This window comes from Poecile atricapillus, chromosome 3 (genome assembly GCF_030490865.1).
Source record: "Poecile atricapillus isolate bPoeAtr1 chromosome 3, bPoeAtr1.hap1, whole genome shotgun sequence".
Taxonomy (NCBI): Eukaryota; Metazoa; Chordata; class Aves; order Passeriformes; family Paridae; genus Poecile; species Poecile atricapillus.
The window spans coordinates 59296868-59441046 of record NC_081251.1 but is presented as its reverse complement, the minus strand read 5'-3'; the positions used below and the strand labels follow the sequence as shown (position 1 = coordinate 59441046).

The following is a 144179-nucleotide window of genomic DNA, read 5'->3' as shown; positions in this document are numbered from 1 at the left end:
TCCTGTCCCTTTGATGTAGCATTTGCTTTTTAAATCCCTGCTGCTTTCACTCATTTTTCTCAGTCTGCTTTTTGGCTTGATTTCTGAAGGTACTGAGGCTCTAAAGCTTTAATAGCGGGCGCATGTTTCTCCCACCTCGCTGTTTTGTTAATTCATAGTGTTAAAGCTTGAGCTATTTACTAGTTCAAACAACCTCTACAAGGACTGCAGAGAACTGCAAGGACTACATCAAATACAGGATCCACTACATAATGCTGAGGAGAAGTCAGCTCTAATAACCAAGAAACTGAACCCCGTTTATTTCCCAGTTTCTCCTCTTACTTCCTCAAATTACTGCAGGGTTTTAAAGAGTTTCAGGCTCTGGAGGAGGCACTTGGTGCTTGCAGGAGGAAACTATTAGAAATCAATTGCTTGCAGTAAAAAGGGTAAGAATATCACTATTAGAAAAACTGAATGGACTCTTGTATACACATTAATGATCCAAGAAGAGTAAAATGCAGATGGCAAATCTGACATTAACACCAAATCTAAATAGGTTATAAAAGGTTTTGATTTAGACTGTCTAAGGTGTTTTAGTTACAGAGCTTGTTTTTACAATTTTTTATCATAAAACTGGAAGAGATCTTATAGCTCAACACAAGGATGTTAGAGAACAACAGATATTTTTTTCTCCCAGAAGGAAAATGAAGATATAAAACCCAAACTGAAAGCAGAAGGCATTGAATCTAGTATTTTCTCCCTAAAGTTAGTGTGGCTAAATTCTAGCAAAACATGTACTCCAAGTACACCTGGTATACCTGGAGTGATTTTTTTTTTCCTTTACATAACTCTTTTAAACTAACTTATTTCCTTTTTTTTACAAACACAAGTGAGGATTGCTCAGGATTTCACAAACAAATCTACTGCGAATTAACAGTGGGATTAAAATCAAGTATAAATGTTGCTTAATGGACTCAGCACTCTTATTGTTCTTTATGTGAGCAGTGTTATCTCCACATTCTTGGTTAAGAAACTTACCTTAATGTTTTTAAAATGGAAACAACATTCATTTCCTTTCAACACATCCTACTTTCATAGGTTCAGGGTCACAGTACTACTCCAATGAAGTCTAGGAGGAGGAGGAGGATCCAAGTTAATTTTAGGAACTGTCAGACAAATTTTGCCCTCAGTTAGACACTATGGACTTCTGTGGGAGTAAGAGAGTGGCACAAGAAGAATTACTCTGTTGTCCTTTCCTATTCATACTGTGCCAATCATCACATCTGAACACTTTCCCAAATTAAGACTAAACAAAAAAGACTAATGTCTGTGATGGGAAATTTCCTCTCTGTTCCTCCCTCACAGAGGAAAGTTATGTGAATGCTGTGTAGGAGGGATGTTGTAATGATCACATAAACAAAAAAGGTAAATGTATATTATAAAAATAAAGGGAAAGAACAGCAAACATGATAATTTACTTCCTGTTGGGAAAGAAAAGCTTACATAAATGAGCTCTATAATTAAACCAGGAAAGTCTTTCAATTTGTTGACATACTGTTCTCTGAAACAGATTTTCAAATTCTAGACCTGGTTTTCACTCACTGTAAACTTTCAGTAATGAACACTGGGGTCAAGATGGGAAGTCTACCAATGTGGACCTAACCGTAAGTATCATTTTTATACACTGAAGAGAAAAACATAAATGTAAAGGAGAACTTCTAATAATTTGAGTTATTCACTAAAATGTACACTGATAATGTTTATATTTATTTAGTAAATTACAAAAGATAATCAGTCATCCATAAGACAGGGAAACTCAGCAGCAGCAGTTCATTTTGGGGACCACCAATATGAATGCAGATGAAAATCTTGTCAGCTATATTTCAAGCCATCCATCCCAATATGTGGACTTACACAACCTTAGGTCCAAATCTTCTGCTGATGTTAATTAACCCTGTGCTAATTAATCCCATGATTTCAATGTCCCTGTGAATCCATTGATTGATATCATGGTTGCAGAGAGTGTTTGGTTTGCAGGCTTGCAGAAATTTTGTGGGTTCAAGGGACAACATTCCACAATAAGGAGAAGGCAATGCAGAGACCAGGACATACCCCAGGTCAATACACATTTCCAGTCAGGTCATCTTACTGCTGCACTAAACACGGAAAATGCTAGAACATTTAAATAGAATCTAGACTAATCATACTGAAATAGCATTGTCTTATCTAGGCAGAAATTAGGGATGCTACAAAGATCCTAGAGAGAATTAAAACAGTCCTTTCCCTATATATGAACTCTGTACTCTGCCTGGCTTCTGTGACCACACTGGCAAGTGCTGGATGTCCTGATTTCAGCAATAACAGCTCTATCTCCACAAGACAAGTACTGATGTGCACAGCTGTCAGTCCTGATGGTCTGTGCTGGTTGCTCCTTGTGATGGTTTAAGATGGGGTAGAGTTAATTTTCCTCATAGCACGATTGGACTTTTGCTGAACACAGACCATTAATAATATGGAGATGTTTTAGTTATGGCTGAGCAGGGCTTACACAGAGCCAAGGCCTTTTCTGCTTTTCACACTGCCACACTGGTGAGGAAGCTGGCAGTGCCAGGGAGGTTGGAAGGTGACACAGTGGGGACAGGTGACCCTAACTGACCAAAGGGGCATTCCAGACGGTATTACATCATCCTCAGAATATAAAGTTGGGGTAAGAAGGAGGAAGGGTGGGACATTTGGAGTGATGGAGTTTGTCTTCCCAACTCACTGTTATGTGTGATGGGGCCCTGCTCTCCTGGAGATGGCTGAACACCTGCCAGCCCATGGGAAGTAGGGAATTAATGCCTTGTTTTGCTCTGCCTCTGTGAGTGGCTTTGGCTTTCCCTATTAAACTCTCTTTTATTTCAACCTATGAGTTCTGTAGCTTTTACCCCCCTGATTGTCTCCCTGATACTGCTGCTGGGGGACTGAGTGAGGGGCTGCCTGGGGCTTGGCTCCTGGCTGAGGTTCAACCATGACAGTGCTTTATATAGAAATGTTTCACTCTGCCATCAGCAAAGCTTGGTCCTCACCTTTTTTCCTCTCCCTTTTTCCCGTCTCATCAGCAAAATTATCCCACTCCCACAACCGCATTTCTTGTATGTTGATCAGGTTGTTATGCTCTTAAATTGGTTGTTCTCAACCCTTGCCTTTTTATTTACTTTGAAATGCAAACTTCATTTCCAATTCCAACACAATAGTTCTACAGAAAAAACCCAGGGGAGCTCTGAGTGGGTAAGGTATAAAATACCAGATTCACTTTAGACATATATATTTTACAGAGAAATCACATACAATCACAGCCTTTGGTTTCACAGCCAGGATTTTTTTAATATTCTCCTATATTTAGACTTGCTCCATCCCTGGAGAGGATCAAGGCCAGGTTCCATGGGGCTCTAAACAACCCAATCTAGTGAAAAGTGTCGAGCACCATGGCAAGGGAGCTGTAACTAGATGACCTGTAAGGTCCCTTCCAGCTCACAATTTTATGATTTGACTCACAGAAAATTACAGATGGGGCCAGGGCTTAAGAGTTTGGTAATTAAATTACTTCCCTGTCATTTTCTGTGTGCACAAAGAGATTACGTGATCAAGCAGAGATTCTTACAAATTATAGTCCAGTTGTCAGCAACACTAGAAAAGTCGGACACCTGTCCTTGTATTGTTTCACAATAGGATAAGATCTAAAAACCTTTAAAAGATGCTGTTGAAGAAATTGCTCCCAATCCTGCTCAGAGCTGGGGAGGCAGGATTTATTGCAAATTAGAAGAAGTCTGGGAGGCACACGTGAGCAAATCCCAGGCACAGAGGCAGACTTATAAAAGCAGTTTGCTCAGTCCTATGTCACTGAAATACATCTTCATCTCTTCGGCTGTGAAGCAGAATTTAATTTGGCAATCGACTCCCAGACTGAGCTGGCTTAACTGAAAGGACAACTTTACCCAAGGTCTGAATTTATAAAGGGCTATTAAAACAATGACCTGGATAGTTGTTTGAGTAATTTTTTTCATCAAAATGTTTTCACAGAAAGCCCACAGCACCAAAGGCATTGTGCCTGTGCATGCATGTGCAATACCATTTGTATTATATTCTCCTACAGTCACTGATTATGTATGTCTCTCAGAGGTTGCTACTTCATGTAACACTGTGACAAACAGAGCAAAAATGATTTTTAAAATACACAGGCACTGCTCATACTCCTTTCTTACTCTTACTGACACTTATTGGCAATATCAATCCTCTACTAAAAAAAAAAAAATAAGGATTTTATAGTTCATTGTTGGTTTTGTTATTCTGTTTTGGTTTGGTTTTTAAGGTTGTATACCAAAGGCCCCTTTCTTGGGTTATGTTCTTATCCATTAGGGATTTATATGAAAAAGAAATGTTTTCATATTACCAGCTATGGAACCTAAATGTCCGGTGAACTTCATCTCGATCTAAATTAAAATACCAACATCGTTCAATGAATTCTATTAAGTTTGGTGGTGTTGTTTTTTTAATTTGTAGCCTTTTAATTGAGATCAAACTATGACTGTGTTTTTTATAACACAATAACTGATTTAGAGGAGCAAATTTAAGATGTTTCTAGAATGTCAGAGAGAGCAAACCATGCTTCTTCCCTGTCCTCTCTCTAAAAATGAGAGTCTCTGGTGTGTCTCAGGTTGTTGAGACAAAATAATTATTAATTTCCAAAATATGACTAGTTTTAACTGTTGGCAACTTTATCTACCTGCTTTCGACAGCACATCAGTCCTGAGAACTACCTGGATCTCATAAATAACAGTTGTTCAGTATAAAAAAAGGGCCTAGAGTTTATGGTGCTTTGATGTTATTTCATTTTATGTCCTTTGATTTGATTCATAAAGTGGTGGTTAGGAATTCTTTGTAGTATTGCTTAGTTCAACTACATTTCCAGATGCTTTCCCTCCACTATAGCTCTGATTATATCTTGGGAACATTCCTTTTTGATTAAAGGGTGGCAGTTTTAAATGTCCATTTTTCAGGTATAGTTTGCTTTTCAGGTCTGGTCTGTTGCCTTCTGAGCTGTGACAAAAATTGCTCTCCAAAAAAAAAAAAAAATTCTCAAATAGACTCTTTTTTCTCTTGTTTCTTGTGCCTAAAATATTTTATTGGGCAATATCAGCCACATGTAATTTTTTGAATTATTAGACTTCAGAGAGATTTGCAAAACAAAAGATTAATCATAAAAAGCTTGATTTTTATACTTGCAAACAGTGATGCTATCCACAGCACGTTTATAATTCTATCTTCTTAGTTTTGAGACAAACTAGAGTTGAAAGAAATTACTTTTCATCATGGGCAAGATGAAAAAACTTGGTGAGCAGATTTTGACTGCATACAAATTTCCTAGAGTTTATAAATTATCTTTTATTGTATAATGAAACCTAATTTACCACACTATCATTCTGGATTGTGTTAAACAGCTTCTAAAGATTTACAGTAATACACCCTAGAATAGATTCTACAGTTTCAAAAGGGAGAGAAGGTTTCGGTTGATTTAATTTTAGGAGCTTGCAGTGATTTTTCTTGAAAAAAAAAAAAGAATATGAGTTCACATTTCTCTGTATAATGTTATTGGGTCATGTTTATAGATTAGGTTCATAAACTGCACAATATTAAACAACTGATACAATAGCAAGCTCTTTCTCTTTTTTAAAGTGCCGTAGGCACATGTATTATAAAATAAAGATGGAATCTTGATTAAGAGAAGTGACATGTAAATTCAAAACAAGGGTGACAGAATAAGAAAATAAATACAAGAAATTTTTGAGGAAGGGAGGCTAAAAATGAAATAATGAGGTGATATCGGTGTCTGGTTTTAACTTCAGAATTGCTTTATCATTTTTAAATAAATAAAGACCCATCTAAAAATCTTTAAATAAATAAAGATTAATGCAGGGGTCTACTTAGGGAAGTGAGTTTTGACAGATAGATAATAACCATATATGAGAAATAAGCATGGACGAGAGTAACCTCATGAAGCCTGTTGGCTCAGCTCATTGAAACACAATAAGAAATTTGGGTGACAAATTTATGAGTCTTCTTATAATTTGGATTGGTGTCATAATTATGATATACTCAAATATAAATGCTTTCGGTTCTGCAAGTAAAGAAAGCACCATTCTCCTTTACCCTCTAAATGAACCATAAGTTTAGGATATAAAATATTATTTTAAAAATTAAGAATGAAGTCTTCAGGACTTTGTATCATTAAAAATGATACATAGCTGAAATAAGGACCACTTCCTTTTCTTGTTAGTGAGAGTGCAGTTTCCACTCTTCCAGTCATAAAGCCAGAGTTCCATAAGATTGGAAGAGTAATAACAAAACCAAAAAGCTAAGCAAGTCCAAATGGAGCCATAAAAATGCCATTTTGCACAAACCAGCATATTTTCAAATTAATTCTTTACAAATCACTGGATTTATACCCATTCCCTATTTTTCAACAAATTTCCAAAAGCATTAGGGAGATGCTATCGGTCCAAACCTGATGCAGTTTACAACAGTGATGCTGGGCAAGGAAAGCTTGGTATAAGTCACTATTTATCAGCTTGGGATTGCCATACAAAGTGACTCTGGGAAAAGAAGATATGGAACACATCCTATATACCCTACGACCTGCAATTGAGAGAAGAAACTAAATTGGGAAAGCAAGCTGTATAAAATAATTCAGAATTTATGCTAATTTTGGGCTTAGTGCAGCAAAACTGCATAGGCACTGGGATGTTTCAAAAAATTTTAAATGGTCTTTAATAGGAAAGTTTGAGAAGTACCATTTCTCTGATCAGCTGCGTATGTCACTTGCAGGTCAACACTATTCTATTGTTCTGTGAGAAGGATATTGAGTGTTGAGGTAAAAATTGTCCTGATCTCTCAGCCTTTGGATAAAGCCATTTCTTTGCAGACTAAACTGTAAATGTATCATGCAAGAAAATCCATCAGGGACACTGTCTCTTGATTTTCAGCAGAGCATTTCAGAAGTCGGGAAATTGCCACTAAGTTTCCAGTATCCTGCAGAAGACTTAAACTGGAAGAAAAATAATCATTATTTTAGTGGACATTTGACAAAAGCTGCTTTGTATTGGCTTTACTACTAGTTATTCTCAGTCAAAGGAAAAAGAAGAAAAAAGTGAGGAGGAACAAAACCCAAAAAAATACAGGTCCAAATTTTTTGGCTGATAACTGTAATGAAAGCCACAGTGCTTGCACATGGCATTTCCCATCTGTGAGGGGGATTGAACTTACTGAAACTACTCTAGCTCAAGTAGGTGGAAAATCATATTTCTGTTCTACCTGTGACCTCCCACCAGGTCAAATCCATGCCCATCTACAAAGTCTGCAATTGGCTAGCTAACCTGTGTGTTGTATCTTTATTTATATTTATTTTTAAGGACTGATGGAGGTTGCTTTCATAATTTTTATTAGAAGGTTATTTTCAAATAGTAATAATTAGGTTTTTGTTATGCAAATTCACAGTTGTCTGGCTAGGGCAGTAGCCAGTTCATTGTTCTTGCATCATATACAAATTTTGACACTCCACTGTTTTTCAAATATTCAGTGATCAGAGATAGCCAGAAGCAACTAGTTAAGAAAATGACACAAGGAGAGCTTCAAATTTTCTTGTGGTGGTCAGACTAAATAAGCCCTTGCAGTACTTTTTGAGGCCATTTGTTCTGGTTTTATAAAAATGTTCCAATGACTTTTGTCAGTCTTTATAGACAAGTTCTTAAAACTCCCTACATTATCTGAAAGTATTTGTGTGTTTACAAGACAGAGGATTAAGTTCATATTTCCATTTATTATTGGATTGAAGAGGGGATACCCCAAAAGGATATGCTACAGAATGCATACAGAATACAGGATGCAGAAGGCATCCTCCACAAGGATAATTTAATCATATTTGCCTATTCTCTTGGCTACATCTGCTAAGATTACTCACCTAAGTCACCCTGTGTGGACTCTCTGTGGCTGCATACCATGTTACTTCAAAACCATTTCACCTTATACAGCACGAAGAGGAAAGAGCAAGCACTAACTGGCATCCTCTAAAGAGAAGTGCTAGAAATAATCTACTGTGTTGAATCATATAATTAAATTATTTGCCCCCACATGAAGGGCTCTAAGTGCACAGGTAGAGCACAGTGACCAAGGCCATGGAGAGGGAGAACTCTGCCTCCATCTCTTGGTGATCGAGAGGAAGGGCAGCCAGAGGAGACTTTCTCATCTGAATTCTTCATTGACCCCAAAGCCAGATGAACAGATGCTTGAAGGGAGAGGACAGCTGTGCTGTGACACACAGGGAAGCACAGACAGAGATCCATTCATGTAAGCTTGTCTCCTAGGGTATTCCCACCACTGCTGTGGGACCCACTGTAACTGCAGTCAGAGGTTGTGGTGCTACTCCAAGAAGAGGGGAAGAAGGTATCGAGACTGCAGTAAGGAATCTTTTCAAATTACTATCAGATTCTGATTCCCAGCCACTAAAACCCATATGAATTTGGCAGGATTCTTCAATATGCAGTGACAAAGAGGGAATCAAGAACAGAGAAATGCCTCTCCAACGGGATATGGCATTTACTGCAGAAGCCAATAAGGTTGGCAGCAGAAGGACCAAAGCTGAATGCTGGTTGCGGCACTAAGGGGTGCAGCTGCATATGATAAGCACAGGAGACTTCCCAGATGCCTGGAACCAAGGCTATGCCATGTGTCTGGAGATGGTGGGAACGCACAAAACCCTGGCACCAGCCTGTGACTGGCACCTGAGCCAGGTGTCTCAGATGCTGGTTGGCTCTGGGCTGAGTTTAAAAACTCCTGTCAAACCTAGTGGGGATGACTGGCAAGGTGATACACCATCCATAACACAGGAAGCTGCTCACCCTGCTCCTTCAAGTCTATAATAAAACTTCTGAGGCTGAGAACTGTAAAACCTGTCTTACAGGGTGCTGAGAAAAGTCCCAGCCACAGATCAGACCCTCACTGCCTTGCTACCAGCTGCATAACATAGGCAGAAATATACAGGACTAAAACCACATGAATTTCAAAAGTTTCATGTTAAACAACTTTTAAAGATATACCATGGCTCTTTATTTCCATAACATAAATCATTGCTATGATATATCATGGTTTTTCTCCTTGAAAAAAAGTTCTTAATTCTCTCAGAGACCCCAGGTGGTCACCTATATATGTGCTCCCAATCCTAAGTCTTGCTGCTGCTACCGACTTTAGAAGAGGAATTAAATTAATTTCAAAATTAAAAATTAAAATAAATGGGCTCACTTAATTACTAGACAAAGCATTCATTTATTCACATTATACTGAACACATTGCCTGTACTCATAATAGAGAACAGATACCATCCAAACTCATAAATAAGAAAACTAATTTTATTGCAACACATCTACCTTGTTCTATATTTAGTTACAATTCTTCACCTGAAACATTTGCCTCTTTTAAGAGGTAGGTTTGTATTCACCCATATTCTGTGGTTTCAGATGCTCAGAGGTTTTAAGTCAAACCGTACCATATTGAATTTCAGCAGTATAAGCTCCTATAGGCACTCTTGTGCTATGGGGTGGATGGGATTTAGAACTTTTTAACTACTGTTATTTATATTCTGACCCTTAGCTTCAGCTTGACTAAGATTTCTATGGAAATATGAAGTAGACCAATTAAGTGAAAACAATATATAAAGAACAAGTGTTTGCAATTTCATCTTCATAAAAAATATATGGCATTATAAACTAAGTAAAACATAATAAAAATTATAAACTTTTACTTGAGAAAGCAATCAATGTGTTATTTTTACAAAAATTCTTAAGTATGGAATTACCACTAAATCTCTATATGTTTCATTTACTGAGAACAAGCATGTGCTTAAAGGCTTTCTTGACTTAGGATCAATTTTAAAAAGTAATTATTTACTGATAAAAAACAAAGTTCTGGGGACATAACATTATGATAATCCCATGACTATTAAGGGTAGGGATGATACCGTGGATCTCAACATTAAAAAGAAACATTAAAGGGATTGTGGGTCAGCAAGCTAAGTAAAAACTAGCATGTCATTTTTTAACCTTTATCTTGATAATTTATTGTGAATTTGTCGAGATTCATAACCTTGGGATTATCAATCACTATAAACAGACATGTTCCAAATACTTCATGTGAAATGTCATTTCTTGAGAGATAAAAGTGGAGTTTATGATTCCTAGTCTTAAAATCTTACTATTGGTCCTTTTTGTTCAGTGCTGCTTAAAGACCAGAAACATTTTGCTGCAGAGCGCAGAGATCACCTGGTTACTGAAGCAAATCTCCATCTCCTGCTTCTGTACAATGAAACACTTTAAAATCTATTCACTCTAGCTGCTAAAGGAGAGAACTGAAATACATTTAGCTCTAGGAATGGTGCTAGGAATCCCTGCCTCGCTTGCAATGGAAGAATATATTTGGTGAAACGGTAAAATGATACCACTTTACCACTGAGCTGTGATCAAGAGACCACCAGCTCAAGCCCATATGAAGCCATCTCAAGCATTAAAGCTACAGTTCAGTTTGGTTTAGTAGCAGTGACATTTTTCTTCTGACTTAACAGGCTTTTGGGTTTTGGTAGCTTTTGGCACACAATACCAGCCTTTGAAACACTGATTGTACAGCCAAAGTTAACAGAAACAGCTGCAATACAAGATGCCATTATATCTGGGTCTTGCTCTGAGTAAGCTACAAGGGCACTGCCATCTGTAAAGAGCAGCTCTTTAATAAGGGGACTTCTGAAGCCTTTGTTTCTACATACAAACAAGCCAAATTATAAATGTCTCTTGGGGAAATACGAAAGTGGATTCTCAGAGGCAGACTCTGTGTTTGCTCAATTTGCTGGTACTGGAAAAAAAAAAATCTCCCTACCACTGAGATGCTGTAGCTCTAATCAGATTTACAAGCGAGCTTTCCATCCAAAGAGCCAACTGAAGATGATTATTTCTTCAACTCATTTGCTCTGGGACAAAGAAGAGTTAGTTGTGGGGATTGGTGGTTGTTTTGTTTTTTTTTTCATTCTTATGGTTTTATGTATAGCAGCACAGAAAGGTCTATTTAATTCTTTAAATGCATCTTAATAGTGTCAAGCAGCTTTAGACAGCCTGATAGTTATAGAAAAAAAAACATGTCTGAAAAAGAACCATAGTATTTCATAGAAATGGCTAAGAAGGATTCAAGATTCTTTTTTTTTTTTCTACTGAAGTAGACCATAAATACACATAAATACTTCTCTGTAACTACAGGACATTTTTCTGACCCATTTCCCATCTGATACTACAAATCTAAGTGTCTTTAAGCTGTTAAAGTCCTGCTGCTTACAGAGAAAAAATATGTATATGATCTGTGTTTCAAACACATTTTAAATATTTCATTTTGTATCACATTTAAGTCATGCTGGGGCCACAAAAGATCATGACTTTATGATTAATATTAGGTCTTCAGCTACTGAGTTGTTTTAATGTTAGCCTTTGATTTGTTTTATGTTGAAGATATGGGGGAATACTATATTGTATTTTCAAGACTCTGTATTACAAGACTGTAATCTTGAAGCGTTCATGACCACGACAAGTTTTAAATGCCTGGATTTCTACAGGTATAATATGAAGCTGACTGAAATTATATAGTCACCTAACAGTAGTGTAGACTTAGTACTGGAAAATAAAGAATCTAGCTTCAGGCCCATTAAATTCAATAGGAATTCTACAGTCATTTAACCTTACAATGTTGAAGTAAAATGATTTTATTAGATTTATTTGGACTCCTTGTTCCAGAAGACTTTCTCAAGTACATGTTATAGATTTTCACACGTTATTTTATAATACATTTCTCCATCCATTTCCCTCTTTTTTAAAAAGACAGGGACAATTCTTTGGAAAAACAATGCAAACAGGTTGCAAAAAAAAGAAAAATGGTAATAAGGAAACCATTTGGATTAAGAAATGCAAAGAGCCATGGAACAAAACCCATAAACCAGGGAGAGAGGATAGAAAGGCCTGGAAGAAAAAGTCATTGAGAGCAATTGCAGGGCTCTAAAATAGGCACAAGGATTAGGCAGTGGCCAGAACAGAGCAGCTGAACAGCTATTGAAAGGAAGTGGGTTTATAGACAGGAGTTCAAGCAACAACAAGGAATGGCTTCAGTGCAGGAAACTATGGTAAATAGGAATGGCTGGGCTTGTTCAGAGCTGTGGGAAACATTAAGAGAGTAATAAAATGCAGAAGTCTTCTATTCATTTCAAATTTTAAGCCCAGCATTTTCAAACTTGTAGGATTTGGTATTTTTCTGATATTTGGATAAAATAATTTTCCTTCAATCCTACCCATTACTCTGTCTCCCATTACTGTCTCCCTTTCAAGTTAAACATCTCTATGTAGCTACTAAATCTGTAAGAGAAGATGCTTGCTTTAATTGGTTTCATAGTTTTTGTCAGAGTGGAGCTGTCTTGCTAATATTAAGCAGGTATGAAGGCTCACAGTCTTTACTGTGAAGTCATTAAGCTTCAACATATGAGTTTAAAATTTAAAAAGTCTTTAGATTATTTCCTAAATATGGAGTTTTTTCCTAATTGAGGCCTTAGAACAGCACTGGTTCTCTTTAAAGCTGTGGAAAGATACTCAAGAAATATTTTAAGCATTGCACTTAATTGCACTATTAATGCTTCGGAGATATGTTTTATCCTTTAAAATATTCTTTTGAGCACTGTTCCTAGTGTTAGGGAATACAACTTAGAGTTCCATAAAGACTACCAAATTGACATGCTAATAACCTTTGGTAATCAGGCAGAGTTACAGCTCCCAATTCAAGGACTTTTTCTCCACAAGGATCAAGATCAGAAGAAAGAGAAGTCATGGTTTTATGGGAAGAGACTTTCAGGGAGATTTACACTGACTTTAGTCCCTGTGAGATTCAGAATTTGAAGCTTCTATTCCAGAAGACAAAAAGTAAGCAAGAAAACCATGGCTGCTACTGTCACATTTTAAATTAGTTGTGTTTTGAATACAGATTCCGAGAGCTGAGCTGGTTTTGACGTGCCTATGCTCTTACAGCTCTCAGGCAAGCTAGCCCTTCTGGACTGCTTTTCCATCCTTCTAATTTCATCCCTACTAACACACATGTGATTTTGGCTTCAGTTTTTGTAGCACTACACTTTGGGCTCTAGATGGGATACAAAGGAGTGCTGATCACTTTTGCAAAGAGAATTGATATATATGAATGCCAAGCCACAGAAGCGCCTTAGTGCAGCCTTGTGCCTTTTTGTACCATCTTGCCAGACTGTTTTAGTGGAGTGGTAAATGCAGTGCGTCCTCTCCTGAGATATTAACATTTCTGGATTCACAGCATGATTTGACAGGATCCAGATGCCAAATATGTATTTTTTCCAATAGTATTACCTGGAGGCTTATCAGACTCCAGATTTCTAAGGTGCAGAAGGAAAGTTAAACAACATTCTTTATTGAGCCAAAAATTTGGAAACTGGAGTTTGGAAAGATGGGTCAAACTAACCGGCAAGACCTGGCAAGATTCAGGATTCACAGTCAGATTTTCGGAGCATCCCGGTATTGACTCTCATGGTTGACACCAACAGATCCGTGCAGATCCACTCTGGTTCTTTATTCAGAAATTGTGCTTCAGGTGCCCAACATCAAAGTTACTTGGCCACTAAATCCCCGCTTCTCTGTTGGCTTCAGAGGAGAACGAGGACAGTGGTTTATGCGCCTTTTTATTTTTTAAAATCTATTCGGACATACCGATGTGGGGACCAAAGCAAAAGCGAACCCTCAGCTCAGCACCCGCATCGCTTCACTCCTCAGCACGGCGGCGTGTCGCTGCCGCCGCCACACGCTGCCAGCCCCGGAGCGGGGATACCGGAGCCCCCCGCCCCTGCCAGCCGGGGGAGCGTCCCTGCCACCTGCACTGCCGCCCGGCCGAGCATTCCGGGCCGGCCGAGCGCCGCTGCCGGGCCGGGCCGGGCCTCACCCGCCGGGGCCGGGGCCGGGGCCGGCCCGGGGGAACTCCCGCTGCCGCCGCTGGCAGAGCGCATGTGCGGGGGCTCCCTGCTCCGCGCCGCTCCTCGCACCCTCCCGCCCTCCCTTCCTTCCTCTCCGCCGCCCTCCCTCCCTCCCTCCCTCCCTCTCTCTCTCTCTCTCTCTCTCTCTCTCCCCCTCTCTCTCTCTGCCCCCCTCCCTCCCTGCCTCCCTCCCTGCCTGCCCGCCCGCCTGCCGCCACCTCCCTCCCTCCCTCTCCCCGCCGGCTGGGTGCTGAAGTTGGGCGGATGGCAGCGAAGCAGCTGCGCTAGGGGACGAGCCGCAGCAGCCCTTGCCGGGATCGCTCAGCGCCAACTGCACGCAGCCGGGCGGGGGTGGGTAAGGAGCTCCGCGCTTATTTCAGCCTGCACCGTGATAAACGGCACCAAAATGTCTGCTTGATAGTGATGCGAAGGGTGTATGTGTGTGTGTGTGTATGTGTGTGGGGAAAACCACACCGACCAAAGGGAGGGATGCGGAGGGGGAAGAGGAAAAGGAAGGATGGAGACCAGAGGATGGAAGGATGGACGGATGGACGGATGGACGGATGGACGGACGGATGGACGGATGGATGGCAGGCAGTAGAGTGCAACAGAAAATGTATTCACCGGGGGTACAGGCTGTGTGTAAGGGTGCCTGTGTGCGTGTGTAACAACGGGCGGCTTCGGCGCCGAGGTTGCAAGGTGGAGAGTGTGTGTGTGTGTGCGTGTGTGTGTGCGTGTGTGTGTGTGCGTGTGTGTGTGTGTGTGTGCGCCCACGATGCACAAAGGGGTGGGGAGAGGTGTAGCCGGGCTCTACCCGCGCCCCCCACCTCGGCCGCCCCCCGGTTGTGTTGGGGGTGCCGCGGGGCATCCGCCGCGCCGGGCGATGCTGCCCAGCCCGGGCAGGGGAGGGATTGAGCCGCCCCCGGGGAAGCCGGGGGCACGGGCTGGCGGTGTGACAGCCGCCAGATCAGAGGGGAGCAGCGCTCCTCCTGTCTTTCCTCTTGACCTTCCCCTGCCTGTAACGTGGGTCTGCTTCGCGCGAGGGGAGGCGGTGTAATTTTTGTTAATATTATTGTTATTGTTGTTGTTATTTCAATCTGAGGAGCCGGCGGAAGGTGAGAGTGAACAAGCGAGTCGTTGCTCTAAGATGAGGAGTTGCTTTCCCATCCTTCCCTCCCTCTGCCCCCTTTCTCGGCTGCCCCACCGGGCCGGGCCGGACCGGGGCCGGGGAGCCCCGGGCGGCACCCAGCCTCCCCCGCCCGCCGTACCCTGCGGCACCGCCATCCCCGTGCCCCGGCCTCCTTCCCGCCCCTCCCCTGGCAATGCCGGCGGGAGGCGGGCGGGGGCCGCGGGAGGAGCAGGTGGCCGGGCGGGGCAGGGATGCTCCCGGTGCGCCGTGCCCGGCTCCGAGCAGCGCGGGACAGCGGCGCGGCCCCGAGCGGAGCGGGGCTTCCCTGCGCCGCCGGGGAAACAGCCGCGCTCGCTGCGGCGGGGATGCGTGCCGCTGCCCAGAGAGCCGCCGTGTGCTGCTCCTGCGGGGCTGCGCCTCTGCTCGGCATGAAACCGCCCGCAATTGAGAATGGCGAGGTTGCCTCGCTTGCTCGGCTGCCAGCCTAACGTTCATCTCTATCCCTTCTTGTTGATTTAGAATGAAACCTTACTGGTGCTGTCAGGCTCAGAAACAGCAGGGGTGAAATTTATGGTTTTCGGTATTCGGTTTCTTAATTTCTGTATCTGGATTTTCACCAACGTGTGTCATAGGTTTGCGGCCAGATGCTTTTGCAAAATGGATGAAATCTGAAATACCCTTCTAGGTTAGTAAAAGTAAGTTACATATTGGCTGGTAATACTATTATGGATAACAGGAAAAAAATATAATAGCTTCTTACAAATGTAATATTCATGCATTGCAAATGTGGGGAGTTCTAAAAAGGAAGTTGATTCTTTTCCACATCAGTGGATGCTAGTGTCATCATCTTTACATAAATAACTGGGAAATTTACCTGTAGCACATTCCATTTAGACAAACTATTTAACCTTTATAGAGAAACAGTGTTGCACACTGTTATCACTGTTGTCAAATACATATTTTTATTCTAGCTCATACCCAGAAAAAGAAAAGTCCTAATAAAAGATGCGTGAGCCCCACCCCAGTAAGTTTATGGCCTAAGACGCAAATGCTATGATGCACACAAGCACTTGCCTCCCTAAAATAACGTGAGCATTAAGGCATTTAAATGCCTTTCTCCATCAAGGCCTTAGATCCTTTTAAGTAGCCAAAATAAGAACATAATTTAATTAAAAGAATATGATCAAATAAATTGCTATAGTGAGTTGCACATCTCGTCCAATATCCTGGCTCTGACTCCAGTCATTAGCAGACGCTGAAGGGAGAAAAACGTAAGAAACAGGACTGGCATAGAGGGATCTTTTCCTGGCATATGCTTTCAAGTTTCAGCAACACATAGAACATGGATTTCTTGAACTGGAGTTTGCTCTCAGACCATCATTTTTAATAAACTTTGAGTTTCCCTACTCCCTTTTTAAAAATCTGTTTATGCTTTCATCTCAACCCCGTTCTGTGGCAATGAGCACCACAATTTAATTACGATTTGTGTGAAAAAGTACTTCCTTTTGTTTTCTACGAACCTGCTGCCTGGTAATTTCACTCAGTGCTCCTTAGGTTTTGTATGTGACACGAATCACACACTGTGTCTGTGTAAGGTGCCAGGACTGTCCTCTCAAACCAGAGCAGATACAGCACTGGCAGGTCAGGTCCCTTCATTTAATTTTACCTACAGCTGAGAGAGGCCTGCCTAGGAGTGTAAAGCTGTATTCAGCCCTCGGTCTTTATCCTGAAATCTACAGATAAGAATAGTTATTCTACTTCTTGTTATGCAACATGGACACTTATGCACAAAGAATTGCTCTGAACCTATGAACTCCCTTCAAGAAGGCTACTGAGAAGCTGTCTGTTGAAAAATACTCCCTGCACTATTGATTTGAATTGAAATCTGACTGACATTTTGGGGAAAAATTCCCTATCCCAATGCATTTTTCTACCTACCCTGAAAAGAAGATGAACTATTTTAAAGAAGATGAACTATTTTATTCTTAACTGCAATTCTTATTTTTTAACAACTAAATTAAATACAAAATGCAAGCTATATGTCAGGAGACATATACATACATATATATATGTGTATATATATATATATATACTCTTTCCATTTGAAGTAGCATCATTTTCTAATTGTTCTGTGTAATGTTCGTTATAAGGATGTGCATATTGAACATGCACAGTTTCAAAGGGAAAGTTTAAATGTCCCATAAAATGTAGCTGTTTTTAAGGAGCTATAACACAAATTCTTCTTCAGAAGGATACTCCTGAGTTTAGTCCTGCTTGAGGAGGTATTGATCAGACCAACATTGCAGAATACTTCCCTGTTCCCAGTGGTAGAACGTCTTTGATTTTGTCATAAGAATATTAAAGGAGTAAGAGATCAGAGAGCTACAAAAGCACAGCCTGGACCCAAAGACACAGGAGTTCTCACAATTTTAATTTGGCAGCAGACACAACTTGGAGCAACACAATCCACAGCAGAATGTGATGAAGTAGAGAAGGGTAGAAACCCCTGAGTTGTGAAATTCTTCACAAAAAATAAAATGCTGGAAACCTGGGATGAAACCTCCCAAAAGACTAAAAGAAGGAGAGGCTGAATGGTATTGTTATGGAGACTGGATAGGTGGAATTTCAGCCAGTCGCAGACTTAACCAGTCAGATTTTCCACTTACAAGTAGCATATATGTATCTGTGTGTGTACATGTAGCAAAACGTATAAATATGTAGTTATATATATCAGGTATATACATTTCTGTTCACTAAAAACACATTATCTTAAATAAATTTTACAATCCTAGTACTTTTATATAGCACTTTCTTACTTGTATGCTTCACAAGCATGCCTTTAAGTATGAACATATGGAGATCCTTATGAATACACCAGAAGTGTACTAAGTGAAACAGCATTAGCTCTTACAGAGATGTTCATTACAGTTCCATTAGTGCCCTCCTGATCATATCTTCATCATGTCAGGGATTTATTTTGCACTTGTACCGAGATTTCAGCATTTTTAGTGAAAAATAAATCCCTATCATACCAGTAGTGCTTATTCTGTGAATACAGGATCAGTTTTCTAAGAACATAAAATTCATGTGTTAATTGACTTGAGCTAAAATTCATTACAAACTAAATCCTTCACAAAATTTAGCATTCCTGTTGACATACCCTTTGTTCTACGCAGTTTTTATAATGAAATAATGCAATCAAACTTTCCATACCATTAATTAATTAAAAGCTTGTGCATAGGGCATAAAAACAAATGAATAGATTAAGTTGTAATTAAGTTTATCTATTGGTGGTCATAGCTAATGGCTATGGCTATACAAGCTGTGAGTAGAGTTGTGTGAATAGCTTTGCTCTGACTCCTGGGGGTCCACTGAACCGTCCCAAAACAGCTCAGCCCTTCAGCTTGGCACCTCTGCAGGTATTGGCTACAGAGGGTCTGAGGAAGTGAGCTGCCTGCGTGCCTCACTCTGATTCTCTGGAAAGTTAACCATTTCAGAGAGGTTTTCTATGGAGATTTTGTGTCTCTTCTTGAAGTCAGGTATTTGCTCTCAAAAGGTTTTCCTTGGCATTGCTGCTGTCCCTAGCGCTCACAGAGGAAGCAGCCAAGTGGTGTGACTGTGGCAGGGACCTTGGGGAATGCTTAAAGCACACAAACAGATGAACTCGGGGTCTGCTCTGCTCCTCCTGCCCAGCCACCATGTAACCTGTGCCTCGACCAAGCTGACATAAGGCCTTGATTCCCTAGTGTGCTTTCTCTGATTTGCACTGCTCCAGTGATGCAAGATAGATTTAAACTCAATTTAAATGTGTTGTTCTGGTATATTAATGAATCTGGACTTAAATAAAAGTATTCTATTCAATTTAAGGTTGATTCTATCATATCATCATAAAAATTTTGAATCATAACTTTGTCTTTAAGTTTTTTGCTTATAAAATATAAATGAAATGCATCTGAACTTCCATACAATAGAAATGTTCATACATTATTTACTTTGTAAGCAAATGGCAGCAAGTTCTTAGAAATCAGTAAATACCTAAATAGAATCTATGTGGGAAATTACAGGTAGGGAGATAGAACAGAAAGAAAATTTAATAAAATCTTAAATCCAACAGCCAAGCGTTAAAAACATGCACACACCTTAAACACTGCATCTGTGCTGCATAATCTTTCTCCATACAAAACCAGTATATATCTAGCCTAGGTTCTTCAGGAAGGAAGGGGTAAATTAGACAGTGATGCATTAACACAGCTATGCAGCCTCTGCTACCAAAGCAGCTTCATTTAAAGCAGTTTGGCTGCTCTCTCCAGTGATGCCAGCTCTGTGCTTGCTGAAATATGAGAGATCATAAGCTGAACCACTGTATATAGCCCATCTCTGTACATACAGACTAACAGAGAGAATGTCACTGTAGTGCTGCCTTTAAAGGACACAGCCACTCTGTCTCAGATCCCTGATATAATTTATTATGCCACCTCGCTAAGTTCAAGTCCAAGCAAGACTTAAGGTTTTATTTTATTTTTTTTTAGGAAGGCTGAATATGGTTTGGGCAGTTTTGGTGTACTATGTTTTGCTGTGCTGTGGTATGCTGTAACAATGTCTTTATTTATCAGCAACTCATGTCAGTTAAAGTAAAATAATCCTGTGAGAGAAAGCAATTAAACCCCAGGAAGCATGGATGAAGGCTGTCATGCTGTCCTTAGCACAGCACTTTTATACCTGCTTCCAAGACCAGGTTGAACACGGCTTTGAGCAACCTGGCAGGGGGGATGGAACTAGATGATATTTAAGGTCTGTTCCAGCCCAAACCACTCCGTGTTTCTGTGTTTCTCCGATACTGTAGCTCAGACAGCTTTCAAGAGAGAGACCTCAGAACAATGAGCACCCTTAGAGGCAGCGTGTCCTAGGCACGTCGCAGCTGTGACAAGGAGCTGCAGGAAGTCCTGGCATTTCTCACAGTACCACTGCCTGATTGGTATCACCATATCTGGTCTCCTAGAAGCTTAAATTAGAGGGAAGTTGTAGAGTGTCTGGGCTGGAAGAACCCTTACATATGTTTTAGTTGCAATTCCTCTTGCCGTGGTCTGGGACAACTTCCACTAGACTGAGTTGCTCAAAGGCCCATCCAACCTGACCTTGAACACTTCCAAGGATGGGGCATCCCAATCTTCTCGGGGCAACCTGTTCCAGTGCCTCACTAGCCACATAGTGAAAAAATGTATGGTAAATTTTTAATACCATTGTTACTGTTTATGGCTTGCTTAATAGGAACAACCTTCTGAAGTAAGGAATTTCTTTTCCAATCTGCCTTATTTTGACAGTACTGCAGACAGCACATGCTCTCTGATATTCACACTGCACCAGACCTTTGGGTAGTGTAGATTCTGCTCTCTCAATGATTTGCATCATATGAAAATTGAGAACAGTGAATAATAACTTCCTGTACAAGAGCTTCACAAGTAGCCTTGATTTAATGAATGTAGGTGGGAAGTGTCATCCTAATTACTCAGTGTCCAAAAGGTACTTTTATTTCCAAGTCTTATTATCTTCAGAAATTACAAAGTCCTAAAATATTAATCAGATAGCTTTCAAGATGGGTTTGGGAAGAGTGAGATGTAAAGTTGTTTTTTAATTCATGTAGAATGGTTTAAAAATATATCTACTGTGTTGTAATGCAGTTGTCTTATAATGGTCTGATTATCTAACTGATACAGTTTGATATATCTGATAACCTGGTAACTGGAATCTAATGTGTAGAATTTTTTCCCCTATTACATGTATTTTATTTTCCAAGTATTTTTATAAACATTTGCTGAACCTCACAATGTAAAAACCCCAGATGATGTTAATAAACAGAATCTCAGCTGTATGGTAAGCGTTGTGCTGACCAGAATAGACAAGGCTGTTTTCAAATTTTTGATTATTTGATATGTAAAATTAAGTCACAGAGCAGCCACAAAAGAAATAAGTACTCGTGTGGTGAGAATCTTGAAAGGATAGAGTGAATGCAGCTGCTTCATAAACTATAAAGTTATGAAGGCAGCAGCTTTGAGTCGATAGCTCATGTAGGACTGGAAGCTAGTCAGTGATTCAGAATACAGAAATCTGACTGTTTATTGGATTTGTCTTCAGCTCTCTCTGCAGAAGGACCATCCCATATCCAGCATCTGTCTCAAAGCCTATGCCTACACTGCTAATTGCAGTCTAGGATAGAAGTAGCTGACAAAGTTCAGACATTTGAAAAATCTAGGTAAAGCAGCACTAGCAAGAAAGTTACCTTTTTTTACCTCTACTGTGTGCGTGTTGTCTTGTATCCTGAGAAATACACTCCTGAAATTTTTCTGGTTTTAACCTAAATGGCTCCTGAAGACATTTACTACCAAATATGTTCCATACTTCTTCAACCATTGTCTTAGCTCTTCTTAACCTGCTTCAGTTGATCAGTAACCATTTAAAGAAATCACAGCTGTTGTTTCAGTAGCAGTCAGTGCTGAAATACAGAAGTAACCTGGCATTCATGTGGCTGTCCAAGATTTTGGCTTTATGTAGCCAAGGAAGTACAACTCCTGTGGGTGCAGGATTGCTCTGAGCGCTTCTTTTAGTTGCCAAGACTCTCAGTTTTTGTTAAGAGTACTGGGTTTTTTCTCTGCAAACTGCCATAAACCTGAGCTTTTGCACCAGAACTTGATTGTCTATGTAATGAGTTCTTAGAATGGTCCCAGACCTGACTGGGAGGTTACCACATTCCAAGGATCATTCCCAATAAATGCTAATATGAGATTATCCTGGTTTGCAGAGCAGGTCACTAATCGTATGAATGAAACTAAATTGGCCATTAAGCCTTAGAGCTAAGAGAACAAGCCCGGGAACTGTTTCTTTCCAGTACAGACACATCACATCTCTTCAGGAAGGCCTCTGCTTTTGGCCTGCATTCTTCTCAGGAATATTATGGTTAATGATATTAACCAAAGGAAACTGTGTTTGCTGAGATTTACTTAATGGTGGATCCAGATCATCTCAAGTCAGTGACTTGTTTTTTGTTAGCTTGTGTTGTTCCCTTGATATTCGCCTACCACAAACAAGAGCACTGCAGATTTTTATTGTTCTTTCTATTTTGTTAACAATAGAGGGATAGGTTGTCAGGTTGTATAAATGAACATTTGCTTGAAGGATCCAGTTAGTAACACACCTGATTAATAGTTATTCCCCATGTTTAATTTCCGACCAAGATTTATCAGCTTTTAATACATTTAATGTTTATCATGTTGACTTTTACCATGTTTATTCTAGAATCACAATGTTGTGTTCACTAACAGAAGTCAACATATTTATATTGACAATACCAGCAATTTGGCAATCTGATATAAAATATTAATAGAATGGCTTTAACTATACTGAGTTCACTCGAGTCCTTCATGTGTTTATTGCTATTAATAGTCTGTCAAGCGTGTGGGACACAGAGGCTATGGTTTATATTCAGTATTAATTTTTTTCCATACATAGCAGGAGAGAGAATTATTTGAAAATATTTTTAAAGAAAGTGTAAAGTTTAGAAAAGGTGAGTGGCTCATATCTGTACTTGAATGAGGTAATAGGAAAATTATATGTCTTTTATGACCATACTTCTGCTGAGCATTCTTCTTGGTCAGGCATATAAAGCTGTGACAAATACAGTGTCCTGGTTTCATACAATGTGACATTTCAAGAACTTTTAAGGAAAGAGAGAATCCAGAAAGATGAAAATAGTGAAAGAGGAGGTGACTACTCATCATATTATTATCATTCTGAGAATCAAGCAATTTAGCAAGCACTAAGAATAAATAAAGAACACACTATGAAAAAAACTATTCTGGTCCTTCCAGATTTTTGGGGTTTAGACCTAATAAGTGCTTCTTAATCATTCCATCATGCGGTCTTTTCTACAAGCTCACTTTTCAAGCAACCTTAGCATGCTAAGACAGCAGCACTGCTTTTCACAGAACAGAAATGCAGATTAAGCAATTAGAGGATCACACAGTAGAATAGTGGCAGATGCAGAAATTAAACATACAGGGCAAAATTCTTGCTGATTTCAAGGGTTAAAGTCTAACATGAAGAATCTTGTCTTCCACTCCAGCTTCCCTATTACCAAAGTAATGTACATATATAAGCATCAGAGAGAGAGACCTTAAGATCCAGAAAATTTCTAAATCCACACAATTCCCAGGACAAAATTGGGAATTTGCAGCTGAATGAGAAACTAGTCTTTCTGATCAAGTATTCCTACTCATTTGAAGATGACCGGGGTAAAACCTCTCCGATATGCTCCTTTGAATGTGTAATCTGAATATCAATATGAAAAATATTAATTAGGGGCATGTTAAAAAAAAAAAAAGCTCAGTAAGCAAAACACTGCTAAAACATGAAGACTTTGGTTGGTTGAGCAATGTAGACCTGCATTTAAAGAATGAAAAAGAGAGAATGGAAGAATATTACAAATAGCATGGGGTACCTTCTGCATATATGTATCCCATAACTTTCAGCTCATCAGTTCTTTAGAAGGATATGGGATTTTGGGGATCCATTAAACTGCTACTACTCTACTCTACTCTACTCTAGATCTGTCCTCCTCATAAAATGCCTTCAGTGTAGTCAACTCAGTCCTGTTCATAACACCTGCCCTAGCTTTACCAAATCACACATTAAAAAAAAAAATCTATGCACATTAATTTTAGCTTGATTGTTTTCGTGACATAAGTCTCTGTAATGTCACAGTTATAATACAATAAAATATTTTTACAGGTAACAAAAGGGAGTGGACTAACTAGTCAATGCATACCTAATTCTAATAATGAAGGTAGCATACAATTTCTAACTCCAAATTATTCTGAATTTTAACAACACTTCAGTCTTGGATGCAATCAGAACTAGGGGAGATGCTTCACTCAGTCCATGTCAGCATATATTTTATATATGTTTATATATCTATTTCTTTTTAAGTTAGCCTCAGATACTTTGAATTATTTGTCTCCTGGTTATCACTGTGAGGGGACACACCCATGGGATGTGGCATGAGTTACCACCAATCAGCTTCTCCAGTAAAATTCAGAAGTATGCTGATGGCCCAAGTAAATGCAATTTAGTTTGTTTTGTGAAGAAAATAAGTAAGTTACTGTATGTCCCTTGAAAGATGGGGGAGAGGTCTCCTTAAATTTAAGAAAATATGGTCTTTATATAAGAAGTTTAGTATAAGAAGACTAAATTTATTGGAAGGCATAATTTATTGCAGATCCAGCTACAGATGGGAGACAGTTCATAGGGGTTTTAAAACTCCAAATAATTGAATTGCTATTAATGTTCAAGCCATTTTTTCATTAAATTGAATGGAGTTCTATGGCAGAAACTATTCTTACACGCAATGCTGGTCATCATTCACATTTCAAACATAGGACTGTAAGGCTCTGTTTAGGCTCTGTTAAATAGAAATTGCTCTGATGGACAGTGAGATCATACACAACAAGGGGACTGAATGCCAGAGACACCTTGATTTTGACTGCCTAATATTTGGTGAGGTACTGTCTGGAATTACCCAAAGAGAGTGTTTTATGTTTTAAAACTGTGCACTATTCACACAGCAGACTGACGTTTTTAGTTGGTTTGTTTCTACATGAAACCCTGAGCTATTTAGGTGAGATACTGTTTTAAATTGTGCTACAGTCCTGTCCTCTGAAGTTGAGAGTGTATCCAGCAGGGTGCCAAGGAAATCAGCTGCTTTTGAACCAGGCAGGCAGTGTATGTCCAGCAGCCCTCTGGGTTAGGCTGATTCCAGCAGGTACCATAGTAGCAACTTTAGGAACATTGGAAAATAGGAGCATATGATGAGGGAAAAACCCTGGCTAATTTAATCCTAAACTCTGTCTGCTTCCATCAACCAGTCCTTACTTTTTCCTTCCTTCTCTTGATCAAGTTGATATTAAGAGCAGGAAGTCTTTTTCGTTTTGTTTTGTTGTTGGTTTGGGTTTGTGGGGTTTTAGTGGGGGAAGAGAGGGGAGGATGTTGTTTGGGTTTTCTTACTTTATTTGGTTTGGTGGGTTTGTTTTTGTTTTTGTTTTTGTTTTGTTTGTTTTTACATCTATTCTTACCCAGAGGCTGTTCCAGATCTCCTGTTGAAAATCTTTTTCTCATTTCCAGCCACATTCACTCAAAGACTGCTTATTCTCCATTTGCTCTTGTGCAATGATCCATATTAAAATTGTTCTTCCTCCCTTCCATTTGTTCACCTGACACATTCATGTCCCTCCCCTTTAAACATTTGTCCCAGAAACTTTCTTTAGATCATTAGGACATGAAAAAATTAAGAGAACACTCAGAATACAGAATCCATATCTTGTGAAACAAGGGGGCTCAAATATCCCAGCAACAGCTCTCCTCCCAATCACAAAACCTCTCCTCCAGTCTTTTCCCTTTATAACTCATCTGTGAAGCTCCCTGGAGTAAGAAGACAATAATCCTGTGTGACTGCTCCATGAGCATTCTCTCCTGTTTATGTAGAGGGGATCCCTTGATGATGAGTTTTGAAAGTGCAGCTAACACCTGAAGAAATCTTAGAAGTGTGCTGCTTGAATTTCAACATTGTGTGACCCAGTACGATCCTCACTGTGAATAGTGGCAGCAAAGCACATAAGGTTATGTGTATAAGAAAAGATTCACCTACATACCTACATAAACTTTGGGGCAACCTAAAGGGTCTTTTTTGGTTTTTTTTTTGGTCCATCATCAAAATACATTTCCATGTTGATTTGAATACAAAATAGCTCCAGTATTAGTATAATTTCTCTTTTCAGACAAAACAGCTCTTTCAGGAAACTCTTCTGTATGTTACTTAAAAGTGTTTCTCAGTGCTAGTATCCTGTGGAACTGGATAAAGATGTAAAATTTTAGTGTAGACATGTACTAGTCTAGAAGAGGAGGGTTCCAGCAATAGCAACTGTGTTGCAAATGCATTGGTTCACCTACATGAGATTGCACAGGACAAACAAAAATGTCATCATTTTGATTTGTTGTACATGACTCACCTTCTAAAGAAAAGTCAGATCACAAGAGAAAATTAAACATTTGTCAAGGAAATGAAGAATCCAGGCCACTAAGATGAATTGGTGATTGTTAATGATTGTTCTCAGACTTCAGTTCTGTCATGTTGACCCACTTACAGACTTGAATGGAAACTGATCATTCTTTATGAGGGTTTCAGAGTCACATCTAAAAATTTGATTTTAGAGCCAAGGAGAGGTTTGAACTGACAATAACCACACTGTATCCTTTATTCCACTTGTTAACGTTCAACCTGTTACTATGCACTGTGAAAAACAGCACTCTCTCAGGACAGGCACTTCACTAGAAAAACAAATTTGGCTGCACCCAAGCCTTTGGTGGCTGAATAAGGATCAAACATTTAATGTGATCAGCAGGCAGCTTTGCCTCCCACGCTCTCCCGCAATTACAACATTCAGTTTACTTTTTCTATTTAAAAATAACTGTATTGTTCAAACAAAAATAAAACCATTCAGAAAATGTCTAAATTTGGCTTTCAGACTCAGATTTTGAATGCCTGGTCACTGCTTCTGAGTGATGTATAATGGAAATAGAAAGGTCAGTGCTATTAGCACATTGAAAACATTTCCATCCACATCTCCTTCCTAAGATGTTGCATGGATGAAATACCAGCAGGCAACGTGTACCACTAGGTGTGTCAGAAAGCTGTTCCCTGATCAGTAGGAGCAGCCACTCCGAGGCTATAGGAATGCACAAACTTTTATTAAAGGCAGTATGGAGCTCAGAGACTCCCAACAAGCATGTAGGGACAGCACTGAGATGGCCTGACTGTCCAAGATTAGCACTTATCTTTTGAGTGTGCAGTGGATCCATCTGGAACTGCACATCCCACGAGTGCCTGAGCCTCCCTGGCCCTGCTGCTGTTGTGATGCCACACACACAGGCACAACTAATCTTCACACAGGCACAAGCAATCTTGTCATCTTGTTCCCCAGAGAGTGAAGGGTTCCTCAGCACATGCTTATTCTTGCTAGGACTCTAATCTGCATCTCCCCCAAAAGAAAATTTCAGGTGTGTATTTAAACAGAATACTGCTGGCAAGGATATCTAACCTCGTGTCAGTCTTTCTCCAGAAGTCATGGGTCATAGCACAATTGTAACGATAAAGCTGTAAGTTAAAGTGAAGCCAAAGAAACTTCCAGGGGTTTTGAGACATTCAGATTGTCATTGAGAAGCATTTAAAAATATTCTCCATGAAAGTATCACAATACTTGCCTAAAGCTCTGCCCCAGTGAGGACACGTTAGTCCAAACCAGTAATTGCAAGGCAATACTCCTTCCTGCATTTCCCCTCAATGAAACAATAAACATGAACACAGGCATTCACCCTAGCAGAAAAATCTGCAAAATCTTACTTTGTGACCAGACATGCAGGTGGTTCAATTTAATTCTCACTAGTTCTTTCCACAAAGCTAGAAAAATTCCCTGAAGGAAGAAGTGCTTGAGTCAGCTCCACAGAGAACAGAAGTTTATCCTATTCACTAACTGGGATGAATCTTCTATTGAGATGCTAAGTGGTGTTTCATTGCTTTCCATACAGCTTTTCCATAAGATCTAAAGAACTTTTTATGCCACATTTACATTCATTGTGAGATTTTTGCCCCTGGCTCTCCAGCTGTTTCCTTGCTTACATCCTGAGGCAAGAACTGCTGAACTTGGTGAGCAGGAAGTCTGAATTGTTGACAGGGACAGACAATTTTAGAGTGTGTACACCTCAGAACTGGCTATCCAGATGTTCTAGGTGAAGGGACAAATCACAAGAGCAGAAGTAATAACCAGCACAGACTGAGAGAACACAGAGAAGTTGAAAAGGACCTTTAAAGTCTGAAGGGGCAGAAAACATATAATAGACAGTGAGACTGAAATCTCAGTAGATAGCAGCGAAGGGTACTGAGTATAACATGGATCTGGATGCTAGGAAATTAGTAAAGAACAGGTGAATTAAAGGCTACAGTGATAAAGTCTGGAAGTATGGAATAGCAGAGATGGATGCTGAAAAATAAATGTATTAGAGTCACTTTTTAAAATATATGCTGATTTCTAATAGCTTTTGATTATTAGATGTTTGTAACATTTGAGGAATTCAGTCTTATAAGGAGAAGTTTGTTCAGCCTGATTATTAAGAAAGATATTCCAGAAGTCCTGCCTTAAAAAAATGTTAAAAATTAAAATAATTCCTTTATGTGCAATAAATAATGGCATATGGGCAACAACAACAAAAAACCCACACTAAACCCAGATTGTTTTCTTTTCCTGTCTGCAAGTAGAATTTTCTCCTGAAACACTCAAAACTATCTGTTTAACTAAATTTCCTTGATCTAGAGACAGCAGAAAATAAGAGCCAACAATTAGATGATGCTTCTATTCCTGCTTCTCCTTTCTGATCCTACACCATGATCAAAATAAGTATAACACCTCTGGCTAAGCAAGAGCACATTTTCTTGAAAAGAAAGGAGATCAGCTTTCCCAATGCTGTGCATTCATTGGATCTGGAGATGGTGAAGAAGAAAGAAGACAGACAACTTTTGATGGCAGTGAAAGGTCACAAAAGGTGACATTCTTGGCTGCATGTGGCAAATTTACTGGAGGCCTTTCTTACCTGCAGTGCACTTTCTGATGCATGATTATGGCCCTAATGACAAGGTACTGTTGAGTCAACTGCAAGTATCCAGAAGGTTTTATTGCTGTTACAGATAATTTGAGATTGAATTGTATCCTGATAGCATTTAAAACTGAATTTTGTTCTTTTTTTTTTTTTACTTTTTTTAAAAAGAGGCAATTTTCTACGATCCAAAATTTCCCTAAAATTATTTTGAGCAATTATGTTTATGGAAGATGTATAAATATTAGAGTAGCACACTTACTGGCACCACTGGTGTCCTCTGGTAGACAGAAAGTGGCCATTTCAGTATGCCATAAATACACATTCAGGGATCAAATCTAAGCACTCCAGAGCATGCAGGCACTTCTAATAACCATCTTCTTGAGGAAAGCACTGAGCTTACATGAAAATTAAAAAATGCAATTAAAATATTTCTCTTAATTTAAACATTTTCTGTAGCTGCTTCTTCCATGCAGCCTTCCAGGGTGAGGTATTTGTGCACAGGTGGAACTGGCCTAGCATAGAGATGGACAAGGAGGAATTTATCTTCTTTACTGGGGTGACAGTAGCTGCTATAACTTCTACATATTCCAGGCATCCAAACTAGGACTTAGTTGGCTTTCAGTCCCCTAAGAGGACTCTGGGTTTTTAAGAACACACAACATGCCATTCCCCTCTCACCCTTAGAAACCCAGATTTCCCCAGTCAAGTGCACTGAGTGCCTATTACTTGTGCTTGAAATGACATCCTGCTAACTAGGTCACAACCAGCTCTCAGCAGGATGTGTTGTCTGCCAGAGATCTCAGAGGAGCTTGGTCCAGAAGACACACTGAGAGTGTGTTTCTCATTTTCTGAAAGAGCTGAACTCATCACAAAACACGAGACACAAATGAACTGTCATTCCAAAACACAGCCAGAGAAGGAGGCTGGTCAGACGTAAGGTTTGGGGTTATTTCATCCCCCCTGCCCTCACCAAAACTCTTGCCATTTTCTCAATTTTTCTTTCATAAAATAGAGAAGGAAGATTAGGATCTGGGTTCATCCAATGTGTAGCTAAGGGAATTCAGACCTTCTCCTCCGCACCACAAAAAGTTTGCCGTAATCACCACTTTTGAAGATATTCGAAGGCAGATACAGTCTCCACTGTTGCCATTGACTCTATGCTATTTAAAAAAAAAAAAAACTACCCAAAATCGGATCAAACAATTAAAGAGAAATTAGCCAGGGAGACAGCTGAGCTTCCGCCATTATAACCTTCACTGACGAGCAGGAACACCTTGATTTCTGCCTTTTTCTGAGCACTAAAGAGTGTGGGAGCCACATTATTTAATATTTGCAATATTGAATAAAAGCAAGAAAGCATATCCACCATCTCATTTTACAAAGCATGTTCTAGTCCATAATGTGTTTTTTTAAAGGAATGACTCAGGGTCCTAAATCTGGGTGAGGGACATGACTGCAAACCTCAGTCATTCTGCAGTCCAGGGTGGGTTTCTCCATCCTGGGAGGGGACAAGGGCAAAGCGCTCTCTCTTGGTCACCAAGTGACTCCTTCACTCCTAGTTTTGCAGCATTTTATGCCAGTCTAAGCCAGAACAGCTGCCCCTCTCTCCCTGCCACGTATAAGTGACTTCAGTGGATCAGTTTGGAGAGTTAATCCTCCTGACAGCTAATCATTGCTGCTACAGAATTAGTTTTCTGCCACAAAACCTGCTTGATTTGTTACCACGTGGTAGAAACACATCAACCAGAAAGCAGGAGTTGAAGGATTGATGGCTTGAACTTAATTTGACCAAAGTTGACAAGGAGCCTCATGCTTGGGATGCTGCTTTTCGGAATTCATTCTGAGGTGCCTCTTGTTGTCAAGGTATTGCAGATGCCCAGGTACTTTACATGAGGCTGTTCTCTTCCACAAGAAGGAAAAAAAAATACAAGTCCAACAAAAAACCTACAAAAATATATACACACACATGCACACACACCTCCAAACCCCACAAAAACCACTCTAAAAGCAAATGTCTCATAGCCTTTCTGCACCTAGAGCTCTCTGGTTTGGATGGGAACAGCTTTGGGGAACCCAGAACTCTACCCAGTGCACACTACAAGCAGAAGGAGGATCACACTGACTTTCTTTTCTCATATTGGTAAAAGTGCACATGTAAACTGATTTTTTTCTTCTTCTTCTGGTGTTCTATATATTGGGCTCCTGTGACAACTTCCATGGTTATGCTTGTGTTTAATATTTTTTATCTTGCAAAAAATATTATCATATGCAATAGGACTAGCTTATAATAAATAACTGAATCAAAAGCTAAAAAAAGTTCAACTTACCAAATGTTGTTCAAATAAATAGAAAAATGTAATTAGGGTGCACATTAAAACCAGCACACTCTAGATGCCTACATGGGGCAAGGACTAAACCTACAGTAAATGTTGCTTAGAACAGACAGACTGCCAAGTTTTCTTCAAAGAGCTGCACATCCTAAAAGGTGTTTATCCTTGCATAGGGGTTTGGCAGCTCTGTGGTTATCCTAAACCTGTTATCCCATCACTTCTTTCTCATTTCTCTTTACTAGTTATACTATAATCGAGTCTCCTTAAACTTCACCTGGAGGGAAAATACTCACCAAACCTGGATGCTAGGTGACCTGAAGGCAGACCTTTTCTAAGCATTTCATCTGACACAGCTTTTGGTCAGGGAAAAGATGAACTCTTCTGGGAGTTGTGTCAGACAATTTTGAAATTGTCTCTTTTGGTAAAAAAAAAAAACAACTTTTTTTTTTTTATTTTTTTTTTTAATCTTTCAAGTGCCATGAGAACAGCAAACAAAACTGTAAGGAAATCACTTGCTGGGGTCAGGACCCATGCTGATGGAAGCAGACTATGGATGGATTTAGAAAACTCCACTTAACATTTCTGAATTATCCGTCAGTCCCTGCTTCTAGAGACCTGTGGAAGAGAAAAGAGAATGTTCCCTAGTCCATGAAATTATGAGTATGACAGGTGTCATATGTAGGAGATAAAAGCTGTTGTTTAAAAGTGATTGTAGGACTGAAAAAAAATAATGTACATCGGTTTTGGTAATGCCAGACAGGGCTTCCTTAATACGGACAGGTACCTCCCACACAGCAGCTTAGAGAAATGCTAGCAGTAAATTTTTACAAGTTAAAGTTTTTCTCTTGCCATTTACATTTCTTTTGTGTCTGTCATTATCATCTTGTCCAAATGCCTCAGAATCTTAAAGATCCACTCCAGTTCAAGCTCAACTTTTTGACTATCTAATCAAAAAGAAAATCTCCCTTCTCCTCCATCAGTCACTGATTCTTCCACCTGGTTTTAGAAAGCAAGGTTCACGATGAGCAGAAGAGCTACTTACCCCTACATCTCTAGCATCCCCTGTTAGCTTTGTATCTGCTGACATCCTCTTTGATGCAACCTACACACAAGGGAGAAGTCTGGAGCCGCTCACTTCAGCCCTGGAAAGATCAGTTTTCAGTCAAATATATGTTTCATGAAATGGAAAAATTAGGTTTTATGAGAATGCCTGAAATACATTATTTCACAATCTCCGGTGTTCAACTCCTGTTTAAAGAAGTAGCTTACTAAAAGACAATAAGCAACAATTTAGCCAGATTTCTTAAATTCTAGGATAGTCCTCACCTATTTGATCATCTTTCCTCTCTAGTTTGTTGACCATCTCTGATCAATGTGCCATGGGCACAAAGTGGAATTTGCTTTATTAGCTATTTAAGTTGTGAATGGCCAGCTGTTCTAGAAAGTTTGATGCTTATGTTCTTGAGTGGAATATGAACACTCGCCCTTAAAATACTTCTGGCTTATCTACTGAGACACTGCCAGATGTGAAGAAAACTGAGAAACTTCATCTCTCCATAAACAGATTTTCTATTTAGTTAATATAAACATTAACTCTATGATGTTGGATTTTTTTTTCCTTGAAGCAATGTCTTGCTTACACACTAACAAATTTTAGGATATGAGAGGGCAGCAAAGATGAACACTGACAGACAAATGAAATAAAGAACTGTGTGGTCTCTTAGGGGAATGCAACAGCAGAGAACACTGCTAAAACCAAAGTGCAAAAAGTGAGAGGGTTTTTTTATGCTAAATTAAACTTTATTTATAAGGGTTGCTCCAGGAGCTCAGAACTTATTTCTTCAGTTAAAAAGCATGCAAGCATCTTTGTGTGAGTCTAAGAAACAGACTGAACAATTTTTAAAGGTTCTCATGCAGGCGACACAAATGGACAGAAATGGGAATAAATGAATAAATGGGGAGGTAATATTTCTATCCATTGCTACAATAACTTAGACGGAAAAGGACACACCATTAAAAGAGAAAAAGTGATAAAAGCTTATCACTAGACCACTAAGTTTGCCTTGCACTTTGTTGTAAAAGCTAGGGATCATCAGTCTGAGTGTTCTGAAAGCTTCTCCATTCATCAGGACTCAAAAAAGCAGTTCCTACATTTTGTTATGAGTCAAGCCAGTAAAATGTTTTTAATGGGCTTTCAGGCTTGATTTTGGAATTGTTGTAGTGTCACTTATGGTAAAACTAGAAGAAATAATAGCATCTGTCTTGGATATAGCCATCTCAGCCCCATTACACCATAGCAATGCCATTAGAAGCAAACTGGTTTTCCTGTCTTCTCTGCCGATTAAATTATCTTCCAAAGTGATAGCATTCTTACCAGGAAAATCTGCCAAGCATGTCTAAGGAATCATTAACTGTTTATATATTACTTCAATTTCTCCATCTGTTGCAGTTTCTGATTTCCTTTCATTTATGTCTTGAATGTCACATCTAAAAAGTAATTTATTGCCCCCATTTGATAAAAAATACCCTCCATATCTGAAGGAAACCAGCGTTCATCTTGTATCTAGGTTAGTGTAAGATAGTTGGGAGATTATGATTTAGCAACTCCAATTTAAAGAAATTCATCTTTTCAAGGAACTGTGGTATGTGAAGTATGTTGCTGGACTTGGGGTTGGGGTTTTTGTGTTAGGATTTATTTTAAACATCATCCTTCAACCTTTCCCAAAGGAAGCACACTGAAGTAACCCATGTAAACTGTGAGGGTGCCCACAGGGTAACTAATGTCAGCTGTCACTGAAGAAAATGTTCAAGTGTGCACTGGTGTAGACCATTTAGCATGGGATGGAAAACTATGAATCTCATATCATATTCATATCATATATCATATGTCATATTTTGGGGACCAAATATGACATGGTGCCAAAGAACAAAGTATTATTGTCCTGAATTGAGTATTGTTCTCTGCAGCTCATCCTTCATAAACTCACTTGAACTACTGGACTTTGATAGCTAAACTACCTGAGAGCTCCAGCAGGATACCAAACTGAGATTATTCCTGAAATATGAGCTCAGTCTGCTGTAACTACATGGCTGCTGAACCTCACTGACTCAAATCAGTTTCCTGCCATGGTAAAACACAAACCATCTTTCTTTTTGCCAAATGGCTGTGAGCTGCTCACTAGAGCCTCGCAGTAGATATTTCTGTGATTGAAGCATAAGCACTCACTGGATAACAAGGGGGGACAGAGAACAGAGAAAGGGACCTGAAAAAGCTGAGACAGAGCTGTTTTTTAAAGGAAAACAAGGGAAGCACCTGCAAACCCCTGTGTCATGGCATATGTCATTCTCAAGCAAGAGTGGGGAGTAAACTCTCCTCTGCACTTGCCCAGGAGTAATCCTGACTCACTCAGCAGACACGGTGTATCCAAGCTATTACTTGGCTTTTGGTGGAAGTAATCACTTTGCTTCTGCTTGTTCTATGTAGCAATTTGATTTCTCATTATCAACCTTCTTGACTGTCAAGAAAATAAAAATTGGAGTCCTATACCATTCCCTCATTCTTTGTGGGAGTAAAAAATGCAAGTAAAAAATCCATTATGTTTTAAGAACTCTGTTTCTCATTCCCCTGACCATAAAAAGAGAAGAAAAGAGGGGGAAAAAACACCAAAATTTTAATTGTAACCAATATGAAAGATATTCAATTCTATCTGGGGACCTTTGGGACATTCAAGAAAAGCTGCTGTTCTGAATACTGACTTGCTGATTTCCTGTATACCTCTGCAAAATATCCGACCAAAACCTTATGCACTTGTTTTTATCTTTAGATGGACAGTTACAGGAAACAAAAACTCCACTTCCTTCTAGGGTTATTTGGGAACCTGATGTGTATCTCATGTGTTTGGAATCTGATGGAAATGCTATGCAAATGCATAAAGCTGTTTTCTTACCAAAATGTGTCTTTGAATGGCTAAGATGGAGTTAAACCAGAAATGTATCTGGGCAGCTTTATTGGGTCACTGGTTGAAATTATTATTCTTTGATCTACACCACCCTGCTATTTAAATTATGCTTTTTCTCCAACAGCCCATGTAAAGCTTTTGCTCACTGTTGACTTTCTCATTTTAAAATACCAATTTATATAGCTTTCCCAGTTTATAGGTAAAGGGATGGTAATTGTTGCCTAATAATTTCTAGATGTATTTGTGATTCAGCAATACTAAAACATAGCTAAGAAAATAAGAGATACCTGCTTTGTGAAAGAAATACCAGGGTAATTTCATAATCTTTGAACTAGAACTTTTCAGACACCAGTCATTTTGTATCACTCAGTTTTGCACCCCTGATCCATTCAGGTGTCCAGAGAAGAAACCTTTCACCCAGTTCAAGTGCTGAGGTGCAATCAGGACAAAATATCTTGTCATAACATGCAGTAAATGTGATTGAAGTAATTCTATTGTTTTATGCATAATGTTTGTTATCACATTTTTCTTTTTGCACAGGTTTACCATAAACATCAGGTATTATACTTGTATAATATTATAGTTCTCTGCATACTTCTTGACTATCTGACACTACCTGAGTGTGGGAAGCTCCAGATTTTTCTCCCCATTATGCCCAAAGTGTCCCATTCTTTCAGTTCAATCATCTACTTGTCTGCTGGTGCACTCAAAAGGAATTGAGCTAATTAGCAGAGGCAGCCTAGATGTCTGTGACAGAAGAGATTACATTGTCAAAAAGTTCTAAGTATTGTCTTTTTTTTTTTCTTATTGTGAGATACTTAGACTAAACATTTTACTTCTAGCTGCCATTGTTTGCCTTTGTACATACTACTTTTGTTCATGTATAATTGTTTTATTAAGTGGAAAAGCTTTGGTAACCTAAAAACCTTTCATTAGTATTCATTCTAAGCTAAATACTAAGCTTGCTATGGGGGAACACTTTTCTCCTGTAAAATAACCGGGTACACCCAACTGAATCAGTAGCAATCAGTTGATTAGAGACAAAATTAAGGTATTTTTTTACATCATAAAAAGCAAGCAAATATGGTTTGGGTACAAGAAGAATTCTCAATGTATTCACTAAGTATTGGTTTGGCTTTCTTTTCTTAACCAAGAATTTATGAATTCTGTAGCTTGAGCTCTGCTTTCTCCTCTGACTTGTTCACCCATTTTTAGCTACACTGCAGCCGTTTTCACAATTCATGTGGAAGCACTCAGGGTGTTTTCAGCACAACTGCTTGAAAACACAATAAATTGGATTCCAGAGGAGAATGAAACTTTTAAATCTAGAAAATTAGTGGTTTATGGGCAAGTAGGAAATGGATATTATCATAAACATTTTGTATTCTGCTTTTCAGTTGCTGGCATTTGCAGGAATGTGTTGACACAGAGCCCTGAATGGCTCCAGTCTAGAGCCAGAAAGATTCGGCCTGTCCCATGAGCATATTAATATTTTCAAAACTGCTGCTGCCCTGAATAGTGAAAAATGTCTTAAACATAAACACCCTTCATGCATGGGAAAATGTGGGTATGTTGTTGAACTTATTAAAACAAGGTTTTGTTATTTTTTTTTTTTTTTAATTCACAATATAAATTGATCAGTTTTGAACCAAATATTTATTTAAATTAAAAACTGCTCTTCACTGAGATTTTGATACAATTTTGATTTTGATATAAAACAAAACTAAATAAACCATTTCAGTGAGATATTTTGGCAACTTCCAAACTTGCTATAAAAGATTTTTTTTAAGACAACATCTGTAAAAAACAATTGTTTCAGCAGTCAGTTTTAATTTTGACAATTGTAGTTTTTTCTAATAAATATTTAATTGAAAAATTCCTGACCTCTACTAGATTGAAATGGGAGTTGGCTAGAAGTTGGGACCATGCAAAAGAAATACGGTATTTGTGTAACCCAAGGAAGAAAAGAAAGCTGGAGACTGAGGGCATAAAAATGAAGGTGATTATCTCAGGCAACTTCTTTCCCATAAAAATCTCATAGTGAGCAGAAGGCATTACTGATTTTATTTGCTGTGACTGCAGGGGGAAGTAGCATGGCCAGACAGGGATTGCTTAGTGCCCAGGCTATTCCCTGCCCTGGGGAGCATCTGCACACCTCTGCAGGATGTAGTATATCAACATGAAAAGTGCCAGTAGTTAAAAGTTGAAATTTTACACGAGACTGGTGTAATCATTGTCTGTTTTTGATGAAAAAAATATTAAAATCTGGATTTTTCTTTACTCCATGAATAGCCTTTGTGACAGTGATGCCCAACAAAAATTTCATGTTTTGCTAATTGCAGGGGTACAGAAAACTCTGTAGATGAACAGAGTTTCAGAGCTTTCTGTTCCTCTTGAAATACTTTAACAGAATAATTACCTTACCAATTACAAATTAGCCCTGCTTATAAAGCATCCCCCCATTTTCAGGCCGAATTTTCAAGGAAAAAGCTGGGGTTGCTCTTTGCTGCTGTTGCACCTCCCACCAGATTTATTACTGCTGCCTGAGCAGAGGCAGGGGTAAGGTGCAGTGCCACAAACAGCAGTGGTGCTTGCAGCAGGAGCTGTACCTGTGGAGGTGGGAAAAGTGCAATCATAAGAACAGCATCAAGAGGGTTGGGTACATGTAGGATGAGTTGGAATTCCTGCATTCCTAGGAAGAGGAAATGAAATGCTAGAGACATTTCAAACCTTTTTATTCCTCCAAATCAAATCCTCTTTCTTCTTTTCTCTTCTTGAGTACAGCAGGAAAATAATGATTACAGTCTCCCTGTGCAATTCCATCTTTCTAGCCACAGACATTTGGGGGGCAGATATAATTAATCTTTTTCTTGTGTACTTGAGAATTCCTTGGGATATTCTCCAAGTCTCATCTTCAGCAGACATCTTTGTTCCCCAGGGGGAATTTATTCACTGCCACAAATCTCTAAATTTGAACATTCTAATCGATATGTTTCGAAAGGGTTTGAATAAATTATGCTGGGAATCTCTGGTGAATAATTCTTCATCTAAAAGAAAACAAACTCTCCTTGAGAAGGTGTGCATCATGTGTAATTCCAGAGGAGAACTGAAAAAAATGACAGAGGTACCTGGTTCACTACATTCACAATGTGAATCTTAGGTCACAATAAAACAAGATAGAAGATACTCAGGGTTTTAGTGTAATGGCAGAGGTTGCTCTTTCAACCATAACAGCAAAAGTAGTCTCATTTGCATAGGCCCTGCTGACATTAAAGCCCTGGATGTACAAAGAGTATAACAGATCACTCTCTCAGCCTCAATAGGTAATGAAGCAAAGCCTGCAGTCTTGAGCTGCTGGGTGAGAAGCAGGTGGAGACAGAGATGGAATCATTAGAAGTGCCAAAGTGGCTGGCATTCCTAATTAGTGCAGGACACCCAGGCTCACCACACCTCTGCAAAGGAAGAACACCTGCAATAGACTCAACAGAGTTGTTGAATTTACCACTAAACAAAAATATATGAATTTTGTCAGTAAGATGTCGATTCATTAATACAAACAATAGTTTCAATACAGGCAATTAAAATAATGAGTGATGAAAATAGGAAAGGACACCCCCCAGTAAAATTATTATTTTGGATTAATTTGAATTTGAAAAGAACACAAAGCTGACAGAAGTGACAATGGACTTTTTGAGCATCTTTTTCTGGCTCTATAGCATAAATTAACTTGCACAAAAATTAGAATTTCAATCCAGTGGTAATATGCCTTACTTAAATATTTGTGTTCATTTCAGGTGATTGAAATAACTGCAAAACTTCTGACCTTTAATTATAACAATTCCAGTCAAAGTATTTCAGGCACTACTTGCAAAATAGCACCTTTCCATTGCACCAAGATCTTCTCTACCTGCTGTTTCCTATGAGGCACTTCCAGTAATGGGACTTCAGTGATACATTGTGGGGTTTAGGCTGTGAAGGAAAAGCAGTACAATTAGAGCAGATAAATCTAGCAAATGCTCCCAGAATTTGGGAAATTGATGAATCATGGCATCAGTGGCAGAAGCAGACTAATGCTGAACTGAACAAATCTGGGAGGAGGCAGGGAGAGGGGAGAATTTCCCATAACTAGCAAAATCTTTCCACCATTACCACAGTGCTGGAAACTTTTAGTGTTGCAAAAATCCTGTTTTCCAGCAGTCACAAGGAAACTTTGATTTGTCCTTGGTAGAACAACATTATCTGTTCAGTAATTTGCAGCAAGACACAACTGTAGGTTTCTGCAGAATCTTTTGTATTTTTTGAACTATATAACTCAAATGTCTCTCAAAAAGTTTGTCTAATATCTGCTATGAGCAGCAACACTTAATTTGAGTATTTTGTTTCTGGACAAATTGTGCAGTCATAGCTGTGAATATTATTAAGTAATTCACAGGTGTTTCAGGATAGAGCAAGTTATATCAAAGTTTTGTTTATGGGTAAATAGATAACAAGATACCTGGTGAGTTCACAAGAACCTGAGCAAGAGTGTCCAGAAAAACATCATGTGAATAATTTTTCATAAGCCATTTTTTTGTTCACCTGAATTAGTTTTCCTGTCAGAGCACATTACTCATGGTGTATACAGCTTCCAGGTTCACACCATTTTCATGAACTAGATTCAGATTATCTGTAATGATTAATCAACTTGAAAAGAACTACCTGCAACATGCCTTTAACCACTTCCTGCTTGTGATTGAAAGCACTGTCTTGACATGGGAGGGAAGGTGGCAGATGTATTTACATAAACGTAGGAAAAAAGTCTCCCTCGTGTTGTCAGGTTCCTGTCTCCTGCAGTAAGAATTGCTTGTGGAGTTGTCTCAGCCCATACTGTGGGACCTTATTCCTACAGTTCCCTCTATGGAGCAGCATCCTTCTGTGGGCTGGGAGCAGGGATGGAGCTGCATGTGGGGTTTGGAGGAGGGACCTCACAAGGGATGTTGAGCTCAGCCAGGCACCAGTCCAGAGATGACAAAGCAATAATGGAAACTGTCACCCCAGCCTTAGGGGAAGAAAGGAAGGAGCAGATCATCCTCCACTGAGAGCTGGAAGTCTGGAAATAGGAAAGGCTAATAGAGAAGTTTTAGATATTCTTTTATTTTGACAGAAGTCAGTGCTATTTGAAAAGGAAGGTGGGCAGGAGTATTATATTTCCAAAAGTAGATGGTAGCAAAGAATCTGTTGGGTTTTGTTATTTTTAACAGCTCAAATAGAGGTGGCTAATGACCTATGGTATGCTCAAACTAGGAGCAATGCACAAAAATGAGCCCCAGAAAAAACAAATTTTACAACAAGATATTACATGCAAATAAAAATGGAGTTAAGGACTGGTCTAGATTTCAAAGGTAATTTGGGGAAGGTGAATTTAGATACAAAACCCCACTAGGACTGCAATTTGAGACAAATCCCTTAGCTTACTGAAAGATCCATAATTGACTCTTATGAATATGTTTAATGGGCAAAGGAAGGGCTTCTGTCTGAAGTTTTGAATGGTAAACAGGACTTTGACTTCTGAATGCCATTCTACTCCAGGTCTATTTCCAAATTAATTTTATTTATCTCCTCATTTTCCACAATGTCCAAGTCCACTGTGGGCAGCACCATGCAAACAAACATAAGTACACATAGCCAGTGTGGAAAAACCAAAGGAATTGTGTTGGATTTTGCCCTTAGGATGACTTCAAATTTTAGGAAACACGATGATCAGAAGAATGCTTCGTTACAGTCCAAGACTGCCCTGAAATAAAAGATGAATGGATTATTAACTGCAGATATATGGAGTGCTCAGTTATCCAATGTTGAATGCTGATGCATGGTTAGTGCTGACAGTATTTCAGAGAGAAATGCAGTAGATAGTAGCAAGTAACCAGAAACAGAGTTGTGCAGGTGACTTTTCCCCACGAGAGGACAGCTAGATAGCAAGCAGAAGGGGTAACTAAAACCTGCAGTACTGCTGGGATAGTGTTCCTGTTAGGGCTTCTATCTGTTATATATTTCTTTTTGTCTGTGAGCTGTTCTCCCTTCAGAAGAGGCTTCAGGTGGTTGCCAATGGAATGGTCATCCAGAGACCTCTGCCCCCACATGATCTGTGGGTGTTGCATGTGCCTGCCATATCAGCCTCATTTGTTCCACACCTGTGAGCTCCCCTCTACAGCACAGGGCAATTCCCCTCCATCAGCTGTCTCCATGCATAACTGAGTTGTTCCACTGGGATTTTTCTGTTCTCTTTGTCTGTGGTGTGGAATGAGGCTGCTCCAAGAGATGTGTGTCAGAACTAGCAAGGACTAGCAGAGTGGCATTAGGCATTCTGACCTGTGTCTAGTGTGCTGGGGAGAAATGCTGAGTTTTGCTGTTTTAGTTGTGCATTCACTGAATGTACTAAAACTTTGCAAGAGGCAGGAGTCAAATATAAAACATGACAGGGAAGAACAGTTTCGTTTGAGAGCTCCTGAAACAATGCAGTGGTCTCTTTATTGAGAAATACTGTGTTTAATGTCCCTCTCTGAAGCATCTGTTCTTACTTGACGTTGCACTTAGTTGCACACCATTCAGATATCAACAAGGAAAGACATAAAGTAGATCTCCAAGGCTGCACAGTTATGTTAAATATTCATCTTTTGTCTCAAAGGATAAGGATTTATTTAGCTGTAGCAAATGTAATATTTTTTTGCTTCGTGAAAAACTACAGTGTCAGAGCAATCTCTGCTCCACATCATGAAACCTTAGAAACCACTACTATGAAGCAACCTTATGTCTAATACTTAAAACATAGATAGTTTTGTAGTAAATGAAATAAATTTCATGCAGTTTTGTGTGATTATGTATTTTTTAGGTTGTTTTTAAAAATCTTTTATACCTAAGGTATTTAGAGTATCTTCAGAGATGTCACCTTCTTCAGAGTGAAAGCCTTATCTTCACTTTTCTTCAAATTAGAGAATTTTTTTAAGAGCTGATTCAGGACAGAAAGTACTACAACAATATGGATGTTTTCAAAAGTCCTATCATAAAGAACATGTTGTATTTTTCATAAGAGGAAAGATATGTCTTGGTCCATAAGCTCTGCTTGCTACAGTGCCCTAATTTCTAGTTTGCTCATTCAACAAAAGATTCATTATTCTTTTATTGTAAAGGGGTTTAGAGGAAAATATACTAGAAATTTCTATGGTAGAAATTTTAAAGCAACTGATTCAATACTGCATATAAATATAGAACATACTTTACCTTTTGACTCAAAAGAATCAGCTGAGGCAAATTAAAACAGTACATAAGAATTTTGATCTGAAATGAGAGCTAGATAAGGCCCTTTAGATGGAAAACTTTAAATTTTTATGTCTTATGAGATTTAAAAAAAAAAGTATAAAGAAACATTTTTTCTAATATTAGCCTTTTTTAAAAAGAGACTTAGGTAGTTTCTAATATTAAGCTTCCTCTTTAGCCTGCTGCAAAGCTTGGTAGCTTCAACCATATTTTCTAGTGTTATTGCATAGTTTGTTTCTCTTCCCCAAAGCACATGACAAAACTGCACAATTGACAGCACTGAATCTAGCCTAAATACTCCTGACAGGGAGATAAAACCACAGAGGGGTCTAGCTCTGCTAAACTCAATGCAGCTGGGCTAGAAAGTGAGCACTATTCTTCTTCCACGCCCTTTTCCTACAACAGCCTTTCTTCTTTTGCTCGGTGACTGAAGGTAGCTCCTGAATCACAGCTCTGGCTGGAAAAAACAGAAATATATTATTCAGTGGTGGGCTATCCAGAGCTTAAAGCTCTTCACCATTCATCATTCATGTTGGTTTCCCAACAGATGATCCTTGCTGTGTCTTTCTTTCTCCATTAATTTCTTGTGTATCATTCAACTTTAACCAAATGACAGGTCACGCTTTCAAAGACAGTCTCAAAGGCAGAAGATTAAGCCAAGTGCCTGGAAAAAATCAAGCAATCAAGTAAAGGAGAGAGGTCCTACTAAAGCTTTTGTGGAGAGGATCACAGCTGGGTTATCTGGGAGAGGGCAAATTGTAAGGAAGGTGGAGTTGCAGATAGCTGGACGGGCCAGATCTGCCATGCCCATAGTTCTTTATAATCCACTTAATGTTGTGCTTAAACATACAATCAGCAGGCTTCCCAGAGCTCCTCTTGCACAGTTCTTTTAAATTAAAACATTGTGATGTAATGAAACCTCTTATCATTGTAGACATAATTTTTCTAAAATTTAGCAAAATCCCCCCACCTAAGTGTATTTCACTGGCTAGAGGATCTATTTCTCTTTCTGCAAAGCTCTGTATTTTTCTTTTTCTGTTGTTCTTTACATTATGAAATATTGGATAAAAGGATGCCTCTGAACTTCCCTTGTGGAATCTGTGATCTGTGTAGCAGTAAACAAGGATATCAGGCTGTACTGCCAGTGAGCAGAGCTTTTATGGGAGGAGGGATGCTAGACCAGAGATTCACATCAAGCTCCACTCAGTCACATGACAGCAGTGTTTCAAGATGTCTCATCTGCTGATCTTCAAAAAAATCTATTTTTTTTTAAAGTCAATTCACTTTATCCCATTGCATACTCTGGTGGAAGAGCTACTCTAATGCCTTGCCTTGCAATAGTATAGGTAATGATTGTAGTCTGTGCCAATTCTCAGCATAAGACCAGGGAGCCTGCAAATGTATGGATATGAATACAGAAGTGAAACTTTCATACTATCAGTACAGGTTTTTCCACTTTCTCTTGCCCCACGTTGGGCGCCAAAAACTGTGTTTGTCTTAGTTTAGGGCAAATTAGGAAGGAAAACTCCAAATGGGGATTTCCCCAGGGAAATGCCCCTCCTCACCAACTGGTCCGGGAAAAGGAAAAAAAAAATCTTTGGAGAGAAGTGGAAAAAGCTGTTTATTTAACAGAAATTGAGTAATATTAAATAATAAAACCTCTTGTTGTTCGATGAGATGGCAAATCTAGGAAGAAAAGTCCTTTTCATGTGGTGTAGCTCGGCTTGCTCAGTTTCTTATCAGTCCCTCCAGCGCTGGAAAGTGCTGAGGCCCAGGCCCCGGTGGGCCACAGGCTTGTGAGCTCCCGGGGTTTGGCTGGGTGTTCAGTCCAGAGCAGGCTTGCACCGATCCAGGAAAAAAGGGAAAAAACAAAGGTCCAGGGAACTCCTCTGCCTCAGCTAGCTAAAACTAACTAAAAACCAGAGAGAAGCTCTGTCCCGCTGTCTGTCCGTGCTGCAGACACCACAGTCCAGGAGCGAGATGTGTGGGAGTGATGTTTTCTTTAACACAAACTGCAGCTTCTTCTTCCCCCTCTCTTGCTCTCAAAGCCAGTCTTAAAGGTGCAGAACTTAATATATAACATAAACCAGATGATTGGGGATATCAGTATCATAAAGTCACCCCAGGACAAAAATTTACATGTTTCCAGAGATTTCAAAAGTTTTAAGCTTTCATAGCATGTTTTCAGTCCCTTGCGGTTTAGCAGATTTTTTTTTTTTTTTTTACATTGGTGTATTAAAAAAATTATGAAAAATTATGAACTTCGTATTATGGGAGAGTAGTTTCAAGGTCCATCCTTTAAAATTTATATAAACAAAGTGTTAAAAGTAGACCTTTTATGTAAGACTTTTGTAATTCACTTCTTAGTAGTATTTAAAAAGTTTTCTGTGTTTGTTTGTATTTTGCTCTTTTCTGGTCATCAAATAATTTAGAATTATTTTTCTCTTCTTAGGCTTTGAAAAAATGCAGTAGCACCATAGCCTTCCCTAGGCACATATTGCTTCAAGTAAACATCACAGAAAGAAAAGGGGGAACAAATTAAATTCTGGAATATCTCTTACTATTGTTGCTTGTCCTCCAAAGCAAAATATCCTCTGTGACAGAAGAAAAAAAAATGATGGATTCTTTTTATCAAAAATTTTTATTTAGCATTTGTAGAAATTATAGAAAAAATAACTCACATGCTTGGTAGGGTAAAAAATGAGTAAAAAAAGGGAATAAAACCTCCTATATTGTTTTTTTAATATTAAGTTTTCCATACAGCAATAACTGTCAGATTCTGCAGGAAGATATAATTTTTCTTTACTGTTGGTGAATATGAAAATACATGCACAGCTTGCTATAAAAAATTAGTTTACTGGGATGGTTGGTGTTTTGTGTTTTCAAACTGACACATTAAAAAATGACCATGGGAAGAGAAAAGAGGAGAAATAATTGTTTCTGTTTTCTTTCTCTGAATCTCCATACATGCCCTCCAACACAGAACATGCTAAATGGTTTTCCACAGTAGCTTCAGAACATCTTAAGCTCTCTGCCTCAGTGTGGTGCTTTGGAAATTTCTGTGAACTGAGAGATACCACTTAGACTGTTATGGATTGTGTGTATAATTTAGACTTTATGTCTTTTTACTTCACACTTGCATCACACCTCTGTGTTCAGGGGAGGGAGACTGTGCTACAAATGTTCACTAGTGAGTAGCTCTGAAGAAAGCCATTCTTCCAGGCAAGCTAATAAACAAGACACTGGTGAGGATTCAGGCAGCTGGGGCAGATGCTCAAGTGGTGAGGTACACAAAGGAGGCTGCAGCTTTCTGCAGAGGAATCCTTCCAGTAAGAGAAGGGATAAAATGAGGACAAGAGAATGGAGACTTGCTTTCTCTCACTGAAAAGACAGTAAGTTCTTGAATGCTCTTCAAGGGGATTTAACCTGGAAGTCTGGTTTTGTTTTTTTTCTCCACAAATCTGTTTTTATTTTCTGTGCTGCCTAGTGAGTTGCACTGAGTCTTGCTGAAGCAGCATTAGACACACATCTGCCTGCTACATTGCTCTGCAGGTTATCAGTTTCACAGCAGAGCTGGCAGACACCTTAGCCAGGTAAAGAACATGACCTCAGAAGAGGGAAAGAGGCCATGGGAAAGGAACTGAGCTAGGACACTGGCACAAATCAGGAGGAGGCAGATGGTCCCATGAGAACCTGTCACTCTGCTACTGGCTGAGTGCATCCTGTACCACTGCCCTAGGTTGCTGCAGGTGAGTACAAATCAAAGCTTGAAGAGCACAGTGTCATAATTTTTTAAAAACTCAGTTTTTTTTCTGCTGTCAGAGAACCTTAGATGCAAACAGCTTCAGGGCCTAGACCAGTGGCTTCCACCACAGAGATGTATTAGGCTTGGGGCATGGCTTGTCTTTTCCATGAGATCTAGGTAGAATTTTTATATATTTGATCACATAAATGTTGTTGCTGAAATGTTTACTTTGATAACATAGAAATATAGTTCAAGATACACAAAAGCTGTGTGCCTGTTCTATATATTAAAAAACCCTCCCATTAAAAGTTTGGCTTTTCAAGCCATATAGTTTGTGTTGTCGCAGACATCCACTCTAATTTCTGGCTCCAAAATGGCTCTAACCCAATATTTAGTCAGGTAAAATCATGTTTTTTGGAAAAAAAATCCTTATTTTTTTCATTGTCTTCCTGTTTTCCCACTTCTTCCCTTTTCATTTCATGCTAGTCTTTCCTGGTAACTTGCAGAGCAGCAGAAAGAGATAAAAGAGCCCTTGATAGCTGCTCCCAGTGACTGTCCTGTGCTGGTGGCTGTGGTCAGTCTCCCAGCTCTCTCTGCACTGATGAAGCCCCAGCCATGTCTCCAAACCTGCTGCAGGGGGCACAGAGCCTGGGGAAGGGAGAACACCAATTAGAATGTGGAGCAAAACCTTGAGGAAATGTATTCATAGCACTCACTCCAGCACATCCACACATCCATGAACCCTTCTGCTACTAAAGAAAAGGGCCACATCCTTTTTGTAAACTCTCACATGTGATAGACCATGAAGGACATGATGCTTACTATCATCAGATGGAAAATTGAGTGTTGCTACATGCAAGTAAACAAAACAGCATTAAACACAGAACAAGCAAGTACAGTGAAAGATTCAGACAATAGAAATACAGGATTGCAGACCAAAAAAACCTTCTCCAAGCATGGTAACAATAGTTGGTTCTGAGAGTATGTGCCAGCATGGTGGAAAAGAGCACATCCCTTGCACAGAGTAGAACTGGTCTCCTCTCACTTCCTCAGACCAGCAAGCATCAGCACTGTCTATAAAAGCACAAAATACCAGGAGCTTGCTACAAGTTGCACAGAAGTAACACAGCTTGTGGGAGAGAAGTGGAGATTCATTACAGGTGGGTATGCACCAGCCAGGCCACCCTCTGCCAAGGGCAAATATTTTTTTAGTTCTATGGTCATGAAGTTCATAGGAACTGTAACATGAGCAGAACGTGGCACCCAGACAAGCCCTGCCCCTGCCTTTCGTGCTGGAAGCAGCCTATCTGAATGTAGTGCTTGAATTCACCTTCTCCCACTGTTCCAAGCCATCAGAAAGACTTTAAGGCTGTTTCTACTTCATGCCATCTTCTGCTCCTCTCCCTCTGTCATACCATATGTAATGGTTTAGGTTTAACCAAATACCTTCTCTACACTATACTGATCTCTTAATTTTTTTGTACTTACTATTGTGTTTTTTTATTCTTTTTTTTTTTTACTTCTGAGGGTGGCTGAGGAAAGGAGGGCTGGAACACATAGAGATCATGTCAGAAGATATCTCAGAAGTCAGTTAGTGTGACTAAAGTCAGCATGACTACCAAATATCGAGTTATTTCAAAAAGCTTATAGTCAGGAAGCCTTTTTGAAGCTCCTTCTGTTCAAATTTGAGACTTTCATTTTGAAAAGGAAATTGAAAAAATAAAGGGCCTTTGAAGTAAAGGAAGCAAGTCTACATCTTACAGTGAAAATGTGGATTTTGTCATCTCAGAGACTAGAACCATGTCCAGTGTGGTTTCAAAAAAGCTCTTCTCACATTAAAACAATTTTCCTAATCCTTTCCTTTATCTTTCAGCCCTCAGTAGCATATGCATCACGAAAAAAAGTTACATGCACATATTTCATTAAAAGCTGCCATTTCTGCAGACGGAAATTTTCCAGAATGGTGTTACCTGCAGAAAAAGTGGTTCACCAGTAATAAAGATGGTTTAATACTTGGATCATACCTGCAAATCTGTTTGGCCTATCTTGGCCACAAATTCTTGTATTATGCCTATGACTTTTTTCTTAAATTCCTGCTGAAATTTGTACAGAATCTTTGCAGTTCACATAAGCCCCAAATGACAGCTGGCTTTTTATACAGAGAAAAGGCACAGGAAAACTTATTTAGAAATTACAATGCTAATGCATAAAATAAAGCTCTCTGGGTTCTCAAGTGTCTTCTTAGTGTCCTCTTTATGAGGAATGTCAGAGATTTTAATAAAACACTTCTTTTCAGCAATATGTCGAGGTCTGTATTTCCCCACTGTAAGGAAATTATCTTCTCAGCTTTCTGAAGTGTACCGGCTTCATGTGTGTAAGTCAGTGGAAGCCATGCTAGCTATAATGAATAGGTCATGTAAACAGGATTCTTAGATGTTTTTCAAACACATGAGAATAAAAACAATACACTTAAAAATAAATAAAAGGATTCCTGATGAGTTTTACAAATTGCTTTTTATAAAATGTTCTGGAAGACTGTAAAGTGCTCTTAATCATAATTTTAGCGCAGCTTCTTAAAACCACATGCAGACATCTCAAACTTTTCAATAATGAATTACTGTCAGGTTTAATGTTTTGTTACTGAACAGTAATGTCTGATTTGGAAGCACAAATGTATATCTACTTGATGATGTGAAGATTTAAGCAAGGCTTCCTCAGGATACTGAGTTCACCATAACATAATAAAAAGATATCTCAGACATCCTTTATGAGTACAGAAGGTGTCTGGTAAAGTCATAAAAAGAATATTACTGTACAAAAGACAAGGATTTCATAGTGTTCTGCCAAATTGCACAGTTTCAATTTAAATGAATATTTGCATAGCAGTGTTCTACCCTAAATAAAACATTTAATGTCTGAACACTTTCTGCCAGTTTTCCATTAGATTTTATTTTCTTTTTATCCTATCCTATAATGGATAGAATGTCCACTTTATGACCTTCTCAGGCCTTGCTGTGAAAGACTTTAGAAAGAGTCCTACATCTCCAGGTCAAAAAACCTGACAGGAGAAAGATGTCGATATGGCAGTAGCAGATCATGTGTCTTCAATTTTTATTCTTTTTTTCCTGAGTTTCAGTAACTAATAGAAGAGAAAGATATTTTGCTGTAGACGCTCAAGTCCTCAGTTCTCCAAAAGCAAAAGCCAGTAGGCGCAAGAAGCTGTTCTGTGAGCCAACAGGTATTCAAAACCTATGATGTCAAAGGTTCAAGATAACTCCATTGCACTTCTTCTGGTAGATTTCTTCTTCTCCATGACTTTGTATGAATTTATTTGTGAAGTACTGACTGACTTTCAGGACTTGGTATCAAAAGGGGAATGTACCCATGTGGAGGTTTCTCTTGTGCAGAGTGAGTGGTATGAATGCCATTGCTGTATGATGGCTGTTGAGTGGTCAGCTGCACTGTGCCTGTGGTCCTGCTCTCTTGATTTGGCTGCTCACTCAGCATTGCAAGGGGTGTATGGAAATCTTTGTAGCTCACAGACATCTGGTAAAATCTTGTGGTATGTCTTCATTTAGTTTGTGGTACCTTTAAAACACTCCTCCAGATGAATGAAGACAGCACAAATTAAAAAATCAATGTTGTGTTAGGGCTGTCTTTGCATTGCAAGTGCAGCACATGCATCAGTGATATTATTTAACTGGCAGCTGTATCCAGACTGTTGCATGGTTCTGTTACTCTAAAATGTCTATTCTTAAACAACCCTATGGATTTAAAACAGATAACATATCACACTGGACTTAAAACAAATAGAACATTGCAGATCATTAGATGTGTCACATTGCAGGATTCTCTGAGGGTTTTTGCTTAGTGTTTCAAGTTAAAAAGTGGCCACATTAAAAATTGGCTGACTACTGAAAATAATGACTATTTGGAAAAAAAAAAAAAGCAACACTATTTCAGGGTTATCTTTCTCACTCTCCTGATGACTGTATTAGAAAACTAAAACCCAAGCAATGAATCAAAATCTTGTAAAGGCCATCCAGTCTCCAAATAACTCATTAAAAAAATGCAAGGAAGTGTTAATGTAACTCTGTTCTAATAAATGTTGAGATTTTCCAAATATATGGAATATATTCTAAAATAGTAGTATGAAGCCTTGAATCCACAGGATACAAAGTTTCTTCAGTGTACATTTTGGTTCTTACACTGAAGTCTGGATGGGTTCTTAAGTGGGTATTGTCTGCCTTCTTAGGTTTAAAAGGCTTTCTAAATCCCTAAATTTAAAAATAATCCTTGTTAGGAATCAAGTGATTACCAGTAAAGACAGTGAAAACAAGTGTGGTTAAGAGATTGGTGGAGTCACATCTGGGTCTGAAATAAACTGGTATAAGGTATGAATTTATAGAAACTACACTGTTGAGGTTTTGGCCCTTTATTCTCAAAGTCAAAAGAAATAAAGCAATGCAGGAGAACTGATGTGATAGATCACAAAAAAAGAGAGATATTTTAAGGGCTAAGTTTCTTGCCTGCAGAGTAAATCACCCTCAATATCCTTAAGTCATTGACTGCACCTTTCTTTTACAAGATGATCTTTCTTGGCTATTGCAAAGTTTGAAAAAGGACAGTTTCCCTAGCTGATTCTGCACCAATTCTGCCCCAAAATCGTAGCCATTATGTGTCCTACCTGCAACAAAAGACAAAATGCCGCTTCCTTGCTGTATAAAATGATGCATGTTTATCCTCACCCTTATATGATGTCTCTCTTTCAAAACAGCCATTAGATAATGGTCCCAGAAGATTACTCTTCTCAATCCCCTGTGGAGTTTCAATATTTTCCTCCAATTTCATAGAACAGAAGCTTCTCCAGGGAATGCCTTCACAATGCTGAGGGGGACAGAAATTATTACAGGGGGGTCATGTGCAAGGGGAGGCTCCAAAACAAGCAAAGAGGGACAAATGGGACACTGCCAAAAGTTCAGAAAATTGCAGTACTGTAATGACAGTCTTTTGAGGCCAGGAGGGAAAAAAGAAAAAGGAAAAAAAAAAAAAATCTCTTCATCAGAAGAGAGACATCAAATTAAGTTATTGAAATTATGCAGCCTATGAATTGGGAAAACACTTTAAAACCCATCTAAAACTTAGCACAAATCCTACAGGATGTGAAGAGTTAGGGAAGTGCAGAAATTGCCTTCTTTTCATTTTCTAGAGGAACTCTGTGGAATCTGAAGGGACTGTAGTCTGTATTCAATAGGACTTCCCAGTAAATGTAATAAACCAAATAATTCTTCCATCAGTTATTTCTTTTGAGCAGTCTTCCCAAGACAGTGCTCTGTGCACAGGGGGTTTTCTGTAATAATTACTCCTGGGAACCCAGTGGAATAAGTGGTAATTACACTATCTAAACACAGAAATAGATCCTTGTGTCATTGGTTCCAGAACTAATAGGAAACCTTACTCCACATTTCTAAGGGTTTTTTAATATTCATAATCTTCCAGCACTGCAAGATTGAAGATACACACAGGGTTGCACAGACTTTCTTGCTCTGCAGTTTATTAGAGCCACCTGTCTCATAACTGGTATAATAAACAGTTGCTGTACCCTTGGGTTCCTTTCCTCAGCTACAGAGCAGGGCCAACAGATGTTCTGCAAAATGAAGTCCTCCATGATTATGGATTTCTCAAAGGCCATAATACCAACCCACCCCCGAGAGAATGAGTCAGTCAAGCAAGCTCGAATACTATTCCTATTTCCTACCAGGACAAATGGAAATCATAGCACAGTAAACCATGCCCCCAAATGGAGGCAAAGAACCGGATGCAAAAGTATCAGAAGGAATTGATACCTGTGACATGATGGTCTGAGAGATCATATGTAGTGTACCAAGGAGAAAAACCGTTCTGTTGGACAAAAGGCCCACCTTCACCACCAGGTACTTTTGCCAAGCTAGAGGGTCTCAGGAAGAATGAAAATGGTGAAAAAGCTAAAAGACAAACTGAGGTCTTGGAGACAGTGTGTACTATTTGTACTATTATACTAGAAGGTCTCCTCAGAATCAGTTCACAATATTCTAGTCCTTCACAATTATGTACTAACTTTCACTTCAGAAAAATTCTTCATCTCATCAGAGCGACTTGCTGAATCAAAGATTCTAAATTTCTTTTTTATGCCTTGGACCAAGGCACCAAATATAAACCCTCTGTCTACTCAGTCTCTAAATATAGCCAAGAATTAAGATATTCCTGCTTCTGCATCCTAAATAATCTAATGGAATCAATTACTGTTTTGCGTAGATGACATCTGGTATTTGCAAATAAAACATGAAACATGAAATCCAACGAAAATAAGCATGAAACTAAAGTTTCCACCCATCCAACTACATCCTCAGTAAATGTAATAGTTTTGCGTCACAGGGTGGGTTTTTCATATTTCTTATAGACTTCGGTTTAAAGCTCTCTGAGAGAAAGTAACACAAACAGAAGAACAGGGCTGATGACTTTGACTTCAGCCACTGGTTATGCCACTGAACATTTCAAGAATTCACTGAGAACACTGTCCATTGCTTGGAGTTTCAGCCTCATGTTTTTATTGAGTGGAGCACCAGTCCTGCCAAGCAAAATCATTTTCTTTGTACCATGAGACACAGCAAGGTTCAGAGTGAACAGCAATGTCAGCTGTGGAAAGGAGAAAATCTGAAATGGATTAAATACAACTTTTTCCCACTGTGCCAGTAAAATCTTTCCCCATGATATTTGGAAGCTAAGGATAGTCCCACTATATAATATCCGTGTTCACAACCCATTTCAAAATATATTCCATTGTGGCACTTTGCTGGAATTGCAATTAATGCTTTATTGGGCTAGGGCCATAATGTACATACTTGGATGTACATACAGGATTTGGGTATGTTGCTAGCTCTGTCTTCCTTTCTTCCTTCCTTAGGAAAAAAATTCTTTACTGTGAGAGTGGTGAAGTGCTGGAAAAGGTTGCCAAGGAAGTTGTGGGTGCCCCAAACCCAGCAGTGTTCAAGGCCATGCTGGATGGGGCAATCGGGTATAGCGGAAGGTGCCTCTGCTCGTGGCAAGGGGACTGGAACCAGATGATCTTTTAGGTCCCTTGCAACCCAGGCCATTCTATGATTCTGATTCTATGATTCTTTTCTTTCTTTTATCTGTTTCTTTTTTTATTTTTTTTATTTTTTTTCAAATACAGACTAAATAGATAAATATAACTTTACCTGCAATCAAGGACTGCCTTCTTCCTTCACCAAATAATACGTGGCCAGAAAGGGGATGAGTGATGTGCTTCCCCATATTCCAGAGCTGTTAGAACATAGCAAAGCAAACAGCTCTGCCTAGCCTGGCTCTGAGCAGCCTTGGAGGAAGCCACTTCTCCTGAAATGCTCTACAATGGAGAATCATATTTCCCTCACAGTTCTGTGCCCAGCCAGACTTGGAAACCTCTGAAACAGCTGGCCATGGTAGTTCATACCCAAAAGGTGAATGCTAGAGACTTTTCAGTAGTTGAGGTTTCTGGGCAGGATTAAAGGTGTGAACCATTCCTGTGAAACCCCACTTCTGACTGTCCCTCTCTGCCATATTCTGTGTGATGGGAGCTGCAGCTGCAGATTTTACCTTTCTGCAGCTGCATAATTCCCACCCATTTCACCGTCACTTACTGACAGTGGGAACAGGAATGGAAGAAAGTGGTTCCCCCATTCTCCTTGCCTGTCTGCTGTTCAGTTTTCTCCCCAATTCTATCCAAGTGCTCACATCTTCCCGAGGTAAATGAGAAAGTCACTTGAAGCAAGTTGAACCTATTTATTTTTTCTTTTCCCTCCAGATTAAATTTCCACTGTGCCTATTATTTTCTCAAATTCACCAGGTACCTGTACAAATGCTGCTGCCAACACAGAGAAGGGGTCCAGCTCAGGTGAGGGAATGAGTGACTGTGAGCAGGAGACAAGGGAGAGGGATATTTATTTTAGTGGCAGCAGCATCTTGTGGTATGGTAAAGCTTTTCTGAAACTATGGCAAAGTCACCAACTGTCATCATCATGTCTGAATGGATAACCTTCATCCTATCCCCTTTATTTATAGTGCTACATATTCTAGTCATAGTACATTTTTTTTTATATAGCTAAAATGGTGAAAAAAATGCTTATATTATATTATATTATATTATATTATATTATATTATATTATATTATATTATATTATATTATATTATATTATATTATATTATATTATATTATATTATATTATATTATATTATATTATATTATATTATATTATATTATATTATATTATATTATATTATATTATATTATATTATATTATATTATATTATAATATAGAGGTGGAATGAATGGGATTACAGCCCAATAAATGCCTAAATATGGTAACTTACTGGTCTCTGAAACTTTTAAATTTTGTTGGTTTTTTTTTTTTTTATTGTACAAATATTTCTAGAGTCACTATCTTACTTAAAAGAAACAAATGTTCTGTTTCAAAATATCTGGCTTTAATTCATTTAACCATAGTCATTGCACTTGCTGAAAAAAAAAAAACAATTCACAGCATGACACAGCTATCTATGAAATAATTTAACTGCATCATGCACAGTCAGCAGAAGTTCTGCACTGTAATTTGGAGAAAGAGACTTTATACTGTCACTTACTCTCTGAGCTACATATTATGCTTCAAAAATTTTCCTTCCTCCCTATCTATTGAAAAAAATTATCCAGTTACACCTTGTTAACATCTGAGGTTTGCATTTGACATAAAAAAAAGGTGTATGTTTTGTTTGCATGTCATTTTAATTTTCAAGAGCGGCTATAAACCATAAGTAATATCAATAGCATAAGCAGGTGCACTTACCAGTGATAGTTAGATGGTTCTTCATTGTTCTATTTTACCAAACACTTCAAAAATTACTTGATTCTACTCAGTGACAGCATGGAAAAGCTAGCTATGCAAGAAGCCAGAATAACCATCAACCTTGAGTTTTGGAGCATGAGTTTGAGTTCTGAAGCTCAGTATCCTTGCTGTGTGTGGTTGTGTGTAAGCTGTCTAGGACACTATTACAGAATAGAAAGCTCAGGAGTTTTAGCAACCATGTAAATGAAAACTCTCACAGCTGCTGCTTGAGTGCATGTAGAAGAAGTGGCATGTCTCTTGTTTGTCTGTGCATGGTGTACCCAGGTGGCAAATCAATCAGACTTTGCCTTTCCCCAGCACTCCTGGTTGTAGCAGAATGCCCTGGGAATGTGGAGCACCGTGTATGCTGCTCACAAAAGGCCATCTCTATCCACTTCTGTTTTAAACCAAGCTCCTCCCTACAGTAATCTCTTAGTACTTTTTCAAAGACAGAAGTACTAAATTTCACTCAAATTTATATGTTTGTATTAGCCATTAATCTGGGAAACTTATAGTTGTTGTACAAAGACGTGAGCCATTAGAAGGACCCTGACATCTAACTCTTCCTAAATAATATAACTTAGCAGTAAATGTTTAACTTATTTTGAAGACTACATAATGCATGGTATACTACTTCCAGCTGCATATTTTAAGTCACTGGGAGAAAAAAAATCTTGGCCTAATAAAACCTAGGAAAAACTGGCAATGAGCAAAGATCTGTGACCAGAAAATAGTCTCAAAGGTGGGGAAGTATTTTATAAATACTAACTAATTATCCATTATATTTACCAAGAATAACTCTTAAATAGCAAGCCTCTCAGTTAGGACACATAAAAATCTTGGCCCTTACCAGACAGCTGCCCTTGATACAATATCACTTACATCAATTTCATTGATCCAGCATAGACTAAAGTCAAAAAGTAAAAAAAGTCAGTATCCAATTAATGTTTAAGGAGAATAACCATCCTGCTGTATTTTTAGCTGCATATTTAGTACAACAGAAACAGCTGTGATAGTCCTTTGGTAAGGAACAAGGCAGTCTCTTCCAAGTGTTACAAAAGCTGTATGGCTTTTAATAAACTGATAATAACTGATAATAAACAGCTCTTTGAGTCCAGCCAAAGATCGGGTGTGATTCAGCGGCACAGGAGCGTGAGCGTGTCACTGAGATGTGGTCTTCTGGAAACTGCTTTTAACACAATGGAACTATTTCTTGGCTGTTCACATGCTTTTGTTGCCATGAGCTGTGAGAACATTGCTGTAGAAATGTGATTGTAATTTATGACTGTCTGTAGTAATTCTGTACATCTCTTATGTCTGTGTTCTTATAGCCACTTGGGCACTGAAGTAGCTGAAATGAGAAAGAGGCAGCAGTCACAAAATGAAGGAACATCAGCTGTGTCTCAATCACCTGGAAACCAAAGGCCCAACAACACATGTTGCTTTTGTTGGTGCTGTTGCTGCAGCTGTTCATGGTATGTCCTGTAGTATATTTGCTTCCATATACACCACAGGTAAACTATGAGAATGGAAAGCACTGGGAACTAACTTCTGGGAGAGGAGACACAATTTAACTTTACATTTAAAAATTTTATTTAAATATTCCCTGATTTGGTTGGACATCTTGTGATGGGGAAGAAGAAAGAATAGTAAATTCAAGCTATATTTATCTTATTAAGCCATAACTAAATGAGGAAATTTCAGTTGTAAAACTTGTATTTGTGAGTGAGAGACTCAATAATGAATATTTTATAGTTTGCATACAAAACATTTTTTTATGCTCATACTTTTGATACAGCAGTTCTCTGCATTCAGGTGAAAAAGAGGGAGATGATCATAAATGTAAATATGTGGTGTCCTGTTACATTACTAATATAAATTCTGTAAATCTGAAAATGTGAGCCTTAAATTCCACTTTATTTCTCAAATGCAGTAGCATGATTTTAGTGGCTGCTTGTCCCTTCCTCAACAAAGAGTTCACTTGTAAAGTCAAGGATTTAAAGTCAGTTTCCGAAATAGCTTTAAATTCTCAGTGTCTTGAGATGCATCAGATCTTTATTCCTTATTTTTATGAACACAGTATTGAAATATAAGGTAAATGACATGCAGTACTGTTCAGAGCCTGTGCATCATGTTAACCAGACAGTTCAGCTTCTTTGGAGTGTCCATTTCTCTCTATATCTGTGTTATTTTCACTTCAATCAGCCATCTGGCCCCAGTCTAAAATCTGAGGCTATTTTCTTCAGTATATTTAAAAATACATACTGGCATATATGCACCAGGTACCAAATGGGACAGGTTTTTTTCAAGATACTGCCACATCCTGGAGGCAGTAGCAGGGTGGACTTTCCTTGGATGTTACTTCCAGTTTCACCTGAAGGCAGAGTATTGCTGGAGCAAGAAGGAGCCAGAGCTCATGTTTTACCAAGTTACTTTGCAATATCTTCAATCCATATTGAGAAATAGGTAGAAGTTTATTAAATAGGAAGTAAAGTGAGGGTGTTTTGTCACTTTTCTTTCTGCTCTGGGACAAGGGCTCAATATCAGCTGTACTGTTACAGGCCAGAGATTCATTTACCTTGGTATCCTGTTTAAGGAAGATATTTCACCTTTATCAAATACCACAAGATAAGGATTAAACAAGTAGATATGCACCTCCTCAAACTACCTACTCAAAACACCTCACAACTATTTTCAATCTGCAACTTAGGTATTTCCTGTCCCAGGGCTCCTTTCTGTGTGGTTTATGGACCTTGGTGGAATTTTCTTTCCTTAATTTGTCAAACCATTTTCTGAAGCGACTTCCTGAGCTAAACTAAGCTTTTGGCATCCAGGATTCCCTCTAGCAATAAATTCTACAGTAGGCCTGTGCATTCCATGAAGTATTACTCCCTTTAATTTGTGTTAACCTACTAGAAACTAATTTCATTTGAAATTTAAATTTCCTTATTCTTATGTGAAGAACAGTGAATAATCATTTCCAGGATGGTCAAGATTTTACAGAGCTCTCTCCCTTCAGCTGTTTTTTCTTCCTCAGCCTTCTCTATTTTAATCTCTGCGATACAGAAAGTGACCCAGACCATGATTTATCCTTATCTGTCCTATTTACTCACCTACCTTGTGTCTATGTCCCTTTCCTATTCGATTTCCTGTCTGAGATGTGTCACTAGATCTGTTTTTGTGGTTGAGACATGGGTGCACCATGTTTTGTGTTTGCTCTTGAGTTTTGTTACTAATTCCTAGCACTCTGCTTATTTTTTAACAACCCCAGAGATGATGTTTTCATGGAATTATCCACCCTGAATACAACATCTCTTTCCTGAATGAAAATAAAGCCCATCATTGTGCATGTACAGCTAAGGTTGGTTTTTGCCTTGCATACAAGAATATTATTAATATTCATATAATATCAATAGTACTCATATAATAGCAATAGTATTCAATAAAATAACAGTTCTAATTCCTAAAACTTAATGACAACTGATTTAATTTTTTAAGCATGATGCAACTCAAGAAATCTTAAATTTGAAAATGGTACTCTATTTTGAAGCTCTTGTGAGCCTTGCAGTCACAGAAGTCACATTGAAGGCAATATCATTATGTATGTAAACAGCTTATGCATATTAAATCTAAATTAGAGTAATTATTGATTTAAAAAAACTGAAAGATGTACCTTCAGCTCTTCTAGTAATTGTTTTTACTTTCTTTCAGGGTTTTTCAGGATTTGAGGTTGGGATTTTTTTTTTGCGAAGTAGATTAGATAGGGCATGGAGAAATCCTGTTAGCTAGTTTTCAAAATTACGTCAAATAAGTGATCAAAGGAATACTTACATCACTCATGTTTGCTAAAATCAAAAGACACAAAAATGATCTAATAAGTATTTTCCAGCTTTAACTTCTATGATTCTGTAGTGGAAGCTCTATTAGAGGAAAGATGGAAAAAAACTTTGAAAAATGCAGTATGAAATGTTTCAGAATCTCAATTTAAATGAAGTAACTGATTGTGATGACAAATTTGCTTTGTAATCAAAACTGTCAGGGAACAGGTTACTGTTCTTGCCTCAGTTGTCTACACTAAAAAATTACAAAAATAATAATAATTTTTAAAAAGTAACTAACTTTATTAGTCTCTCATATATAGAGGATTCTAGCTAATTTATTCTCTAGGGTAGTTCTCTGTAATAGAAAATCCTAATCAATAATTGTAACAGGTTCTCTGGACTTAAAGTAATTACATGCTTTCCCCAGTTCCACAGGTCTTTGTAACTGAGTAACATGAATTTCTCAAGAGATACCTGTCTGGAAATGTTGCTGGATTCATTAATAGGCAAAGCAATGTTCTATCAAGATCAGAATTTTCTTCAGTTCTTCCACCTGTGTGTGACTGATGCTAGCTCTTACATCATTAACTGCTTATTGCCTCAACTTCTTCACCATTCACAGAAATGGGAGGAGTATGTGCAGATTTTAGTAAAAAAATTCCCTTTTTACTGTTCAAAGAGTTAGTTCAATAGTTCCTATATCCAAATAAATCATTAGAATTCTGAAAATATCTTTTGTGCATCATGTGGTGCTTGTTTTCTTCTGTTCTACTCCATGTTAAAATCAGAATAGGCATTAAGTCTTCTGTTTGCACAACAGCACAGGAAAATATTCAGACCTTTGGGGAAATAGTATCTTGCCTAATAGAGACTTGTTAACAGCAAAAAATTGGAGAAATTATTCAGTACATCTTATTAAAAGCCTCTTTTATTTGTTTTTCTCTAATATTTTTTTCTTAAAAATAATAACTATTTGGTGGACTTCTTTATTGTTGTGGGATAATCCCTGTAGGTAGCTCAGCCCCAAGCAGGTGCTTACTCACTCCTCACTAGCAGGATGGAGAAAAGAATCAGAAGAGTGAAAGCGACAAAACTCTTTCATTGACATAAAGAGTTTAATTGATAAAGCAAAGCTGTGTGCACAACTAAAGCAAAACCAAAAATTCATTCATGGCTTCCCATCAATTCAGCCATGTCCTGGATAGCCATGGTCCATCACATGTTAGAGTGACTTGGGAAAACAGATGCTACAACTCTCAACCTCTATCCTTCCTTTTTCTTATGCAGCTTTTATTGCTGATCACAATGTCATATAGTATGGAATATTCCTTTGGTCAGTCGTGGCCAACTGTCCCAGCTGTGTCCCCTCACAGCTTCTTATGCATTCCCAGCCAGCCCACTGACAAGGCAATGTGAGAAACAGAGAAATCTTTGATGCTGTGCAGTGACTGCTCAACAGCAGCTATAACATTAATGTGTTATCAACACTCTTTTGGTCAAAAATCCAAAACGTAGTGCCATAAGGATTCCTGTGAAGAGAATTAACTCCATCCCAGCCAGGCTCAGTACATCTTTTGGCACTGATAATCATCAGGACAGTAAATTGCTCAGCTTACAGGGATAAAGCAAGACTTACTACAAAGGTTTGCATAGATTGAAAATGAAGGGAGATTAACAAGACTGTTAAAATGGCTATTTTATTCTAATAGGTATGCTCATGACGTTGCCAAATAGTTTAAGCTCTGAACTTGTTTCTGAGTACAAGTAGTGAAGGAAACACTAGTCCTCCTCAGTGGAAAAAAATAAAGTCCTTCTGAAGTTCCCAACAGGAAACACTTGTTGGCTTGTTTCCTGTTCCCAGCAGGAAACACTTACTGCTGAAGCAGATGATACATCCCTGTGAAGACCTTCTATAGACCTTCCTCTCTTCACTGACCAGAAATAGACCTTAGGCACTCATTTCACAAAGACTGCCCAATTAAAGTACCATGTACCTATGGTTCTGGACTGAATCATCCCATGTCTCAAGCTTCTGCAAAGCTCCATTTCAATAGAGGACAGAAGAATGTGCTTCCTTCTGAGATGTAATTTCAATGACTTGGGTAGCCTGAGACTTCCAAAATTTGCAGTAAGTCTTCTAACATGACAGTCCATAATTTTCTCAATTATGCTTTCTCCAGAGAGTTGACCATTTAATACTTAGAGCTGTGACTTTATAATTTTGAGCTCAGTTTGGCAAGGTTAGAGGAGTAAGCCTGCTATTTCACTTCCCCAACCTTGTTTAGCAATCCATTACTCCAGCTTCCTGAGCAGACATGAAACTTGTTTTTCTCTTGAATACACTTTTAAATTACATTCTTCAAAAAAACTCTTCAGGCACTAGCACAGGGAGATTGGCTTTTCTGCCAATTTTATTTTGCTTCTTCCTTTGTCTCCTACCCAGAGCAGGAGTCATATCTTTTAATCCCCTCTTCCTTTCATAAGGTGCTCAGTGAATTTGAAAACTGTGGGACACTCTGATGCCAGATAATCTGTCTCCTTTTACTGTACACAGAAGGCTCAGAAGGGATCTGACATCTACCCTGCAAGAGACCTTTAGCCGTATGTCAGTCTGGGGTACGTGAAAAGGTTTCCAGGGGATAAGTGAAGGTGATCACTTAACTTCACTTGTAGCTTGATTGAAGTGAGTGAGCTGAAAGGCCTTTACCCAAAAATGTAACCATTAAAACTGTTGAAGAATTGTGGAAGAGAGTTTCCCACACACAAGAGATTCCAGGGAAGATAGGGCATTTGCCATCTTGGCAGTAAACAACAGTTGCTCTTGGCAAGAAACCTCTCTCCTCAATTCTTATAACTTGTCTATGACCGCTGTGAGTTACTCTGAAACTTCTTCCTGATGACATTGCTACACAAATATTTTTCTTTATTAAAGGGAACATTTTCCTTGCAAGAGTTGCACAGTTTACTTGGGCCTACAAGAAAATATTTCTGTCTCCTGTGCCATAAATACGAAATGGTAGACACAGTTCTAAGAACAATTTTAAATTGCATTAATATTTGTTCTCTATGGGGTTCAGTATTATCCTCCTTACAAACTGTGTGCTCTATATGAAGGAAAAAACCACCAAAAAAAAAAAACACCTTTTTTTTTTTTTTCTTTTTTTTCCCCCACTTCCCACCTCTCTAGTACTTTGAGAAGAATAATATTTTCCTGCCATATTCAATCTTAGTTTGCTATCAAAACATTGTGTCAAGACTTCACTTGAATCTATAAAAGATATTTTCTGGGGGCTACAGTCATGGCTGCTTTATTTTATTTAACTGTGGTAGAAAGTTTGAAGGACAGAGAAGTAAAGAAAGGACGGAAACAAAAAAACAATTTAATGCAATAAATTATAGGCACATGTTCATAAGTATGTCAAAAACAAAACCCATATCCTTCTTCACATGCCTGTTTGCAGCAGAAATTTAGACTAGGCCCAGACTAGAGGTGGACTGATACAAGAAAAAGCCAGGCTCTCAGGATTTTGTTAAAGCTTCTGGCAAGAAAAGAAAATCTTTATCTTTGAAACAAAACCACTGATTTTGAAAAACATATTTTGGCTTTTAATTTTGTTTTTAATTCTTCTTTTCCTCCCTGAACACATAGGACAAAATGTCTGAAACAGATGTACTCAATTCTCTGTGTTTTACTTTTTCAAAATAACACATCTGTGAAAAAGTGAATATGGAAAAGTGCATCAGGAATTTTTTTACTCTAGTGCAGAATACAGAAGTGCAGGCTACTGTACTCTATTTTACTGAAATAGAAGGTGATATTTTTTAAAATATTTAATGGGAAAAAGATGTTCCAATCTGAACCTTTTTATACTTTAAAATATCATAGAACACCCTTATATTTTTACCACTTGCTATTGCAGAGGTCAAAGATGAGAACATTCCATCTCTTTCCTGGAGAATAATTTATTCTGAGGAAGAGAAAGCTTAGGAACTTGTGTTTTGTGCAACTATGGGACAGTATCATCTGATTATCAGAGTGCAATGGGCACCACTGGTAAGGAAAGTAGAACCAGTTCTTTGATAGGTCATATTTAGAGCTGGATAAAATCCATTATCTGGCTTGTCACACTGCTACTAAACATGATATTCATGAAAACCAGTCTTAAATCGCCTTTTCTTTAAATCCACATATCCTAGTGCTGAGCCCATAAGAGAAAGCTGGCAGACATTCCTTTTGTTGATGGAATGCACAATGGAGTGAGTGTGGACTGAGGATTTAAATATCTAGTCCTCAGAAATGGGCCTCTCAAAGTTCCCTGAGATACTTAAAATAAAATAATTGAATTCTCAGTATTTGGAAAAATAATCAGAATACTCACTAAAAATAAATAGCTTGTCAAGTTGTTTTTTTTTCATACTTCTCTAAGTTAACTGTGCTTATTAAATGCTACCCAAGTAAAGCATTTCTTTTCCCTTTAAAGCAAAAGATCTCTAAATGGAAAAAAAAAATCAGAGCAGGGAAGCATGTCTTCCTAATAAGTATGAAATTTAATAAGCTCTTTCTCCTTTACAATTACGACAGGGGAAGTGATTTTGCTGGAAATTTATGGAAGTTTAGATCCTCAGGGCAGGCTGGAGACAGGTGGCTCTGTGCATGCTTGTTTACACAGCTCTCCTAGGGCAACACAGCCTGATTTGCCAACCTCTGGGCTGTGACACTTGGCCAGATTGTCAGTGTTAGCCTAACAATTCCTGGAAGTCTGCTCTCTCCTTGAGCCAGACTACAAATTTACCTCATATATGATACAACATACAGCTTATCCCAATGCTCCAGAGCTGGCAAGTAAAGGCAGCTTTGACCATTTCTTGCACCTCCCTGTGAAGCAGTTCTGAAATGCTGCCTTTTCAAAAGAGGGTGGCACATCTCTTTGCCACAAGGTGTAAAGGTAAGTGGGCTCACAAATATGCTAATGGCTTCTAACTACTAGTCTATAATTTTTCCTTCATCTGCTTCTAGAGAGTAAGATGTGAATGCAGGAAAACAAGGCGTTACTGGCAAACCAAAAGCACTTTAGAAATATCATTTACAGAAAACAAAAAATTAGTGTAAAAATAGCTAAAGGAAGCTTAAAGTTAACCTACTGAATGTCATGAGAACCATTCTTGGTCACTATGGAGCCCTCTTCTGAATTAATCAAATATATCTCCCCTCATCAAAAAGCAGCTAAGTAATCCCTTAATCGAAGCTAATGCACCACCTTTTGTCTTCTTCCTTTCTTCTTCTCAGCCTCTTACCACCTACCTCCAAATTCCTGTGGGAGCACAAGCTCTTGCACAGCCTCGGAATAGAGGCAAGGACAGTGAGCCACCAGCTCCCACAGCATCAAGGAGTTTCCACAGGAAATTTGCCAAGAAGTAGATTCAGGCTGTTGCTTTCTGGGACATATAAAGTAAATTACAATCATGTTCTTCTCTGTGAGAAAGCTGTAAGGTAGCTTACAGTGCATGTATTTTGGCACGTGGTGCAAAGAGGTAATAACTAAGATGCTGCCAGTCTACCATGAAATCATGGTGGAAGCACAAAGATACACAAGACACTACACAGATGTTCAGCATATATAAATAATTCTAAATTCGTTTCCAACCAAGAATCCTGGTTTGAAAAAACTGTTAACACTTTTAACACTTTTCAACTAAGTCCATGCAAACTGATTAATGTTCCTATTTTCAAAGGTATAAGGAAAACTTTTTACTCCACATAATAAAAATAGAAGGCTAATACAAAGAATGGAACAGCTTCTTCTGTAGCTGGTCAGCTAACTTTCGTCACAAGCCAGTGGTAGAACCCCCATTAACATCAAAACCAGCCCTGGGCTCTCTGTGCCAAGCTTTCCTAGTATCAGGATTTTATTCTTATAATTTAAACTTTGAAAGTTCATTTCATTTTGAGGAACAGATGGAGGCTCATGTGTTTACTGATATTTTTCCCCATCTGTGATAACACAAGCAGGTTAGAGAATGAGCAGATTGTAAACATAATAGATTAGCAAATTTTAAATAAATGTTTCAGAAGATTCACAAATGAAATGCAGATTCTTTTGTGTGTAGTACTAATAAGATACAAACCCCTGATCAGTCTAACTGCATAAAATAGTCCTACTTTAAGTAAACATCTCTATAAAGAAAATTACAGTAAAAAAAAAAATCAGAACTGCAGTTCTTCTAAATTGAAGAATAAATACATGCTCAGAGGGGATTTGGGATTACACAAGGCTCATTCTAATTCAGTGGTGCAAAAGACACCAACACTAGTTCCATAGAAGGAGAGAGCAGGCTAAATCTAGTTAACTTTATAAAATGATCTTGATTCTGTCCTGGCACAGCACTCGAGTGTATTCAGGGACAGCTGCTCTTGAGGAGACTGGAGGGAGAGAAAGAAGTAGCAGAATCACTTCCACTGGTGAAAAGCAGCTTGATACCTCCTCTGAGGCTGTTTAAGAGATGGATTGCTTAAGAGCATCAGCATCTTGGCTCTCCCTCACTCCTCATACCCATTTCCCACCTGCCTGCACCAAAATGCTGTTCAGCTTAGTGTCTGTGGAACACTGGCTGGAGGAAGACTTGTAATGTCATGACAGATTTTCTGTCACCGGAGCACAGCTTGACTGTTGCTTTGGAGAAAAGAAAAAAAAAAAAGAGTGCTGAGGTTGTCTGAGTCCAGCTTATGCTGTGATTCACAGGTATTAGGAGTTTGGAGCCTTTGAAATCTCCCTTGACAGGGTTTGGGCTGCTTTAGGTTTTCTTATGACAAATTTGCAATTAGATATTTACACAAAGATGCATTAAGTCCGTGGAAAACTACATAAACAGAGAAGTACGTGAAAGGTCACAATGGGTCTGAGATCAAAACATCACCTGAAGTAAGAAGTGTTGATAGATGGTAACATTTTAAAGGTGCCAAAGTCCCCTTGCAAACCTTTTAATTTTATTCATTGTGGAATAATAAAAACTTTAATATTCAACATGCAAAAACAATAACAAAACACCCTTTTCCAAATTAAACACACTGACAGTGTCTATACCACTAAGCAAAACTTAGGGCCAGGGTCAGATGGGCTAGGGTCAGCCTGTACAGTAAATTGTTAGCGTTAACTCCTTAGCAGAGATTTGGCCAGTGCCAAAGTCTCAGCCAATGGCCTGTGGCAGGTGCAGAAACCCTGTTTTGGGTATGGACTTTAGTGGACTGGGGCTATGTGGTGCCAGTCAACCTCAGAACTCTCCCAGACCGTTTTATCTGCAAGAATAAATACACCTTGTAGTTCCGAACCAAAAGGGAAAAGAATTAGGCTACTAAAATCTGTCAGCAGCAGAATTTCCATCTTGCATATGTTTATTTTTTAACCGTGCATAATTCCAAATCAGTTCAAAACGCCAGTTGAAACAGGAATAAATGTCTAGTGCTTTGAAGAGAAAAAATGAGAATATTTCATGGAGATTAGTCTGGACGTCTAGTAGGAAGCACGTATTAAATGGAGATCCTCTCACTAGAAAAGTGGGTCAGACATTCATTATGCTAGTGAGAAAGGCAAAGGAGATATGAGTCTTGTCTAGTCACCCTTAAAAATTCCATAGCACATATATTTGCCTAGATGGCAGCTCTGGTTCTTCTGAAATATCTGGTTGAGGGCTGGATAATGGCAGATGCTGAGCATCCATTATGAAGGAATGGGTAATTTCAGTTCTTGTTGACATCCATGCTGAAAGTGCTTCCCAGTTTAGGGTCTAACAAAATTTGGAAACCAGTACTAACAAAACAGATGTCCGTAATATACACAGAGGGTCTCAATCCTGTTTGTTATCTGGAAGAATGTAAAGGGGGAGATCCCCCATCTCACTTGACTGTGATGTGGATAAGCATAAACTAGTTTAGTCTGGGCTCATTTCACAAAATATGGTGTTCAAAATCATCATATCGGGAACTATCCTTTGAAATTTCCTAAAGCTCTCTTTAACTGGATTGCTCTGCAACACCTTATGAAAATAAAAATGTGAATTTAGTATGAATGTTTCCAGGCATCCCTTCCCATTTAAAAACTACATCTAAATCCATGGAATCTATCAACATTACCAAAGTAGTGACCCTATTCAAGCTCAATTCTTTACTGTTGCTCCTACTTTAATATTTGAAAACCAAGAATATTAAAGAAAAAGCCACTACAGAAACTGAGACTAGGCTCATTTATTAGAATTAGTTGAGACCATTAGGCTTGCTTGCTTGTTTTGGAGGGTTTTTATTCATGTAGCTACCCTTTGAAGGGATACAATTTCCATTTATTTGAACAGTACAGAACTGTCACTTTTAATTGTCTCAAATATATGAAGGAATTGCTTGGAAAATAGTTGTAGCCAGGAGTAAGGACACTGCAGATTGTCTAGTAATTAAATGTATCCATCATACAAGATGGAATATGAATGGTAATATTATTCTGAAGGAAAGAATGAAACTGACAGCCAGAATAGTGATCTGTTGGGTGACCTGACAAAAGAAATACATCCTTGAGCTGAATATTGCCTAAAGCAGAAACCATCTCTAAACTAATGGAAAAAAGCTAGAGTAACTGCACTAGAAATCATTGGTAAATAAACTTTGCCAAGCCTTGAGTTTCTTACCTTTACAGAAATTACATTCCACATATGAGAACAAAAATCTCAAAAAAATATCCTAAAAAGGACTAACAGTTTACAAAAGTTGTAATTACTTGTGTTGTGACTATCATTATGTAAAATTAATATAACTTCTTTAAGGTAAAATCTAGAAGAAAGTATATTTCCTTACAGATTTTCAGAAGAACAAAATGTTGTAAGGAAAAGAAGAATTTAGGAAAGTGTGATTGATTTAAATCACTAATTCTTTCCTGTCTTGCATAGTTACAAATTTTGCTCTGTGCTAGTCTAAGTTTGAGGGAGATATTGTCCTTTATTTAAGAAGTTCAAGTACAGTGCACACTGGTAGTTTCCATCTGCCTTTGAGCTCCTGCTGAGCTGCAATATCTGCAGGTAGGAAGATAAAATAAGTCACACAAGAGCAGAGGAAGAAAACAACACCTTCAGAAAGGCTGTCCATTAAAAGGGCCATAACACAACATAACATAACATAACATAACATAACATAACATAACATAACATAACATAACATAACATAACATAACATAACATAACATAACATAACATAACATAACATAACATAACATTTCTTTCACATAACATTTAACCTGCATTGACCTTGAGAACAGTTCTCTCCACTCTGAAGTCATCCCGAAATGTAAATATAATTGCATTTTTTAAGTAGCCCCCCAAAATATTTATTCCTCAATTGCAGTTTATTTTTAAATGTTGTTTGTGGCACTACTGACCACACTTGGAGCACTATATCCAATTCTGGGCTCTTCATTGTGATAGCCCTGGGTATACTGCAGATTCCAACAAAGGACCTCTAAAATGAATAAAGGACTGGAGCTACTCCCCTGTGAGGAAAGGCTGAGAGACCTGACATGGTTCCACTTGGAGAAGAGAAGGCTCTGAAAGATCTTATCAGTATGTATAAGTAACCTCAAGTGAGTGAACAAATAAGATGGAGCCATGGTCCTTTCCATGGTGCCCAGTGACATGACACCAGAGGCAAGGAAAACAAGCTGTAACACAGGAGGTTCCCTCTCAACATCAGGAAACGCTACATTCAGTGCATTGAACTCAGTTTTAACACTGAAACTCAGATCTTAAATGTTTACAAAACATTTCTGTGAGTATTTTAGGAGGACATCCCTTTTATCAAGAGTTTTCCAGCAGATTAGTTTTCCATTACCAATACACTTCTGAACATTTTCTAGAAGACGAAAGAATCAATATAAAAATTACATCAAAGATCACATTGCAAATATCAATCTATGATGGAAGATGTATTGACATGTGGGTTTTTATTTCTACAAGGTTTTGCTTTCAAATTTTACATGGGGTCCAAAAGAAAAATGTAGTTTGGCCAAATTTGAGAATTTGTTTGCCAAACGTACACTATTTTCAACTTTGATGGAAAATACATAAGGAAAACTCATGGCTTTATAAATAGACTGTTAACCTGGCTGTCCCTTAAGAAGAGAAGAGGTTGCCAGTTTTTATATCTATTCCATTCTAAAATATTAAATATATAGGAAAGGGAAGAGAGTGAAACACTGCAGATTTGCTAAAACCTTTTAAGTACTTGCTTTACTGAGCACATCCCTCTATGATTTACTTTAGTTTAGCACTCATATTTCGGTAAGGATGATCTGCATGGTGCCATGTGGGATGTAATTTAATAACCTTATATAATGATCTTATACAAACTCCAAAAGCTTGGCCAAGACTTCCCATTAACAAAGGGATGATTATGCTCTTAAGCAGTAGATCATTTGGGTTCAATTCTGCCTCTACACAAACTGGGGAATAGCACAACATAATATTATCAGGACAGAGCTAAACATCTTAACTGACTAGACCTTAATAGCCTGAGGTGCTCCAGATATCTTAAACTGTGATTTCCACCAATCTTCTTTTTCTTTTATGGTTTACAGTTGAATCTATATTAACTTTTGTCCAATTAGGCTGGATGCTGCACACTATTAAGAAAGCAGAACAACTGAAAAACAGTAAGAAATTAAACCCATTCTCCCCCACATGAAAAGTATGGCAGAAAGATACAATCTAAAATGAACTGAGAAGTATCTTTCTTTTCATGGAAAAGTTCACAGCTCTCAACATAGATAATCTGACCTTATCGTAAACCTTTGAACAAAAGAACTCACAGAACTTAGTCCAGGTTTGCACAAGAAAGGTAGGACCCTATTCATCTGAAGTATTTTAAAGAGCATTTCCTTCTGAACTCTTAAATATCTTAAAGAGCTAAAAGTAATTCCTTCACATAGAAAAGTTGAAAATACCACTGCAAGAGCAGCAGTAAAGAACAAACACAGGAGAATGGGCAGTGATTCTTTCAGTCGCCCTGGATTGCTGCTACAGTATTGGTGTCAGAAATAAGACAGTAAATGGGCCAAGATACCCATCTGTAGGCACAAGGGGTTTTGACTACGTCTCTATTCCTGTGTCCACACACTCCACAAACATACTGTCAATGCTACTCTTCTAGAAATCTCAAGACTGTTTGAGGGAAGCAAGGATACTTCAAATACAAAATAAAAATGCAGCTTTTGCTGTGCTTTGGGATTTTAATGCTGCATAAGGCATTGTTCTTCGCACTTCTCTCCACAGCTCTTAGTATAAACATGATTTTGAGTGAAAAATGGAGATGCTGTTTGCAGGACTCTGAGAGACGAGGCCTTAATAAATACTCCATGTGTCATGAAGTTAAGAGTTATAACTGCTGGATTTCCTGATGAGCTGTTTTCTTAATAGAAAATCTCTTCTCTTGTAATCAGCAAGCCTACTGGAAAAGAAATCCATCATCTGCTATGACAGAACATAATTTTTCTAAAGAGCTTCTTAAAGTTAAGCACAATATTTCATTTAAATCTATTCTTTTATTATATTAACTAGAATTACTCACAAAAGAGTATAAAGAATAATGGTAACTAACAATGAATAAAACCAAGACAACTGATTATTTAATTTCAAATTGTAATTATAATTATTTTTAGAACTATCAAAAGCAGTTATGAAATGTCATTAAACTTTTCCACAAACACTATTTTGTTAGAAACCCAATTCAGAAATAAATTAATTTTAACTGTCAAATCTATGCAAAAGACAAACTCAGTTCAGCTGCATTCTCCATAAAACACTGGTAGAAGGGCCTATGAAACAGCTTCTGCATCCATCCTGGGTAGGAAAAATCAGACCAAAACATTTACACCTTGCACTCCCACTTGGCCCACAGGATTTATGGTATGCAGAAAGGTGCATATAGGAGCCAGAAGTCTGCCTGCATTTAATATCACTGGATCCTGAGCAGAGGATCCTAAGCTTTTTCTTTGAAATCACATTCATGGCACATAGAAGTGCCCAGCTGTCTGTCACAGACTATTTCTCAGCTGTGTGCTCTTTAAACAGAGATGAAAAAGGGGGTAAAATATGAACTGCAACACTATGCACACTACAGCATAAATTGAATCAAGAGGGAAAATGCAGCAAAGAAAAATTGGAAAGTAAAAAATTGTAGGTTTTCTAGCCATTGGAAGAGACAAACCACTTATTTTGTTTTATCTAACTTTTTGTGATCTATGAGAAAAAAGAAAAAAACAGGCCAGTTACTACTGCAGTTCTTGTATGCTAAAACAATGAGACCACACTGTAAGCTGAACAAAGAGCTGCGAGGTTTGTGACTCCATGTTCTATCCCTCACCTGATGCTTTGAAATACTGGAGAAATTTAGCTGTAATATAAAATCTCTAGGATGGTTAACTTGCAAACACTTGCATTTTTAAAAAGTAAAAAAAAATGATTGGGTTTTTAGTTAAATGAGGAAAGACTCACAGAATCTGATGTCAAGTTTATAAATTCAATTTGCAAACACATTTTTTTCCACCTTAAAACAGCCTTGTCCATGTTTGAGTCTATGCTTGTTTGTTTTTTTCTTTTAAAAATAGTTTGGATCATACATTCCTCTTGCACCATCTTATCACCTAAGGCAAATGTAACTCTGGCACTCAGAAAACACAGCACCACAGGTAGCTGGACTTTTTGAAAGGAGTTTATAGTTTCAGTGGACACTGCCAAGTGGGCTGATTATAGCCTTATGGTAATTGTTGGCTTTCCCCCAACAGACTGCTCTCCTATGTCAGTCTGCTAAATACAATCTCATCATTTAGTTTTAAGCACAAGAAAATTAATTTTTTTTACACAGAGTAGGATGTAGCTATTTTTCAGTAAATTTCAACTTGTTTTCAATATAAAATTTTACATCCTACATTTCTTTATTGAATTCAGTGAAGAGCTGTAAATCATTATCTCGTTAAAGAACTAGGATTGACACTAATGACAAAAAAAAAAATTCACATTCTTTTGATCTGTTTCTTATTTGTAAAAAAAAATATGTTCTGCTGACTGAGTTAAGACCATATTCTGATCAGTTTAAGCAGATTATTCAATAGGTTTTTGACCACCATTTCCTTTCAAAATCTCTCAGAGACTACCAAGGCAGACATATGGGAATTACAAGTTCACTACACATCACTTATGTTTGCCTTGCAGATCTCCAGGCATCCATGCAAGCCGCCACTGTAGAATTCATTTATTGCCACAGACTTGGCTGATGTTTTGAAAAGACTGATGCTACTGGAAGAGTTGTAGAGCTTTAGTCTGTCTTGCTATTCTTACAAGGACATAACCCCTTTCTCCCTGATACAGCCAGGAACTTGAAGGATGTATTGCAAGTTTATCTGAGCCTGTGAAAATGTCTAATAAAAGGCATCACCTCTTCATAAAAAGAATGATTCTAGGTCTAGTTTTTCTCAGAATAGTCATTCTGGATATCATTCACTTAATGTAACAAAAAAAAATGAATTCTTTTCTTAATTTTAATAGAAGCAAGTTTTTTACCCTTTACTCAGGTTACAAAAAAGAGCTATCCTTGGATAATATTGTTCATTTAACATTTCATTCTCATTGATATCTATTTTTGTGACATTAAAAGGGAGATAGAAGACAGTGATTTGAAATTAATATAGCTGTAGTGTTCTTTATGAATGGATCACAATAATATTGCAGTTATTTTTCATTATTATTGCTTTGCACAGTGTAACAAAATCATCATTCTCCTCTGTGCATAAACAAACATGGTCCTGACTAGTATTCAGTGATATCAAGCTTAAATATTCCAGCTGTCAGAAAAAAATGAGCTTACAAAACGATTTTGAGTCATAAGTTAAATCAGGTTTCATAAAAGAAATTAAACAATCCCAGCATAGTTGTCTTTTCCATTATCATACAGCATATGGGATATTGGGACCACATCTTTGAAATAACAGAGCATGTCTCAGCATTTGGGAGTGAGCTTCTGAATAGAATTGTGCAAACAATTGATTTTTCAGTGACTGAATGTTGAACCGCAGTATTGAAGACAGTTTGATCAGATTGAACTACAATCAAAATGAAAGATACTAGCATGCAGGTTTTTTGCATCTGAAATAAAACCTGAAAGATATATTTTTTCATATAGCATGTTTTAAGCCAATTGTCTTTTAAGTAAAGAAATAGGAGAACATGGAGATGAGCAAGAACACGCCCATTTTGAATTGCAGAGTGAAGGTACTTACCCAGCTGCAAAAGATTGAGACAAAGATGGGCACCAGCACTAAGTTTTCAAAACCACTTTCCCCTCATTTCAGGAAAATGCACTAAACATATGTTCATTTTTTCATGTCTAGTAATTTGCTTAAAGACTTTTCCTCTTCCAATCAGAAGTGAAAAGATACTTCCTATCTGAATCTGTTTTGTAAATTTGGTAAATTGTGTTTTTCAAGACTTTCGGGGAATAGTAATTTTACATCATCTACCACTGTAATTTTAAAATAATAAATCTTGATCTCTTGAGGTCTTTTGTGGGAAGAGAGTTGTGGTAGGTTTTTAAAGAAAGCTAAAAAATATTATGTGTCTTGATCTGATGACAATAAAAAATTCTGGGAGTGGGATAGGGTGAAGTGCAGTGCCAGTGAGATATATTCTTTCAAAGGGTTAATCAAAGTGAAGGAAAACTGTCAGACCATCTGTTATCCAGAGAATCTGAATATTGATTTTCATGTGAAAAAAAAAAAATCTACCTTCAGATTATGTATGAACAATTGATGTGACCTTTGGCCTAGAATAAAGATTTTTTTTTTGTTACAATTGTGGCTTGAGGGCTCATGGCCCAACTGTGTGACATAAACAGGTCCAGCCTAAAATGCAGTCACTGCCCAGAAGACTACAAATTTCAGCCAAAAAGTAGAAACTGAGCACAGATCTCCTAAATGGCCAGTCAAATATCCTATGAAACTAGTTCACAGTGTCCCACTTTGATTTCTACTCATCTCCATGGCAGTTCAAAATACACCATTAAGGCAAGAGGTTTTAATAGTCACATTACCTTCAGTGCCAGACATAATCACAAAATACTGTGATGATATACTGCATATGAGGCACATAACAGAGAAAATGCCTGAATGAATAGTACCTGGTGTCAGCCATATATGGGCAGTATATTAATCTTGGCACCTCTCACAATATCATGGTTTTCTTGCCAAAGTGAAAAGAGTAATTTCACTGATTCACCAGATTTAGGTGACTGGTACATGAGAACATGGCTCTTGCGAACCAATTAAATACCATTTGTTTCCTGGATATACAGAGAATGAAAGATCAGGTCCACACTCTAAATTACCTTCAGTTTCTTCATGGCAGTAGAAGGTAAGTGCAGCAGTAGGGATGCAACTTACAAAAATGCTAAAATCATCAGCTGGAAACACGTGAAGGAAGAATCAGTGAGATACTTGCTCTTAAATTAGTTCAACTCTTGATGATTCTGTACAAGTGCCTTGGCTTTTTTATCTTCTCATTCAACAGGGTACTTCACTACTGATTTAGCTACGTAATTACTTAACAGAACAATTACTTAATTGCTTAACTTGAATATTAACAGCCAAATAATAGCTAAATAAATAAAGATAAGTTCTTTAAATCCCAGCAATACCCCCAAAAACACATCAGCTAGAAACCTGGACACACTCACCTTTATTTTTGGTCATTTGTTCAATATTTATATCTCTTCAGCTAGTCCCTGATCATTACATTTTTTACTTATAAAGCGTGGGAAGTTGCAAAAGAGAAATACCTTCACTCCAACAAGAAATTACTCATAATTATACCGTTGCAGTAGTTCAAGAAACTTATTGGTTTTGTAGCAGTCAGGAACCTAAGATATATTTGAAAGGTACATCGAGTTCAAGCCACTGAAGTATTTTTTACTGTACTCTCCAGAGCAATAAAATCAGCATAGAAGTGGGCAGAACAAACTTTCCATATGAACAGAGAACAAACTCATGCTAGTGATTTCCATTTAAACATATATGCCTTTAGACATCCCAAACTCTCAATTTTTAAGGCATTAGGAGTTTTGTTGTGCCTTTATCATGGGTAATCTGCTGGGTGTATTCCAACTAATAAATAATAATAGCATCAAAGATGTTAGTTCACATCAGATGTCTCTAGTGCACCTCCCTTTCATTTAACTACTTTTTGATAAGGTGTATCAGCAATTTCCTTTTCTTAAAGCCTTAACTAAGATAATTTTGTTACTCTTTAGCCTGTTAGTTTTAGTCTGTAAGTATTGGACTGTACAGCATAATCCTTCTGACACAATCAGCTAGCTTCAATGATGGATTAATGTATCAAAGACATCAGCTCCAGGTATGCAGAACACCTTTGCTGCTGCAGACTGCTTGAATTCCCCGGAGAAATGTGAACAGTCAGGGTGTTTTCAGCTGAATATAGCAACATAGGAACAAGCAGTGCAGTGTTGTTGTTTCAAGTTAAAAGGTAGCAATATGTTATTGTGATCAGTTACTTAAAGGCTGCTTTCAAACTAGCTTTGCAGTCAAAAATGCTTAAATATTTAATTCTTTTTCTAAGAGATCATGAACCAGTTCCTTGAGTGAAAACAGAACATGCCTGAATTGAACATACTTCAGTATAAAAATGATGGTTTCATTCACAGGAAAAATATATCAAAAGTAACATATCTGATGGATCTCTAGCCTTGAATGATGTAGATAAATAAAAGTTGAAATGTAGTGCTAGTTTGGTCACAGGAAACATAATGCAGAATTTAGGCCAAGATGCATTACAAAAGTATCACTGTTTTAAATGTAATACAAAAATGTGTTCCAACCCAGTGTGACGCCTCTGTCTTTGGAGAGTCCTCTGATTAATTTCAGCCATTAAACTCCAGTTATGAATGGTGAGATGAAGGAATCAGGGCCAAGAGTGTACCTTGCATTGTCACTATGGTATAGATACCAGAAAACTGCATACTATTTTTCAGGCCCAAAAAGTCTGAACTTTTTATTGTTTGTTTTGTTGTTTTGGGGATTTTTAAAGAAAATAAAAGTGCATACTGTCTATCAGTTAATCCTTTGATAAAATAACATTGCAATGAAGTTAGTAGCCTTCTTGCTTCTGTTCCTATTTCTCTTATTCACCATTCCATTCTTTCCCCTTCATCAACCCATCATATTAGTCTAGCAGGGTCTTTTAGCATACTAGTCTAGCAGAGATATTGCATGAGCAAAGCAAACGATATTTGATCCCAGACAACGAATTAAATTAGCAGTGTATACTGACTGCTCTCAGATGAGTCACTTTCTACTTCCAGTAAGACTCTGCATCCAAACCTTCAATGTCTAGTACCTGACAAGTACATGATCTCAGTAGAGCTTAGTTGCTGCTCATGTGATGGAGGAAGGAAAACAGGCAGCTTTGTTCTCTTTTAGACAAACTCAAACGAACACCCTATTGCACTTGCAACCTACACAAGCTGTTTCCTCCTTTCATGGTGTTACTCTTCTGTGGAACCAAAGGACACTGTTCTCTGCACCCAGCAGAGAAGACAAATGCTGCTCTACCTATGGACTGCAAAGAAGGGAAGGAAGGAGGGAGGGAGGGAGAGCTTTGTGTCTTCCCCGCTTCTCCCTCACTCCAACTTTGTACTCTGGCCAGTTGGAAGGTGACCCTAAGCAGTTACATGTCTGGACTTAAAGATTACAAGACAGAAAGAAAGTGGATGGTCCCTTTTTTTTCTCCTCCTGTATATGGAACTCCTTTCTGTCTTTCCTGGGTGCTCCCTCTGTAAATTAACGAACAGCAGGTCAGAGGAGATGGAAAGGCTTTTTACCTGCCAATCCCAGAGTTCAGGATGTGTTGTTTCTCCTGCAGCAGTTGATGACACCCTAACAACCTTAGCAGCACTGGAGCTGCATTCCTACGCTGTAACAGGGGAAGCAGGACCAAGGGCCTGAACTAAGGTCTTGGCAGGTAAGTGAAGGAGCAACCAGTATCAAAGAGCTTCGTTTGCAAGTGTACGTCTTTGTAATGTTTAAGTCTTAGTATGTGCTCTGTTTTACCTGGGAGCTTAAACTTCCAGTTTTCAGAAGAGGAATTGAGAATACCTATTAGCTCTGCCAAATGCTTGAAAAAAATGTTGGAGAAAGTCATAAATGCAGAGAAACTACAAAGAAAGATTAGTTGTGCTAAAGATGTCTCAGAGCTGGGATTTCTTCTTAGAACTGAGCAGGAGTTATTTAGACTAGTGGGGGAGGAAGAAGCTTTAATCTACAAACATATTTTTGTAGCAACACTTAGAGTGACTGAGAGCATCACAATATGGCGAATACTTAATATTCAAAATATGAGCTCTTGAGATTGAAGGGGGGATTTTTTGCTTGGTTGCTTGTTTTCTCTCAACCAGACACATTAGGAACACCTGATGAAAGGAAATTTCCATCTCCTTACTACATTCCACTTCTTAAGCTTAATTATCAGAACCAGGTTTTCCATATGAATATCTATGCCACTTGAAACACTTTTTATTTCAGTAGTTATCGGGAATTTTGTGTTTGCTGGCAATCCCATGTTCTACAAGATTCACAGAGAACACACACAGAGGAAGTCTTTACCACTACAGCTAATCTGATTAAAAAGATATTTGCAGAAAAATAAGTTATTCTAGTTAGCGGTTAAAAAAATAAGCAAAAAACCCCATTAAAAACATCTTTGCATAAAGGAAGTCTTTCTTTTCCTTGCTTGTGGTAATATGAGAGCAATGGATGCCTTTCTACTCAGATGCCAGTATGTTTTAGTTTTTGGAATGGAGAACAAATTTAGGTCAGAAGAGGAAATCATAAGGAGCTGCCACATGCTAATTTCTGTATCTGAGCCATCTACTGCCACTGTATCTTGCAGAGAGAAAAGGGAACATTCATAAAGACTGAAAAATTATCCAGAACCAGTGGGGCATCAAAACCCCATCAATATCCAGTTCAGATACTCATATCCCCCCTACTCATACTGTTGCTAGTGTTCTCAGTTAACTAAGTGAAATCACTCCAAAAGTGACCTCTAAGTATTTGCCCATCTTTCAGTGGATAAACTGTGAGCTTATAAAAAACTGCATGTGCTAATAGCAACTGTAAATTAATATTCATCATAGTTCAGGGGAAAAGACATTATAAAAAATTTTCTCCAAATTTTAGACACAAGAGTGAAAAACAATACCCTATATAGGTCTATATCCTTTAAAAGTTTGGATAACTATAGTCATTGTTTTAAATTAACTTTCTCTAGACAAAATAAAGTGTTGTACTACATTGCAGCCTCACTGTTAGGAATGAAGATAGAGGAGACAATGCAGGAAGACCAACACATACTACCAAACTGGAGAGTATCCAGGTCATAGAAGAATGGTAAGTTGCTCAAACTGTTATCTAATAAGTGTTTTGTCTTTAACATTGAGAACTGTCTTGGGTTTAATTCTTTGGGATTGTCCTTTTAATTGCTTTTCCTCCAAAAAATTCTATACAGGAGGAAGTAAAATCTCTTCTGACAATGAAATGACAGCAAAGAAATTCACAAGTTAGGCTTATTTGCAGTTTCTTATTTGTGGGGAAGAACCATGGGGAGAAATAGAAGGTGCATGGATGGTTTGATATATGGGTCTCTGTAAGAAGCCTCTGCTACCCATGAGAGCATTTTTACTGTCTATCCAGACAAGAAAAAATAATAGTCACAAGTGTACTTCATTACAAGATTTTTAACATGGCAACCTTTCATAAAACAGCTTGAACTATGGTTTCACTGGAATTAACCAAAACAACACATACCTTGAGAACTGGGTTAAACACACTGTAAGTCTGAGCTTTTCCTTCTATCTAAATCTTGGGCCCCTGTTTAGTGTGCGGGGAAAAAATGGTAATCTGTCAGGGGCCCTGCATTCTCTAATCCCATAAAAAGGAAATTAAAACTTTAAAGGACATATATGATGGTAAAAACAACCCCAAAAAACTCATTGCCTTTACTGCTAATCATAGTCTTTTATGAGAGAACACTATCATAAATTTCTACAAAATATGATAGTGAAGAGAGCTTCCCAACAGACAATAAGGGAGGCCAGGTTGTTTGTTAGCCCCATCCACCTCAACAGGCTCTTTTGCCTCTCCTCAACAGAGAGTGCAAAGTCCTGAGAGGACTGTTCACCCTAAAATCTGCGTTAAAACTTTTTCATTCAGTCTACAATTACTTTGCAGTTAAACAATTTGTGATTTATCACAAATAGCTTCCTATCATCCAGTCTTCCTTGCACGCAGAGTAGGAGTTGATAAATTGACTTTAACAGAAATTATATAGACAAATGTCACTTACTGTGCATCATGGTAATGATGTTAATGACAACAGCTAGTAAGGCCCTTGTGTTGGATCAAGAAGGAGAGAGTGAGTGCTCAAAATTAAGTTTGAAACTATATGTAATTGTTAAGTAATCTGGAAAATTACTTTCTTAGGCTATTCATTGGTACATTAATGGATTAGTGACGCCAGTAAGTCTTCTGATCACTTACCCAGTGCATCCACTGGTAAAAGCCACAAACAGTTTCCTTCAGGAAATGGAAAGAAGGATTTTTCCCCATTTCTTCTCTTTCCAGTTTTCCAGCAAAATCCATCACAAAAGATCATCACTCAGGTCAATAGCATGAAACAAAGGGAAGCTTAGCATCCCTTAGGTACAAGCACAGAGAAATATGCTGATTTGAAATCTCTCTGAATTACTACTTTGTTTGGCCTCATTAATATGCTTTTGGCTGCCAAGAGCTTTTTGTTTTTCTTGTTCTTCCTAAACCAAATTGTGTACTGTCACCATCAGAGGCAGGCAGGGACACCAGGTGTCATCTAAACTCCTCACAAGAGTCTATTTCCAACTTCCTGCAATCTCCTTTAACTGCAGAGGCAGGAATTCAACACTCTTGTGAGATTTTGTCTTTGAGCCACATGGCTAAGAACACACAGCAGAAAACTCGTAAAAAGTCAAGTGTATGTCTCATAAAATTAAACACATTTAATGGGCTATTGGGATAATTAATGCACAAGTGAAGAGCAAACTAAATTCCCCTGTTACTGCAGAAGCCTTGTTGCTTCCAGTTTTTACTTTGGACTAAAGTGCAGTTGAAAGAAGAATTTTTGGATGAATGTATGAAAACACTGTTACAAAAATAGAAGCATATTTGTAATGATATTTGCTTTTGCAGCCAAAACCCTACTGCAGATGAAATTTTGTCTTGGGCTCAGAATTTTGACAAGATGATGAAAACACCAGCTGGGAGGAACCTTTTCAGAGAGTTTCTTAGAACGGAGTATAGTGAGGAGAACCTGCTCTTCTGGCTTGCATGTGAAGATCTAAAGAAGGAACAGAACAAGAAAGCTATTGAAGAAAAAGCAAGACTTATATATGAAGATTACATTTCGATACTATCACCGAAAGAGGTAAAGCTGTAAATGTTACACTTGGATTTTCTGTTATCTCAGAGCAGAAATATTATACACTGAACTGCCAGGTGAGAGTCTGAAAGTCTGTCAGATATAAGTCTTAGTATGAATATTAAATCAGGAAAGGAAGGGACAGAAACAGTAGAAGACACAGACACTGGGATGTTTAGCATTACCAGCCACAACACATCCAAGTTCTCTATAAGACTCAAGAAACTCCAGTAAGAGAAGGTGAGAAATAAGTTTACTTCCTTAGTAGTGCTACATGTCTGACAGAGAGAGGAAGTAAGTAATGCAAATGGATTTCTGGAGAAAAAGCATCAAAATTAAGGAACTTAAATCAGAATCTTTATAGATTTATCTGCTGCTACAATTGCTAGGGAGCAAATCTGAATTTCCGCTAGTTATTCCTATGTGAGAGTCCCAGAATGAAGCGACATACTTTATCTAATGAAATGTATAATATCTAGGGAATTATATAAGATTTTATTCAATCTTTTAATATAGACAAATTTTGAAATTATCTTTACCTGTAGTAAAGAAAAAGCATCCCTATCAAACCATGTTTTATAATACAAAGAGATATATAAATATATAAGCACTATAGAAGAGTTTTTCTTAGGCCCCATGATGTACCTTATCTTCTCTGCCCTGTCTTAGTGCATTGCATTTGAATTTCTACTCAATGGAGTTATGCTAATTTATGCTCACTATGGACCTTGCTTCCTGCCTTTCACTTCTTCACAGAAATAATTTGCAACTTCATTCATATGAATGAAGCCAAAAGTGATTTATAGCTCCATTATCTTATCTTGTGCCATAGTATCTACTTTTTCTTTGGAGTGAAATATGATTGCCAATACAGCAAGCTAATAATAAGTTTTTCTTCTAATACAGTATTTTTGCCAGAGAGGTATGTGATGAATGCTCAATTGTCTTTATAAGCTAAGACCAATCAGCATTTAAAATTGAAACACTAAGCATTGTTTGACTTAGAGTTTAACAAAGCTATTCACAAACTTGGTGCACTGGATGTGTACAGATCTCATCAATCCATTTGCTCCTGCCCATACTGGAAATCTTAGGATGCAAACAAGAACTCTTTGCAATGCATTAGAACAGCATGGGAACTGAAAAATTCTTGTTCATCCAGCCATCCCTTTTCCAGATGTTACCTTTTGGCATAAGAACTGAAATATTTAGCATGACTTGTTCAGTAAAGAAATTTTTTGAAACAGAAGGTCTTAGTGTTGTAAACAGATACTTTGTATTCATCTGTTTAGCAAGAAAATACCTTTAGTAATTCCAACTAGTTTTGCCATCTGGCTTTAGTGAGTCACTTAAAAAATACAATGCAAATTAACAGTTCCATAATTAATTTTGTTTTTTGCATTCTCTAAGTGCAATTAACTTTTATTATGCTCAGTGGCTCAAAACTCCACTATCCTGCCAAATTTGAAGGTTTTTTTATCCTGGCTATTATGTTTGATATTGAAGAACCAATTAGCTGCACAAACTGTTTTTGTTGATATAAATGTCTGTGCCTGCGTGTCAGGGGGAGAATTCTTTCAATCTTACTGTGTCCTTTCTGGGCTGTAGAAATGCAATGGTCTGAGCTTGAAATCTATTCAAAGACATTCTGAAGACACATGGCTGCAACACAGCCACTCAAAACTACCACAGCACTGTACTCCTGCCCACATTCACTGGCTGAGCAGCACCTCTGGTCATCGTTGTGCCTTGTGGCTGATAACCAAGTGACAGCAAATACTGGATGAGAAAGCACTTGTCTGTTTTGTCAGTAGCATACTCCAATATTCCAACAAACCAACAATGCCAAATTCTGCAGCTGGTACTGAAGACAGAATGAAAATATCTATTTACTTCTTGGTACTGTACCATATATCACACCAGCATATTTCAAAGACTTCTCTTCACCATGTATGAAAGCACAGGCTCACACATCCCAGCATATTCTGAGTTTTCATCCTGGTTAGCATCCTTCATGTATCAAGGTATCTTAATACATGGAGCTTTTGAGGGTTGAAGTCAATCCTTCAGAGAGTATTAATATCTTTGTATGGTTGCAGAGCAGTAGGGTCAGATTGCAATTTGGTGTAAATCTAAGCTGATCTCTTCTTGGCATTTATCTTCTCAGGATTTTAGCCCTTTTCTTCTTAGCTGAGTAAACCCTTGCTGGTCTCAGTGGCTTTGCTGCTACTGCCATTTCATTTAATCCAGAACATATTAATTTATTAGATTTTAGAGCATTTTGTGGATAAACTGTACATTCACTTGAATTTCTAAAGGATATTCTAAAATCATCTGGGCGTCTATCCCAAGTATAATATGTCTGACCAGTCACCAGTGGTGTCCCTCAGGGGTCTGTGCTGGGGCCAGTCCTGTTCAATATTTTTACTGATGACATGGGTGAAGGTAATGAGTCTTTCATTTGTAAATTTATGGACAGCACTAAGCTGGGAGTGTGTGTTGATCTGTTGGGAGGTGGGAGGGCTCTGCAGAGAGACCCAGAATGGTTGGATGGATGGGTAAAGTCTGATAGGATGAAATTTAAGGATGAAGTGCCAAGTCTTGCATTTTGGCCACAATAACTCCCTGCAGTGTTACAGTCTGGGGATGGTGTGGCTGGACAGAGCCCAGGCAGAAAGGGACCTGGGGGTGCTGGTGACAGCAGCTGAACATGAGCCAGCAGTGTGCCCTGGTGGCCAAGAAGGCCAATGGCCCCTGGCCTGTGTCAGGAATGGTGTGGCCAGCAGGAGCAGGGAGGTCATTTCTCCCCCTGTACTGGGCACTGGTGAGGCCACACCTGGAGTGCTGTGTCCAGTTCTGGGCCCTCAGTTTGGGAAGGACGTTGAGACCCTTGAGCACGTCCAGAGGAGGCAACGAGGCTGGTGAGGGGCCTGGAACACAAACCCTGCGAGGAACGGCTGAGGGAGCTGGGGTTGTTTAGCCTGGAGAAAAGGAGACTCAGAGTGACCTCATCACTCTCTACAACTCCCTGAAAGGTGGCTGTAGGCAGGTGGGGTCGGTCTCTTTCTCCAGGCAGGAACTGACAGAACGAGAGGACACAGCCTCAAGCTGTGCCAAGGGAAATACAGGTTGGATATTAGGAAATTGTTTTTCATGGAAAGAGTGGTAAAAGTGGTCTGCCTGGGGAGGTGGTGGAGTCACCATCCCTGGATATGTTGTAAAAAGATTGGATGTGGCACTCACTGCCATGGTTTAGTTGTTAGGGCTGGATTGGACTCGATGATCTTGAAGGTCTCTTCCAACCTAGTGATTCTGTGAATTCTGTAATTCTGTCCTTTTCTGCCTAGGCACAGGAGTTCATCACAAATGGTGAGTAAATGAGAAGCTAAAACTGAAACTTGCTAACAACTTCAATATGGATATATGATCTCCTGAATTACCAGATAATAAAGAATCATGACAAGAAGAACAAATCTGAAATAGTTAATATTAATGGGGAGATTAACACAATAAAAATGATAAAAAGTCCCTGGGTAATTTGTAAAGAACAAGTATAGTATGTGAAAAAAAAAAAACAAACAAAAAAAACCAGGAAAAAAATCTCTAGGGCAGCCAGATAACAATGATGAATAAAAATCTTCAAAAAGTTTCACCACAAATGCTCAGGAAAAAAACCTACAGTTGTCTGAATGGGGTCAATTCACCATTCATTTCAGAGAAAGAATTCTAAATATAAGCAAATTATTTTTTAAGGTAAAACAATATATTTTGGAAAACTGCATTTGCACTGCATTTAATCTGCTATACGGCTGCATTTCACTGTACAGAGCTTAAGATGGATACAACAACCAAGTGAAAACTGAAATAGAGTTGATGGACTCAGTGCATTACACAGTAATTATGTGATGGTTCTGAAAGAAGCACAGAGCATTACTTGAATAACTGATAAACTCAATATGTTCAACGCAGCCCTGAGAAACAGATGCATATTACAGCTTTTCCAATGTTGTTGTTTTATTATTCTGTGCTCATCTTCTTCAGGTTAGTCTTGATTCCCGTGTGAGAGAAGTGATCAACAGAAACTTGTTGGACCCCAGCCCTCACATGTACGAAGATGCCCAGCTCCAGATATACACCTTGATGCACAGAGACTCTTTTCCAAGGTTTTTGAACTCTCAGATTTATAAGTCTCTTGTTGAAAGTATTACAGGCTCTACTTCTGAAACTTAATTTTCACACAAAATAACTTTTTTGTTTTTTTTTTCTTTGGGTGGGTGGGATGGAAGAAAAGTAGTTTAATAACATCTGGAGCTGGGTTCCTGGAGAACTACAGTTTAGCACTACTCAGGCTACTGTGAAGAAAAAAATACATATTATGGTCTCTGTCTACATTTTTACCAAGGTCCTCCTTGCTCAAGATGGCGTGGGAGGGGATAAATGGATTTGCCAAAATACATTTGTTTCACACTCCTTTCACCCTATTGCAGTCAAGATTGCAATGATGTATTTGTAGTTTTATGAACAGTTTCCTTGTGTATCCTCACACTGCATGTGCAAGGTAAAACTGCTTCACTTACCACTTAGTTGTTGCAATATTTAATCCAATAACATAAATTATATCTGTATTTAAAAACTTTCTTTTGTGCAATACAGTCCTATGGTACATAGAAACAATTGCAGCAAACCAGAAAGAGGCTTGCATTTTTTAACATCACTAACTAAAAAGCCAATTTTTAAGGTGTAGCATTACTCTACATGCTCTACTGAGTACAATACACTGACTTTTTGAAGCCAATATTTCTGTACAGAGAAAAAGAGCTATTTATCACTGTTTATTTAAAATAAATCAAGCGGAGGATTCCTCTGGTTGTTCACTGCCAAAACTGTGGCATTTTCATTACAGAGTTTGCAATGTCAAAGAAAAAGAAAAATAAAAGAAGAAAAAAAAAAAGCACAAATCACTTAAAGGGATCCATTTCTGGGTGACACAATCTATGCGCTGATATTGTTTAATTGTTAAAAAAAACAAAGATTTTCAATGTACATTTCAGATGTCAGATACTGTAATTGATTTATTAAAGACTGGCTATCCAGTTCTAACACTGTTGTATAATGTTATGTACTTCAGAGAAAAAAAGAAAAAAAATAAGAAACAACACAAAAGGCTTGATAATTTAGTTTTTTGAATAAAGAAATTTAATAAAAGATTGCCTACATGTAGCATTTTAGAGCATTTTAGAACATTTTGATGAACTGCATCTGTTCTGTAAGATATTTTTTTTTTTTGGAAAGCTAAATCTGGTAAAAATGTTTTTAAATGAAGTAATGTTTTACGAGGTGGTGGGTTAAAGAAGACTTAGCTTCTAGCCTCATTGATTTTGAACAACTCCTTGAAAACAAGGAGTTTGGAGAGTAATATTAAACCAAACTTCAAGGGCTTCTAAACCTGCAGATCTTACCCAAGCAAAATGCCTACAGAAACACAATGGGTATCTTTCCTGGGTAAAGATTCCTGTACTGAGCCCTTAATCTGAGCTAAGGCAGCACAGTACTCCCATCACTAGGCTGCCATAGTGTTTTTAATAGGTGTTTGCTTGGCCTTTTTATCAAAGAATGTCCAGTTTCAGGACACATTTTGATGTTTAAAGAGACAGTGACTTGGAACTTAAAAAAAACCCATCTTCATACCGATCATATACAAGCAAAACGAGTGTTAGCATCCCTCATAAACTGCTAAAGATATACCAAGAAATTGCTCTGAATACTTGTTAAATATATATATATATATATGTGTGTGTGTGTGTATATATATATATTTAATACTGACAACCATACTAAGACTTAGGAGGCAAGGTTCTTCTCACTTCCATAGGACTAAACATGGCACAAGCCCATCGCTTTCGATTGGCCTGGAAGGTCTGGCAGTTGTGTCCTTGAGTGGAATCTGGCCTGAACACAGTTGGCTCCAACCCCTCAGTTACTTCCTGCGGGCAGCCTCCGGTGCCGGCTTTGGCGGGAGCTGCTGTTGCCGAGGCAGGTCTGCTGTGACACCGTAACTGGGAGGATGCAGGTCTTAGTTTATCTTCTGGGGCTTATTTTTTTCCCTTTCTTTTACTACCTCTCATTTTCTTAATTTATTGAACATGCTTCAGATAGCAGGTTTGGGGAATTTTTTAGTCATTCTTTTTACTTGAAACCTGTGTGCTTTTTTTGGATATATATATATATATATGAACAATTTAACAAACTGTTTCTTAAACTCATTTGGTTTTGTAATTTATATAGAATTCAGGAGATGATTAAAAGGGCTATTCTCTATTCCCTATGCAAATATTTTAACTGTTGTAGTGTTTGACAAAATGGGATCTAAAACAAAAATCTGCAAAGTGGAAAAACAAATCTGTTTACAGTGGCATTGCTGACTATCCTACCATATTCAGCACTTTTAAATATTGTTATTTATGAAAATGTAGTTTAAAATGCAAGACAAAATATTTATAAATGTTTCTTTTAATAAATACCTGTTTTGTCTGAAAGTGCTACCGTGTTATGACAACTTTATTCATGTTGGTTAGCTACTTATGATTATGAATAAAATATTCAATTATTATACTGATAGAATACGAGCTATGATGTTTACAAATCCTGAAGGGGGAAAATTCAGTGAGAAAGGACTGCCTCCTTCTACTGTGAAATGCTGTTAGGAAAAAAAAAAAAATTTCTTGCTTTTTTTCTTAATTGGAATTTAACTATGGTCCTACATATGTCTAGTATCATTTGACTAGTTATATTTACTTGGTACTAAACATATACAGCATCATATATGTATATATTTACATAGTGTAATTTCAAGTTGTTGGTGTTTGAGGCACAACACATTTAGTGCACACATCTAAGCAATGTGTAAGAGACAAAACTGCATGCATAAGTCTTGACAAATGTAGACTTGAATATTCTTAATGTTACTATTTGATGGTGACCTGCTAATCATAAGCTATCTTTATAAGATATTTCACACAGGTAGAAGTTCTTGTCAACACTGACAAGTCATCCTTTCAAGACAGTTTTAAAGCTAGATGTGCAGGCCCTAAACTATTACCTTGATTTCTAGCATAAGATTCCAAAATCTGTATTTGGAAACTGTGACATCATTTTGAAAACTATTACACCAATCTTCAGTGTAATACTGCAATGAAATCACGTTCTAAATTTATTGTCTAAAATCCTCTATTGGGAGGGATTTAAAAATTGAACATAGCATGTAAAGTTTCTTTCTTGGAGCAAATGCTCATATTAAGACATTTAATATACATTTCGTTTATCGGTTTGGGTTTCCCAAATTTTTTTATGACAAAAATGGATGTGGTCCAAATGGACAATAAGTAACATGATCTCATTGCCTATCATACAGTTCTTTGAACACAAATTGTAAAAAAGTCAAGCTATTAACCTGATTTATTGTGCATGCAGTGTACAATACACTTTGAAAAACTGCCTAAATACACTTATTCTATAGCTTGGAATAAAATAAGTATGTATTTAACTTGTATTTTAGTTTTTCATGAGAATGTATATGGCAAGTGCACTAGAGAGAGTTATGTTTTTGTCACTTTTGCCCACTGTTTTAAATTCCTGTCAAGTAGAACCTAATGCCAAAGAGCCAAAAATAAGTAGAGCACTTCTGTACCCTCCTGTCCTTCAGGTTGCAAGAAACTGAAACTACATTGTGTTACACATGTGTTCAGCTTAGCTGTTTACAGCCAGCTTTTGCATAACTGAGCTTAGTTTGGGATACCCAGGATGAAGCAAAAACACCCAGACAGTATTATGAGCATTCAGATTAGCCTGAAGGCACGTGTGGTATGAAGGAGACTAGAGGTTTGATGGAGAAAAGACAGGCTAGTGGCACAGGTGGCTGGGCTGCAGGTTAAACAGCTATGGCATGATACTATGGAAATGTGGTCATAGCACGTCCAGGTCCACAGCCAGTCCGTAATTCACTTGAATACCTGTGGAGTATATAGTCCATTTGTAGGACAACAGAACCAGAGACAAAACAGGACATAAACCAGACTTCAGCTAGCAATAGCAATTTTTTTAAATTAAAAGCACAATGAAGTGCTGCTGGGCAGTGATCTAAACTGAGCAAATAAAGGAGACATACATTCTAGCTTCAACAGCCAGGATTTAAGATGTCATCTCATACCACACTTGATTCCCTAGGCAGCAAGCTCAATTACAAGGAGCATATGTCTGTGGAGCCAATACCTAAAATCAGGTGGGGGGCTTTTTCAGTAAGAGCAGCTTGCTGGACTGACAATGCTGTGAGCCCGCTCAGGAACCCACAACTGGCATAGGCAGGAAATGGCTGCAGAAACCATTTAGCAGAAGTATTCCACAACACCAATTCAAAAGCAATCAAAGATTATACAAGAAAGTCTCTAAGTTCAGCAACTCTCTACACCACGAGGAGTAAAGTCCGTATTTCCACGTCTGTGAGCCTGCTCCTGGCATTGTTGACCCAGCCAACAGAGCTTGAGCCCTTATCAAATCCAACAAAGAAAAAATTAAAGTTGCACATAGGCAGACAGCTGCAATGTCTCCTCCAAACTGATCTGAATCATGTCCAACTACCAACATCTAAATAGGGTTTTTTTCAGCCTATAATGCTGTTATTTTTTGAGACACCAAGAGTAGCACCGTAGTACATCCTGGGACTTGGACACAGCGACAAAAGTCCCTGTTCACCAACTTGCTGAGTACATTTGCAGTGACAAAGCATCAGACCTGTTCAAATATGTCCTGAAAACTTCTGCCAGCAGTACAAGTGATGTTGGTGGCATGAAAGAACAAAGCAATAATAGTGCCAAAATCAGTTGGACAAAGACTTGACAGAAACAGTGTCTCCATACTATTTTAACTTTTTAGCAAAAGCCTGACTTTGCCCCTTCCTTTATCCATGAACTAACCCTGTGGAAATCCACCCTTCTCATTTAAAACGGGGATATGATTCAGGTGATTCAAAGGCTGACCATCAGTCATTAACTCAGATTACTTTTTTTTTTTTTTTCCTTTTCTCAAAAGCTTTAACTTACCCTTACTCTAAGTTTCCTGAGTTTTCCATAGGTCTCTTCACAAGCTGGGCTCACACAGCAGTTAGACTCTCATTCATTGTTACAGAACACCAAAATATTTTGTCTGTTAAAGCATAAATTGGACCATTTTTCCTTTATGCTTCTGGAAGAAAACTTCAAGGAGCTTCATGGACAGGCAGTAGTGGGTACAAAGGAAGCTTTTGGTGGGTGAGATTTCATGAGTGATGGCCTGGGGTTTTTATCAGTGCCAGACAACTCACACAGACTACATTCTCCACAAAGATATTCAAGTGTGACTTTTACTTATAAATTATTGCTACACTGTATTTTGCCAATACACCTTATCCAAAGCTGTGCACTTAAAATCATAGGAAAACATTTTTATCTAACCATTACTACCAATATTTGATATTTTGAATAGCAAATTCGCACAGTGGCCTTTGGATTTCCATTGTGGAACAAAAACTTCCAAGCTTTCTTTTCTGACTACCAAAACTACTTAAGTTTTCAACAATTACTCTTGCTTTTGATATTAGATTTGTGAAAACAGCAATTTACTAATGTTTCATAAGGACGTGACTGCAATTCCAACAGTGTAATTTAGTTGTTAGATATGATTGCCTAGTACAAGGACAGAAGGAAGGCAAGGACACAACTCTGACTCCTCCAATGACTGTAATATAAAATACTGTCTAATAAAATTTTATGGATAGTTGCACATTTGTATAATAAAATATATTCTTGAAAGTGTTTTGGCTTTAGCCAAGGATCTCATTAATGATGTTATCTAAAACAAGGTAACTTGCACTCGGTCTGCATTTCAGGAGGGATTTGCCCAGATCGTCCCACAACACACGGTTCCTAAATGGCTGCATTGCATCCTCGCTGCACTTCCCACTTGAAACTTGCCTGTAAAACTCTGTACTCAGATCTGTATTTTGTAAATGGGATGTCTTCTAGTCTCACCACTGATCTCTGATGTGAAGGAACTTTGAATTGCCCTTTTTTGTTCCTCTGACAATTCATTTATTTTCCTCTACATACTTAATTTTGCACCTGCTTTCAGTGTGGGGCCATCCTTCCACAACATTTGCATGTTCTTTCTCAGAGTACTTTAATTCTGAAGATTTCTTTTGGATGGAGAAAGTCTGTAAGAGTAACCTGGATATGCAAGCCCCAGCTCACACTTCCCACTAACCTCACTTTTACCTATGCACACTTTAAACCGCCCCGGTAGAAACCTCAGTACTCCCGAGGCTCTTGCTCAGAATTACTGCTATAAGCCTTTGGGGTACGGAGGATTTGGTGGTGTTTGAGGCTTTTTTTTTTTTTTTTTTTTTTTTTTGTTCAGAATGACTACACCTCACCTCCGGGGCCTGCAGAGGGCGCTGCGGGCGCCCGGCCGGGGCCATGAGGCGGAGCCCCGCCCCGTCAGTCCTGGCCAATCAGAGCCCGCTCGCCCCACAGCGGGACAGCGCGAGCCGAGGGAAGCCGAACCCCTTCGGTAATTTCCGCCAACGGAGCCCCGATGATTTCCGACTGCGCCCAAAAAAAGCGCCGAGCCTCTTCGGTAACTTCCGGAAATCCGGGAGGGAGGCTGCCAAGCGCGTTCGGGCGTCTCCGGCACGGCAGTGACACCCGGGCGACAGGAGGGCGGCCGTGCTCCGGCCCCAGCCAGACATGCGGCTGCTGTCGCGGGCCCTCCGCGCGGCGCAAGCCTACCGAGCCGCCGCGCTGCCCCCTCGGAGCCTCCGGGCAGCGCCGGTGGGACGGCCGCTGCCGGCGCGGCGCGGGCTGAGCGCGCGGCCCGGCCTGGAGGAGCTGTTCGCCGCGCCCTCCCTGCGGCGGCTGCTGGAGGCGCGCGCGCGGGGCGAGGGCGGGGCGGCGCCGCAGCTGGCGGCGCGCGTGCGGCGGCTGCGCGACAAGGAGCGGGAGCTGCGCGACACGCGGGAGCTGGCGCAAGGTGCGGGCCGGGCCGCGGGTTGGGGTTGTGCTGCGCGCGCACGTCACCGGGGAGCGGCCCCCGAGGGGGCGCGCGGAGGGCGGCTCGTTTGCATACGCTGACGCGATTGGGCGAGCGGCCCCGGGGGGCGGGGCGGGGACCGGCACGTGGCGGCGCGCACCTGGCGGGGCGGGAGAGCGGCGCGCGCGTGTCACCGGGCGGGCGGTGCCAGTGACACTCGTGTCACCTTTGCCTCCTCGGGCCTGCCGGAGGCAAAGAAACAGCCCGAGCAGAGGTCGGGGATACGAGTGAGTGGGGAAAGTACTGCCGCCGGCGTGGGAAGTGCTGCTGATAGAGGAACCGGTTTCATATAAAACAAAGATAACTGATCGAGGATATTTTAAAGTTTAAAAGTTTTGGTGGAGTTTTTTTTTTTAACCCATCTTTCCCTTGCTGCCAAGACAGCCCAGTCCGCCTGCCTGCCTCCGTTTTGGCAGTCATAGAAGTCAGCACCTGAATCTGCTGTCTCCACACTGTGATTTGACTTTGTTGTGTGTCAGTAGCTGCACACTTTCAGTGCTGCCAAATAATGGATTTTTTTTTTTTAACCCAGACTCAAGCTTCGTTTTGATAGCAGTTAGAAAAATAAAATATAGAAAAGGAGTACTTTAGGATCAGTAAACATTTGTTAGATGATTAAGTATTCCCTAGAACTGTACTGTAGTACTCAGATTTTTGCATACAGTGCTAGGGGTATTAGGCCTTTTAACAAGGAGTGCCAGTTTTGAAGATGCTGTGCTCTTTAAATCCTTTATGTTCTTACCACACTGAAATACAGAAGACAGTTTTTTTAGAGCCACAGAATGGCTGGTGCGGGAAGGACCTTTGGACATCACCCAGTCCATCCTCCTGCTCAAGCAGGGTGACCCACAAGTTGTTCAGGGTTTCTCCCTGCTGGGTTTTGAGTATCTCCAAGGATGGAAAGTCACAACCAATCTGTGCAACCTGTGCTTCTGTTTGACCACTGGCACAGTAATCGTTGGTTTTTATAGTTGGCTTGGATTTTGGTTTTTGATGTTTCAGTGGAAATTCTTTTATTTCAGATTTTTCTGATGTCCTATACCTACAGAGGATTAGAAAACACTCAATATGTACTTAGAATCTTCTTTACAGACCATATTAGCAATTTGATTTTCTGACAGGTTTAGTATTTTGTGGGAAGGAGGGAGGGGTTGTGTGGTAATTTGGTTTTTGTCTGGGTTTTTTTTGTTTTTTATTGGTAGGGCAAGTTCTTCATGTGGTTATTTTTTCAGAAGGTTTTCTCAGAATGGCACTGATATAAGTCTGACAATTAACCATACTCAAATATTTCAGATGAGAACGAAGATTTCCGGAAGCTTGCAGAAACAGAAATTGCTTCCTGTGAGGAAGAGATAGCTGAACTGAAGCAACAGGTTAGATCCCCTTATAAAGCTCCTGTTTCCTTGCCATTCTTAAATTAATAAAGCCAAACTGTCTTCTTGGGGATGTTGGAACTAGGTGATATTTAAAGCCCCTTCCAACCCAAATCATTCTATGATTCTTGTCAAGATGTGTGTGATAAGTTCTTCTCCTCCCCTTTGTGCTAGTTATAGTCCCCAAAAAGTGTCTGTTACGTAAGGAAAATGAAAAAATCAGGTGCTATAAAGATATCCTGTAAGTAATGGACTGTTTGTACTTGAAAATCTTTCAATCACAGTATCTTTTAAAGTAGATGCTACAGTTTGTCTTGTCTGGGTGTACCTTCACAGATGTCCAACTCTGTAGCCCTTGGAAACCTCAGTTACCCATCACCAGTGGTTTTAAAAAAAAATTAATACTATGTAACTACTTTACGCTGCTACTTTATATAAATTTTACAGAGTATCTATGTTATTTAACAATAAATAATCTTCACATGAACAGAATGTTTTAACTTAATAACACTGTAGAAGCTGCTATGGTTACATTCGTTATTCCTCCAACAACAATACAACAGTCACTTTCAAATATTTTTATAAATATTTATGTTTCTGCCAAAAAAAGTCATCATCTGTGGAAAGAAGCATCACCTAATGCTAGTAAAGGAAGAGGATTTAAAAGCAATTGCAAATCATCCAGAATTTTGATCCAGCATGCAAAATTTTGATCTTTTTTTGGTTTTGGTATATCTTTCTTCTGCAAATCAGGCTCTTCTTTTTAAAATAAATAAAGAAATAATTCATTTGTGTTGTTGTTGGAGGACTTTGCTCCTGAACATCCATACCGTCTTAGCTCTGCAGCTGAGATGGAATTAAAGGAGAATCTGATTAGAAGGGACATACTCAGTTGTCTTGCAAGAGCAGGCATATATCCTCACGTATCCTCACAGTGCTCCTGATGGATTAAAAAGTTTGGTGAAGTTTTGTGGCTCTCAAAAGAAGCCTGTGTAGCTCCTGTGACTGTGAACGGACACAGGAAGCAGCATCATCTTTACACACCTTTGCCTGGCTGAAGCCTGTCCTCAGGGCAGGAGAACACAGCCTAGATCAGTTACAGACTTCTCTGGCGTTTTACATTGTCTCAGGTATGGATAGCAGTGTCAGAGGGGAGTCTTAGCTGGGTGCTTTTGTATTCACAGATAGTGTTGCTTTTGATTCCTTCAGAAGAAACAGATGAGAGTGATCTTGTCATGGAAGTAACTGCTGGAGTTGGAGGGCAGGAAGCCATGCTGTTCACCTCGGAAATATTTGATATGTATCAACGATATGCTGCTTATAAAAAGTGGAAATTTGAAGTATTAGAATACTTTCCCAGTGAAATAGGTCAGTAATGAAAATACTGTAACTTGTTAATTCAAGTTGAAACACTCATTCATGCAACATTTTAATTTCCTAAGTAAAGGAAGCTAATTTGGACTGTTTTAATTTTGGAAGTGGAATATTATTTGAATGTCTGACTACAGTTCTCCTCAGCTTCTGTATTTGGGCATGAAGCTCCATTTCAGAAAAACTATTAAAATACTGAAGTTCTAGAAAGGAAATTTATCTTTTAGTAATTTTAATTTCTATATTTTAAAGCTATTGAAAGACAAGTGCTTAGCAGATGGAAATTTAGAAAGTGATACAGATATGTTGGTTTAACCTTTTCTTTTTTTTTTAATTAAGATTATGTAAAGTTTATTTGGCTACACTATTTTACTTACTTATCTAATGTTTTATTGTTTATAGATTAGGTTGGTGGAAGATTGAAAAATCTAGTTTTTATTATGGAGCTATCGGCATAGAGAAATCAGTTTTATTAAAACAATTCTTGAAGTTTTATCTAAAACATCTTGAATTAATGTAATAGTATCTTATCTATAATAGAAGGGAATGGTATCTTTAGATATAACTCATTTGTAACAGCTGTTAACAGCTTGATTAGAATTTGACTTTAAAAAGTGCCATATTTGTTAACTGTTGGAATAACTTTCTTTAGCGTTCTTAGGAAGTATTTATTTCAAGTTGATGAACATGAACTCAGGCTCCCTTCTAGAGTGGCTCACTCCCCTCTAGAGTGGCTGCTAATGATTCAATTAATATACTTTTTAAAAAATTTTATGACCCTTGAATTTCTTATTTTCTATTATTTATATTTGCTAATATTAATAAACTTCTTGTTTGGTTAAGAGCTCATGTGCCAAATAAACTGTTTTTACAGTTTAAGTGGAGATAAGGATGAGAAACTTCATATTGCAGTATATTTTGTTGCTGAAAGAGCAGTCATGTTCATCCCCATTCATGACCGGGCAAACGCTTTGCCAGGAGCTGAACCAGTTTAGCCTTCAAAGCCAACAGAAATCTGTTAACTTTATTTTTTTAAAAAAAGTAAATGGAATAAACACTGTACAGGCTAGATGGATGTAAACAAAAAAGAGAAAGAGTCTGGGTCTTCTTTTTTTCACATACTATGGGGAGAGGAGAGTTGCCCTTCCCATTGGTGCAAGACTTGGATTGGGTAAAGCCCAGCACTCATACACTTCACCTTCAGAGCACAGTTTTAGTCAGCTTAAGCGAGGCCTGTCTCACCTTCTAGGCAGCTGTATGTTTTTTCTTTCTCATCTCTAGCAGTTTTGAGGCCACTGTGGTAATTGGATCAGTCCACTGATTTGGTTAAAAGTCCTGTTATGGAATAGTTGTAAGTCAGGTCTGACTCAGCTTACAGTCCTATGATTAGAAGAAAAAGGGAGTTGGCTTGGCTACCCTTTTGGTGAAAGCTCAGTCCTTGGACAAGGAGCCCAGACCCTCAGAGATATTCTCATTAATGCCTTGAATGAGAAATTGAACTAACTAACTAGGTTAATATGTTAACCTAGTATCTATCTATCTATCTATCCATATTTTCTCTTTGAAAGGGCTAGGCTTTTTTAATGGCTATATGTTTATTTTAAAGTCTGTTTTGCTGAAGGTTTGTCTGTGCACTGAAATTAACATTTAGGATGAAAATCTTGGGAAAAATAAAGGCAGCCCTAGCTTTTGTCATTCTCTTGTAGTTTTGTTGTTTGGTTTTTTGGTTTTTTTTGCATAACAACATATTATCAAAACATTCTGAAAATGCAAATAAATAGAGGCACTATACATGGCACAGCCAATGAAACAGATGTTTGAACCCTCAGGTTCAAAGTGTCTGTGCTGTGCTGAGTAAGAATGGGGCTAAGGATGCTGGTGACACTAGGCTGTTACATCCTACCCATATTCCATTTTTATTGATGACATGAGCAAAAGCAAGGTTCTGTGTTAAAATGTCAAACTCCCTTATTTCAGAGAACTCCTGAATTTGAAATCTGAAGGTGAGCATGTGTGAGCAAGGTGAATGTTAAATAAGCTGCAATAAAAAAAAGGTTACAGTCCACTCTTAAATGACTTTATTGACTTAGCTCATGGGATGCCACTGTGCAGAAATAGCATGTTGAGCCACAAACTCATATGTCCTTATTTACCCACTTCTTCTCACTCTCTAGGGGCAGGCAGAGACACAGATGTGGGACTTTTCCCTGATCTAAGATGCCACATAAAAAGCGAGTGCAAACTCATACCCTTGTTCTGAGTAAATCAGATATCAGGATAGATTGGGATATTCCATATGAAAGGAGGAAACACATAGTTATCAAGAGTTAACTATGTTTGACAAGCCTACAACATGTCTGCCAGGGTAAAAGGGCTGTCAAAATTTTATTAGATTTGTCTGCAGTTTATAATAAACCTGTTTTGGTAATAGTCAGCTTGAATCAGTATGATCTTAATACCTCTCATATGAACTAGTTTCTTGGTCATCTTATTCTAAACACTGTAAGCACACATATCACTACAAATTTTAAAAGCAGAAGGACAAAAATTATGTGAAAGAGAAAGCCAAACTGCCTCCTCCTATTTTTCACAAACATGACTGCAAAACAATATATATTTTAATAAAGTTATGAGTGAATGAACATGTCCATTGAGGTGAACAACCTGGCCTGTGTTCTGGTGGATTATTTTTTCCTGCTGTGCAGGGCATTTTCAGATTCCATGTTGTCTTCATTTTCCTTTTTTAAAAAGCTGTTGTCTTGTCCCTATGGTTGAGTTCCTTAGTCTGAGAGATAGCCTAAATCAGTATTTCTGGGAGGTATGTGCCTCTTCTTTTCTTCAGCTGTGATTTCTTGTTGCAAGGCCTGAAGAGCAATATTCTTTCAAGGCTGCCTTTCTCTTCTTCAGTCATTCCCTTGGCACACCACCCACTGTGCTGAGAATAGGATTTGGGAACTGAGTGGCATTAAAAACAAAAATGGGTGAAAAGTTATATTCATTTATAATGCCATCACTTCTCTAATCCTTCACCTGTACTGCATACCATCGAACAAGGAAAATTAAGAATGTCATAAACTAGTAGAGCAAGGAACTCTGCCCCAAAGCCATGATTGCTATGGGTTTGACTTCCAAGTTCCAAACTACTCAATGATTGTAGGATGTTGCTGTCAAGTGTTTTGCTGGAGGTATTGGTAAGAGGTGCAGGAACCTGTGTTCTGGTTGCTCCAGGAAAAAATGTATGTAAGTGTATATGAAATTTTTTAAAAATGTATATAAAAATTAAATTGGACTCTAGAAAAGAGAATTTGATAGTCCTTTCCTTTTTGAGGTAGTGTGTGAGTAAATATGTATGGCTTTAAGCTTTTTCTTGCATTTTTGGCATAATTTTGCCCAAGTGTTGAAGTGGTAAATTTGTCATTTTAAGAAACAAATGCCAGTGGTGTGTAAATACACTGTTTGAAGTATAACAGCATAGTACCAGCAATTCTTAAAGGTTTACAACTCTTTTTCTTTATTTAAGGTGGCCTAAGACATGCAGTAGCCAGTATAGCAGGTGTTGAGGCTTACAAATACATGAAGTTTGAAGGAGGAGTGCATCGTGTTCAGCGGGTACCAAAGACAGAAAAACAAGGACGCATTCACACCAGCACAATGACTGTTGCCATATTGCCCCAACCCACTGAGGTAATATTTATCTTTTAGTCTAACAGACAGTACCAGGAGCAATGCTTGATACCAAGTGTTTTCTGCCTCTCTTGATATTCTCACATAATGACTTTTTTAATCTTAATTTTAAACTAGGTCATATTTGTTATTTTATTTTTATCACATTTTTATGAAATAAAGAATTTCTGTATTTTATCATATAAAGTCACTGACAATTTACTTGATTATGACTTGAAAATTCACTGTGACTCTCTCACATGTTTTGTGGAAAATTACATTTTCTCCAAATTAACAAAAGACTGAATCATATTACCAGGCTCATAGATTACTCCTTTTAGCACTTCCTCTTAACCATTTCTGTAGTGTCTCCACTTGCCTGTTCTGAAGTGTATGATAATTCGGTTTTGCTATATTTGCTTGCTTAAAAGCAGTGAGCTAAGAAAGCTTTGTTTTGATCTTAGTTTCAAGTTTATCTAAGAGATTGTCAAAGATTTTACTCCTTCCTGAACTTTCTTAAAATTGTCTTGCTCCTTCCTCACGGAGACTATTGCTTCACTTCAAAGCCAATGTCTGACATGTAATTTAAAAACCATCTAATCAAGCTCAAATATTGGTTAACTCTGCTGGAAGAGGATGCAGAGGTCTCAGAAGAGAGGAAAATTAATGCTAAGCAATGATTATGCATTAAGTTACTGTTTGGCTGATTTCTGGGGTTCCATCATGATGGATTCCAATCTGAGTACCAAGATTTCTTAATATGTTTATAAAAGGATTTGAACTAGCACCCATAAATGTTCAGATGTTTGATTTGCATGAATGTGTCTTCTAACATAAACTGACTGTGTGTATTTGATATCTGTCTAGAAAGAAACAACATAAAATACTTCTTTTTCTCTTCTTCTGTCTCCCATGACAGATGAGGCTGCAAATTAGTCCGAAAGATCTACGGATAGAAACAAAGCGAGCTAGTGGAGCTGGAGGCCAGCATGTCAATACCACAGATAGTGCTGTACGGATAGTTCACATTCCAACAGGTGCTGCTTCATTCTTTCCTTAGTACAAGGTCTACGTTCCAAAACTGCTGTCAGAATTTCTTTTGAAACAATGGTTTCATTTTCAAACCTGGGCTATAGTAGAGCAGAGGTTTTATGTAGTTTTCATGTCTATTCATACTACTCTAAATGCGTCATCTTGTGCCCACTCCAGTTTTTAACAGTGGAGACTACTGGCTTCAGTAGATAAGCTATTTATTTTGCTATTAGACATGGCACTCTAAAAGCATTCAGATCAGTTTCTATCAAAAAATTACATGTAAGCTTTCAAATAATGAAATGACACCTAAAAATGGAGTAGGTTGAAATCTAATAATTTGAATTTTCTTGACTAGTCTCCAAAAGAGAGATTGTGCTATTTCCGTATTAAAACATTACTTTTAATTGCAGAGTCTACTCGGGATGCCAGCTCCCATTCGTCTGCTGGCTCCTCTCCCGTAGATGACACACATAATTAAGAGGCCCATCCCTCTGGCTCAGGTTAGGAAACACAGCAGGGATAAATACACCCTCAAACACTACCTGATTTTAGCTGTTGTATGGGGTTTTTTATTGCCATTCCTAAGCCTTTTACTTCCCTTTGAGCAATTCACAACAGCCTTCTTGACTTTCATTGCATTTTAACTTTTCCTCTTCTCTACCACAAACATTAGTCAGGCTTTACAGGTTTTCAGGATAATCCTAAGCACTCTTTATCTTCATGTATCCTGATTTTTGCCAGCCATTCCTTGTATCTGTTTAAAACATCAATCCATTCTGCACTCGTTTCATCACCCTAGTAAAGCAGAAGGCAAGCAGTGGAGAGGTTAAAATTCTATTCACTGTATGGTGACAAAAAGATACCCCTGATAAAATTGTGCTGGATTGCCTGTATGTTTGGATAAAAAAGCAACAAACTACAACCAGCAATTGATCTTAGTTTTTGCTGATGGCAGTTGTTAGGGTGTCTAATAGAAATCTTAAAGTGTATTGCAAATTTTTTGCAGTTACACACATTTCACAGGGGAGTTCATACCTCACATTAGCTTCTGACTTTTTCTTGTTCCACCTTTCCCTTCTTCATTTGTCTCATCCTTAAAATTGTCCTGTTACTTCCTCTATTTCTCTCATCATAAATCTTTTTATAAACCTTCACCATGATCCAAAATGTTGTTTATAAATAAGTCTTTCAGAAAGTAATACTATGTAATCTTATAAAATCATCCTCTAATATTACCAGAGCTACTTAACAAATCCAAATAACAACTTAGCTCGTACTGTATTTCTTCTCCCTGCTTCTTTTTCTGGCTTTTCATTTCTTAGCTTTAATTGTCTGTTTTGGGATGAGAAAGCACACCCTTTTTATTTTTTTAAATAAAACAGTGCCCACTGTTTTATATCCTGATAATATTCAAAGCAGTCACTGTCTTAAGGATTTTACTGTTCCTTAAACCGTATGTTTCCTGGAACTGTGGCCAAAATTTATGTGTAATGAAGGTGTCTTTTATAAGTCAGATTACATCACCTATCTTTTATTTCATTATTCATCTATTGTCCAGGTGAAATAAATTTCCACTGAATTAAATTTCTTGTCTTTTGGCTTAACACACCTGTACAACTCAGCTTACACTTCCCTCCCAAAATGTATCATTACTCATAAATAAACCTGGACTTCCACATTCCCAGTCCAAATGTAATAGCCTAATGTAACATATGAAAAATCTTCCAGAAATTGCAGAGCTCTTTTAGTAAGTGTTAATCTTCAGTGCTAAATGTCACGATATTTTTGACAGGGATTGTGTCTGAATGTCAGCAAGAAAGATCCCAAATTAGAAACAAAGAGAAGGCTATGCAAATGCTATGTGCTAAACTATACAATGCCAAACTAGAAGAAGAAACCAAAAAGAGAAACAGTGCTCGAAAGATTCAAGTAAGTTGTGATACAGTTCTGTACAAGCATATGTTTTTAGGGTAACATCTTTGTTGAACAGCAAGCAGTAAATGGTAATATAGAGCAACAGAAGCCCAGGAAGGACTTACGTGAGGCAAAAAGAAAAACTCATAGAATGGTTTGGGCTGGCAGGGGCCTTAAAAATAATCTATCTCCAACTCTCCTACCATGGGAAGGGATGCCTTCGACTAGGCCACTCTAGAGAACAAAATCTGTGGAGTCCTCAAGCTCTCTAAACAGCAACACTACATTTTACTTCAGCAATAAAGGTCATATGTTAGCCAGACTTAAAATTTCAGTAGTATGTAAATCCTAGAGATCCAGTGAAACAAACTGGATTGCAGCATGAAGAACCAGAGTAGTATTAGAAAAAGTTGCAGTAAAATTGTTCTTTTACATTTTTGAGAATAATTACTGCAGCTTTTGAAGTGATCTGAGTACTATGGAACTATAATAAATTTTGTATAGTCATGTGAGGAAGAGAAACATTTTGCTTTATATGCCTGACTGATATTTCATTGTTTTTGTAAGATGATGATGATGATAAACTGATTCTTCTTGTTCCATAGATTGGGACTAAAGGAAGATCAGAGAAGATCAGAACATACAACTTTCCACAGGACCGGATTACAGACCACAGAATAAGCAGATCAGTGCATCATGTTGAGTCTTTCATGCTAGGGGAAGAAATGCTAGATGAAATGATACAGACTCTGAGAGAATATGCTGATTATGAATCTCTAATGGAAATTATTTCAGAAAATGAAAAAAAGCATTCCTCCTGAACATTGTTATTTCTCAGGCCATTACAACAGACCTTGGTCTGCAAAGAAGTTTCTTGGAGCACACCCCAGAAAATGGAACGTCTTTTCAAATCATGAAAAACATCACAACTTTCCTCATGAATATGAAATGGTTTTCTTACTTGCTGAGTAAAAGACTTTATTATCTTATATAAGACATTACTGCTGCAGTAGTCCTTTTGAAAAGTTAATTTGACTGCACCAGAAGTAACAGCAGTTTTACTGGGAACTGATGCACCACTCTCAAAAGGTATGCATGCATTAAAAAGTTATTTCTAGTTCCAGTTTTCATTTAAACTATGATTAACCATCACACAACAGTGTGAAATAGTTTGCTTGAGAGAACAAAAAAAAAGTTATTTTATTTGAGTGATTGGAAAATGTGATAAATAAATGACCCCACTCTGTCTATCCACATATTTATTTATCACTTATATGTGTCATGGGAAAGGGAGCCAAAGTGTATCTCTGTCGTGTTTTCAAGGTCTTCTGGCCCTTATTTATAAACACTAAACAAGCTTAGGAATACCCCTTCTTCGAGAAAAAAATGCCATGGAAGCCAAGTGATTCTGAATCATGTGGACAAACAAATGTTTCTGTTCCTGAGTCAAAAATGGAAATAATTGTTACAATATTGTTTGGCTGATATTTTAGTATCCACTTGACTTCAGTTTCTCCTTTATGGTTTTAATTGACTGTCCAAGTTGTTGATCTTCTGAAAGTTATGTGCTGTGACTGGCACTTGGCTGGTTTTGTCTGTTTATTTAAAAGCACTTTAAAACACTTGGTACCTTTATCTGTTTTGGTTTTTTTGTTTTTTTTTTTCCTAGTAAATACTGCATGGTAACTATGATTAAGTTCCAAGTCTTTTAATTTAAGATGCATTCATTAACTTCAGATGGAGGAATGTCTCTGTGCATAAGATGGGGCATACATATTTCCTGTTGGTGAGCATGAAACCTGGGTCTGTATTTACTAGCAGTTTTACAACACCAAACTGGCACATAAAAAAGTAAAAAGAAACATTGGCTCATTTTTTGGTATAAAATAATTAGATACCTACTGGAGCAGAAACTAGGACTGAAGTATTAATTCTTGACAGATCAGTATTGTAAAAGGAACACTAGAGAGCACTTGTGACAGTCCTACTGATGTGACTTAAAGCCAGACCTTCTTATGCCAAGTGGTAGATGGAATTTGCTGTTCAGCTTCATATTTTTCCAAACAAATAAGGGTCATTGACCAGGTCTATGCACTGGACTACTGCATGAAACTTAGGTAATTGCTTAGGTGCTTGTCACTCTAGACCTTCCCTGATTTTCCAGTCTGTCTGACCAGATCCTGCCTCCCTATTCTCATCTGGCTCTTGAACAAACACTAAATGAGGTGTTGCCTTGCAAGTGACCAGGCTCTGATCAGTGTGAGAAAAACTAGACATCCTGTAGGTCTGGCAGGAGGCTGACAGAGGTATTCCAAACCTGACATCTGACAGTGCTGTACATAGGGGGACTTCACTGTCCTCCTTGGCCTGTCATGGCAAGCTTTACTGTGTAAAGACTCGAAGTCCTCTGCTGTCCCTGTATTAATTTTACTGCAAGGGATGTTGTCTCTGCAAATGCAGCCTCCTTGAGCTGTGAGCAGATTGCCTTTCCAGCAGTGGTAGGGATCTAGTGTCCAGTCAGCCTAGCTCGCGGTAGTGCTCCTGCTCACTCTGCAACATTGTCATGTGTAGCATTGGTCGTATAACATAGATGTAGTTCTTTTGTGGAGAGGAGCCCAGATTCACCGCCAGACTTGAATCACAGAATGGGTCAGGTTGGAAGGGACCACAGTGGATCATCCCGTCCACCATCCCTGGTTATGCCTGGTCACCCTCGAGCACGTGGCACAGGATTGCAGCCGGGCTGCTCTTGGATATCTCCGGTGCGGGAGAGAATCCTTCCCCGGTAAAGGAGCTTTGCACATTAGGAGCGTGCCAGGGTGATGGGAAGATCCCAGGCGCGTCCATTTAAAGCAGACACAGAGGCAGCTGGGCGCCAGGCTGCGTTTACGCGTGTCAGTGCCGTGAGGCGGCGACCGCCGGTTCCTTCGGGGCCGAGAGCGGTGCGGGGCCGAGGGCGGGAGGAAGAGGCGGGCGGGAGCGGCCAGCGCGGGAGCCGCGGCCGCGCCACTCGCGTCCCTCCCTGGCGGCCGAGGAGGGAAAAGCGAGGGCCGGGCCCGGCCCCGCCCGCCGCGCCCGGGATTGGCCCCCGCCGCCTGCCCGCCGCCCATTGGCCGCGGCCGGCGCTGCGGCGCCTCGCCATTGGCTGCCGCGGTTTTGGATACCAAATTTAAAGTTTTTAAAAACCGCCCGGCGCGAGCGGGACGCATTCACTGCCCGCGGCGGCGCCGGCGCGGCCCTGCAGGTGAGCGCGGGGCGGGCAGCGAGCTCCGCCGGGAGCCGCTCCGGGGCTCCACGGCCGGGGCTCCGCTCCCGGGCCGGCTCGGGGGCAGCGGGGCTCCGCGGTTAAGGCTGTTTGGCTGGGGTGGCGGGAGCGTGCGGGTGCTGGCGGCGCTGCGGCGGGACCGGACGGACTGGGGATGGCGATTCCTGGCGGCTAGCCGGTCCCACTGCTCTAGCCTAGCCCCACAGCTATCCTGCCGGCGGGACGGGATGGGACGGGACGAGACGAGATGGGATGGGATGGGACGGGACGGGACTGTGGCTTATTGCAGCTCCACGATCCCGCCAACGAGCCGCGTGTGGGGTGACGGCGGCTGCTGGCCGCCCTGGCGGGGCCGGAGCCGGGCCGGGGTGCGGATCGCAGCTCGGATCCCGCCGGCGGGCAGCGGCGGGCGGGGAGCGCCGCGCAGCGCTGTCTCCCGCCCGCCGGCCACGCTGTAGGATGGGCATCCCCCCGGCGCGCTCCCGCCAGCCCCGCCACCACCGATTTAGGGGGAATCCTCCATTGCGGGGGAAACGGGAGGCCCCCGAAGGCGCGGGGTGAAGTTCACGGGGCCCTGGGGCACGGGAGAGGAGCCCGGTGTACCTGCACCGACCCGGGCCATCTTGAGCGCTGGGCGGGAGCAGCCTGACAGCGCCGCGGGGCCCCGCGGCTGAGCCCGCTCCTCCGGGGGTCGTAGCAGGCCCTGGTGCACCGAAACGTGATTTGGGGACATTTTCCAAATCATCGGGATTTCAGCCCAAAAGCTTCTCTGCCATTTCGCAGGGAAGGGGAGGAGGAGGCTTAGGAAGGGCTTGCATCTCGTCCCCCAACACACGATACAAAGCTATAAGCTTATTTGCTCCTTTCTCCCACCAAACATAGGTACAAAGAAGGAACTTTTTCTCTAAGTCGTTCATGAAACACATTTTTCAAGTGTTTTTTTCCAAAACTTCTGTAACTGCTAAAATCCTTTAAAATGCTTACTCAAATCGGGGATCTTCTACTTTCTATGGATTGCAAAGCGTGTAGAAACTTATTTTCCCTTTAGATTTAACTGGGGAGACATGACCTCCTTCTCCCCTTCAGCCCTCGCCCATCCCCCCGCAATTGTTAATATAGATAGCACCACATTTCGAGGGGGAGGGGAATGGAACAGAGCGAGAAAAGCTCAGTTCCCCTATGATATCTATCGACCTCCCACCCTCTTTAAATTTTGCTTGAACCTTTATTTCACGCTATTGTTTGAGGATGGCCGCTTTCCTTTGTATTTTACTCACGCATGTGAACACTCAAGCCTTTCCTGTGGCACCCAGCCTCCTCCCTTCTCAGAAATGCCAGACATCTGGCTGCAGCAGCAGCATTGCCTCTGGTCTTGGACACAAACTCAGGCTTCTCTGGCCTGCACAGGCCTGCGGTCACTCATGGACCCTGTGCCACTGGTGTTCCTTGCAGGGACCTCCTGTGTCTTGACTATAAAGGTTGCTTCCTTTACGGTAGGAAGTGGAAGCACTGATGTGTCCCATCTATGCTGGTGAAATGGTGACCAAGTAAATCACCCAGGCAGTTTTCTTGCCCTAGGTATACGTAGCATAAAACTAGCTTTTGGGAAGATCTTACATAGATTTCATCAGTGGCTATTCAAATCCTTAGTTCCACTAGTTGTATTTTAGACACTAGACAGTGAGTCAGATGAAAGTGTAAAACTCATAATGCAGAAGGGGGGAGCATGGTAGGGTCTTTATAAAAAAAAAGGATTTGTGATTAGTTTATGCTGTGTTTTCATACTGCTCTTGTTGTTTCTTGCAGAATACAAACAACAAAATGAAATCAAACCTTAACCGCTCTTGCAGAATGAAACGTGATTATGACTGCACGTCTCTTCATGCTGGATTTGCATCATTGAAATGTGCTGTGGAGAAAACAAAACTGGAAAAATCCTGCCCCTTGAATTATGACAAAGGCTTTTGTAAAACCTGTGCAGAAGAACATCAGAAAGCGCTCCTTAGTGACTCATACCATGCAGCCACCAGAAATCTCAATCTTGAAGATGGAGAAAGACCCATACATAACAAAGAAAACAACCAAGTAACTCAGAGACTTGATGAAGGTACCTGTGAAATGGAGATAATGGAAAGTAGTAAACTTAATGAGGACAGCGGTTATTCCTCTATGTTAAATACTCACTATGCTGATGCAATAGAACATGAGGATAGCTTACCTTTGGCTGGGAATCTCTGTGGTACACCAAAGCATTGTCTCATGAAGAACCAAATACAAGAACAGTTTTCAAAGAAGACACTGTTGCCAGTAATCCATTATGAAGAAGTGATTTGCTCAACTTTGAAAAAAAGTGGTAAAAGAAATCTCAAGTCTTGGGCTGCTGTAGACAGAATTGTTTCTAGGGGAAAATTTGAACTTTGTAACTTAATTGGAAGGAAAATGGGGCTGGATAGAATAGACATTCTTGCTGAACTCTTCCAAAAGAACCTGAAGCATGTATTAGCAAACATTTTAAGGCATCTCAGCGAGATGGATTTAGTAAAGTAAGTATATCAATGTCATTGCATTTCACTGGAAAAGGAAAAAACCTAATCGGATGCCTTAATGTTTTAGATATGGGCTTTGTGGCATTTACTGAATGTTTAGTATTATGTGTTAATATATTACAACATGAGCTGACAAGGTAAGCCATGATACACATGGAGAATGTGTCTTTTCCCTAAAAGGCAAATTAAAGGCAACAACTGTGAACATAGTCTGTCTTTATGTAAAAGAAAATTATTAGTTATTCTTGCTATTTAATAAATCCCTTTCTTAGGAGGCAACTAATGTTTGTGTTGTTGTTGCAGCTTTGCCAAAGTCAGCACAACATGGCAGAAGATTCTACAAGAAGATAAATGGATTTTCCAAATGTATAGCAGAGCTGTGAAAAACCTTTCTGTAAGTTTCTGCACTGAACCATCAGTATTTTTCTGCTATTTCAGGTCTCTTCCTACACTTTAGAGATCACAGAAAAGTTTCTTAGATTGAAAATTGTCACTGGAGCATCTTTGTCCTGTTAGGATGCTTTGTCTCAAGCATTGCTGGTTACATCAGTGATTTCAGGGGCCCCAAAGAAGGCTGACTGAGAAGGTGACCCAAGGAAAGATGCAAATGTTTTTAAGAGCTTCCACAAGTCCTGTGTTCCAGAGAAAGGCAGGAAGGAAAGTCATTGCCAGCGCAGCTCACTGGGCAAGCCCTAGAGTCTCCCAGCAGAGGCCTGCTTGCTTCTGCATCCCCACTGATGCAGAAAGGAGTAAGGCTGAGATAAACTGCTCAGCTGGCTCTGTGAATCAGGGTCTCTTGTTTATAGCAGTAGTCTCTCAAATCCACCATGGCTTCTGCGGAAAGCTGAAAAGCTTTGTGCACTGTGAGCTATTCCTAATGCCTCTGTCCTATGAAATACAAATACTAGATCCATCCACACTAGACTAGTGTTTTATCAAGTCAGGACTCTTAAAACACTACCAGTGTTTTTCCTTCTTGAGAGATGGAGAGACAGAACAAACGGGCTTAGGATCTGCCACAGGATAAGGTTGTTAACTAGTTTGGGTTTTATATAATATTTTACAGTGCTGTTTGGGTATATTCATCCATAAATTTGATGTCTTCCATGCTATTGTATGCTTTTCTGTTTAACTTGAACTGGAAACTTGGTGGGTGGAGTTTATTTTTCACAAAGAAAGCTTCAAGCATTCCTGTTCACCATGAAAAATTGAAAATACTGATTTTTCCTTTAAAAATTATGATGAATAGGTTACATGCTCTGCTTAAATAACTGTTAATATGAAAGCAGGATTACATAATAGAAGGTTGGTTTTTGAATGAGGAACTAGGGAGCCATTCTATGCATTAATAACAGAAGTGAGTGAAAGTTATGATAAAATCAGTAGCACTCCTTGGTGTGATGCTTTGTTATTGGAAACCAGGAGGAAGGATCTGAAATTACTTATTGACTTCTATTAAACAAAAAAATCTGTATCAGATAAGTTGTCTTCCCAAATTTGAGTCTCTGTTTTCTTTTTGTTAGAATGTCACTAAGGCACCAGAGCATGCTGCAACAAGAGAGTATGTTCTCTACAGAGTGTCCTTAGCTTCCATTCAGAAAGCAACTCCCCCAAAAAACTTGAACAAGAAAAGCACCAGATCCAAAGCATCTAGGAATCACAGCAGACTCATGGAGTTTTCTGAGGTAAGTGGGGATTTCCAATAATCTTTAACTTCTCTCATGTTGTCTGGCAAACAATCACCTTGTAAAACATATTTTTGACAGTAGCATTTCCAATTCCAAGTCTTTGTAATTATTATTAATATGCCAGATTTTGTGTAGTGCACCAATTTAAGACAATGTCAGAAGCAAAGTGGAAAATATCAATATGCTGGGATATCCTACATACTTTTTTTTCCTTCTTAAGAATTTCACTTAGTGAGTTTTTATTTTGCTTAAATTGTCTTGTCAGATATGAAGAAATTTAGTAATTTTCTGTTATTTTCCATGGTTTTGTAATGAATCACACATTTTCCAGATCAGCAATATCACAAAAACTCTCAACTTTGCCTCAAAACTGATGGACAATTAGGAAAAAAAAAGACCAGAGGCTTAATAGTTTTTAGTTTCAATTTTTAAAATAATTATCAATACGTAATCATTTTAATCATTCTATGGGGTTTTTACCAACCAATTACCTGGCATTAAAATTACTTTTTTAACTACATATTTATAGTATGTCACATATTTGGAGTTGTCAATAGCTGCCAAGAGCCTGTTTCCCCTTCACCTTATTTTTCTTAAGCTGTCTTTTTTTTTCCACATACTTGCAATGCAGACCTGCACCTATATCTTATAAGACTTTCAAAAATGCTTATTTAAAGTTATTGCTTGTTAGAAGCAAAAGAATTTCCTAACTGGAAAAAGGTTTTATGTTCAAGTCTTATTCTGCAAATTGATGCAATAAGAGAAGATGAAATGTTGCTGAAAAGTATAATCAAGATGCTGTCATACTACTCTATAGGACTTTGTAGCAATAAGAATGTCAAAGTACAACTGTTCAGTAACACTCTTAAAATTTAATTCCTGATATATGCATCTACACAAGTACATCACCTTCCTTGAATGAGATTTGGAAGATTCAGGAAGGCTGTTATTCTTACTGCTCTTGATTTAGCCTGTCCTTTAACCTTTAAATTTTAAGAATTTTAAATTGGCTACCTCTATTCCAGTACAAAATACCTGTACTTATAGACTGATTATTCCTGTTCAGTCTCCATCAGAATTTGATGCAACAAGAATTAGGCTTAATTTCTAGTTTGCCTCTACATTAGGAGAAGTTACATTTTGTGGCGCTAAGGTAATATCAGGAAGTGTTTGGAGAGTGCATTTACCCTCTACTCATGAATTTCTGTGTGTGCTTTTTCCAACAGGCTGCCAGGAACTTGAAAAACACTGAAAGCCTTAAAGCCTGCCATCGCTGTGGCTCACCTGCCAAGTATGACTCCTACCTCCAAAGAGCAACGTGCAATCGTGAAAGCTGTGGCTTTGACTTCTGCACTAAGTGCATGTGCAGCTACCACAGCTTCAGTGACTGTATGAGCAGCAAACCAGTGAAACACTACTATGCACCAGGGCCGCTTCCTGGGACTAAGAAAAGCAAACAGAATCTAAAGAGATTGTGATCCATCCCCCCCAATAGAAATTGGCAAGTGTCCCATTAAAATTTTTTTAGTCGTCCACAAAGAGAATGCTTTCTGCTCTTCCATATTCATAAAAATGGTTAATTCTATTATTCCTCTTTACTATTTAATTATCCTGCTCTGAAAGGTTTTAAAAGCATTTCTAGTGCCATCGAGTGAGATGAGTGGAGCCCCTTTTAATGTGAAAATATGAGGGAGACGAGATTTTATGGTTTCTTGAAGCTTTGGCTTTGATTTTTAAAATGTGGACATTCATACCATTTTCTCTGATGGCTTCTCTTGTGTGAGTCTTAAATTGTTCTTCCTTCATTTCTTTCATTTCTTGAACCCTTTCCAAATTAAAAAAAAAAGTACTGTGTGTTGGCTATACTGCTAAAAAATACTTTGACTTTTTTTGAATTCACAAACTAATTTTAATATTTGTATATATTTGTAAATATTGTTCATATTTGTCTTGTAAATGTAAAAATAAATGATTATTTGCAACAACTTGGTTGGCAAATCTGTCCTTCCTATTTATCATCCTAAAACATTGCTTCTCATGCTTTTTTTGCAGGTTTTTTAGTATGTGTTTCTTTAAATTGTTGATTTAACAAAGGGCAAGTCAAGTCTTCCTGGGTTTTTGTAAGTACTAAATCCATTGTCATGCTGTATTTATGCATCTTTCCTAAGGGCTCTTATCAGTAATTGCCTATAGTGTCAAAAGTGCCAACACTTCCTTTTCATTTCAATGGAAATTTTTCTTTTGCCTGGATTCATGCTGTTGCCAAACTAGCTCACTATCAGCAGAATATTCCTGATCCCACAGTAAAGAAAGGCAAGCTTTCAAGAAATAGACTTAATAATTTTGTGGAATTAACTGGGGTGGGTTTTTTTCCCCCTTTGATAAGTGAACAACAGACTGGGAGGATCACACTGTAGGTCCTGTTTCTTGAACTATAGTTACATTTATTATATAATATATATACATAAGTGAATTATATATTACATGAATTATAGTATTCAGGAGAGTGGGAATGGTTTCAAAGTTAGGAGAAAGTAGGTTTAGACTGGATAATAGGAAAACATTATTTTACTGTGAGGGTGGTGAAACACTGAAACGTTTTCTAGAGAAACTGGATGCCCAACTCCAGAAGTGTATATGGAGCTCTGAACAGCCTGGTCTAATGAAAGGTGTGCCTGTTTGGAGCACAGGAGTTGGAACTAAATGATCTTTGAGGTCCCTTCCAACTCACACCATTCTATGAATCTGATCTTATTATGCTTTATTCCAGTATTTAGACACCATCTTGGTACATATAAAACCACAGCAAGTATTAGAGTACACAGAGATAAGAAATCTTACAAGCAAAGTTTGTTGCAAAATTTTAATCTGTTTCTACTGAAATTCCTGTCTCCTGAAGATAATATATCAGATTCAGATCACATTATCTGAACAGAACTGCTGTTTCCTATAGTACTTTCAAGAAAGGTGGCCCAGGACTTCACAGTTATACTGGTGTTGCACTGTAAGGATACATCTTGAATTAAAATTGTGTGTTTTCAAGCTGAGTGTGGTATATCAAGTTTATCTTCATATTTTTGAGCTTACTCAAGGAACAATGCACTTTCTAGTAGGCCTAACAATTTGTACATTGAGTAAAGAACAGCTGCTCTTCCTTTTTTTTTTTCATTTTTAGCTGTAGAAATTTATCTGTTCATGAAGAATTTTGAGAAAAATTCCTTGTGACTTCTAGATAAGAGAGAAGAAATGGACATTTTCCACTAACTTCTGAGTGATAAGAAGCAACTACCTTCTACCTGAAAACTTGTTGGAAAGGTCAAATTATTTGACTTAATGAAACTTTGGTCAAGCTGTAATGAATCTGCTGCAAACCATTGTGGCTGTTTTCATTTTCCCAACCATTTTTGATTTATATGATTCTCATATCCTTGCCTACCACCTTTAGTTTTAATTAGAATTAGACATTTAAGATTGCAGTCTTCTACAGGTAGGTGACAACTTCTTAGGACCTTGATCTATTATCAACACTTACAATTTTCTTATGCACAGGATCTGTTAGGATGGCACAGCTATTTCTTTATCATAATATCCTGCCCAGCATTTGAAACCTTGTCCAATAACACTGAGCAAGGAGCCTGAATAAAACCATGCATCTTACTGAAAGTCGAGGTTTGATCTCCTCATAAATAGTTTCAGTGAATGGTGAACTGCAGAAAAAAAAAGGGGTGGGCAATCAGTCCCTACCCAGGCATGCTAGCATCTACTGTTGAGGGAGAAAGCAAGTCCTCAGAGAGTGAGGATAATGGGTGTTACTACTAGTAAGTGCCCCAACCAGTCCTGAGGAGAGTGGTGTGCCAGAGGTGTGAAAGTCGTAGATGCTTTTGTTGTTAATGTCTGTGCCCAGCTATCTTGGCCCTGCCTTTGATATGCAGGCGGTGTGAGTCATACCTAGGGCAAGAGCACAGCACTTGCCATATGGAGATCAGTACTCCTCAGGTACTGCAGCTGTTGTCAAAAACCACTTTCAAACCCAGCAGTTGGCAGCCCCAGTGACTTTGCAGGAATGTGATAAGCTGCTTACCCACACTGCATACGCCTTTCAGATCTACAGAGGGTGATAAATACCTGCAGGCTGCCAGAGCCTCCTGCCGCCTGGTGCAAGGACAGATTTCTTCCAGTTACTTTATCTCTAGAAATGGCTCTGCATGGTGAGGAAGGGTGGGACGTTTCTCTGCTATGTAAATTGCTCTGTCTAGCAGCTGTTGCCCCCATCTCGAACAGCTGGGAAGACAGATTATTCCTTCTGCCTAACTCTAGTTGGGAGACAGACAAAGGCAGGCATTTAGGACTTTCTGAAATCTATACTGAGTATGTGCATTTTTTCAGATCTTCTTTCTTGCACTTACCTAATCTCAAGGAGCTGCTTGAGGTGCTTGTACCTTTCTGCAAGTTATTAAAGGCAATTTCAGCTTGAACCACAGCAAAGAGAGAAGCTGAAGTGCCTGATAGTGATGATAGAATCACCTGTATGGACAGGGACAATTTGGATGGACTTACCAGTTTAATATATTCTCCAGCAGAAACCTTTGCGCTCTGATGACATATGTTCTCCCTCACCAAAGGTTTCACTGCAAAGAAGCAAACTTTTAGTATTTAAATGTTTTTTTAACATTTTTTTAAAAAAGTATAAAAGTCATAGTTGTGTCAGTGACCACTCCCAAAAAATTCTGTATATTAGCCCTAAAAGATAAAGTCTGCCCTGACTTAGAGACTTTAAAAAGAAGGAATCTAGATTAAGATTCTAAATAAGAAATTTTTTTTCTGCCTCCCAAAGCCAAGGACAGACAGCCCTTTTGAGGAAATAATGCTTAGTCTAGAGATTTTTTAAAATGAAATCTGTTCTGGAAAGGAAAAACCACGAGATGGTGCTCTTGACTCACTCACTGCTTGAAGCTGGATTCATTGAGCTCCTTTTGCTGTGTTCACTGAGTGTATTCCCTCCACTTCTAGTAAGTGTAGCTGTAGATCTACTTACTACAGCCACTTACTACTGCAGATTAAATCTGCAACTAAAAGAACAAAACCCAAACCTTGAATTTGATTACTGATTTTAACATTAGTTTCAAACATATTTGTGTAGGATAGGTACCCATTTGCTAAACTTAAAAATATACAGGTGCCTTTCATAAAAGCTTTGTTCTGAAAAATGCATATGCCTTCTTCAAGGAGTGATTAACTTGAAACATGATGTTTACCTTGCCCACCTTGTGCCCTCATTGTGATAACTGGACACTAAATCACCACTCTTAAGCACTGGCTGCAAGCTGTCCTATGAAGCCATCAGTGCAGATCTGGAGGAAGCAGCAAACAGAGTCTTTGCTTGGGATTGGACATGGTGTTCCTGACTGATGGAGGTTTGGTGAACACTCAACAGCACTACAGCTGTGGTGCCACCTTGACTTGCCTTCTGGCAGGAGCTAATGGTGGCAACTTGCAAAATATCTAATAGGCACAGCATGCATATGTCACTTCTTGTAGAGTGCCTGCACTGTGCTTAGGAGGGGCTGGCACCTTGAGCAGAAATGCCATTACCTGAATGCAAGGATGGACCAGGCCAGTGATAGATGCTTGATTTTTGAAGACACTTGCCATGATGAAAAGATAGTTGAAATATGGAGTAGAGGATGAGGAGTTACAGAGATGGACAACTCCTGGACTGTGAGTCTTTACCTAAGGATGTACAAATTGTCAGGTCCACCCAATTTAATATAACCTTGTCAGAATGTTTCTCCTCTGAAGTAGTCCATGGGAACCTAAGGATAAAGGTCAAACATAGTGCTGATATTCTCAACACAAAATAGCTAGGCTCTATGCTGGCACAGGCAGAAATAGCTGCAAGACTCAAATGATGGAACAGACATTGTTGTAGTGGCCACTGAGATGGCTCAGCAGCAGCTGAGGTTTTGTCCCTTAAGGTTTTATATTGTTCTGCTTTTTGCATTCAGAGCTGCCCTCACAGTACCTCAGCCCAGCATTCAAACAAGCCTAATGCCGTCCTCAGCCAGCTGCAGTGTCACAGCCAGGCCATGGCCAAAGACGCTGAGGTTTTCTGGCCGTGCAAGTGCATGTCTGGGAAGAGGGAGGGAGCCCTGCTCCTCCACTGCCCTATTTCCCACCTCATAAGTGCTGGCAAGCTTTTGGGATATGCCAGCAGTACTGTTGCCCTTGGCTGCCATAGCTGTGCCAGGCCAGGGCTGAAAAACAAAGGCCTCTGGGCATTTGATGTATCCTTGTAGCCAGACCAAGGCAGTAATGGTTCATGCTGGTTTGGGGTTAAAAAGCCTCTCTGGCTTCATCAGGCTCTCAGGTCAGACACACAGGGAGGGTTGGGGGTGTCTCTAACTTAAAGTATTTACTGTGGGCATGTAAAGGTCAGGCAGCCCCCAGCTGCTGTGCAGAAGGCCTGGGCTCAGGAGACACTCCTGTTTCAGGAGGTACGGCTCTTCCAGGGATAATGGCAGCTACAGCTTCACACTTGGCACTTGGGATGGGCACAGCTGTGGTGGCCATCTCCTCCCAAAACTCCCCTCTGCTTCCTGCCCATGCCAGCTCTGTGCCCAGCAGAGAGCGCAGTGCCCCTGCTCAGCAGGGAGGAAGGCTGCTTCCAGAGGCTCCACTGAGCTGGCTGCTGCATGAATCATGATGCAAACACGATGACACAAGAGCTCTGACACTTACCTCTTGTGTTTAGTGTCATTTTCTGAGGGTCCACCTTGGCTCAGTTAATTACATTGTACAACTGATTTTTGTTAGTCATGTAGATCTAATTTTCAAGATTGTCCCTCGGTACCAAATTAGCAGAGAAAACATCAACTGCAATTTGCTTACAAACATACTTTAAACACCAGCTGCTTGTAAAAATGCATATGATGTTTTTAAATTAAAAAGCTCTGTGTTGCCTTAAAAATACTTGCAACAGGCAGCATAACAGTCACTTTCTGCAACATGTTTACCTATATACTCAACAATAAAAGATCTGTGTGCCAGTAGGAAATCCAGAAAGTTTGAATTGCTTCATGTCCCTTTCTTCCCTTGTGGCACATGGTTGTGTAAAAAATTGTGACACTAAACTGTAGTAGTGAGAGCCATCTGAAGCAGGGTAAAAAAACTTGTAAGCTGTCATACGTTTAAGATAAGTAAACCAGTAGGAATACCACTGGACTTCCAATCTCACTGTATACACTTTGACAATGGTTTTGGCAAAATAAGCAATTCACATTTTTTCTGACGTCCTCACCTCTGCTAAATAGCAGTTATATTAGCAGTTATATTCTCAGTATTTGTACTTGATATAGGAATGTAAAATATATAAAATAAGATGTCTCAGTGCCTTACACCACTACCACAGCCCCACCAGTCTGCCATGAATTAACCATGTAGTAGATAACAAGTACACTTTTTAGTATTTTTATTTATATTCTCAGCATGCTAATACTCATAGAGTTATTCTCTTGTCAGTACTGATAATCTTCACTTTTCTCAACACTCTTGTAAATGGCTTATATCCTGAAGGCTGACTTTAAAAGATTAAGACAACTCTTTTACTGTTTAACATATCAGAACAGAAGACATATTCTTTCCTTGGACTTACAATCAAGAGCAAGTTTTTCACTGTTAATACAGAACCCTTTATCCTCACTTATAGCTAGGTTTTCACAAAGTTTCTTGTGCAGATGGTAATTCAATATATTGCATTATGTTCACATGCCAGTCTCAAATATGATTAAAATTCTTTCAGATTTCCTTTCCATACACATCGGCACTAAAGCAAATTAAATGCCTTTTTTGTACTTATTGTACCACATATCAATTTCATAAATTCTGGTGAGCACAATCAAAGGTACCAATTGTGCACATTGTAGTAAGACTTGGATTTTGTGTTACCTGGTGCTCAAACAATCAGTAAAACTTCTGGGAATGTGAGGGGATGTCTACAAAAGGCAGATTACTGATTTAATTCATTAATGTTTGAAATTGGGTTACTTTATTGATGAAGTAATATATAGATAGATACAGCTATAGATATACAAAGGAGATTGTATCAAATGATAAAACCAGGCTCAGCTCATGCCTCAAACACCTTTAAGGCCAAGCAAAGATCAGAGGTAACAAATATCTTTATTTTTCTTTCTGATATGAAATTCACCTTTTGAAGCAACTTCTTACTGCAGATAAGTGATGTACACTTGTACAGCCCTCCTAAGTCTTCATCACATACATCTGATATGCAGCTGATAAAATCAGAAATTTAGTCTCCTGTATAGAACCAGGATAAACGTCTACCACTGCTAAGTGAGCTGAAATAGTTGTCATTCCAAGTGAAAATACCTGTGACTTGACCAGTGGATTAAGCTTCTAAAGTTTAACAGATGTTAATTATGGAGAGGATGGTAGAGGGTAAATATTGCTTTTCCTTTGCTATCTTTCCTGAATACATTAAGTATATGATTTAATATGGGCTCACAAGGACTATAAGCTAAAAAGGAAAAGCCATCAGCTATATTACTATTTATTTCTTTTCCTTTGATCTTAAATTAGTAGATTCTTTTTCAGAGAAATCATTAAATAAAATTGTAATGTTCAAAAATATTTCTGAATGTTTTCATTGCCATATGAATAGAAATTCTTTTTTACCAACCAACTAAATTTTTATTCAGGGAATAAGGTTTTCCTATTCCAGAGTTATCTGTATACTTAATTCCAGTAATTGTTCACAGAAAATTTATTCAATTTAAAAAAAAAAAATACATCACACATAGAAATTAAAAAGTCTCTGTTAACTATTGTGCTCGGACTTAGTTGCAAGTAGGGACATTATACAATAAATTATTTTAAGTATAGAGTTTAGTTTTAATTTGCAGAATTTTAAACTTATATTTTTGACCCTTTTTCAATATGTAAAGTGTGTTTTATTAAAGCTTTTTTTAAAAAATTCTAAGCTTATTAAAATATATAAAAAACATGAAGGATAACTGCAGGTATATATTTTTATCTGAAAAGTTGTATTTTTGAATGGGATTTTAGCCTCTTTTTTTGCTTCTTCATTACCTCAGATCCTTTCAGAGAAATGGAGAAAGAAGCATTATGCCAGCCCTTTGTTCAATCTATCTTTCACTTTTATTAGCATTTAACAGAAATTTATGTGGGAACTATGCTGAAAAGACATCAGTTATATAAACTTGTGAACAGCAAATTATGAAAGTATGAAAAATAAAATATGTATGCCATGTCTTTGTTTCTAATGAAAAACATACAAATTAGAAATAATGTGATTTGGCTTTCCGTTTGTAATCCAGCTTCCTAGGGTTTTAGGGGAAATACATAGTTATTTTTTATTACACAGTTTAGAATAGCTGTGTAAAAGTTTAAACCAGTATAAGAGGTATTTGCTTTTAAAAAATCAGATTTTAAAATCCCCTGTGACAGTGTGCCCTTTCAGGACACCAAAAGTATCACAGTTTGCTGGTAGTGAGCTGTACACCTGGTAGAAAAATTTTGAAGTATTAGAAATTAAAAGAAGTCAGCAAATATTTTGGCTGCCATCTCTAAGACTTGTTCAAAGCCAACAAGAAAGCACATAATTTTAAAAATTAACATGGCAAGAAACGTGTTAAAGATTAACATGCCCTTAAGGGCATGAAATGAGCTCAATACAGGATTGTGATACACAGCCTACAGGCAAGTATTGATCCATGAATCTTTGTAAATTAAGCCAGTATTTGTGTTACTGAAAAATGGATTTCATCTGCTGGTGAACTCAGAACACTCATAGGCACAGTATAACCTCCATATGAGCTTGGTTTAGAGACGCTGCTATATTGTGTTAGAAGGTGCTGAAAAATTGCCACAAAACCCCCTACTGTATGTATTTTCAATGTCATTCCATGACATCAGATGTGTTTTGTAGCTAATAAATATTAGCTCTGAGGAGGATGAAAAAGCATCATGGTAATTTTTGTATTAAACTTCAGTTAGAGTGACAGTTTAAAATTTAGAGTAATAGTAGCATTTAGGTTTCTTATTTATGGTAAAATATGAACACCATTAAAAACACCTAGAATATATAATTTAGGAGATCTGGGAGATCATAGAATTTAGTCCAGAGAGTACAGGACATGTATATAATGAGACTTCATTGTCTTCTTTATGTGCGCTGTGTAATTTTAAATTTGTTGATTTAAAGGTTGTGCAATTTTAGAATAGTTGTGTGCTTAATATTTCTTGATTTTCATCACCTTATTCTTGCAATGTTTATGACAAATTTCAATACTTTTCAGAATATTTTAGTGTCTTTCAAGCTAAGACTTTCTGAGTCAGCACACTCAGTCTTTTACAAGGCCATCTTACACAATGACCACTGGGGAAATACTCCAAAAGAAAAACACTTATTTCCAAAAGTAGAGAAAAGTTTTAGGAAACCTTTCTGCATCCCAGAGAATTCAGAAATGTGAAATGGAATGGAAGTTGCCATCTGGAAGTTTGGTATTTGTTACTTGGAGTCTGCTGGTGTAATGTCCTCATCGTGAACACGTGATATGAAACACAGTTTGGCTTGAAGGGGGCTTGAGTTGAAGCCTGGTCCCTCCTTAAGTAGTAAGTGCTTGTCCAAGAGATTCTTTTTGCATATAAAACTGGTCTTCAGATTATCTCTTTTGCCTTCAGTATGAGTTTGTAATGAGGGTGTGCCTGCAGAGCCTTTCTATTTTTCCAGACTTGTGATTTCTCTGCCTACGCTCTGAACAAGCAGGCAGCGTGACAGGTTCTATCCAAAACCAGGCATGCAACTGAGTTAGCACCATCCTGAATACAGGCTGGTGAGTCCAGGATGGCCCCTCAGCTTTGCTCTTGGGTAGGACATGTCCTGCAGGTATGACAGGTACTGCATACACAACTCTCCTGCTCTCAGCTTACAGCACTCTACCATGCAAAGCTCACACCAGGAACACTGAAAATCATTTACTGTTATTTTAACCAAACACAAGGTTGTTGAATCTTGGTTCTCTTGGACAGAATCATGTTCAGAGCAAACAAAGGCTGAGTTTTTAAAGAAAATTTTAAGTACTTTTGCACTCCCCCATTTCCAGTCAGCCAGAGGCAGGTGGGAACAGGCTGGCAGGGACTTGTGCTGTTTTCCAACACTGTAAACATTTCTACAGCAGTGCTTACTACTCTAGCCACCTCCTCCCTAGCAGTGTGGGAACCACCAACCTTCACACCATTGGAGCCATGGTGTCCACCCCTTCTCCTGAAGCAGCTGGAGACTACAATTTTTAATTTGAAAAGATACTTTAATTAGTATGGATAACATATCTAAAAACAAAAAAAACAAAACAAAACAAAATGAAAACAGTCAATGCTTTAACATTAGAACAGGGAAGACAGAACCACCTACTTACCTGATTTCTGAATGGACTTAAAACAAGCAGATGAAATGAAACCACATGCACATACAATTCTTGATCTTTGGCCGGGGCAGTTTGTACTCTGTGATTTCCTTGGGGAAACTCTAACTGGTACAAACTTTCAGAAATCATTACGTTAACACAGTGATACTTATCTTTCCTGCTGCAAGGCTGGCTATAAAAAGCATAAGAGCTCATGCCATCAGTGCCACCCTACATCCTTGGTACTAAACTTGGCTATGACTTCGAGTTTGCTATCATGTTTATCTTCCTGTGGTGCCAACAATCATACCAATACCCACACCTTCCTCTAAAGTAAGAGTCCCCAACAAAAGAGGATGAAGTCAAAAAAAGGTCACAAAATTAAATGTGTACCGAAGATTTTTTCCTTTCATTAGGTATTTGTCATGCAAAACATTTTGCCATGAATTAAAGCAATGTTCCTACATTGTTGATTATCATTCATTTCCAAAAGTAATGTCAGAAAAATATCAGAGTTCAACATAAGATAATTTAATTTATCTGTTTATTAATGCATTCATGAGTGCTGTTTAGAACACATATATTTCTCAAGCTACTACCTTGTTTTATAGTCAATGCTGTTTAGTTTTAAATTCTGCTTCAGTGAAGTTATTTCTAATTCTTTCAGTTCCCAGTGCTTCTTATCTTATTAAGAATGTAAAGCCATCTCTCTGTATACAGACTTGCAGGCATGATGAGGTAGATTCAAAGTTAATGAATCTTCCTCTTAATTTTAACCCCTGAATATGGCCATGACCTTCTCCTCCTACATTGTTGAATTCTAATGAGGTTGGGGGTGGTTTAATCTATTGATCCTGTTGTCCATGACAGCACTGCTATATTATTAATTGCAGACACAGACTACATGTGCATACTCATTCCTTACTTCAAGAAGAGACACTTTTCGATCTTTATGTAACAGAGCCATGCTTGGCATCTAATTATCCCAGCTTAGGCTTTCTAACTGGAATATGTTCTTAATTTGTTGTGGAATGCTAGTCACTGTAAGAGCAATATATACTATGCTGAAAGGCATTCATTCATAACATAGCTGTAATTTAGGCATCTGTTGTGGTTTTAAACCAGTAATTAATAAAAGGGAAAAAAAAAATTACTTATTTCTTGCTGTGAGATATGGATTAAAACAAGAGCAAACCAGGCATAAAATTTAAAAGGAATAAAGAAAGTTTATTGACAAACCACAATAATAAGAACACCAGAATAAACTTCCAGAAAAACCTTTTCATTTCTTACTGTCCACCATTCTTTTGTTCACATGACAACAGAGACAGAAACTTTAGAACTTTGATGGTTTAAACAGTTCCAATTCCTTCTACAGTCTTTTCACCAGTCTCTGTAGAGAAACAGAAGTTCCTTTCTGTTAATTTATGGAGTTTCTCACAAGGAAAACTATTTTTGTTATAGTTTTCCGTTTCCTTGATATCAGCTGCCCAGAGCTGCTGTTATCAAAGCCCACCCCTCCCATTTCACATCACTCTGAAATGTGTTATGGGTCATGAGTTTGGGGATAGCATTTTTAAGGATAAGTTATTCAAAGGCAAAAAGTATTCTTCATCTGTTTCTGTGAGCTTCACTAGAAAACAGTTTTCTCATTGCCTCTCAAGGCTTCAAATTTCCCAGCACTTCACTATACCATAATTACTCTACTTTTTTCTCAAATTTACACTTTGAACACTCTATTCCTCCCCATACTCCGTCATGAATTAAAGGAGTTCTTTTCAGGACTTCATTGTCCATCCCCATAGTTTTAACAGAAAGATATTTCAGCTTAATTAAAGCATCTTCTTAATTCTCTACCTTTCTTGAAGCTTCTTTTCTTTCTTGCCACTAATAGTTTATAACGTCTCTTTTCATGTTGATCACTCTCCTTTTCTCTCTCTGGATAAAAAGATTAATCCGCAAGTCTCATCTGGATAAGAAAGAGTTAAAATCTTGCCCAAGTTTTGTAGATGGTTCGGTGATCTCTGCTGAACAGGAGCTGGAGCCATCTGCGATGAAAAGTTCCTCATAGCTGCTCTGGAGAGCATGGTCACCGTCTCTGCTTGCAGCAGGCTTAGAGCTCTTCTCCTTCTTTACTCGACAGTTTTCTGGTAAATTCCATCACGGCAAAACCTGCAGCCAAGCCAGGAACCAGCCTGGCCCGGCTTGGCTCTGGGCAAGCTCCCGCAGGCCCCATCTCCCGGCCGGGAGAACGGCAGGCCCAGCCCGGCCCCCGCCCGGCCGCATGGCCTGGGCAGGGAACCGGAGGCCAGCCGGAGCTCTGCTACCTTTCACAGCCAAGAAACAAAGAGAACAAGAGAGTTCTGGTTTTTTTACTTTAAGGTGGGGTTCACAAGTTGATCCCACTTTTCAATGGCTAAAACTGCTGTCAATTCTCAGCAATGACCGATAATTGGTCAGGAGATAAGACTCCAGGCAGTCCCCAGCAACTCCTACTTTCCTTAAAGGTAAAGTAACTCCATGACAGCATCAAATATATGATGAGTATGTTACAGATGTTTAAGAAAGTATTGGGTATCTGCTGAGCGTGGTAACAGTTCCAGGACTCAATCATAGTCCTGTTTTTCAAGATGCACTTTAAAGGCTATCCAGTGGTGTTCAGAATAATATTTTTTCTGCTTTGCAATATGAGTGGGTTTAGAGCATACCCACAGCTATAAACTGACAAAATACAAGTGTCCGGAAATGTTTACAGTATCTAAGGCTAACTAGTACAGAACAGCCCGTGCCTGTGCTAATGAATCCCCAGCGCCTCCAAAAGAGATTGACTATGTACATGTGACCTCTTTGTGACAATGTGCATTCAGTGTTAACTGTTGAACAATACCCAGGAATTATTTGGGAAAAAAGTTAGTTGTTACATGCTAATAGCACGGTTCTAGCACTAGAAAAAAGAGTATTCCTATGCCCACTTAACTCCTCAGGTAATTTATCATTTGCTTGCATTAAGACAGCTATAGGAGACCAGCTAAACTGCTGTAACATGATCAGTGGAGGTTTTAGAATAGAGAATGATCATTACTGAAACTATGTAATTTTAAAAGTGATAGGAGTCTGGCCCACATTCATAATTATCTTTATGGCAGTGAGATAATTTGTTGGGTAACAATTGGTTCACATTCAGATCTTTAACCAAAGGGATAAAGTTTAGGGAAATCTCTGGAACCTAAGCAGGTCAATGGAGAAAATACCAGGTTGGGGTGTTAAGACATCTCCTGGCAGTCTGTGTCAAACTGCCTCGTCTTATTCCTGTTTCCAGTGACTGAATCCTGTTTAAGAGACTAGTAAAAACACACTGATGTTGTAAGAAATGTGTGTAGTTTCTGTTGTTTCCCAAAGGATAGTACACTAGATAGATAGATAGATAGATAGATAGATAGATAGATAGATAGATAGATAGATAGATAGATAGATAGATATAGATGAACTGTAGGAACTTAAAAACCAATTATAGCGAATAAATTACCATGTGCATATAGATCTGACCCCCTCTTAGGAAAGATGCAGACCTCTAATAGTGCCATGGAAGAAAAGTGCAAGAATGATACACAGCCTCAGATAACTGAGCTGAATTGGAGGGATTCTGCTCTGTTTCACCCTGGGCATATGGGAAGGAAGGGTTTTGTCCTGTCCTGGAAGGAGTAAATAGGGAGGTAAAGAGGGTTGTGTATAATGATAGGAGGACAGGGAAAAAAGACTTCCAGTCCTGAGCAATGTCAAGGAAATGGAAAGAAAGCCTTTCTTCTGAAATTCCTGCTGCAGGTTAGGAAGAAGAGGTGGCTAAGAGCTGAAAGCATGGCTTAACTGCCTGACCTTCTTGCACTAGCTATGCCTGAGTATAACCTGCAATATTCAGCAAGTTAAGATTTTGGCTGATACACAAATACACAGACTCTGCATGTGAAAACAGCACATAGATTCTATGTCAGTCTAAGATTCCCAGGGATTTACCTCTCAGATGAAGCCTGTAATTTATGTTTGGTGAGACAGATCTTTCAGCTGTTGTAAATCAAAACACCTACATGATTCATAGCATATGAGGCTCTAGTCCAAATTGTGTATAGATAATTTCTGTTATACTGTAAGGATTATGGGACATGTTTTTCTTGCAAATTCTGCAAGCATAATTTTGGAAAGACTGCAGTGAATGTAAAAGTGTTTCTTCATTGAATGAGAAGTGAATTAGCTCCGAAATGTGTGTTGCAAATATATAAATGACAAATCATGTGTTGCTTGCTGTCATTGTCAAGTTTAAACTCCAGCAGGCATATATTTAAGTCCATTGATAATCATGTTAAATTGAGTACATCATCATGTTAAATGCACTATAAATTTGCAGCTAAATCACAATAAATTTAGTCAATTCTTTTTTTTAGTACTTTTCCAGAGAAAAAATACTGATTATTCAATTCGATTCATGCTGCTAAAACATCTAGAGTATTGAAAGAAACAAGTTTTTTCCAAGAAAAATGAAAAGCAAGAAAACTATGTAATACTCTTGAAAATGTGCCAAGAGGTTATAGTTTTGAACAATTCAGCAAGGACTTGTCAGATTTGTAAAAGATTTTATGAAATATTTCCTTAATAACAGTGTTAAGAACCGGTTTTCCCCTGTGGATTATCTTTTGCAACCACTGTACTGCCAACAGCTACTGTTTCTGTCTGTACAAAGAGAAAAATCTTCTAGAGTGGCAAAGTCCAGCTGAATATTTATAGCTAAATCCATGTAAAATTGATTTAGACTCCAGGATGCTTCTGCCTGACTCTTCAGCCTCTCCCCAGAGGGGTAGTTATTCAAGTAACGTGGGTAGTTCTAGAGAGATATATCCAAAAATCTCCCAGGACAGCAAGGCAAGAGGGCACATCTCTGTCATTGTGGGAGAGCAGATGGAAAGGGAAGCAGGTATTGTCCAGTACCTCCAATAAATTTAGATTTGCTTCTGGAGCAAGTCAGCCCAGAGACACATCCCTCATCTGGAATACAGCCCCACTGCTGATGGATTTCAGGCTGTTTTCTAAAATGTAATTATCTCTAATATGTATAACTGAAAGTCTGGAAGAAGACATGTTGAATGCTGCTTTCCAAGATGCTTGTGAAGTGCTGGCATGAGAAATTGGACTCAATAAAATAAGAGGGGAAGGCTAAAATAGAAGTGATAGACATTTATTAGCCATTTGTGGAAAGTGTTGGTCATCATGCATGCTAAGTGCTGATAATGATGTGCTGTGATTGTGTGGTGACTCAGAGCTGACTCCAGAAGGCTGCAGCAGCTGCTGCGCTTCCAGCCATCCTCTTCCCCACTGCTGTGGAGAACTGTGCTAGGGGAAAAGCAGTGGCTTTGCCCATTCTGCCCAAGATAGAAGCCTGGAGGCTGGGGAGGAAAAGCTGGCAGGCTGTCACGACCACTTTCTCCTGGTATTCCCCTTTTACTCTCATGGCAGTAACTCCCTCCAGTAACTGGAGGAGCAAAGGCAGCTGGGATGTTTCTACAGGAGGTCAGCACTGGTACATGGGTCTCACCTGGAGCACCCGTAAGAAGTGGCTGCCCTTCCTTTACTTGTGACTCAGCAGCTGGTGGCTTGGCTGGGTCTCTCACTCTTCTACCACAGGCAAGCTGAGGAGCTGTAAGTGGCCTCAGGGGTTCAGGGAAAGCAGAAACATTTATTGCCCCAGAATTTAATTAGATGCTGCTATTCACTGTAAGGTGGGGTCTGCTTTAAATATGACAGGCAGCTCTTTCAAAACAGCTGTAGGTGGAGAGGAAGGTGGAGGAGTACAGGATGAGTTTCTTTCTTCAACAAGAGAGAGGGAGTGGGGAGGTGCATGACACTGAATCATATCTGCACTCTTTTGTATTGAAAAATAGACTGAGGAGAGGCTCTGCTCCTGACACAGGCCCTCAGCCAGCGGGTGCCTGGGGATGTTCAGAGACCATGAAACCATCCTGCATGGCTTGCTGCCATTAGGAGCCTCTCATGAAGCACTTCTTGCTAGGTATGTCTGTGTTATGTTTCTTTACTTATTTCAGGTTTATGAATTGAGGCCAGTGAAGAGCAGCTGCACTTTAATAGGCCTGGGGTACACAGGGCTGTTTCATAGCTTTGGCACATGGCACCTCTGTATTGCAGAGTCTCTAGAGCAGTGCTTTTCCCCACTCTTCTTCCCAAACCTTTTGGATTTGGTCATTTGATTTGGAAATTTTCTATCCTTCATATTTAATTTTTGTAGAAATAATTATAAACCAGCACAACATTAAACCTAAGTAGCTGTTGTAGGTGCCCACTAGCTCATTACTGTCTTCATCCTCCCTCCCCAGCCTGACCAGCAGCTTTGCTGCTGTTGCTGCTGCAGGAGCTGGGGGAGAACATTAGCACCCTCCTGTGAGTTGTTTTTGATGGTAAAACTGATGCATTGTTCAAAGGAGAGATGGTTTGGGTTAATCACCAAATCACATCTGATTGAGGGTGTTGTGCTCATATTTTGTTACATGTTGGTAAGTGGCCTTTGGAAGGACACCAGTTTTTCTGTTGACAGTATTTAGCACTAGGCTGAAGTTTTCATTATCATCATCTTATCTCAGGGAAGTCTTTACATTTACTAAACCAATTATTTCACTTAGAAATCTTAAGTGAAATCCCAAACAATCCCAAAGCAAACTTTTTTTCTATTGTGGACTTATGTAACCTCATATACTAAAGAGGCTCTTTCAGAGGGAAGTGCTGCAGTCACTAGCTAGAGTATGATGACAAATGAAATCAAACTACATATGAATTGTAGAGCTATATTCTGAGAAAACCTCTTTCACTTCAACCCTTGGATGCTCCATATTAAATTCCTCTAATTGTCTTGGGAGAGTTTATGGTGTTTGATTCCCTTCCAAGGCCTAACCCAAGGGACCAGAAGGGATCTGCATGATTCCAGATGGTGCTCTGGTTGATGTGGACATGAGGGGCTGTAGAGTCCAGAGGACACAGTTACATTACTGAAATCACAACAGACATTTTACCTGTTGAGCTCTGCACTGGAAGGAATGAAATCATTTATACCACCCAGATCCTTCACTTTCTAGGCCTTGCATGTACAATTATCTTTCTTACTACATTTCTTTGACTTGCTTTACTGACCTCTGCTTCAGTTTTCCTAAGAAAAGTTTTATTCATTATATAAGCCGAAATTTCAAGTAGATAGTTTTTGTGGAGGGAGATGAAGGTTAGAGAAAGCTTGTTTGTATCTTTATTACAAGGGAACTGGAATGATGCATTTGTGAATACAGAATACTCATCCAATTATTTAAAATCAAACAGCTTTTGTTCAAGGTGAGAAAATGTAATTTCTCTATTTTTTTCGCAGTAGAATTCTTCAGACTTCAGTAGAGTTATTCTAGTTTATGATTACCTAAAATTAGAAAGAACAAGACATCCTTTTTTAATTCTTGATTCTTTCTTTTCTTGTACTTGATTCTAATACTGTTTTTCAGTGTATACTGAGGATGAAGGAGATCTGTGTGTAAAAAATTCTGTACAACCTCTGCTGTTTGTCTGAAAGCTTGCTGAATACAGCTCTGCAATGTCAAATGTCTTTGATTTGATTTGGAGTGGACCAGATGTCAACAAATTGGAATTTAATGTTGTTGAGACAGAGGACAATGTAGGAAGCATAAAGGGTTTCATTACAAATTACAATTAAAGAAAACATTCAGATGCAGTTGTGTAATTTTTATATACCGCAACTTAGAGCAATTAGGAAAAAAATCAGAAATCCTGTTTTTCTCTCATTCCTTATGAAGAACTGAATGGGAATTTAGGACTTGTATCATAATGCATGATCATGGGTTTTTTGTTTGTCTTGATCATAACTTTTATTTTAAAAATAATAGTTTGTGGTTTATAAGGTGACATTCTTCTTTAGCCCTTTTAAATTACACATGCTTTGATGTGTCTGGTAGAATATTAGACAGAAACTCAACAAAAGGCACTTTTTAAGGAACAAAATCCAGTTTTTATTATAGTTTCAGACTGATCTACAGTAGTATGCATAAAGCTGGCCATGATCTTTGCTTTCTTCAGGCTGCCAGCAGCCAACATACAAACAATGGCAATTTACATGCAGAAGTGATTGCAAGTTCTAAAAGCCAGAAACGCACAGAAATTAACTATTTAGACTGCCTGTGTGAGCATTTGCCAAATGATTGATTGTTGTTTAAGTATTTAGTATAAAGTACAGAAAAACAATGAGGAGGGAGAAGTTCCACTGCAACATGGCATCTGCCTCTCTGCAGGAGAAAGAAAAGGAAACCTCTGTTCCACCACAGACAACCTGGAGAGAACCTATTTCTGACTTACCCATACATCTGCCTGGGACCTCAGAGACACTTTGCTTCTGCCCACCAGATGTGCCCTCACATTTTCTTTAGGAGTGCGGGTGGTCTGGCTGTCAGGAAAATGGTTATAATGGGATGTGGCATTGACTAGTAAATCTCAGGAGATTCGAAGGAGTCAGGAAGGGACTTGGGACCAGTTTTCTTCAATCCTGAACAGTCACATCCCCTTCCTGGTGCAGGCAGTGTAGTGGGAATGGAGAAAGAAAAATCTCCAAAGAGCGGTTTCATAAGCAACTGTATAAATATTTCCAGAGGGGTTTTTTTGTATGTTTTTGTTTTGTTTTCTTGTTTGTTTGTGGGGGGAGAAGGGTGTTGGGCTGGGTTTGATTTTTTTTTGGTTTTTTGTTAGGTTTTGGTTTCTTTATTTCTGCAAGGCTGTACATACTCCAGGTTGCATTAGTTCTGCACACTGTGTTAGATACCTACGGTTCTGTGTCTTTTTTTGCTGAATTTATACCTGAACCTTTCTGACCTTAAAAAAATCAGAAATTCAGATTATCTATGCTGCTCCCCATTGATGTTGACGGAGGTTATAATAAATATTGCTCCTTGGTTTGTGGAGATCTCCATGGAGATACTTCCTGGTATGTCTTCAAGAAAATTATATTGCTGGAAGAACACTCTACTTTTTTTCTTTCAGATGACTAAAAAAAACGTTGGCCAATTATAATTTTGAGATTTGTGCACCTTCTAATTTTAACTAAATGTTGCAATGTAGTTGATAAATCCTTTAAGAACTTTGTGAAGATCATGTATGTCTAAAAGTGGTTTTCATCATGTGAAATAAAGGATAGGTAAGATTAGTTCATAAGTACAAATCTTCCTCATTTCCATAAAATGCTCATTTAGTGAGAGTAAGTTTTTCCCTACCAGCATTATGTCTAGTTCTTCTGTTTTCTAGAAATACAAATCTGGCCTGAGAATGATCTTAAATGTTGCCTAGAATAGTAATAACACCTCTTAAATGTCTCTGGTCTGGTAGAATCCAGTATAGATTGACTTCATATCAGACATAAGTGATAAAATCCACATTTCTGAGATTAAACCTCTTGAAGTGGATGACTTTATTCAGTGACTGTGATCCTGAACCTAGGAGTTGCAATGCTTTATTTTGCAAGAAGGAACAGTTCTTCTGACGATCCACAGCTAATTTTCTTCCTCCTCATTTTTTTGTTATTATGTTAAATATAACCAAAATATCTATCTTGATGTAACTAATTTTATAGGTAATTTTGAAATTATTTAAAGCATATTCTCTAACTACCAAGGTACAATAGCACCACAATTTTTCTTGCCAATTTAAACCAAAGCTTGAATTCTGTCTTTCAGATTCCCTTTTTTTCTTTACCTACCCTACACCCCCAATGTTTTAGAGTCAAATAAAAAGCAGATGTTTTTTTATTGTTATGATTATTATGGTTATTATGATTTTTATTTATTTCAAGTACACAGAGGAGCAACCAGGACAGAAAATACTAGAAAGATAATACAAATAGAGACAGAAACCTATAAATGAGGCTTCATATATACTTCAGGAGAGTGAATGGCTAAGAAATATTGTTTGAAAGGAAGAACATAAGGCAATGGAATCTATTGCTACAAGTTAAGGTTATTCCTTTTCATGATTGAAGCAAAGGGCAGATTATTCCCTACCTTTTGCAAGGGTCTTGCAAGTCTGCTCCATTTTATCGATCCCAGGATGATTTTGCTGCTTTGGTAACAACAAAACATCGGTAACTCATGTTAGCTGTTATCTTTTCTACTCTTCAGCTTCTTTTCTGAGAACATAAAGAATCACAAGATAAATTCATCATAAAGGGATGTTGAGATGTAGGTGTTTAGTCCAACCTCCTGCTCAAGGCAGGGTCAGCTGTATGCTCAGCTGTACCAGGTTGCTCAGTTTTATCTCTGCCCATTATATCTCACCCTCCTGATACCAAGAGCCTTACTCCATCTTCTCACTTATTTTCCCAGAGGAGCAGAGGGGCTACAGAAAGGAACCCCAAAAAACACCTCTGCTGCAGGCTGAACCAGCCTTGCTTTCTCAGTTTGGCCTCACAGGGTGAGTGCTCCAGTCGCTGACCATCTTGGTGGCCCTCCACCAAATCCACCCTAGGTTATTATGTCTTTCTTGTATTGGGAAGCACAAAATTGGATGCAGTACTGTAGAAGCAGAATGTAGAAGGAATGTTGTGTAAAGGGAGATGATTACTTTGCTCCCTCCCTTCTAGGGAATCTTCTTGTTTCTCTTTGCTGCCAAGGCACACTGCTGGCCCCTGCTCACTCTGTCTGCCAACACACATCTTGCCAGCAGTGCTGGTCTCCTGTGTCAAGCCCGGCTGGCATAATTGCAAGGAGCTCTTCCTTCCCAGGTGAAGGACCCTGTACTTGTCCTGTTGCCTTGGTAAGTCTTTAGTTTGTGCTAAATTCCAGGGTGTTTATAAAACACACCTGCATGACTCAGAAAGAAATCCTCACCCTAATTGGAGAGTCTGGGTAGAAATATTCAATAAGGAACAAAAGCCTATTACAGTGTTTAGAGAAAGAGAAGAAAGTTTTCAGTGAGCTGGGCATGTATCTTTCAATTAGCAGAGCAAATTTTTCTCTTTCAGTTACCGTCTTTCTCAGAACAAAATCTATGGGCCAGTCAATATATTCAAAGAAAAAAAAATTAATCTTAGAAACATAGAAACATATAATATGCTGAGTTGGAAGGGATCTGCACAGTACAGTTCTCAAATGAGATAATTTTTTTGTTCTGTGATTTATTTAAAAACATTATGTTAATACTTCTTGCGTAACAGACTACTACATTGGATTATGCACACTCCAAATCTAGGGATTGTCTGCAATCACATCCAAGAAATCAGATCTTGCAAAAAACTCAGGACAAACCCACATGAGCATCCTTCCTTCTGTTGTAGGAGTCACCATTGACTCTCTAGGAGAAGAGAATGTTGCCTGAAGATCCCACAGTAGCCTTCCAGTATCTGAAAGGGGCCTACAAGGAAGCTGGAGAATGACACTTCATCAGGAACTGTAGTGATAGACAAGGGGAAGTGGCTTAAAACTGAAAAGCTGCAGGTTTAGATTAGATGTTAGGAAGAAATTCTTTACTGTGAAGGTAGTAAGACACTGGAAGGCACTGGAGCAGATTGCTCAGAGAAGTTGTGGATGTCCCAACTCTAGATGTGTCAAGGCCAGGCTTGATGGACTTTTAAGCACCCTGGTCTAGTGAAAGGTGTCCCAGCCCATGGCAGGGCTGTTGGAATTAGGTGATCTTTAAGATCCCTTCACACCCAACCATTCTATGATTCCATGAGTCTATGACTATTCTATGACTCCAAATTGTTATGCCTAAAATGCTAAAAAATGCCTAAAAAAGCCTAAAATGCTTTTCTGAGGTGTAAATTCAATTCTGTGATGGATGCATGGTTTCCTTATTAGCAGGTTGAAATTGTTCTCAGACTAGCAGGTATGTTATGATAATGTGAACTTCTCCCAGAAAATTCCTCTTTGTCCCCTCATGTCCACAATTCTGCTGAGATTTGGAAGTTTAAATATACTGAATTGTCTAGTTTGTTAATCTATTTTTGTCATGCTCATCACCATGGTTTGAACATGCTTTATTACCAAAGCTTTATTTTGTTTCACCAGCATATGACAGGGAGAAAACTAGTTATTTCTTATTATCCAAAGCTTTAATCTTCAAAGAGGATGGTAAAACACACTAACTGCCTGTTGCCCATCATCTCAAATGATGAGCACTATATAATGGTACTTCAGCTCTCACACCTTTGTGCAGTGTAATTATAATTATATTACTGGAACCCACACAAATGCATTCTAACATGCCAAAGGCAACAAAAGCTTTAATCTTCAATTATTACTTCCTGTGCTTGTTGCCTTCATGTTTCTTCTTCAGAGTACATTGGATCATCCTGTATGAAATTAATCTCTTGAAGAAGATAAATGACTTTTACTTTTTAGTTAAAATATGTTCTTGCTTTTCTATTCATAAACATCTTATTTTAAAGAGGTATATTTTTATAGAATGACCACAAGGCTTGACCATTTTCAAATAGCTGTCTTTTACACAGACATGTTGGATTGAATGTGCTTTCACTGGCCTCCTCTGAGTAAGAAATTGGAGAATTTGCGTTCCCTTCTAACCTAAATGATTCTGTGGCTAGCCTGCACATCCTTGTGTAGGAAATATCATTGTGTTTTCAACTTCAAGAGAAATCATAAATCTTTGTTATATTACAGGAATAATTTTGATTATGAAATCTCTAGATCAACTCATCATTAAATTTTTAATTCCTGAAGTCCTCAAGAGTTTCTCAAGGCTTCCAAAAAATATTGGAGAACATTTGAAAGGAGAAATACAAAAAATTATCCTAGGAGCTGCAATTTCTTTTTTGACTTAATGTTTTCAAATTATCACTTCAGATTTAGAAGTTATTTCTTCTGACTGATAAAAAAAAATGAGTATGTAAGGATACATACCTTCAAATTTGTTTGGGGAATATTTAACTTCTCATTTGTTTTATGTGGGTTTTTATTAATCCAGGATTGGGTGATTATGGAAAAACCCAGCACCTTGCCATAGTTTTTTTATCCTGTTGTTAATCAGCAGTATTATTATTAACAGTTCCAAAAGCTAAGGAGCCAAGTGAGAATTACTGCTGCTCTTATTCTGGAAGTTACAGAAATCCGAAAGCTATTATGAACAAGATTTTTTTGTTAATAAAAATGGCTTTATGAAAATAAAATATGAAAATAAAAACAAACAAAAAAATTTCTAGTCTCTGTGGCTACTTTCTGGGAACAAACAGGTTTTTAAATTTTGATTTAAAATGCAAGAGAAAGATAAAGCATTAATATTTAATGTTCGTGGGTTAAATCTGTGCTAACCTTAGTAGGGAGTGACCTATAAGTTCAAATGTTATTATAACAAAAGTAAAGAAATTTTTTCATTATTTGTCCTGGAGTATGTCCCTTTCATCTTTCCTCATCTCTCCCTCAACTAAGAGACAGAATAGGATTCTGAATACTGATAGATATAGCAGGTCATAAGGTAAATGTTTTCCTACAGAAACTTCCTGCAATTTTTTTTTTTTTTTTTTATTTTCTTCATGTATTGTATGGCTTCTTTAGCATATTCCTATTTAGCTTTAAAAATTTAGCATTGATTCTATAATTTTATAACAACCAAATATTTCCTAATGGTCTACTTTGTCAAAAAAATGTCAGAAAGGAAATTAAAAGCACTAAAACCTGTGCTGGCAGTGCCATAGCAGTTGGGAAAATCATATCTAAATTGTTATAAAACAGAGCTGGTCACTGTTTGAAGTATAACATGTTGCATAGTTTCAGAGGAGGTTGCAATAGCATGATATGTTATACATTTGGCAAGAGGAATCAGGCAGCATTTTATAGCTCCAGGCTTACATTAAACACTAGGGGCTCAATTAATTTGCACGGACACAGGTGTTAACTCCACTTATGAGATTCTGGGATATCTCACCCAGGGCATTGAGGAGACCCATGTCCTCCTCTTGCAGCAGCTGGAGGGATGTGAGGATGAACAAGGCTATGCCCAGTGGTACTACCTGCCTCTCTGGGGGTAACTGCATGTGGCTGTGCTGGCTCTCAGTCTATCCCCTGCAGGGTCTTCTCTCTAACACATCATCGATGTACCAGGTGTGCATGGAGCTGGCAGATCCATGGGAAATATTTGTCATTCTGTAGCAGCAGTTAGGAAGCAAGTGAAGTATTGTAGAGTAGCTGAAAAGGCACTAAATTACCATATCTGAACAGCTGGATCCTGCCTCAACTGCACGTGCAGACAAATAAAACCTACTCATTAACTCAAACTGTTCTCTAATGGAGAGAAAACTGTGTATTCTCATTGATTATACCTTTGTCTTAACTTAGGATTGCCATAAACTAATTTTGTTTCTGAGAATTCAGAGGATTTTTGACAATGACTTTATGCAATATAGAATTAAAAATTAACAGCAACAGTAATTCACCTGGTTTGTTTCCATGTCCCCTATGCAGACACACCTGCACCTAAACTCCTCCTGATGGACATTTGTTCTAAAAATTTAAATGATAGAAATGCCATAGGATATCTATTCTATTAAAAAGCTTAATCTCTCCTGCCACAATTTAGAACATTACTTATGCTATTCAGAGCAAATTTTAAAAAACAACCAAAAAACCCAGAACATTTTTTCATTTCTTCTTTGAAACTGTAGTCTAAATATTTGAAATAATTCATAATACATGGCATCTTCCAGATATTTTATTTTCTTCATCTGGTCATATCTTTTAATGAAGCAAAGTGTACACTGCACAAAATATTTTCTTCCCTGCTACCCCATCCAACTAAAAAAAGTCGTTTTGTGATGGTGAGCACTGAATAGAGACCATCTACATTTGAGGAACACGCTCTTTGTCTTCATTTTTGAGGAACATTCACTGAGATTAAATTCTGAAGACCTTCAAACTTTTCACAGCAATAATTTGTAGTGATCTGGGCCTAGCTTGTCTGAGAGACCATCTTTTCCTTCAGGTAAATGACACAGTAGCGTGTTTTCAGGTTTATGTCTTGCCTGTGATTTAACAAGGACTGGAAGGTTTTTGTTTGAAACTGTTGGTTGTGAAGGTGCTCTGAGCAGTGAGGGAGCGGCAGACTGAAGCACAAGACCTTTCTAAATGCTAAGTAGCTCATCAGCAATTTGCTAGGTTAAACCCGACTCTCTTCAGCATACATAAAAGTTAACTAAATTTGCCTATACTCTTGTTGAGTTGCCTATACTGCTGTTGCACAAAAAATAAATTAGGAATTTAATAAAAATACTTTCCAATTAAATAAAGAACTTCCAGTGTACCACCTGCAAAAATGCATAGCAGCAGGGGAGCTTGAAAGTCAAATATTAATGCATTTTATCAAGTCCTGCAGAAAGTTCTTCTCTGAGTTTACCTGGTGGCAGGCACAAGAACTTTGGCATGGGTGAGTCTCAGTAATGTACCATAGCTTCATCTGGACAGAGTCTGGATCAGACACTCAGTAATAGAATGGAGCTTCCTTGGCTGGGGGACATGCAGTGTTCAAACCAGACAACTGTCTGCTGTTCCATGCCCAAACCCAAGGAAACCATTTTGAAGAAGTCTACACAAACCTTTAAAAGTTACTTTTCTTCCTCCATTCTTTCTTGCTTTTTCAGTCCCTGGAGATTAATGTAGAGAGTAGAAGACAAGAATATTCTAATATCACTGTAGGACAAACTGGGGGGGATCTTGGCTGCAGGGGTATGTCTGTCACTGCTGTTAAAGTGCAGATTTCGTCACGACTAAACATGATGGGTTTGGGAATACAGCATCACTTAACAGCTAAAGTGTAGTTAGTGATCGGATAAAGTATTGAATTAATTTGGTGAGCCTGGAATATATAAATCACAAGGAAAATAGACACTTAAAAATAGTTTGTCAAATTATGGATGAAGATCAGATGAAAGAAATAAAAAATAGAAACAGAACAGCCTTTGGGACGTCAGTGGGATCCATCAAAGTCTAATCATTATACAGCTCTGGCATTTTGCTTCAGTGTAGAGGGTCCCCCAAGCACTTCTGGTTGGTGGCTTGCTGAGTAAATGTCAGTTTAATGCGGTTTTCCTGTTTTCGTAGAAAACTCCTGTAGGGTCTCCTATCAGCTAACCAGTTAGATTATGTCCCCACTGCCTCTAGTCAAGCATAAATGTTAGTTCTAAAAGTAGCTGCTTTCTTACCTTGTTTCTATTTCACTCAGTGACATCAGGTTTTTTAGGCATCAAAGGTCCAAGATCAGCTATTTTTTGACAATGAGCTAGTGGTGTTTTTGATGCTTCCTGCAAACCACATCCTTGGGTGCATGCATGTTACTGAATTTGACACGCACACCATTATGACAATCAAAATTATTCTGCATAGATGATGTAGTCCAGTGAACAAACAGGAGATAGGCTCAGTTCTGCTTCTTTGTCATAAGCACCAACAAATATAAAAGCTTGTGTCTGTTCTTGCGTTACATATGGTATGGAGAGACACTTGTCACTTTTCTATTTGCAGGGTATCTGATCGTGCTTGCATGCTATATCTCTTCTATTTAAACATGCTTCACACAAAATAGGGAGAAAATATTTTTGTGAGTATTACTTAATTTAGAAAAACATCATCACCTAATAATGAAAGTAATGCAGTTCGTTAGTCTGTTCTAAGCCCTGTAAGCATCCACAGTAAGTTACAGTGTGCCATACAAACAACATAATCCCTGCATCAGCAGGACATTGCAGTCTAAATGCATACTGAGCAGGCAGAGTATAGTGGCTTTTCCTTGTATATCTGTTTCATGGACACTTAATTACCAATTATATATGTATTATATAAAAAATATATATAGAAGAATTAATGGCATTAAATATGGGCAAAACTAGGGTAGAGGGCTCATTTACTGACCTTCTGTTATAATTGCCATTTAATTCAAGGTCAGAGTGGAAATTTTTTCATGGGGCTGAGCAGCCTTCTCTGAGATAGAGCACTAAGAGTGGAGAGAGTTTCAGTAATGCTGCCAGATTTTGTAGTTTACAGCCTAGCCTCTTTCATGTTTTTTTGGGTATTTTTTAAGAAGTCCCTTGCTAAGGCAAGGTGCAGTCATGGCCATGCATTGACCCACTTGACTTCTCTGTGTAACTCACTGGGAAAGGCTGGACTGTAAACCTTGGGACTGTGTCCATCTGTGAGTCACGGTGGGAGCAGAAGCTCTGCGTTTAGACAAATACCAGTTTAGGAGTTTGTGTTTTCATAGGCCATCAGCTCAGAGAGTTTTGCTAGCAGTGAACAGAAGCACAGGTGAAGTTGCCATAAAACCTCTCTGCCAAAGAGTGAATCTGTGATAAAGTGACAGAGCAGCCATGTTTAAATGCAATCTAATATATCACCTGCAGATATAATTTTCTTAGTGTAAGGGAGTAAATTTTTAAAAGATGAGAAAGCATCATTACTTTGAATAACTTTGATTTAGTTACAGTCAGATTCTCATAATGTTTTTATGCTGGATTTTTGTACATAAAATATAAATTAAAACAGCTATTAAGATTCCGCCTTTTTACTGCATTATAAGGTGCTGCTATTTTTAAATAATCATCCCTTAATGCATCACATGCTTCATTTTCGTTAAATAAACATTTAAAATGTGTAAAAGTCATATTCATTAGTATTTTTATAAATATAAACTAATGGACATGCCTCTATGAATACATACTTTATCTCCTGTTTTATGGAAAGAATTAGTTATAATAAGTGGGAGGGTTATCATTTTTTATATTTCTTCTTCTCTTTTAATCACAGAATCACTAGGTTGGAAGAGAACTTCTAGATCATCAAGTCCAGAATAATCTTCCATATACGTTAAAGCAAATAAAAGACACTTAGTATTTGTCCCATTCTCTCTGTTTCCTCTTGGCTCTAGGGCTCCAGCTCCAAAGAGCTGAGAAGCTGCAATTGTCTATAGAAACTATATTTATCACCACACTGTGCTGCATATTCCATGTATAGCTTTGCTTGTTATCCATCCTCTGCATTATTTTTTTTCTTTATGGTACTAGAACCCATTAAACCCAGGCTTCTTGCAGCTTCTAAGATTCTGTAAAATGTGCCATTGATAGCACGCTGTCTGAGCCAGATGCTCGTGTAGTTGCTGGAAAGGCAATGGGAGTTGAATGAAACCCTTCCATAATTATTTTCTGGCCAATGAGCCCATTGCTTATCAAATGTCTTTCACAAAGAATCACAGAATTCTGTGACTGAATGACTGACGTGGGAAGGGACCTGTGTTGATTTTCCAGCACAAGCCTCTGCTCAAGCAGGGTCATTTACACCAGATTGCCCAAGGATTTGTACAGCCAGGGTTCAAATATCTTCAATGACAGAGTCTCCACAACCTCTCTGGACATCACATGGAAGGGTGGAAGTAGTCTCATTTTGCCTTTACTCTTTTTAAAAGTGAGGCCTATCCCTTCTGCTTTGGGAAGTCCTGGAGCAGACTGTGGATGCAGTGTGTGAATTAGGGGAATTCTAGTAAAACAGTAGTTGTACTGGGATGTGGTTCAGCATGGAGGAGCAGGTCTGTACTCAGAGCATCCCTCTGTTTATTTCCCTAGCATGGGATGAAAGCTCCTGGGACACACAGCAGCTCTCTAGTGAACTTGGTGTCATTGAAAAGCAGAAAATTGTAAAGAGATGTGGAAAACCCCAACAGCAGACTCTGCTAAGTCCTTGTTCAAGAATATTTAGTAGGTGCTCCTAGTACCTTTGTGGACAAAGAGTGAAAAAGCAACACTTGTATCTGGCACTAGGACAAGATTTCCTAGAAAAGTTTAAACAAATAAGGAAACATGCCTGAGGTCTATCAGTGACACAAATAAAGTGCTTGATTTCCATTTACTTGAAAAACTAAATATTTTTTCAACTATTTTAGCTAGTCAAATGGCAAAGAAATACAATGTAAACGGATTAAATACAAGTTCTCTAATGCAAAAAGAATCAGAAATTACCAATGTTCTGGTTTATTTTGTTCTTTCCATAGTTCCCATAATTCTTTCAGACTTTTGGGAAGCTTAATTACTAAGTAAAAAAAAAAAACATAATGAATATATTTAACAGTGGAATAAATCAGAGACTGAATTTTGTCTACTTCTGAATAATTATGTGATCTGATACATATGTGTATTTTCATGTACTCTTTTCCTAATACACCTATTCAAAGTACCATGATGTCTTAAAATAATAACAAGATAATTCTGTGATCACATCTGCCAGGAGTTAAAAACCCAATTGCAGTCTGGGCTTCACAGATTGCTTGCAAGGAATTTCCCAGTAATTACAAGGTGATGGACCGTCGTGGGGACTGGGAAAGCTTCAGTTCACAGGTTGTCCATTGAAGTAACAGAGAATGCATTCTTCAGGGTGGTTTGGAATAATAAAACCTTGTTGGCTAGAAACTAAACATGATGAGAATGTTTTTCATAGCCATAGATATGGGTCTGGTTGGTAAATTTTTGTTTAAATCAATAGTAACCTGAGGAAAAAGGAGTTGCAGTAGACAGCAGTTATGGCTTGGGTGTGAAAGGAAAACACTTGGGTTCACCCTGTGTGTGCACGTGACCAATTAATCACTTTCTCTGAATTCCCTCTAAGTTCTTTCCACAATGTTTTCAAGGACAGCAGACTTTACTCTGGTAGATCATGCGTTTTGGTTTGGGTTTGGGTTTGGTTTTATTTTGGTTCTTCACTTAACCCTATAATTGTACAATCTTCTTTTTCCAGTTCAAATTTATTTCCATTGTGTTTATGAGATTCTTGAAACTTATGGGTTTTTTTCCAGTTCTGGGGACAGAGTGAAACTTACCTAAATCTCTCTGAAATGAGAACAGTGACTCTCAATGGAAGAGTGACTGGGAATTAGAATAAGAGATTAGAAGCCCCGGGCTCTAAGATTACTTGTTTTCTAATTTTTACTAGGCTTTTAGTCACTTCTCTATATTCTAATTTTTCCATCAAGTGAATACTTATTCCATTAACCATTAAAATAAATACACTTCCTCCTGTCAGGGCAATGGTTATAATAAATGAGCCATGTGTAGCTCTTATGGCTATTTTCCTTTGCATAATTGTAATTTCTTATATTTGTGTGAATGAATATGTAGTAATAAAAATCCCTCATATTTTGTTCTGTTGAAATATGAAAAAAACCAAGAAATGCACAAACAGTTGTTTCTGACCCCACTCAAAATGCTTACAAAGTATTCATTATGGAAAAGTTTCAAACTCTGAAAAAAACCAAATTTTTCCATTTCATAGAAAAGTTTTTCAAATGACTTTGTTTTAAAAGCTGTTGTATTCACACAAAAATAAGGATGACTCTGCATGGAACACCTATGATGTAGAAATAATTTCTTCTCACTATTAGGAACATCTTTGTAACTACCTCTGTAGCCTTCCTTCTGTTATCCCTCTTGAACTCTTCTCTTGCGTATTGATTGCTGACTGATTAGCATGCTGCTTCTCCTGCTCCTGAGCAAATCTAAATCTTCATTTTTATTTCTTCAGCTGGGTGTTTCTCAGAAATGGTTCTGTATGCCTTGTTATGGTTTGTTGGAGGTTTTTAAAGTTAATTGGCAAGATTTGATGCTTATACCTTCCCTCTTTTTACAGATTCAGTACTGACATTGAGAGAAGATTCAAACCCCAGAAGTTGTCACAGAGTTGTGTTTGGAACTGGTATGTCCTGAATGTTCAGTGTAATTCCCTCTGGTTAAGACTAGTGGTGAACCCCAGTTTTCATGATCTACTTCTGGTTTATGTTTGAACATTGTCTCTGTAATTTTTAAAAAGTCTTTCAGGCTTTTCAATGTTAAAGAAATCAAATATGAAGATAGACACTAAGCATGAAATAATTTAAGATTTCTGTTCAGCACTAGTCTCTGAAATTGAGGAAACAGGACATAAAGGAGGAAACTTCTCAACAGTCATTCCTGCTCTGTTTTCTGTTGTCCATAGTCTATTAGTGTGTCTTTACAAACCTCCCCAGGAAAGTGATCACAGCACCAAGCCTGACAGAGTTCAAGAAATTTGGTGTGATCCATGTGGTGTCCTGTGCTGATCCAGGAGTCGGACTCAATGACCCTGATGGGTTCCTTCCAATTCAGTGTATCTTATGACTATATGATTCCAAGTCCAGACTATAAATCTGCACCAAATATCCATTGCTCAAGTCTACAGGATTCTATAACAGTTTCTACTGCAAAAGGAAATAAAACAGAGTTGCACCCTTGTGCAGATTTGTTGAATTGATTTTTTTTTCCATGCACAGATCCCAAGTGGCCCTGTCATGAATCTGCAACACTTAATTTGACTGCAGAAGTCAGCCATCTGTATCAAATGTCTGCTCTGGGTCAATCTTAAATGGAGAATGAATATTCAGCAAGCAGTGAAATCCACTGTAGTATGATAGAAATATTTTCTCTGTATATAAACATTGCCTATCTGAAGCAACTAAGTACTAAATGTCTGTTCTATTTTTGCAGCACTCATTCTTTGAGAAAAATGGGAAAATTTAATTTAGTTGTAATAATTTCATTATATTTTTAATCTTTTTACTACAAAGAGAGGGATATGAAAAAGAAACCTTAGCATGTTAGTAAGCTTGATTATTCAGTTAATATGTCTGTTAATGACCAATTTTGAGAGACAGTATTAAATTTACAAAGAACAGACAAAGATATTCACATTCCTTTTTTGTTTTTTATATTTTAAAGGGAATATTTGCTTGTTAACAATGAATTAGACAGACATTAATGATCAATTAATTATCAAGAGATTGATAAGTGATTGGTTATTGATTAATTATCAAGTGATGGCAACAACACAGTGTTTTTTTAATTATTTGCCTATTTTGATTTTTCTATTATTTATTTAGGAAAACCATCTCACTTTATCTTCTTCTGCTTCTCCTGTAAGCAGAGCATCTTTCATTTGACTTTATTTAAAAATTAGAGAGCTAATTTGACCAATTCATTTAGTTGAAGATTAAGCTATATATCTAGCCAACCCTCTTTAACAAAAAAGAATGTTAGATTGCTTGAGGACCAAATTCATACCATAATGGATTCAAAGTCAAGTAGGATACATCTTTTTTTCAATAAGCATGTGTCTCTTCATAGACAATAGAAGTAGTCTCAATGGCTTACCTCAGTACTTAACTTTTATGTGGCTACAATTAGGAAAAAGAAGCCCACTCTAAGATTCTGTCCATCATCTGGGATTTTGGATTATATCCCTGACTTTTTTACTATTTTAATTCTTCCCATCTCTCATTTCTGGGACTCTTTTCCTCTTCCCTGCTTTGTAGGGCTCTATCTTCTCAATCTCTCTGCTATTTTTCATAAAACCTGCAGCTGAAGGACGAGACTTTGGGTTTTAGTATTAGCCATTAAAGAAATCCAGTAACATCTCAAATAATAGTTTATTTCTTAAAACCTAAATTTACCTGATTTTTGAAATTGGAAGCTTGAAAATGTTTCTCTAGAAAATGTTCAGTAGCCTAACCTGGTCTTCTGTTTCAAATAAACTTGCCTAGAGGGTATGTTTTGCTCACATATATAGTTGCAATGTAAGTTATCTGTTGATTTCTTTAGTTGCTAAAAGTGAACATTTAGTTATAATGAGGTAAAGGAATTATGTATATTAAAATTTATCATATACTGTACCATATGAGTAATGTTTCATTTGAGATTGACTGATTTTATTATGCTGTGATGAATAACACTGGTCTATTTTAGTTACATATTTCTGCTCCTAACTATATGTGGTTAAGTCATTCGCCTTACGTATTTTTTCTCTGTGTTTGGTTTTTTGTTTAATTTTGTTTTCTTTTTAATTATGAATTCTTTATTTTTATTAATTTATTTAATAAACATGCAGAAAGTCTTTCGAGTGAGATTTGATGAAATTTAGGACTGATGGTAAAGGTCCTTCTTCCTTTCTAATTTTCTATCTAATTTTCACTAAGCTAAAGAGGTTACAAAAACTTAGAGAGGGAGAAAGAGGAGAAATTGAACAGCCGTATTTTCCTCATTATTGAGATCCATCTTGATTAAAAGTGCTTTGTAAAAAGCTGGTAAAAGTTACATAAATATTTGCCTGCTTTTGGGAGCCAGCGCTGTCAAGACAGGCAGGTACTCTTTTACATCTTGCTTTTATTTGGCATCGATTGCTCGCATTTAAACTGGACAGTACAATGTTGCTCATGTTTTCTTTGAAGCTCCCGTGTACATGGTCTTTTCATGCTGCTTACAGGGACTGCTTGAGCTGATGAGAGCATTTATCTGCAAGAGAGGGCAGCCAGCTTTCTGGTAAGGCTGCTGACAGAAGGAATTGATTTCATAATTACAGCTAAATGGCACCTCCCTGGCAACAGACACGTTGAGTCACATCTGCTATGCATGTACCTCTAGGCTGTTCTCTTGGAAACTGTCCTGTATGGGATCTGCCTGCCTCTCAAAACCAGGAACAGAAATGGCCTTTTTGAAGAGCTCAATTCAGCCAGGTTTTCCAGCTACTGAATATTTACAGCACCTTTTGCGCCACTTATTCTCATGGTTTCCAGATATCCTGTCTTAAGGTTAGTGTCTTCGCTATATCCCCTAGGCTGAATGGGATGTCATAAACCGATATAAACTCCAGTATGTAAATAAATTTACAAGAACCCTATGCAGCTTCCCATACAGCTTTGTGATTAACTTGAGATAAGTGATTTCCCCAAACTTTCTGAAACAATATTCTGTGATCAAGACACCGCCTCTACAAGGTAAAGACAATAGCTGCTTTCAAAATTTGATGCATACAGGCACATAAAAAAGGCAGAAATTAGCCAGCCAACAATATTCAAACAGCAATTAGCTAAGGAGAATCCTGTGAGCTGACCTGAACAGGCAAATCAACCTTCACATGTGTCTTCTACATGAAAGGAGAAATCACAGAAATTTTGTCACTTAACATGATTCCTCCTCTAGACAGGAGATAATTAATCATACTCTTGCCCTTTATTAGGTAGATGGAGCTGTGATTGAAATTACATGCTCATTAGAGCAATCAGACCTCAAAAAACACTTGACTTAGCAAATTATGTAGATCAATACATAGCTTTACTTTTCAGTAACAAAATGACACATAGTGTAAGAAATTGCAGAGTAATTAGCACCTGTA

At 38.5% G+C, this 144179-nt stretch overlaps 3 protein-coding genes across 5 annotated transcripts; all 3 read left to right on the top strand.

Moving 5' to 3' along the window:
* The first annotated feature begins 56494 nt into the window (after nt 1-56494).
* RGS17 (regulator of G protein signaling 17) lies at nt 56495-85649 on the top strand. Its single transcript, XM_058835545.1, has 4 exons — nt 56495-56619; nt 78357-78446; nt 80280-80514; nt 84550-85649. The coding sequence occupies exons 1-4, from the start codon at nt 56501-56503 to the stop codon at nt 84736-84738; spliced, it is 633 nt and encodes a 210-aa protein (XP_058691528.1). The 5' UTR covers nt 56495-56500; the 3' UTR covers nt 84739-85649.
* A 5505-nt stretch (nt 85650-91154) lies between these two features.
* On the top strand, nt 91155-102674 carry MTRF1L (mitochondrial translation release factor 1 like). 3 transcript variants are annotated; one of them, XM_058836295.1, is made up of 7 exons: nt 91155-91173; nt 92920-92999; nt 94184-94367; nt 97891-98054; nt 98953-99070; nt 100861-100997; nt 101588-102674. In XM_058836295.1, the coding sequence occupies exons 3-7, from the start codon at nt 94235-94237 to the stop codon at nt 101801-101803; spliced, it is 768 nt and encodes a 255-aa protein (XP_058692278.1). In that variant the 5' UTR covers nt 91155-91173; nt 92920-92999; nt 94184-94234; the 3' UTR covers nt 101804-102674. The 3 variants fall into 3 exon arrangements, with proteins under 3 accessions (XP_058692278.1, XP_058692276.1, XP_058692277.1); XM_058836293.1 differs by lacking the exon at nt 91155-91173 and adding an exon at nt 91180-91566; XM_058836294.1 differs by lacking the exon at nt 91155-91173 and having other exon boundaries at nt 94209-94367.
* Nucleotides 102675-104197: 1523 nt separating this feature from the next.
* FBXO5 (F-box protein 5) lies at nt 104198-110379 on the top strand. Its single transcript, XM_058835375.1, has 5 exons — nt 104198-104226; nt 106054-106790; nt 107097-107187; nt 108317-108478; nt 109708-110379. Exons 2-5 carry the CDS (start codon nt 106069-106071, stop codon nt 109957-109959), a joined length of 1227 nt encoding a protein of 408 aa, XP_058691358.1. The 5' UTR covers nt 104198-104226; nt 106054-106068; the 3' UTR covers nt 109960-110379.
* The last annotated feature ends 33800 nt before the right edge of the window (nt 110380-144179 follow it).

Coding starts and splice junctions, on each gene's coding strand:
- MTRF1L (XM_058836293.1), top strand. CDS start 91,284: ATGCGGCTGCTGTCGCGGGCCCTCCGCGCGGCGCAAGCCTACCGAGCC. Junction 93,000..94,183: donor TAGCTGAACTGAAGCAACAG/GTTAGATCCCCT, acceptor TTGTATTCACAG/ATAGTGTTGCTTTTGATTCC. Junction 94,368..97,890: donor ATACTTTCCCAGTGAAATAG/GTCAGTAATGAA, acceptor TCTTTATTTAAG/GTGGCCTAAGACATGCAGTA.
- RGS17 (XM_058835545.1), top strand. CDS start 56,501: ATGAGAAAGAGGCAGCAGTCACAAAATGAAGGAACATCAGCTGTGTCT. Junction 78,447..80,279: donor ATCCAGGTCATAGAAGAATG/GTAAGTTGCTCA, acceptor TTGCTTTTGCAG/CCAAAACCCTACTGCAGATG. Junction 80,515..84,549: donor CGATACTATCACCGAAAGAG/GTAAAGCTGTAA, acceptor CATCTTCTTCAG/GTTAGTCTTGATTCCCGTGT.
- FBXO5 (XM_058835375.1), top strand. CDS start 106,069: ATGAAATCAAACCTTAACCGCTCTTGCAGAATGAAACGTGATTATGAC. Junction 107,188..108,316: donor GAGCTGTGAAAAACCTTTCT/GTAAGTTTCTGC, acceptor TCTTTTTGTTAG/AATGTCACTAAGGCACCAGA. Junction 108,479..109,707: donor GACTCATGGAGTTTTCTGAG/GTAAGTGGGGAT, acceptor TTTTTCCAACAG/GCTGCCAGGAACTTGAAAAA.